At 38.7% G+C, this 144179-nt stretch overlaps 1 pseudogene; it reads right to left on the reverse strand.

Annotated features, from left to right (window-relative positions):
• Nucleotides 1-26903: 26903 nt before the first annotated feature.
• On the reverse strand, nt 26904-110677 carry LOC131066662 (GPN-loop GTPase 3-like; annotated as a pseudogene).
• Nucleotides 110678-144179: the final 33502 nt, after the last annotated feature.

The following is a 144179-nucleotide window of genomic DNA, read 5'->3' on the forward strand; positions in this document are numbered from 1 at the left end:
TCATGTTGGCCAATTGTTGTTGTAAAGATGACACATTTTGCAACAAATAGTTTATGGAAACATTAAGAGGTGAATTATCTTGTGAAAAGTTTGATTGTGATGGTGGATTTGAAGGGATATTATGGTAAGTATGTGGAACATTATGGTAAATGGGTGGAGGGGATATAGTTGGTGGGTGTTTTGAGAAACAAAATGAAGATCGGTTGAAGACAGAACATAAGTATATTGATTGATAGGATTAGTCTCATTACTAACATGGATGGCATTACCATTTTGCACAATGGTAGTAATGATAGATTATGTGAATGTAGGAGTATTGGAGATTGTTGTATGTGTAGACACCTAAAATTGTCATGTATAATTAAATAAATATCTTTATTTATTTAATTATTTTAACCTAATTCTTCTATTAATTAAATAAATCCTTATTTATTTAATTAATTCATTTATCCTCTTCTAGACTTATTTCTCATTTAAATAAATACATTTATTTATTTAAATTATCATTCTCCTAAATTAAATAAATACTCTTATTTATTTAATTGATCCCACTTCTTCTATTAATTAAATAAATCTTTATTTATTTAATTAATTCATCAACATTTTCCACCTATGACACATGTCATTCGTCTCTTAATTCCTACACTAACTACCCTCTCATTATTTTCTTATTTTCTCTACCTACCCTCTAATCATAGCCGACCATTTATCTTTTACACCTCTCAATCTTATCCCTCCATTTCATATAGTGTCTTCTATATAAGGAGATGCTTCCTTCATTATCAACCCCCTAGACATATACATTTTAATCAAGCATCCTAGCATTCGAACTTTCATATGCAATCATACTTGCAACCACATTTATGTTCTTTATTGAGCTCTTGTGCACATATAAAATCTGAGAGTAAATATATCAAGCAAGATCAATGGAGATAGGAAGAATGGAGATTCAAACCCTATTGTACATGTGATGGTATAATATATATGATTTCATTTGATTTTCATTGTCTTAGGTAATGTTCATATGTTATGGTGGATCTTTGTTGTTGTTAGGCTAGGGTTTTGTGGTTGAATTCATTTAGTCTCTCAATATTATTATTGTTGTTATCCATTTTCACCATATACATTTTGGCACACCCGGTGGGACATGGATTTTTGTTAGATCTGTGTTTTTTTGTAGGTTTTTCTAACCCTATATTATTGTTTTGTAAAACAATTTGGAGAATAACCTTGTGCAGCTAGGGTTTTGGACACAAAATAAAGATCTTGGAGATATTTGATCTGATCTCACAAACGGCTTAGAATTTTTGCACAAAATTTTGTTTGCAAGTTGAAGACAATATTAAGAGCTTTAAGTCCAAAATTCAAATTTTTTGGAGCAAATTTGCATTTTCCTTGATTTTTTTATGATTTTTCTTTAAAATTTGATTTTGAGAGAAAATTAGCGAATTTTTCAGATTTTCTTATATTTTGGGAAATCTCTCTGATTTATACACATGATTTGTTCTTTGTGATTTTAATTTTGATGCAAAATATTTCCCTAAAAATCAGATCTTTAAAATTTAGGGTTTTTCATTATTTTGATCAGATCTCAAAAACAGATTTGAATTTTGGCATCAAATTGTTTTTGCAGGTCAATAACATTATCAAAGGTTTTCAGTAAAAATTTATGATTTTTTGGATCAATTTTGCATTTTATATGAATTTTTTATGAATTTTCATAGAAAATTAATTTTGTGAGAAAATTAGCGAATTTTTTGGATTTTCTTACATTTTTGGAAATATCTCCAAATCATACACAAGATCTGTTCTTTGTGATTTTAAATCTGATAAAAAATCATTCCTAAAAAATCAGATCTTTGAAAATTAGGGTTTTGCATTATTTTGCTCATATCTCACAAACTGCTTGGAAATTTTGCAAGAATTTTTTTATGCAGGTTTGGAAGGTTATCAGAAGTGTACAATAAAAATTTCAGATTTTTTGGATCAATTTTACATTTTATATGATTTTTTTATGATTTTTCATAAACAATTAATTTTTGGAGCAAATTAACAATTTTTTTGGATTTTCTTACATTTCTGGAAATTTATTGAAATTTTACAAGTGGTCTTTTTTTGTGATGAATCAAATCTTTAAATTGGTCAACAAAACGCATTGTCGAAGGCCCATATTTCATAAAGTCTTTTGGATCTAAAATTTACCTAACTTGTGTGCTTGCAGGAAGGGGTGATCATTTGAAACAATCCAAACTACTAATAGATCTTTGTTGTAGGACCTTGGCAAGGGTTTTTTATTTTTTATTGTGTGCCTTGTTTTCATAAATTAGCAAACACTTCAATTGGTGCACTAAAATTGAACCAGTGTCTTTTGTGTCTTGAGCAATAGGCTCTTTTTGTTTAATATTTAGAGGGTCTGTCTCCCTATGTGGTCATTAGGACTACTAGTGAGGAGAGAATGACCCAAGTGGTAGTGAGGAAAACCCACCTCTTTCGAACCACTATAAACAACTGTATCCATGGTGAAAACTATGGATAACGTGTGCTGATTAGTTCATACTGACACTATGTCTCCCCATAAACCCGTTTGATCAAATTTAATTGATCAGTTGTAGGGCGTAACCCCTACCGGATGGGAGCCTTTTATATTTACAGAGTTGAAAGTGTTGCATGTATGGCCACACGAGCAGATTCCCTTACTAGCACCTATTTGTTTTAGAAGCCAAAATCCTTCTAGTTGTTGGGGCAGGAGGTCGGACCTCTGGAGCGGCCCACACACATACGGTTCTTAGTAGAGATACAAAGTTTGCCACAGGGAGTTTTCATGGGGACTGATGCTTGGCTACCCCGAGAAGTGAGTGTCGAGGGTGGAGCCAGTGGGTTCAAGCATCTAAGTATCCGCTCTGAATAGCATAGCCTTACGTGGGATCAACAACTATTGTCCTGGCCAACCATAAGAATTGTATTTGTCTTATTTTGAACAATCAAATATTTCAACACCAAACAACAAAACATTGTGTCTTTTGTGTCTTCAAGTGTATGCAAAACAATTTTATATCAAACAACACACTTTTCTTTAAGTCATTTTGAGTCTAAACACTTGCAAACATTGAGTCATCATCAACATTGTGTCCTCTTGTCACAAAAAACAGTCAAACATTCAGATTTGGTCACAACAAACAACTTCACAAATTGGCAAAACTTTACAGTCCGGCAAACAAGACCAATCAATTTCAAAATTCTTGAGCTTCCTAAGTTATTTCTTTGGGTTTTCATCTAGCATTCAACCTACTTTTGGGTCTCACAAAGTCCATCATTGCTTTACACCTTGCATTACATTCACATTTGTCTAAACTTGAATCAAAAGGTCACTTGTTTGTCCTCATCATACTTTGTCAACATATTACATACAACAACATTTTACTAAGTGGTCCCTCATCAAGGTCTATCACCTTTGGGTCTCATTTGGTCTTACTTAGAGTCAAGGTCAACTTACCTCATCAAGAGAAACTATCATCTCTTTGGAAGTCACACCTACTCTACTACATACATACTTGGTCTTACACTTTGGACATTGCAATTAAACTTCAAATTCATTTACATTCCATCCAACTCTTAGTCTTCCATATTATTTCCATTTTCATCTAGTCTCTAATATCTTGGTCAATACCCAGTTCATAGTTGAAACTCATTCCCAAAAATCTAAGAGAGAAGCTAAAGAGGCTCAAGAGTCCGCAAACATGAGTTCCTATGAGTATGGCAATGATGTCTTTTTCAATTCTGATCATACCACCTTACCTGACATGGATTGTAATGGACACCCTAGAATGCCCAAAAACTAAACCAACTACTGATAGGAATTTAGTCAAATAGTTTGCATCCAACTCCTTATTTCCTCGTTTAATGTTTAAATCCCCTTACAGCTTTGGAAATGAAATGTTTGTTTGTTTTTAAGTCTTTGCATAGATTTGAAATCACATAACATGAACTAGAAGGAAATTACAATAATATGCAACATGAAGATTGAACTACTACTGATATGATATTATTTCCAGAATTATTAAAATCAAATACATAGCAGATTTTTCAACTCACTAAATACTCCAACATTTTTGACATAATATTCCAACAATGACTTCCCATCTTGCTGCTATAGTAACATGAATAGTGTCGTGCTCCAGATAGTGCCGCGCTACAGTAGCGTGAATAGTGTCGTGCTACAGTAACATGAATAGTGTTGCACTACAATGCTGCTACAGTATTAATTAGTCTTCAATTAGTCCAATATCTTCATAAAATCATCCCTTCAGAATGGCATAAGCATTGGTCAAGAAATCGAGAAGGTATGAGCAAAACACCAAATTTGCCTGTTAATGAAGCTGATAGCAATGGATTCCAAAGGCCAAACCCCAAGGGAATGACGTCTAGAATGTCACAAGAGAAGATAGACGTCCTCTAATGCCAAGAACGGATCTACAACTCACACATCAATTTCTTCTCATATTCAACATGTTCAATGAAGCCACAAAAGCTTCCTTTTATTCTTTCTCCAAGGGTCGACCCAACTCACTTGAGCAATGTGGGATAAAAGATGTGCAATATAAAACATATTAAAATATTCACTTATGTCTCCCTTGGGTGCCCCTTTGATTTGCACACATCCCCATAAAATAAATATTAAAGTAACACTTTAATATTTTACAATTAAATTAAATGTTACTTTAATAACACTTCAGGCATTGAAATATATTAGTAATTGGACTCCGAATAGCATGAGTGATAGCTCATCAGAAAGCTCTCGCCGAGGAGTATCGAATCCAATCACCAAAACTAGCCTTCATTGTGTCCTGCTGACTTACTAAAAATAGTAAGTATGCCTGAAACTAAGTAAATCAACTCCGTTTTGGTCCAAACTAGAAATGACTAGGCCAAAACACTCCAGGATCCCCTTAAACCCTTCATTAGCCCTCGGGACCATGTAGAGCTAGGCTAACACACATACACTTGGTCAACTGCTAAAGTGGGGATATTACAATCCACCCCCCTTGAAATTGCTTGTCCTCAAGCAATCTCAGTCCAGTCTGTTGTATCACCTGCTCATTCTCCCATTTAGCATCTTCCTCCGACAGGTCTCTCCATCTAACCAAATACTCCTTCACTATCCTGTTTTTTATTTTCCTCTATCTAGTGTCCAGAATAGCCTTAGGTACTAACACGAGCTTCCCCTCCTCATCCAAAGGGGTTAAATCTGCAAAAGGTACTACACTCTAACCAATGGCTTTCTTAAGCCTAGACACATGAAATACATTGTGAACCCGACTGCTCTCTGGAAGCTCAAGCTCATAGGCGACTTCGCCCACTCTGTGAATCACCCTATAGGGACCATAAAATCTAGGCTTCAGCTTCTCTGCTCCACTCCTCTTGAGCGATGACTATCTATATGGTTGTAGCCTCAAATATACCATGTCTCCCACCTCGAAACTGCACTCTACCCTATGTTGGTCAGCATACAACTTCTGTTGATTTTGAGCCTGTTGTATATTCTCCTTGAGCGCTCTCAGGATATCCTGACTATCCTGCAACAGATCCTTGTCTTTGGGCACTCTATTATCCCCCAAAGCCAAATCCATGAAGCTTGGTGCTTCATACCCATACAATGCCATAAATGGAGTCATCCTGATGGTCATGTGATATGTGGTATTGTAACAATACTCCCCCATGTGTAACCACTTGACCCAAGCTCTCTGTTGCGTAGTCACATAGTTCCGTAAATAACCTTCCACCCATTTATTTACTATCTTTGTTTGCCCATCTGTCTGAGGATGGTAGCTCATACTAGGTGTAAGATCTATACCGCACAGCCTGAACAACTCCTGCCAAAAGGTGCTCATGAACTTGCTATCCCTGTCACTAACAATAAATCTCGATAGCCCATGCAACCTAAAAATCTCTCTAAAGAACAAATCTGCCACCTGAGCTGATGTGTAAGAAGAAGGAATAGCAAAGAAGTGAGCAAACTTCGTCAATCTGTCTACCACCACATAAATGCAATCTCTTCCCTGCACTCGTGGTAAACCAGTGATGAAGTCCATATAAATGCTTTCCCATTTCCTATCTGGAATGGGCAAGGGTTGTAGTAAACCTGCAGGAAACGTGTGCCCTCCCTTATTCTGCTGACAAACTGCACACTCCCTGACATACCTTTGAACATCATCCTTGAGCCCTCTCCATGAAAACCTCTCTTGGATCTGCCTGTAGGTCTTGAAGACCCCTGGATGCCCAGCTGTCCGTGCATCATGAAATGCCCTCAGTATCGCCTCTCTCAACTGTGATGACGAAATCAAATAAACCCTGTCCTGAAATCTGATCAATCCATCTATCACCTCATAGCGATCATCCTATATAGTACCTGAAATCAAACCAGAAGCCCAAGTATCTCCGACATACTCTGCTATAATCTTATCCCTCCAATCTCTTGTAATCTCTGCAAGAGCACAAATGTGAGGTCTTCTGGATAAGGCATCAGCTACTACATTCTTCTTCCCTTTGACAAAATCAATGTCAAAGTCATAAACCTGCAATTTAGTGACCCACTTCTGCTACCTGTCATTCAAGTCTTGCTGGCTCATGAAATATTTTATGCTGTTGTGATCCGTCTTGATCACAAACTTCCCTCCAACCAAGTAGGATCAGAATTTGGCCCAAGGCATGCATGATGGCCAACTTCTCATGATCATAAATAGAATAGCTCCTCTCCACACCTCGGAGCTTCCAACTCTCAAAAGTGATGGGGTGCTTCCCTGCATCCATACTGCTCCAATCCCATCACCTGATGCATCACAATGAAGCTCAAAAGGCTTCGTGAAGTCTGGTAGAGCTAGGACTGGACATGAAGACATCACCTACTTGAAATTCTCAAAACACCTCTGTGTTGTCCCTGTCCACATGAAGGCCCCCTTCTTAGTAAGATCTGTCAAAGGAGCAGTTGTCTGAGAAAACCCCTTAACAAACCTCCTATAAAAACCACATAAGCCAAAGAACCCCTTAAGCTGAGTAAGATTTGTAGGCGTGGGCCAATCAACAATAGCTCTAATCTTTTCAGGATCCATCTGAACTCCCTTTGCACTGATAATATGACCAAGGTACAAAAGCTCTATCATCCCAAACTCACACTTAGACTCCTTGGCATACAGTGACTCTCTCTCCAAGATAGATAGCACCTCCTCAAGATGCTGCAAATGCTCCTCCCATGTCCTGCTAAAGACCAAAATATCATCAAAGAAAATCAAAACGAATCTCCTCAAATGCCTCCTAAACACCTGGTTCATGCAACTCTGAAAAGTAGCAGGAGCATTGGTTAGCCCAAATGGCATAACCGGAAACTCGAAATGACCATAGTGACACCAAAAAGTTGTCTTCTCAATGTCCTCTTCCCTCATATTGATCAGATGATACCCTGATCTCAAATCTATCTTTGTGAAGAAGCATGCCCCATGTAGCTCATCTATCAGCTCATCTATCCTCGGAATGGGGTACCTATTCTTAATGGTTTTCTTGTTCAAGGCCCTGTAGTCAATGCACATACGCATTGTTCCATCCTTCTTCTTAACCAAAACAACTGTTGAAGCAAAAGGGCTTTTGCTTGGCCTAATGTGCCCCATCTCCAACAACTCCTTGATGGCTTTCTCTATCTCATCCTTGTGTTTTTTTGGATGACGATGGGGCATGATCATAATGGGCTTATCCCCCTCTTCTAACTCAATGATGTGCTCTATCCCCCTATCTGGAGGAACGCCATGTGGAATCCTGCCAAATACCTTGGCATGTCTATCAAGGATGTCCTGCATATCGAGCGGATGACTCTTAACCTATGGCTCTAGTGATGCTGGCATAATCAAGCACTCTGTTGCCCACTCAACATCATCATGTCTGAACAACCTCTCCATCCTCCTCAAAGAAACTACCCTACAACTGCCATCTGATAATCCTCTGAGTGCCACGGTCCTGCCCTCATGCTAGAACCTCATCTCTACTCTCTCCATGTTGAGAATAAACTCTCTCAACGATGCAATCCAAGTCATCCCTAAGATAACATCATAATCACCCATGTCCACAACATAGAACTCATCCTGAAGCTCATAACCATCTCCCAATCTGATGCAAAGATTTGTAATCTTCTGTGTGCATAGTAACTTGTGACCACTAGCTACCATGAATCGGGATCCTGAATGTTCTTCAGTTTGCCACCCTCTCCTAGCCACTAACTATGAATCTATGAAATTATGTGTGGCCCCAGTGTCTAGCAAAGAAACCACCTTCTGTCCCTGTATGGTGCCACGCACCTTAAAATTAATTGCCTTTTGAGCACCTGTCAATCTAGCTAGGGACTTCTCATTCCCTGAACCCTCCTCAGTGGCACTGATCTCACCATCAGACTCTGACTGTTGCTCCTCATCCTCTGACTATGACTCCTCAGTAGAGAAGTACTCCATCTGGTTGGCCTTATCCTTCAGAGGACACTTGTGAGATAAATCCCACGATTCCCTACACTGAAAACATAGTTTTTTCTGCCTCAACTCGTTCAGTGTCTCATTGTCTAACCTCTTTGATTCCTTTTTCTGAGGCTGAGAATCCCTATGTAGAGGTTTATTATCCTTATCCTTCTTGAAGTGTGGATCCTTAGGAGTGAACTTACTCCTAGAAGTGGAAGGTGAAAGATATCTCGCCTTCCGAATGGCATCCTACAATGTGAGGGGATCATGTCCCTTCACCCAACCACGAAGAGGCTTTGACAATCCATCCACAAACAGTACAATCAACCTCCTCTCTAAAATATATGTAACCAACACTAATAGTCTCTGGAAATCTAAGATGTAACTGTCGATAGGACCCCACTGTCTCAACTGAGCTAACTCCTTGAAATGGAGTTCTAGATCCTTTGTTTCAAACTTGTCAATCAACCTCTCAGTGAACTCTGCGTATGTGTCTATCTGATTATGGCCCAATGTGACCATACCATGGTGCCACCACTCGTGTGCACTCCCATCCAAGTGCAATGCAGCATACTTAATCGTATCCTCCTCAAGCATGGGATTAAGCTGGAAATAAGTATCTAATTTCTTGACCCATGTCTGTGTTGAAGCCTTCCCTGTACCATCATAGTATGGAATAGACAACTTTCCCAACTCCTTTCTCATCTCATAATTTTGTTGTCGGTTTCCTCTCATGGGCATATTCTTGAGTCTAACATCCATATATTTCCTGAATGTCATCTCAGCTTGTAACTCAGGGCTAGAGTCCCTTTAATCATCCATAATCATATCTTGAATCTCTTGCTGTGTAGGACCAACATTATTCTGGTCATTCTGTCTCGGAGGAAACTGTGGCATGAGTGGTCTCGTAGTAGAAGAACCTGCTCTAGCCTATGTCCTGGTTCCCCTGTTAATCGATGCGTCTCCATTACCTCCATTACCCTATCCACCTCCCTGATTAGCATTATTACCCTGATTGGTATCATTACCTTGGTTGCCATTATTACCTCGGTTGGCATTATTGCCTTGATCTGCTCTCGTCAAATGTTGTGTAAATGTTATAGCCATCTGTTGCAATGTAGCTTGGAGCTCCCTCTGACCCCTAGCAAGATCACTAAGAATCTCCCTAGTGCTAGGTTCTCCCCTTTCCCCATCTCTATCACCCATGGCTGGTGTTGAAAAAGGGTCACCCTCCTCTTCAATCTCTGGTGAATTCTATAGGTTTGTGTTTGACTTGTTTCTCCTCAAGTAATATTGATGTGTTGGACGCATGAAACCCTCATAGGATGGCAAGAAAAACAAGCTCTGATACCACTATAATGGACACACTAGAATGCCCAAAAACTAAACCAACTGCTGATAGGAATTTAGTCAAACAGTTTGCATCCAACTCCTTATTTCTCCGTTTAATGTTTAAATCCCCTTATAGCTTCGGAAATGAAATGTTTGTTTGTTTTTAAGTCTTTGCATAGATTTGAAATCACATAACATGAACTAGAAGTAAATTACAATAATATGCAACATGAAGATTGAACTACTACTGATATGATATTATTTCCAGAATTATTAAAATCAAATACATAGCAAATTTTTCAACTCACTAAATACTCCAGCATTTTTGACATAATATTCCAGCAATGACTTCCCATCTTGCTGCTACAGTAACATGAATAGTGTCATGCTACAGTAACGTGAATAGTGTCACGCTACAATAGTGTGAATAGTGTTGTGCTACAGTAACATGAATAGTGTTGTGCTATAGTGCTGCTATAGTACTAATTAGTCTTCAATCAGTCCAATGTCTTCATAAAATCATCCCTTCAGAATGGCATAAGCATTGGTCAAGAAGTGGAGAAGGTATGAGCAAAACACCAAATTTTCCTGTTAATGAAACTGATAGCAATGGATTCCAAAGGCCAAACCCCAAGGGAATGACATCTAGAATGTCACAAGAGAGGATAGACGTCCTCTAATGGCAAGAACGGATCTGCAACTCACACATCAATTTCTTCTCATATTCAACATGTTGAATGAAGCCACAAAAGCTTCCTTTTATTCTTTCTCCAAGGGTCGACCCAACTCACTTGAGCAATGTGGGATAAAAGATGCGCAATATAAAACATATTAAAATATTCACTTATGTCTCCCTTGGGTGCCCCTTTGATTTGCACACATCCCCATAAAATAAATATTAAAGTAACACTTTAATATTTTACAATTAAATTAAATCTTACTTTAATAACACTTCAGGCATTAAAATATATTAGCAATCGGACTCCGAATAGCGCGAGTGATAGCTCATCAGAAATCTCTCACCGAGGAGTATCAAATCCAATCACCAAAACTAGCCTCCGTTGTGTCCTGCTGACTTACTAAAAATAGTAAGTATGTCTGAAACTAATTAAATCAACTCTGTTTTGGCCCAAACTGGAAATGACTAGGCCAAAACACTCCAGGATCCCCTTAAACCCTTCGTTAGCCCTCGGGACCATGTAGAGATAGGCTAACACACATACACTTGGTCAACTACTAAAGTGGGGACATTACATGGATGCCTATAGAAACATTCCAAATGTTGAGAACATAGACACTACAAACAACAATGATACACACAATGACAATATGGACAACATTTCAATACATTCAGCAGAAGTGGAAGACTCCATTATGAATCCTCGTTTAAATCAATTGGTTGAGGAAATAATGAGGAGAGATAGACAATACTTCTTACAAGTGATGGCACAAAGTGGAGCCAAGATCCCTCGTAATTTTGACATGTCTCAAATAATGGAAAATCGACCTTTGCAACAACCTCACCTCAACATGGATCAAAGGAGGCCTAATAGTGGAGGCAATAGAGGACCATATATTGTGCCTAAATCACCATCATCTTTGTTCCAAAAACCAAAGGTCCCATACACACATGGTCAAGCATATGATACTCACCTTCGTAGACCATTATGGAAGTCTTATGCAGAAAAATATACTCAAGCACATACCAATGCTAAGGACCAACCACCAAAGCAATTGGATATCCAAAGATACACTCAAAATTTGGACACAAGTAAACCCTGCATTAAATTTGGGGGCAACACATTAGAACAAACTCATGACATTCTGGTAGAGTATGGTATACATGGACAAAGAAGATATTCCATTCCTCACCATGACTCTATGCCAAGTGGTCCATATACGCAGCATCACTATAGACCTCCTCCATATGAACATGTGTATGATCAATATCATCCATATATGCAACATGTTCCTCCTACACTCGGTGGTTCAAGCATGGGGTATGGTCCAAGAAGTCGGTCTCCACCTAAGAATAATTTGGAACAGCAAATCAAGGACTTACAAAAGAAAATGGAGGACATAAATACACCGAAGCCAACTTACACAATGAGAGACATATGTCCCTATCCATTTGACAAAAGCATTCCAATGCCTCCATTTCCTACACACTTTGTGACACCTAAGTTTGATAAGTACAGATGCAAAAGAGATCCTAAGGCACATATAAGACAGTTTTTCACAGCTTGCATTGAGGTAGCAGCAGAAGAGACATATTTGATGAGATTAGTCCCACAAAGCTTAGGTGATCAAGCTATGGAATGGTTCTCCCAACTCCCACCTGGAATTAAGTCATGTGGTGACTTAGCTGAGGCATTTATACAACATTTCTCATATAACATAGAGACAGACATATCAGTCACTACCCTATGCAACACCAAACAAAAGGATGGAGAATCTTTTTCATCATTTTTACAAAGATGGAGAAATCTAGCCAACAGATGCTCTTGTGAAATCCCACAAAAACAAATGGTAGAAATGTTCACCCAGAATGTTAACAAAGATATTGGTTATGACCTAAGAAAAGCTTGTTTGTCCACCTTCAAGGACGTCATTGAAAAAGGCTTAGCGACAGAAAAGGTCCTAATTGAGCAAAGAGTAATTAAGATATTCAAGGAAAACAAAGATGACTTTAAAGGAAAAGATAAGCCAAGATTTTGAAATAAAACCAAGAACACAGTCAATGATGGTGTTGTTGATGTCAATACAGTGCGACCCAAAATCATTTTTATCTGGATCAAGCTCTACAAACAATCAAGTGAATACTCAAACAACTTCAAAGTCACGAAGGAAGTACACCCCATTGGGAGAACCACTAGAATCAGTTTTCAAGAAGCTAGTGGCAAACAAAATAATAACGATTTCAGACCTACCTCCATATGATCTAAAGGTTAAACCAAATTGGTGGAATGATGATGAGTATTGTGAATTTCATAAAAGCAAGGGACATAAAACAGGAAATTATCATCGACTGAAGAACATCATACAAGATCTCATTGATAGAGGTGACATTGAGATTGAAGGACACTCATCTAATCAAGAACATGAGATGTTTAAAGAACCATTCCCAAAACATGACAAGGGAAAAGCCAAAGCCACAGATGAGCAGACCAATTATACCAGAGCATCTTATAACTATGATTTAACTATCAATCACATTTCGATGGACAATTATGTCTCTACCATTATCATCAAGGACAAAATGCCTGAGACTTCTACCCAAAGACCTGAGATTTTCCTTAAATGTATTGGATCTTCTTCTGAACCTACCTCTAAATGTAATGTTACAACTCGTCGAGGTAAATTCACTTTGCAAGGTGCTCTAGCTAAAAACACTACTTCTTCATCAACCAAAGCTAAGTATGACCTTGTAGAACAATTAGGGAAGACACCCGCGCTCATCTCCATCCTTGAGCTCTTACGCATATCCCTCGCACATAAAGCAATTCTTGACAAAATCTTGAGAGACACTTCTGTCCCTACTGACCTGAATGTGGACCAGTTTCAAGCCATGGTGGGATACCTTTTTGTTCCACACTCCCTTACATTCACAGAAGTTGATGACGCCTTCGTAAGCCAACTACATAATTCACCTTTACACATTGAAGCCTTCCTACACAAACATCGAATAAAACGAGTCCTGATAGATGGAGGAGCAGGTCTAAACATTTGTGCATTGAGCACTATTAAACAATTAGGATATTCTGAAAAGGCTATAAATTCTACACATGCAATCACCATCAAAGCATATGATGATGAAGAGCGTCCATCCAAGGGAACAATCACCTTACCTCTCAGAGTTGGACCAATTACTAAGGATGTGGTTTGTCAAGTCCTTGATCTCGATCTCACATACAATATATTGCTAGGACGTCCATGGATTCATGAGATGAGCGCAGTCCCATCTACATATCATCGATGTATCAAGTTCCCTCACAATGGAGTTGAAGTGACCGTCAAAGCTGACCCAAATCCATTCATATATTGCAACAATTTGTGACCTAGATTAGAAATAACAATCCCAGTCAATCGAGAAGCTATTCCTTCATCAACATATGTGGATCTAGAATCATTAAAAGCTTCTACATCAAAGCAAATAGATAAAAGAAAAGTTCAAGATTAAAGACATGGGATGTGGTGAGTATATCTTTCATGTTGATCAATTCCCACTATCTCCTAAGACATTCAGTCGACAGGAACAACCTACAAATAATTTGCAATGCCAAGGAACTGGGTGTGAACCACCTAGTGTTGTGGCACTAAGTCTGAATGCAAATTTCGTCTAGTGGTGCAAGCATCTCTTGATATCAATAATCCTAAGAGTGGTTCCACCAAAGAATCTATTGAGTGTATCGCCAGCCCTCTTGAGAACTCACATAGCTTTACCATTTCATCCATTCATTCCATTTCCCCTCCACTTCTAGACTTAGATCAACAAGAATCAAAAAATCCCTTACTAATCGAGGATCAAAAATCAAGCTTTGAAAAGAAACATATAAAAGTCAAAACTAAAGAAAAGTCCTTCAGTCCAAACCAAAATCAAAAGCTATTGGACTCTGCAAATTAAAGTCAAGGATAAAAATCCTATGAAAGAAAAAGAACAAGAGTTGATCTCCCCTAATATTAAAATAACTAGGGGCAAAAGCTCTAAAATTTTAAGTGAAAAAGAATACTTGTTGATTCTAAGTCTCCATCATGTCATGATACTTTCACTTCTTTTCGCAATCATAAGCCATCATCACTCATCCACTTGTTCCATACATCTATTCCCTTCTGGCGATACATAATTGACCTTTAATGGAGCTTCCTCAAGGGACTTTGTTGTCAGTGATGCCCAAACTTCTTTAGGTGACACGCATATGGGCCTGTGTAGTCCACACTCTAGTAATTCTATCTCAGTTCCTTCATCAAGGAAGACAATCACTCAAGCTACATCTCATTTAGTCAAGGAACAATGTAGTTACAATCATAAGGTAAAGCCTCACACATTTGAGGTGGGTGACTTAGTTATCAAGGAAAATCCTAAAAATCAGCAAGACAAAGAGAAGAAGGGAAAATTCGAACCAAACTGGCTTGGTCCTTACATCATCACAGCAGCATATGGATCTGGTGCATATCAGCTTTCAACTCCAAGTGACGAACCTTTGGAGGATCCTATCAACAGCATGCACCTTCGCAGGTTTTACACATAGCTCTTCAAAGTATCCTAATTCAAAATACAAAAATACAATAAAAAATCAAAAAATTCAAAAATACAAAAAAAAAATTAAAAAAAAAAAAATCATAAAAAATAAAAAAATCGTTACTTGGTGAAAACCTAGCAAACAGGCACCTTGTGACACAAAAAAAAAAATAAAAAACAAAAAAAAAACCATTTCGTCCAACGGTGAAAACCACTTCGGTAGCGCCCTGGGCAAGTACCACAGTGAAAACTAGGTCATCGGTGCCATGTGTAGAGACATTGCTCCTCCCTCCTTCAGGATTCCATTTCATCCTTTCACTTTGCACACACTCACAACCTATCCATTCATAATAAACTTACCCATTCTCATCATGGCTTGTTATTGATCTACTCAAGATTGGTTTGCCATTCATAATAAACATTCCTTTTCATCCCTTTCCATCCATAATAAATCAGCTCCTATCTATGGCTAAGAAAAAATCTACGTTTAGTAATGGGTGTGGAACTGAGAGCATCACATGTTTTGAGGAGTATAGTTTCTTCCAATTTTCTTCAATCTATCCGCACACAATCCGCAATAAAGCAGCATTTGCATCACCAATCCGCAATAAAGTTTTGTCTTCTCCACAATAAAGTATCAGTTTCATGGATTCAGTCAGTTTCAGATGAGACACAGTAGCAACAATGGGCTTCAACAAATCAAATATTTCAACAGACTTAAACAATATTATGGTTCAGTGCTAGCTATCCTTTTATGAAAGTAAACATTGTAACCACAATCAAATAAGACATACAAGTGACAAGAGACATTAAACTTGAGGACTACAATGGATGTTGGTGTCGAGTTTAGGTTTTCTTTTGATTTTATCTTTTGGTGACATGTCTTTTAGCTTTTCCAAGATGTCTCTGACTAGAGATTTTATCTCCAGGATGTCATTGACTAGAAAGGCGATGATGGGATATCATCACCTATTTTTCTTTTGTTGTCTGTGGATTGTCTCTTAATAATGCTATGACTTGTCCAAGGATATGAGGACACTATGAGTCTAGTATGAACTGGGGCATTCTTTGTTTGCAATTGTCTTATCTCCATGCAAATGGGTACAATGACTTTCTGGGTCGAACATATACCTCGATTGTCATAACCTATTTTGCCATAATAAAGCTCAATGATAATAACGCACAAGAAGCTCTTTCACTTCCATATCTTCTATCTTCCATCCCCCTTTCTTGATTGACCTCCATCGTCCTTCTTGAGTCCGTGTACCCTACTATCACATGACTGAGTATAATGACACGCCAAAAATATTTGCATTTCATGTAGTTGCACCTGCATTACCACATATTAAGCATTTCATACATGCATATAGATATCACAATTGCATCACATCCTGCACACAACACATGTTAGCAATCTTACATTTTTATCATGTAAATAGTTCTTTGCATTATCATATTCATTTGCATTTCATACATTCACATTTGCATTGGCATAACATATTAAAAACATAAAAGAACAAAAATATTGCATTCCATCATGTACATATTTGCATCCATATCATAAGCATCACATAAGAACATCTCATCACATAGATATCACATGCATATAGCTGCCGCAAATATGAATCATCTCATATATATACATATAATCATAAGTGTCATGATACAATGATGTCAAAATCATATGGCTACAATCACCCAAAGGTGTCTACATCATCATACAAAAATGGTACAAAACTGATACATAGGGAGCCCTCTGAGGCTATGATGACTCCCTCCCTCAGAGCTGCCTGGCCTCGACGGAGTCTAAGCCCTGGAAGGACCCGCCCCAGAATCATCTCTCCTGCCCCCTCTATATGGTGGTGGTGGAGGACCCATGACCCCACCACTGGACGCCTGTCTCCTATCCCTCCCTCCAGTGGTCGTCATTGTCTACGATGGTCTACGGAAGCTCCTAGCCCACTGCTCTGGTGGCATCGCTCCATAGTATAGGTCTCTCCAGTAACCTATCTCCTCCCCGGCCCGCAGAACATAGGCATATTCGGCCCCTGTGTCCTCTGCTTCCTGCCTCCCTGCCCTCACTGCTAGCTCAGCCTCTGTATAGCGTTGAATAGTCTGATCCTTATCCCGCTCAGTATCCCTCAGCTGTCTCCTGAGTCTAGTTGCATCCCTCTCCAATTCTGGATCCTGAAACACTCGTCTCAGTGCATCCCTATCTTCATCTCGATCTTAAGGAACTAACTCCCCATCGATCAGTATCCTAAGAATCCTATAAACATCCTCTAAGGTGACTGTCATCTCACCCATCGGCAAATGAAAACTGCAAGTCTCTGAGTGCCATCTCTTAGCCAGCACAATCGGCAACCCCATGTTCACCCAAAACTCAGGCACATACAAAATATGTCGCAGGCCCATAGCCTGAACCGCTACACTCTCCTCAACTGTCAGCTCTACTCACAAACTTTGAGTCAATGGGAATCTCTCTCGTAACTCTAGCATAGGTAGGTCCTCCTACAGTCAAGCAAAACAACTATGTCAATCATAGTGGCATTCCCTGCTCATCACAAAGTGTTATTTTTTATCCTAGTGACATTCCCTGTTCATCACAAAGTTCTACGTTTTGGCATTCCATGTTCATCACAAAGTGCTACTCTTTTTTAGTACTCCATGTTCATCACAAAGTACTACATTTTGGCATTCCCTGTTCATCACAAAGTGCCTTGATCTATCCTATCCTAGGGCGTCTGCTTGAGTGTATTCTCTTGAATAGTTTCCTAATTGGCAATGTATGTTCTATCACAGAATTGTCAATCCTAGCCCTATTTGCTATCCCAGTCTTCTCTGGAGGACCTGCTTGAGTGTATCCTCTCAACAGCTTATCCAATCGACGGCGTATGTTCATCACAGAACTATCGATTCGACTTAGAAGACACAAACGCGCCTTCATGACATAAACACGCTTACATGTTGCATAAACGCACCTGCTCTGCACAAACGCGCCTGAAATACATAGACGCGTCTGCTCTGCACAGACATGCCCACATAGCACAAACGCATCGGCACAACGCAAACGCGCTCGCATTTGACATAGACACCTTTTCATTCATAGACGCCCCTGGCACAAACACAGACGTGCCTGGCACCAGCACAGAGGCGCCCCAGCATTTTTTGACCTTGTTTGACATACCTTAAATGCATTTATTGCGCTACCTAGCATGCATTAATGACAACATTTATTGCGACAAAGTACAAAGAGTTTTTGTGGTACTTATCGGCTCTATTACATCTACTGGCCTCTGAAATCGACGAACACGATCGAATCTATGCACCAATGCCATCGCTGTTGACTGTTGTTGCTCTATTCTCTCTCTACACTCTGATCTCTTGGATGTGTGGATGACAATGAGGATGTTTTCCCCTCGTGTTCTATCTTACCCTTTCCCTAGTCTCTTGTATCAGTCTTCATTATCACGTGACTCTGTCACTCCATCCAGTCAGTCCATTCTAGCATTTCTTTCTTATCGAGAGATTGTCTGCGATCTTTTCACACATTTTCATCCAATCTCTCGAGGGGGCATATCATTCCCATCTTGGGGCAGCTTTGTATCAATTCATCTAATCTTCTTTGAAACAACGCGACAAGCTGCATTGTCTCAAAAAGGGGCAAAATGTAGACACCTAAAATTGTCATGTATAATTATTTTAACCTAATTCTTCTATTAATTAAATAAATCCTTATTTATTTAATTAATTCATTTATCCTCTTCTAGACTTATTTCTCATTTAAATAAATACATTTATTTATTTAAATTGTCATTCTCTTAAATTAAATAAATACTCTTATTTATTTAATTGATCCCACTTCTTCTATTAATTAAATAAATCTTTATTTATTTAATTAATTCATTAACCTTTTCCACCTATGACATGTCATTCATCTCTTAATTCCTACACTACCTACCCTCTAATCATAGCCAACTATTTATCTTTTACACCTCTCAATCTTATACCTCCATTTCATATAGTGTCTTCTATATAAGGAGATGATTCCTTCATTGTCAACCCCTTGGACATATACATTTTAATCAAGCATCCTAGCATTCGAACTTTCATACGCAATCCTACTTGCAACCACATTTCCATTCTTTGTTGAGCTCTTGTGCACATATAAAATCTGAGAGCAAATATATCAAGCAATATCAATGGAGATAGGAAGAATGGATATTCAAACCCTATTGAACATGTGATGGTATAATCTTGGTGATTTCATTTGATTTGCATTGTCTTAGGTAATCTTTATATGTTATGGTGGACCTTTGTTATTGTTAGGCTAGGGTTTTGTAATTGAATTCATTTAGTCTCTCAATATTATTATTGTTTATCCGTTTTCACCATATACAGTATGCATAAGCATTTGGTATTTCAACTTGGGTATTGGTAAGGCACACAATATACTAAGATGGGGTGAATTAGTATGTACCAATTTCAAATTAATTAAACATGAAAAGCACATAGAAAATACTGAGAGGGGGTGAATCAGTATTTTAAAAACCTCCCAAAAAATGAAGCTACACAAAACTTGAGAGATCAAACAACAAAGAGCAAACACAAAAAAATTATTGTGGAATACCCTTTCAGGGAAAAACAAACCACGGTATAATAGCTTTTTATATCAATAAATTTGGGCACCGACCCAGATTACAATACTGAGCACCTACTCATAGAGAGAGCACCAACTCTCTTCGAACCACCAACTTCATAAACCAAAAGCACCAACTTCATTCTTCATAAAATCAGGTTTAATTGATTATGTCAACTATCACGCTCAACTCGGGTTGATCAATAATGCTCAGAAGAATATCAATCACTCTGCTTTTCATAGTACTTATTTTGCGTGGCAATCTGAAACAATCTTCACATGCTTTTCAACAGAGAAAGGAATTCTCTTGAGTTGGCCTCAATAAAAAATATGTCACAGTCTTAATACATAGAAGCAAGCTTCAAAGAAAGGTATTAGTCAAGGTACCTTCAACACACTTTTTTCTTTCAGACAGCTCGACCTTCAAATACATACCTATATTTTACAGCCTCATAATTGATATTGAAGAAAAAATAAAATGTCTTTGTTTCTGTCAACCACACATTCCTTCAGCGGGACGAAGCAGAGACCACACACGAAATGAAGAAGATACACCTTCAAAAAACCAATGCAACTACACAAGTACAATGAATGTACCCACAACCTTTTCCCCAACAATTACGCACAGTTCCTAATCCTTTTCATTAAAAAAATTACAATTCCTCCACCAAAAAAACGTATACACCCACTTAGCAAAATCTCTCTCTTTTTATAAAAAACTGTTAGCACACCAAGTTCCAGAATCCAAACCACTTTTTTTCTCAAAAAAACGAAAGTTGTGACTGGCTAGATTAATTCAAAACAAATAACAATGCCTCAAACATAGGACACGACACCCAGAATGAATAGTTATGACTAAAAGAGTCCAAAAAAAAATAGAACTACACTGACATACTTGTCTTCAATCATATATCAAACTATAAAAAGGTTTTCAAGGCATACATCATCACAGATAGCCAGCTATATCAATATATTAACACTACAAAAAAGTGATCTATCTTTCTTTCTTCAAGTAAGAGAAGAAAAACAACTTATAACAAATGTTCACCATCTGAAAATCGAATTGGTTCTCTTAGAACCTGAAGCCGTCAAAACACATAAAGTAAGTCCATTTTCTAAGCCACCATTTTGAAAAATATCAAGCACCAATTATCTATGTATATCATGATGCGTTATGTCGGATGAAAAACCAAAAACACTATTGGTCTACATGATATTGAAACGTAAAATACTAAAGACCGATTTCAAAAAGCTCAACACAGTCTACACCCACATATCTTATAATTACCTCCAATTATAATTTGTTTCTCAACTCAAATCGAACTATCACCACAATGCATGAGAAAGAAATAGACATGCCCAAGATAAGATAAGAGTAATGGAGCAAAAAAAAGAGAACCCATTCAAAAAGTCGACAAGTGTTGATGAAAAAGATACGATTCTCCAAACTCAACTAAAACTATTCATCAACACGATTTCATAAGAATTGATAAACTCCAACAAAAAAATATGACACGTGATCTAACTTGTCACAAGTTAACAAACAAACAGCTAGCCAATGTAGACAGATAGCCAGATGAAGCAGACACACAAGCAGCTAGACCACACACTCAGGCTGCTCAACGAGACAAGCAAACAGCTCAACCAGACAAGCAAGCAGCTCAACCAGACAGACAAGCAGCTCAACCAAGCAGGCAAACAAATCAACCAGGCAAGCAAGCAGCTCAACTAAAATTTCAATTCACTCTCTAAACCTCATCAACTGACCTTTGACATCAATGACAAATTATTCAACAACACATTAATTATCTAACGAATCCTCCAAATATGAACCCCAAATCATCAAAATAACATTTGCTATTTTTTTCTTAATGATATAGCATTTAATCAACACACAAAGAACACTAGATTTATGTGGAAACCCAAAATGGAAAAAACCATAATGAGAATAGTTGCTTGGATCTACTACCCAAATCTAGTCTCACAAAATAATAGATCACTTACAATATGAAGTAAGCACCAACCTATTGGAGACAACAATCTCTAATGACATTTGCACTCACTAACCTACAAGATACACCAATCCCATAGGAATACAAAAGATGTGAATTGCAAACCTTCAAACTGAATACACAACTTTTATTTGATTTGATCAACCTTCAGAGCACTCTCCCACATTGCATATAATCTTCTGATGAAATCGCACAATGATTGGGATGCAACTCAAATAACATCATCCCCATACTACACATCAATCATTCAATTATCAGATATTACAATTACAAACACACTAGGAATGAATCTAGATCAACTTTATATGTGATATAAAGATTATTACATTAATATGTTGGCCTAAGAAAAGATTATTGCATCTGCAAGTCGGCCACAAGCATAAACATTCACCAAACGTGTAATAGGCCAAGTCCAAAAGCCCACAAGTTACTCGGAGAAAGATCATGTTATGTGTTATCCAATTTAGCCTTATCTAGTCCCAACAATCAATCACATGCCATCCCCAACGAGCACACATTAAAAACCTCTAGTGCATCGAACTAGAACAACCGAATCAGCCAACTCGCACAATGACCACTCTTTCACTTCTAACTTTATGTCCGTTGAACATCAACAATTGAAACTTTGGAATCTTACACATGTAGGCATACTCTCCTTCCAAACCGCAAGTCATAACTCTAAGTGCGATAGAATGCAGAACAAAACAAATTGCCAACATAAACACACTGTATTAGGAACAAACGTCAGTAACATACTACAGATACTATCGAATCACTTACAACACCACAAAGAGATATAGGAAGATACTACAATCAAAATACAACAAATCTCACAACTTTTCACTAATCTCATGCCATCCCCAACGAGCACACATTAAAAACCTCTAGTGCATCGAACTAGAACAACCGAATCAGCCAACTCGCACAATGACCACTCTTTCACTTCTAACTTTATGTCCGTTGAACATCAACAATTGAAACTTTGGAATCTTACACATGTAGGCATACTCTCCTTCCAAACCGCAAGTCATAACTCTAAGTGCGATAGAATGCAGAACAAAACAAATTGCCAACATAAACACACTGTATTAGGAACAAACGTCAGTAACATACTACAGATACTATCGAATCACTTACAACACCACAAAGAGATATAGGAAGATACTACAATCAAAATACAACAAATCTCACAACTTTTCACTAATCTCGAAACTCCAATGCTCAAACATAGACATTATAATAGTTGTGGCTATACAATTACATGCTAATTAGACCTCACAGTGAGCTTTGATATCACATACATTTACGTTTAATTCTCACAATTTGCTAACTCCTCTATTACACCTTTGACATTAATGACAATATATGTACAACAGTCAAATCTATTATTTCATTTACCTTCGATTGTCTTTTAGCCTCAACACAACTCCAATGATGAAAATATAAACCAAGTCGTGTTGATTTGGAAATTAAAGTCTTAAATTATTTTATCAAAAATCACTAGCTTTTCCCTCCATTTTAAGCTCCCGAATGGAAGGATAAAACAAGAATGAAATACCATAGGCCACTTTCCTTATATAAACTTATCTTCGCATAAAAATTGAGAAAATAATTAAATTTTAATTTAATAATATGCCAATGGATCCCTTCAACCCTTGAAACTTTTTATTTGTGGAGTATAATACTCTTAAAACCACATTAATCACCTTGTTTGTCTTTGATTTTTAAAATGAAAGCCAAGTCTTATTAAATGAAGATTGTATCCTTAAAACACTCTGCTATATGCTCTTAAAGCTCCAACCTAGACCAAAAATGCAAATTTAAACATGAAAATAAAATATTACTTTTTAAGTATGATTACTTGAGCTCGGATCCTCTTGCATCAGATCTTTTCTATAATCGATTTTTCATATTATCAAATTTGAAAAACACCACTATCCAAAATTAATTTTACTATTAAGAGTAGCCTAGTTTTAATATGAATATTTTTATTTAAAACGGAAAGTTTAATATTAAAATTAGAATGAATAAAAAGAATCATTGAAAATTATAACCTAAAATAAAAATGAAGTAATTGAAACTTTCCTTAAAAGAGCATTATAATATTCCAAAGATTGAATAGATATCTGAAAAAACTCTTTGAATATTGGCTTCACCCTCCTTTAGTAAACAATCACATGTCTTTAGGCTAATGGTCATGTGGGAGAAAAAATCAAATATAAGTTTCTCTATCTCTGGCTAGAAACCTTCCAAGATCTATATCATATCCTCAGTCAGGCATTCATTATATGCCCCTTCTCCAAATCCCTTTGTCTATCTTGCACTGTCACCCAAGAGATGCTTATATCAAGGTTTCCAGATATGATACCATAAATGGTTTTTTGAGTAAGCACAACAGATAAACAGCATGCTTGGCCAAATGATTGCCATTCATGAGAGATACAACACTCTAGAGTTCTATCATGGGCATGTTTGACACATAATTCAACAAAGGTGGAAGCAAGTAAAACACCTCTTTACTCATCATTACAATCTAAAATGTTCAACAAGGTGAAGGGCTCCAAAAAAAAAAAGTTGTTCATTAAAGGATCAAATAATTGTGCATTCCAAAGAGCTTGGAGGGCATGCACAACATACCATAAAACCAATTATTTTGGGCCTCTTTATGAAATTTCCCAAGAAAATGTATAGTCCTAATGAAGCATCAAAAATTAAAATGAAGTATATCTACATGGATAGACAAGGCCACTTCTGCCTAGGAAGTGCTAGAAAATTGGTAGCAACTATATTACTCTCCAGGATTGTTGAATCCACTTGATGTTCACCTCCTCTAACAACTTGCTAGTTCCTTGCCACTAAGAGAATTTTGTCAACACATAGTTTATCCATTTATTGTGCATAGTGCTTAGCATGCCACAATACACCTTAATAGGAGAGCCCAACATGTAGAATGTAAAGCACAAGAAGCCAATGCAAATTGATTGTACCTTGCATGTGCAATTACTTTAAATCCCATTGCATGAGACAGCTGAGGCCAACAAATCTGTTAATGTCAGAACCAGAAAGGTAAGACATAGATATCTGAAACTTAGAAAAATCTCAGAAGAACAAGATACACAAAATTTTATCCTGGGAAAACCCTCCACTTGAGGGTGAAAAACCCAGCCACACCAAAATCAACCTTTATTAAAGGCACGAATCTGATACAAAGCTTCACAAGCTTAATCAAGCAAGGATATGAACATGATTGTTTGCACTTAAAAATCAACAAAATAATTCAATAACATCTCAGGAAAACTGATGGTTTCTACTACATGGCTAGCACATAAGCTCTCTGCAATATGAAATACTCATACATCAATCATATATGAAGAGAAGATACAGAAACGCAGATGAAGATCCAAAGCTTCTCACACGAATGATCTCATAAGCAAATATATATATATACATCTCAACTCCCTTATTAACATCTTGCACCCCCACCACCCCCCCCCGACAACCTGCTAACGCTGCTATATATAAGAACAAGGCTCAAAGATATCTCTTGACGGAGGAAGACGGAAAGCTGAAGCGCCACAAGCTATCAGCAGTTACAAAGTGAGCCGTTACATAAACTAGTTATCAAAAGAGCCACATAGGCGATGAAACAATCTGAACCTCTCAATGGATGAAATGCGAGGAGGAAAGAAACTGCTGCCAGCACACACGAGGCTCCCACGAAGCTGCAAGTCATACACACAGGTCGGTGACGGTTATCAAGGAAGCCATTACCCTTCCAGCTATGAAGAAACCCAAAAAATCAAATGCAAAACTCAAAATTGTCGAACAATATAGATTCACAACCATCGTAGGAAAAATAAAATCTCCTGCAGCATACGCAAACATTAACAAAATCTATATTGATGATGAGCAATATTTATCATACCCATCAAATAATCTCAAAATACTCAGAATGTTGCTCAATAAATCTACTATATACATAATTATCTCAACTTCAGGGAATAAATAAATTGAAATTAAATTTAATAGCAACCCCACACCATTCCCCAATAAATAACAAAAACATTTTCCATTGCAAAGAACCAAGAACACAATCAATACAAGAATCATTTTGGCTTAGGTACAAGATACGGTTCTGGAAATATCCAATAACCAAGTTTGGGAGGTTCTTTGCAAGAACTTAAAGCTATAAAACCAACAAATAAATTCAAATTTGATCTGTAAGGCAAAAAAAAAAATCAGCATTTGTCTTTTAGGGAATGTGATTTATTCCTAGTATCTCCATTTCTTGGTTGATGTAGCACCCTTGTTATGGGTAATTTAAAATGCCTTCCCTTGAAAAATTGTTCGTCTCATTTTCAACTCCATCAAGGATGCATGATAGTATCTTCATTTCTTTTCAGATTATACTTTTTAATTTCACATTGTCAATTGTTAGAAAAACATAAAAAAGTTGTGTGAATACCCAAGCCTAAACTCAATTTTGATGAGCTGCAAAAGACAATCCAGTTCCAGTTCAGAGGTGTTATACAATATAGAATTGAGCAGCCTTTAGTGATCTACATCGTGGTCATAGTAACTGACACCAATAACCAAGTAGAGGTAATGGCAAAGTTGAGGCACGTCCAGATTACAAACGATACAGAGGAATAAGGTAATTATTGAAGACTGTAGCATTAAATAAAGGAAAAGTAGCTTCATGACAATTGAAAATGTCGTGGAAAACATTAAACTTTTAACAAGTAGTAACTTGGGGTCCTAGTACTTTGCAGTTCCAGCTGTGAGGTGTTATACAATATGAACTTGAGCAGCCTCTATTGATCTAAATCATATTTTTCCCTGCCATGGCATAATCATATGACATAACTTTTTCTTTTCATAGCCAAAAAGAAGAAGAAAATGTTGGCATGTTGCTCAATAGGGATTAGTGAGACAGGTCTAACAACTAGAGTTCATATACAAAAATTAAAACAATTGTACATATCAGACATACAAGGCTTACATTGAACATCTTTTTCAGAAAATAACATGGAAAATCCTGAAAGATGTGTAGGATCATTGCTCAATATGGATTAGTAAGCTTGGTCTAATAACCAGAATTCATGTACAAAAGTTAAAACAATTGTAGATATCAGAAATGCAAGGCTTCTATTGAATTTCTTCTTCAGGAAATGACAGGACAAAAATGGTGTTTTCGGATCAGTGCTAATTTATTTTAATGGAAAACATGAACTAATATCAAATAGTGCTTAGAAAATTTAGCACAACCTTGCAATGTGTTTGGATTGGATCATAAATATGCATTAACAAGCCATAATAGCATGCCCAGATATCTCTCACTCAATCATCCTCTCCATTTTCTGCATCATTAAAATCAGGATCAAAATCCTTAACCTTAACATCGGCGTCTTCTCCAAACTGAATGGCATTGTCAATATGGGACAAGATGTATTGTATGCTGCAAAATTGCATATATTTTGTAAGAAAAGATCACATAAATAGGAGGTAGAATATTCATTGAATGCTTGGAAGGAATCTTTAGTATTCAAAATGACATACATAATTTGGAATAGCATGGTTAACAATCATAACAGGAACATACCTGTTCTCTTTTGTGATATCAAGAGGTAAGAAGTTCACCATACTTTAGTCATCAATCTGAAAAACAATTCTACTCTCAGGTGACACTCAAAAATGAAACACAACCGCAAGGCACCTACTCAATTCTCAAAATCTGTGTTGCTTTACACTAATGTTCCTTCAAAAATCAAATTTATAAAGTAAGAAAGCTTTAGTTCCAATACTTCAAAGACCACTTCCAGTTACTATCCCTTTTGTAAATGCTTCCTGATAGTTGTTACACTATAAATGTGGAATCCTTGGAAGGAAGAAAAAAGTTCGAACTCCATACTTTATGCATGGTTTCTAATGCAGTAAGGACTCGAGCACAAGTACTGGTACAAAAGATGTGTATTGATTCCATGAGTGTGCTTGTATGTTCATGCACATCCCAACTATAATATCAACAATAACAATAATGAATATAGCATTTAATCATTCATCACGTAAATAAATGGTGTGAATAAGAGCATACAAAAGCTCATCTACCATGTCAGGACCACTTGTGGGTGCTCTAGATTAAAATTCAATTTCAGGGGGTCTTATAAAGATAACCTGCTACTACAGGGACAGTAGTGTTCTCACATATCAGGAAGAATACAAAGCAACATAAGCTTTCTATGTAAAGATTATGGCATCATTACCTACAATCTAGCTGAAGCTTGGATCTGATTTAGAGTTGTATACATATAGCAGTCCAACTTGGATGATCAGAAATTCTTTGCAAAGAAGAATCTAGAATCATTTTATTGATGCAACAAACAAGTCAGTGTTGAAACTGGTATATTAAAAAAATCATAAACAGCACATAATCCCGATTATCCCACACCTACCAGTTGTGACCTTTTTCACACATCGCCCCATTGCAAATGGGGACCCTCTGATTTTCCTGCTTTCTAGGGTTTTGTTAGTGTCCTGTGACCTTTTGCTGCAGTTTCACCAAGCCTTGTCCAATTCAAAGCATTTCAGGCCCTGACAATTGAAAGTTAGTTTTTGCAAGTTATGTGATTCCGAAGTGTGAACACCACCCGAGTGCTTAGAAAGGCCAAAGGACGAAGATCGCAATTGATTTGGACGAATTTGGACAACTTTCTATTTTTAGAAAGTTTGCTTTTTTGCTTTTTCCTATTTTTTAGGAAGTTTCGTTTTTGGCATTTTTAGCCCGATCCCCGGTATGGCTATTTTTAGAAAGTTTTTCCTATTTTTTAGGGATGTCTTCTTTTTGCTTTTTCGGGATGCAAACCTAGGGTTTACACTTGCACCACTGACCAGCTTTGACCAGAACTCGAAAATTCCAAGTTTTGACCTAAAAAAGCTAAATCCCTAGATTTTAGGCTTTTTGCTTTTTTCGGGATGCAAACCTAGGGTTTACACTTGCACCACTGACCAGCTTCGACCGAAACTCGAAAATTCCAAGTTTTGACCTAAAAAAGCTAAATCCCTAGATTTTAGGCTTTGTGCTTTTTCGGGATGCAAACCTAGGGTTTACACTTGCACCACTGACCAGCTTCGACCAGAACTCAAAAATTCCAAGTTTTGACCTAAAAAAGCTAAATCCCTAGATTTTAGGCTTTTTGCTTTTCCGGGATGATCCACCCTTCAGATGATCCACCAAGGCATGGATGTCAAATTTCAAGTTAATCCGGTTAAATTTGATTAAGCTATGAAATTTTGAAATTTTTCTAAAAATTCTTCTAAATCTAGCTAACAAGGGTTTTGAAGTATTATTGCAGGTTCAAATTTCCACCTTGATGGAGGCCATGAAGGAACACTCACCAAAGTCCGCCACACCTTGGGAGGCCATGAGGGAGCTAACTTCAAAGTCCGCCACACCTTGGGAGGCCATGAAGGTGCTAACACCAAAGTCCGCCACACCTTGGGAGGCCATGAGGGAGCTAACTCTAAAGTCCGCCAAGGCCAGAGAGGCCATGAAGGTGCTAACACCAAAGTCCGCCACACCTTGGGAGGCCATGAAGGTGATAACTCCAAAGTCCGCCAAGGCTAGAGAGGCCATGAAGGTGCTAACTCCAAAGTCTGCCACACCTTGGGAGGCCATGAAGGTGCTAACTCCAAAGTCTGCCACACCTTGGGAGGCCATGAAGGTGCTAACTCCAAAGTCTACCACACCTTGGGAGGCCATGAAGGTGCTAACTCCAAAGTCCGCCAAGGCTAGAGAGGCCATGAAGGTGCTAACTCCAAAGTCCACCACACCTAGCGAGGTCATGTGGGAGCTAACTTCAAAGTCCGCCATGCCTGTGTGTGGGGTGCATAGGGGTATAACCCAAAGTCCGCCCAAGCATGCCAAGTGATCGAGGAGCTATGCCTAAAGTCCACCCAAAGTAAGAAAGCCATGGAGGAGCCAAGTCCAAAGTTCGCCAAGGGTTATGAGGCCATGAAGGAGCAAAGGCTAAAGTCCACCCATTCCTTAGCCAAAATTTCACCTTGAAGAGAGCCATGAGGAGAGGTCTCCAAAGTCCGCCATACCTTGGAGAAGATGGAGATAAATTCCAAAAGTCCACCTACGCATTGAAAAGTCAAAACAAAATCAACAAGATGCCAATGATGTCACAAAATCCACTGAGATATCCAAGAATTATTTAAAAAATCCTCAAAATAAATCCAAAATGGAAAGTTTTTTTGGAAAAGAGAATATTGAAAGAATATTGGAAGATTATTGAGATATTAATTCAAAATGGAAAGTTTTTTTTGAAAGGGAATATTGGAGAATTGATGAATATCTTCAAACTTAAATCAAAATGGAAATTTTTTTTAAAATTAGAAGTATGAGTTGGATGATTTTAGGGGTTTTTACTTAAAGATTTAACCTTGTCTACAAATACTTCATTATTACACCAAGAAGTTCAAAGTTACTAAGGAGAGCTTAGTAAAGTATGTCAGTTTGAAGATCATCTGGAGAAAATTCTAGATATTGCTGGAAGTTGGATAATATTTTTTAGCAAAAGGTTTACAAATTTCTGGAGAAAGGCAACTAGTACGAGGAAGAATCATCCAAACTTTTCTGAATTTTATGAATATTTTGGAGAAAATTCTAGCCTTACTTCTATCCAAGTCAGAGGTGAAATTAAAATTGTGGATTTTCTGAATATTTTCCAGAATTTAATAAATGATTTTTTCGAAAATTTTGGAGGAAGAAAATCATTTTTTTGGGCTAAGTATGAATTTTTTTGAAAGTTTCGACACTTGGTGGTAACAACAACCAGCCTTAAAACTGAGGGTTTTAACGTGAAAATTCGATTTTTATGGCTAAGTATGAGAATAAAAAATGGAAAATTTTCCAACACTTAGCCATTTCGCAGCCCCATTGTTTTCAAAACTTTGCAAATCATTTTCTAACTTTAAAATTCCATTGTTTGCCTGCAGCCCTAGACATTATGAAATTCCAAGTAGACAAAGATGCTCCTCCAGAGTCGAGGATGACTTCAAAGTGGAAGAACATCAGCGACACCAACTTCGGACACATCAATCTGAGGGAGTTTAAGAAGCGAATGTTTGGTCTGGACAACCTTGTGCCTACCACCATTGCGCAAAAGATGATGAAGAGTGGTATCGTGCATGCTACTAGTTTCCTCCCCACCATGCAGTGCAATGAACTAGTAGTCGAATGTGCCAAACACTACAACCCCATCAGTAAGGACATTGTTGCACCTAATGGAAGAGTGCTGGCGAATGTCAGCGATGAGGCCATCAAAGAGGCCTTCAGGATCCCAGAGTACCACAACACAGTGTATATGACAAAGGACGAAGCTAACAGTCTGTACCAGGACCACCTAGAGGAATATGATGCCATAGTTAACCATTCCTGGCTAGACAAGCTGAGGAAGGGTGCCTCCAAACTCCAGAGAAAGAGCCTAGTCCGAGCATAAGCGATGAGGCCATCAAAGAGGCCTTCAGGATCCCAGAGTACCACAACACAGTGTATATGACAAAGGACGAAGCTGACAGTCTGTACCAGGACCACCTAGAGGAATATGATGCCATAGTTAACCATTCTTGGCTAGACAAGCTGAGGAAGGGCGCCTCCAAACTCCAGAGAAAGAGCCTAGTGTGAGCATACTTCAAGGAGGACATTGGGGACATGATTGTCCTGCTCAATAGAATAATCGGAAATCCTCAGGGAGCTCCATTTGAACCCTAGATGTATTATTTCATTAATGAAATAATCAATGGAGTGAGGATGATAGACTGGGCCCGGATGATCAACGACAACCTAGACAGCCAGCTGAGGAACCTGGAGACGAATAGGACTTTCTTCATGAGTTCTTACTTGTTTTATTCATTGGCCAGGACCTACAGATACAGAGGTCTCACTTGCAGAGGAGAAGTTGGGAACAAGGAGGACTAGTTTCCAGTGTACGATTGCTATCCCCAGCTCCACATGGAGGAGAAATTCCATTTTAAAAGAGTGAATGATACCTTCCTGATGCACATCACCCAGACACTTCAAGGTGGTTTGCACTAGAGGCTCTCTCAGGAGTCTATGGACTTCATCGGTCGGTTCGGAAGTTGGTACATCCAATATCCAAAATTTACTTACCTCCGAATTCAGGGATTCTCCAGGCCTCCGTACAAACTTCCAACTTACCCTACCAACCAAGTGGTGTTGCTCGAGGTTGTAAGACTATTGGAGGAGTATATAGTGATTCAAAGGGATAAGCAGAAGAAGGCAGGAACGTCCTCACTCACAATTGGTAATGGGCTGGAAACATGTCCATCGTCACAAGCTGCTGCAACCGCGGAGAAGGAGCTGGCTTGGTATCCCTTCTATCAATACAAGGCAAGAAAAGATTTCGATCCATTCCATAGGATAAAGAAGATCGAAGGGACAACATTTGAGCATAGACTGGATCTAGAAGACTACTGGGCTAATGCAGTCGATAGCTTCGAGATCAGGAAGAGATTCTGGTCAAGAATTCCTTTGAGTATGGTGAGAGCAACGGAAGTATTCAGAGTTGTCAATCAGGTAGAAGAAAGCCTAGAACTTCAGCAGACGGGCTTTGAAAAGATGAAGAATGAACCCTTAGTCTTAATAGATTGGACAAAGGGAGAGAAATCAGATCTAGCAGACCTCATGAGGTCGATGGTTGAGTACTCAAGGTGGTGGGTGTCTGAAAAGACAAAACAGTTGAAGGCCAAAGGTGTGACTTTGACTTATGAATTAATGGGAGTAGATGATACTATGTCCGTCGATCTTTGTACCTCCGCCAGTGATGTTCGAAATCCAGAAAGTGTTGGGTCTCGAAAGAGGAAGGAGTTGGTTGGAAGCTCCACAAAGGTCACAGGGAAAAGGGTTGTGGGTGAGAGAAGAGAATCCAACGAGTCACTCCATCCTAAGTGATGCTTCCATTGCGCCTGATCAGAGTGCAACTGGGGAGCAAGAGATGAACATCTGTGTGATTGATGATGAAGTAAGAGTGCTTTCCCAACCAGTTGAGGAAGTAGTGAAAAAGGTCTTCCAAAGCCCAAACAGAGAGCAAATTGAAGCACCTACAATCTTCTTGGATGGCATACCAACAAACCCAGGAGAGGCAGATGATGAGTTTGATCGGAACACTGTAGAGCAATCAACCATTCCGGATTGGCTGAGAGCAAGGATAAAGGCCAAGGTTCCCAAGGAGGCCCACTCATCCGAGGAGGTCACCGCAACATTCATGGAGAAGGTGAATGAACCCTCTATAGCTAAACCACCCAAACCTGCCAGGAAGTTTTCCCTAATTCAGAGAGACAGTGCCGGATTCAGGACAGTCCAGATAGCAATGCCCAAAGAAGGGAAGACCAGAGACAATGTCACCACGGATGATTACAAGGTTACCACCATAGAGCTGGGTAAGCCCACCCAAGACTAAGAGGTCCAATACTTTGATGACTCCTGCAACGTTCTAAAGGCAAGGCTAGCTCATGAAAAGGAAAAGAGGAAGAAGGTTGAAAAAGAGAACCAACAGTGGAAGAAGTATGTTCTCATCTTACTAGCCCACTCAACCGTGAAGTCTCAGCTACTCCAACACAGCCTCTTCAGCAGGGATCAATAAAGGACTATGATGATATGAAGGGCTCGTACACTCAAGAAAAGGAATGGATTTTAGACGCTTCGGTGTGTGCTGACACCCTGGTGGAGAACTTAGTATCGGCACATGAGGCAACTTCTTTGTTGATTGATCGTATCCAGGATCTAGCCTCCAATTGGGAAGAGGTGGATGAAATTCATAATGAAATACTCCCTCATCTAAAGGTTATCCGAGGCATGTCAAAGAGAAGCTTAGTGGATGTAGGCATCATACAGACAGGAGACAGGTATGACTTCGGCACATGGTACTATACTCTGGTCACTCAGATTGAGGTGCTGAAGAAATCCAAGACCAAGTGTTTTGAGACAGAGGCAAGTGTTAGAGACATTCTGGGCAAGGTATTTCGTGTGGCATCAGAAATCTGGAAGAAGGAAAGCCTAAGGGAGAACCATTTACAAGCAGAGAACCTGAGAGCCAGGATTCAGGCGAGCTTCTTCAGGGATTCGGGGATGATTGACAAAGGCAATCTTTCAAAGATTGCAAACTTCCTCTCCATCGATGACAACTTCCTCACCCAAGCAGTTGAGTGGGAAGGCATCCTTGCCACATGTGCCGATGATGTGGACCTCATCGACTTCCAGATTGGCGGTTTACCAAGTGTCACCATGGAGGTCAAACTCATTGTGTCCAGATACGTTGAATCTCTGAAAGAAGAAAGTGGCCACTCACCTAAGTGAAATTAGTAGTTGCGCCACTTGTCACTCTTTCATTTGTTTGAGCTGATAGTATTTCGGGAAACCCTAATTAGGGTTTAGGACTTTCAATCTTGGCCCTTGATCGCTGTTTGATCTCGGCCATTCATTTATTTTTGAGAACTATATAAGGTTGCCTCCTCTCATTTGGAGAGTGTGAGGTTTTTGATGCATTATTGCTTAAGGTCATTTCCAGATAATATATTGCATGTGCACTGCTTTGTAATCTCTATTATTTGAATGATTTGCATGGTTTCAATTGCCTCAACACTTAGTTAGAATTAATCTAGATTTGCTTTCGTTGTTGTTAATTTGAATGAAGGATTTGATAAGTGTCAATTGATGGTGTATCTTTGCTCATACTTTTGGTAAATGGATGATTTCCATTCTACCATGCAAAGTTAGTCTGAGCCCATCCCCTGTGCATCCCAACATCTTGATCATAAGCACAACCCATTGAAGATTGCACCGGCCTTGTGTAGTTGTCCCTAGTGTGGCGAAGCAAGGTTTGGTTTCTCGAGAGCACCCAGTCGACACCGTCTCCAGAATTCGTAGGATTAGATTAGCCTTCCTAAACCCTATCTTTTTTCCCCTTTCTTTCGAAAGTCTAAATCCCAGGAAATCCCAAAAAAAAAAGAGAAGAGCCTAAAATTGCTAAATCCATCTAAGTCTAGCAGTTCAAGATACTTGTCAAACGTAAGTCCCCCTTGAAATTTCAGCATACACTACCCAAGAAGCTATTCCACTAAAGTCGCTTGTTCGCACATATAGACCTTGGAATCAGTAGTGATTTTTCAGGAGAGGATAGAATACCTTCGGGTATCCTATTCTAATGTTTGGTAGATGATAAAACAGACACCAACATAAAATGATGCTAGAAGGAGGGCTTGATCATCGTCAAGTTTTGACCAGCTAAAGTAACCTATTCCGGATAGTAGATATGATGCAGCATGGTATTGCCACATGAATTCCCATTCAATCTACCTCTTGAACAACCTGAACAAGGACTAAATCAGTCATACATCACAGATCAATTGCAAGCACTTGCTTGAAAATCAAAAGTAAATTACTCTCAGTTCAAACAAGCAAGTCACCTTATTGCCAAAGAAGAAGAAAAGGGTAGACAAATAGGGACTACGATCAAAGAAAATCTAGAGAGACAAAGGATTTCTACCCTTCACAAGCAAGTTCTGAAAGAAATCTTACAGTTTTCTTTCCAGTCCACTAACATGGTAAGAGATGGGTCTGCCCATCAATCCTCCTGAACCAGGAAAACACCCCGAACCAGTGATACAACCAGATTTGAGCTTCAACGACGAACAAGAAAACATCATCATTGAGTTATATAGCTTAGCCTGGTCTGTGAAAAGAAATTATCCCAACTGGTGTCGAATGTGCTTCATCCTCGAAGAAGAAGAAGAGATTGCCAACCGCATCAACGCACGAAATCAGAGAGAACAAGAGGAAGTTAATCCAGCCCCTGAACCTGCTCCTGCACTACCTCAGCAAGAATAAACGCTACGTTGGATCGCATAAGTTCTTTCTCCCTGGATAAATTTCAAAGGATCCTCAGATCAGCACAAAGTTTATCCAAAGAATTCGTAGAGTTGGAACGACCCACCAGATCTAGACAAAAAAGAGAAATTTCGCCAGAGAAAGGAGAGAATCAAGCAGAAGAAGATAGACAAGAGGTGGAAGACATTTCCAATTTATTCCAAAACCCCTCCCCTCAAGTCCCAAGCACTTCGCCTTCAGTCTCCTTTACACCAATTATCCAACAAGTTCATCCAGTAATTTCCCAAGCAAACATCCCAATGGCGTGGCGTTTGGCCAATGCATCCCCTATGGTCTTCACAGCCTATAATGCAATGCCAAAAAGCCCTGAGCACTTCTGTTCTAGGTTTCATAGTTGTGACCTAAGTCGCTCAGCTGATGAACATATCAAGATTTTCGAAGATCTCCTGCATAATAGAGATATCCAGCATGAAGACGTGGCTTGTAGGTTGTTTCCTTACACCTTTGATGAAGAAGCCTCTCACTGGTATATCCACCTGCCAGCCGACTCCATTCATAATTGGCAAGAGATGAAAGATATCTTCTTAGAAAAATTCAGATCACCAATCTCTCCATCTGAATTATATCGACAGTTTGTGGAAATAAGAAGACAAGAACATGAACCTATTAGCACTTTCAATAATAGGTTTCACAAAGCATATACAAGACTAAGAGATCCCTACAATCTGAACAATGCTACTGCACTGCCTGTTTACTATGCAGCATTGGATCGCCTCACTTCCATGTTTGTAAAAACAAAAGGCACCCCCCCAACCAATTTGAAAGAAGCATATGCTTCAGCTATTTCAGTCAGCAATGATCTGGAAGTAGGTGCCGCTACAGGACCCTTGAATTATCTAGGAAATCCCGTCGCACAAGGACAGATCCAAAATATCAATAGAGCATTATCTCAGAATACTCCGGTGATGAACCAAATTCCCATAGCCAGTAATCAGTTGGTTCTTCATCCTGGAAATCCTGTCTCACAAGTACCTCCGCCACAACTGGTATATCTCCAAAACGCGACAACTTCCAATCGGACCTCAGAGGAGAAGGAAGAAATGAGGGAATTAATCAATCAAGTAAAGAAACTGTCGGCAGAGGTAACCTATTTGAAAGGACAGAACAACCAAATGCAGAGAAATTATCAAGGAAATCATCCAGGACAAGGTTCTTCCGGATATACAAGAGACGGTCAAAATTCCAAAGAGACAATCAGAACTACCAAGGGAATAATCAGAATTTTTGAAACAATAATCCGGTTCCCCAGAAGAGAACATGGAATACTGGGCCCAACAATGGTATTGTACCATCCCCTTTGGATAGCCAACCTGCTGCAAATAGTCGTCCCGCAGACAAAGTATTCCTAGCAGAAGCTGCACTATCAGGATGGTGTAGGTTGCACAGTACTGATCAACATTCCAAGTTACAATGCCATGAATTCCAGGTAGCAGCAGGCATTTTCCAAAGCGAGAGAAGGAATTCAGGAGTAGAAGAAGCTTCGCCAACTGGGTATGAGATTGTTCCTGTAACAAGATATGATCAAGCTTTGGTCATAGAAAATGTCAAGTCCCCATTCCAGAATGGCCCATTATACCAACCTAGCCAAAGATTCCCACCTGCATCTGCTAATAGCCCCGTGGAACTGCCACAAGGTCAAGTTAAGCCTGAAGTCCAATTAGTATCAAACCAGCCAACCACAATCAATGGCTATAACTTCCCCCCATTATATGATAGTGTTTTGGTTGAAGGCACTAGGGAAGTACAAGCATTCCAACAAACGTCCGGAAATCAACCCCGCGTATACCAAAGGAATACTCGATACAATGAGCCTTTAACCACATCTATTCCTCCCAACAACTTTCAGACCCCACCAAATCCCAATGCTACCAATGCACCAACACCTCCCAGGGATTCTCCTTAATATCACCAATAGAATGACCAACCCAATGGATCAAAACCTGTCAGTTCCCATCAAGTTGACCAAAGGCGACTAACGATTCCCCAGCTAGGGCCCGTTCACACCCAAACAAAAGACAGCCCTAAGGAGGAACTAAAGAGGCTAAGTTCATTTGTATTAGAAGAATTCAAAAGGATAAAAGTCAGTCTGCCTTTGATTGAATTGATGAAAATCCACAAAATTAGAGAGACAATCTTTGGTAGTATTACTGAAGTTGTGGCACCAAGAATCCCTCAACCAAATGCAGTAAACAGAGGAACGGTTAATGTTCCTGCTAATACCAATGTTGTATCATCCGATGTCCCACAACAATCTCCAAATTTTGTAGGCATGATGCAGAAGTCAGTTGAAAACCAAGAAAGCATCACACCAGAGGAAGTCCTCATGGACACAAACATATTCCAGGAAGAAATTCTCAGCATACCTCCTTATGCTCAAATTTGCGTGGGCTGCTCATAAAGGAGGCTTCCTTGAAAAATCTTAATGGGTCCACACGCTTTGCTTGTTTTTTACTACTCGATAGTTTCTGCTACTTTGGATGGTATTGAATGAACCTCAGATTTTGTTCATTATGATTGCATATTTTTAGATAAGATCTTAATGAGGGATCGTAATAAGGGTGCAACGGCCAATCCATGATAGTCATTTTGGGCTAGCATCAAGTTTGTGATATATTGTGTTGAACGACCAGTGAGAGATCTTTTCAGGTACTTATAGCCCATGTGTGAGCAATATTTATGTTTAGCAATGACTGCATGTGTATGAAAACCAAATCAATAACAGAAAAGTGGAAATTTCCATATATTCCTTCAGAAGCTAATATACATGGTAGATGGAAATATCCAAACAAACATCTCCATGTGGCTTCTTGCATTTTAAATGCAATATGGAGTAACACATGAGTGATAAAAAATATGGGTCCCTTCAAGGATGAATGGTATGTTTGACTGCAGCAAAGAAAAAATTAACCACTGCAGAAAAGACATTACCTATCACAAATTAGTCTCTTTCTCTTTTACAGCACAAGGTTTGTTAGCATAGTGGGATCTTTGTGAGCTGCCTACATTTACATGGTTAGGCTGTGGAGTCACTAATTTCTCTTTCAAGAAGAAAAAAAATTCAAGTTAAATTTACCATTGATGTTAGATAATGTCTTGTAGACACCCACAATGATGAGTCCTTAGACAAATGCAGCCAGTTCATATATGATGGCACAGGTGTGGAGGACACAGCTGGTCTTGATTCTGGAGAAGAAGATTCGTCTTGTTGACATGCGAAGAAGATTGGTCTTAATGGCCTTCTTGAATCATCTCCAATCACACTTTGAGCTTCCTAGTAACAAGAACTTGGATAAATTTTCAAGGGAATCCTCTGGAAGCCCTAGAACAACAATTTTTTTAACTTTATTCCCCAATCGGATTCCCTTTTAGGCCCTTTTTACACCTTGTTAATTAACTTTACTAAGGGCATTTAATTTTTTTTTCTCAAATCATGAGATCATGACAAGCGATCATGACACTTGTCATAATCTCATGTTGTCCTATGTCTCACCTTTGCCCATATATACAAGGGTCCTTGTTGTGACCTTTTCACACATCGCCCCATTGCTAATGGGGACCCCCTCTTTGTCATCTTTCTGCGTTGTTAGGTTAGGGTTTTGGCTGCTTAGTGGGCAATTTTGCGTTTCCCGCACCAGAGTCTCAGAGTTTTGATCATGCCTAGTGTCATCTAGGGTTTTTGGAGTTATAGGATCACGTTGCAAACATTGATATTTTAATGATCCTAAAATTTTGTCCAAGTGTTTGACCTTTTGAGTGTTCACATGTTTTTAAACATGTGCATCAGTGATTTTAAAGTGCCAAGGTATTGCCAGACCTTTTGGAGTTGTTTTCTCGCTCGTAAGGTATTATTTAAGTTGATTTCACACTTTATTTCAATATTTTCCTAGCGTTTTGCTCATATTTTTGGAAGCCTAGGTCCAGTCTAAATTTAATGTTTCTAAGTGATTTTGAGTGGTTAAAATGATAAAATCCTAAGGGAAATTCATATTCCAAGGGTTAGAGGGTCAAATTCCATGCTAGAGATGCTTTTCCCCTTACATTCCAAACTACCCAACCCATTCCCCCACTCAAAATCCACACTACACATGGGTTTCCCCTTAAATCCATACTGGCTATACTATTTTCCCCCACTGTTCATCCATACCCAAATCGATTTTCACCTAGGATTGCTAAAATTTGGCTAAGTGTCAGGATTTATCCAAACTGCCATCGATTTTCCACCAGGAGTGCGGACTGGAGTGCGGACAATGTTGAGGATGATTCCATGCCTGGGTCGATTTTCCACCAGGATATTTGTGACAACTAAGTGCAGATTTTTGTCCGGATTTTCATCCAAACAGAGGTCGATTTTCCCCTGGGAGCATTTTGTAAGGATTTTTGTCTGGATTTTCATCTAGACAGATGTCGATTTTCCACTAGGATCATTTTGAAGAGTTTTGAGTCCGTATTTTCATCCAGACTGAGGTCGAAATTCCACCAGGGAGGATTTTTCCAAGTTAAGTGAGTTTGGAGTGTGGATTTTTCAATCCAGACTGCCATCAATTTTCCCCTGGGGAGTTTTGTGTGCATTTTTTATGAATTTGGGCATGGATTTTTATCCAAGCTAGGGTCGATTTTCCCTTATGGGGAATTTTTAACAATTTTAATGATTTCAAAGGGATTTTTCAATCCCAACCCAAGTCGATTTTCCCCTGGAGGCTTATTTTGGATTTAAATTGCAATATTTTAATAAATAAGCCCCATTTAATTGCTTTTAAATAATGATTAACGATTATTTAAAATTTTAGAAGCGAAATTTAATAACTTGCAATAATCATTTAATATTTGAACCTTCTAGAAGCAAGTTAGGTTTTCACCCAGCAAGTATTTAAGCAAGTGTTTTATCCCACATTGCTTGTGTGGTGAAAGCAAGTATAAGAGAGGAGCCTTAGCATTATTTTATTATTAAAATCTCTTAGGTGTCTCCATGAATGGCAATTTTTCCATAGTTGGCGAATTTTTGGCTAAGTGATTGAAGACTTTGTTGGCTGTCATTGCCATTCCATTCTTTTTCCAGCTAGGCGCCATATCTCTTTGCTGCCATTGTTGATCAAGTACCGTGATTTTTGCAAAAATGGCGATTTTTGGGTGAAATTCGATTTTGCTAGGGAAGGTGATTTTTTGTGTTTGGGGTATCCAATCCCAACTTGGGCGATTTTCCAGATTGCTGCCATCCTTGCTACTGCAGATCTAAGCTGCCATTGACAACATTTTTCAGAATTCCACTTTGGCGCCATAGTTAGGAAAATTTTGATTTTGCTTGGAGAGTGTTTTGTGCCATATTTTGGTGGATTTTCATGCATTCTTGGTGCCTGCCATCATCTCTAGCTTGCTGATTCGCTTCAGATCTGAGGTTTGCTTCAGATTTTGACCTCCATTAATTTTCAAACTTAAATTTTCTTGCCCAGCCAACTCCAACTTAGGCGATTTGCATTTGGAGGTATTTTGTGGAGTTTTTTGTGCATTTTCAGAACCATCTTATCGCTGTTGCAGGTCTGAAAACTCCATTGTTAGGCGATTGTCTTCAGAAATTTTCATTTCCAGCCACCTAACCATTTTGGCGATTTTGATTGGAGATGATTCCTTAGCCGTTTTTCATCATTTTCAGGGATTTTTAACTACTTTGCAAGGTGCTGGTAAGTTTGAAGTATTCAATTTTCAGACTTGTCCTCAGAAATTAAATTTTTACCAGCTACACTTACATTCCTGAATATGATTGTTTTCATCATTAAAACTGATTTTTATCAAGTTTATGCACATTTTTGAAGATTGCAACATGTTTTAAAAAGTCTGATTTTCAGGTTGTCTTCATAATTGTTGACCTCCATTGTTGACTGCGAAAAGTGTCTTCAGACATACATTGTGTGAAAACACAACCTTTCACACCTTTCCTTAGTCATCATTTATCCAGTATACTCCTTTGCATTTCAGCTTGCATATTTTCTAAGCATAAGGAGGTATTCATGAATTTTATGAAAGGTTTCCATGCCTTAGTATTGTCACACTTTGAACTTAATTGTTAAAATTTACCAAGTGTATGGATTATTTTCCTGACTCCATGCTCTAAATTAGCTAAATCTTTAGAAAGTTAGAAATTTTATTAAAAACATTATTTATTTTCCTAGGCCTAACTTCAAGCTTCATACAGGTGCGATGTCTAAGTCTAGATATAAGGAAAGGAAAGAACTATTGAAGATGCTGGAGATTGGATTTTATCCAGAACTTAAGATTTCATCCAGATGGAAGGAGATCACTTAATCAAACATGCATTTCCTAGACTTCGACCAGATGCAACGTCGGATGTTCAGAATCAGAGATCGAGTTCTTTCCCTAGCACATGCGAACATTATGAAGAGTGGCATTTTCCATGCCACTGGATATTTCCACAGTCCATACAATGCAGTGAGCTTATCCTAGAGTGTGCACGATGTTACAATCCGCTCACAAGAATGATCAAGACTCCTAAGGGCGTTGTCATCGCCTACCTTGCTGAGGATGCTATTGCAGAGGTGTTCGGAATTCCACGCGGAATAGACATGAAGGATGTGAGCAAGGATGAATATGCAGAAAGACACACAAAGAAGATGGGTGTATGCAAGAATTTAATTAACAAAGAGTGGATGATTGAGCCTAGGTCTCATCATTCCAAGGCTCCCAAGACACTCATGTGCATAGATTTTAAGGAATATAGTGATTTGATATTCCTACTCAACAGAGTGATGGGGATGCCGCAGGGAGCAATATTTGATGGATGGAAGTTCTACTTCATCCAGGATTGTCTTAGAGGAACACTAGTAAATTGGTCCAAGATTATAAGTGACAACCTAGATTTTCAGCTGAGGAATGTAGAGCGGTCCAAGTCATTCGCCATGACTTCCTACCTGGTGTACCTGCTTGCACGATTTGTTTCATATAAAGGATTAATATGCAAAGGTGAAGTCGGGAATGGGCAAGGACAATTCAAGAGTCATGAATGCTACCCCCAGCTAAGCATGTATAGAATTGAAGACTATAAGAGAGTGAATGATGCATTCACTATGTACATCACACGGATGCTGCAAGGCGGAATCCACAAAAGATTGTCCAAAGAGGCAACAGAGTTAATAGAAAAGTATGGATCGTGGTATATACAGTTTCCCACTTTCACATACCTAAGGATTCATGGGTTTCAATCTGAACCCTACAAACTTCCTAGGTATCCAATCGACAGAATGATATTGTTGGAAGTGGTGAGGCAGCTTCTAGAGTTCGATGTTATTCAGAGAGAGAAGCACATGACCGGCATGACATTCCCTATTTCAGTTGGGAAGACGTCAGAGGTCTGCCAGGTCGCCATAGCCGCCAGCACTGCAAGTGAGGAGCTTGCATTCTATCAATTTGCTACATATAAGAAAAGAGAAAGATTTGATCCAGACAAGAAGGTCAGAAGGATCAGGGGAGAGAATTTCACTCACAAAATTGACATAGAAGATTATTGGGCTAACCTTATGGACGAGCAAGCAGTGAAGAGAAAAATGTGGTCCAAAATGTCAGTGGATTTCATGAGTAAGTGTGGACTTTTCCTCATTCCTGATCAGGTATTAGATGATAGAGATCATACACATCCACAGTATGAGAGTGAAATGAAGAAGGCAATCCTATTGCCAAATTGGTCAAAGTCAGAAGAGATTGACTTGAATATATTGATGAGAGAGGTCTTGAATTTCTGTAATGTCCCCATTTTGCGAGCATCAGAGTTTGTAAGAATTAGCCTATCATTTGACCCTCGTAGGCTAACAATTATTGATAGAGGGCCTCATGTGGCAATTACTTGGTGATTAGAGACATTACTCTTCAGCTGGATTCAGGTTTTGGCCTTTGCACAGGTTTTGGCCTTTGCACAGGTTACTATTTTGGGAGAGTCAGGGTTCCTATTAATAGAAAGACACCTGAGCAGAGCTTATTGGCAGTGTCGACCTTGATTGGGCCTTTGCAGCTATTTCTAGACTCAATTCCACATACTTACTATTTATAGTAAGTCACTATTTAGGGCTTCTATTTTTAGACAGGCATCCAATCACATGGAGAACAGGGAGAGTCGACTCCTGGCTCAGACAGCTTAGCAATCAGACAAGTACATCAAGAGATATTAAATTTTAAGTGACTTAAGTGATTTATTTAATATTTTAATATTATTATAAAGTTCTAAAGTAACTTTATAATAATAAAGTCACTTTAATATAATAAAGTGCGTTAAGTGAATAATTTAATGTGGGAATAAATCTTTTATCCCACATTGGCCAGGAAGGTGTTTGAGCTCTCTTAAGGAAAGAATAAAAGGAAAGGCAAGAGTTCATTCTCGGCATCCAATTGATGAATTGTAATTTTTGAAATGGGAGAAGTTTGAGAGAGGAAAAAACCAAGGTTTCAACCTTTGCACTTTGGAGAGCGTAAATTCTTCGAAGTTTAGGGCATCTGAGGTGCTGAAATAATCACTGATATTTGCCATTGGGAGTGACTTCATTCAGGGTCACTATTTATGCACAAATTGAAGAAGAATCCATGGAATGTTGAGCTGGTTAATGAATTTCATCTGGAAGTTGAAAGACCATATTGGAGGAAACATTGCCAATGCATTGTCATTATTTATTTTGTGAGCTGCTACAGTACCCGCATCTACAGTACCCCCGTGAACAGTGCGCATGAACAGTAACTCGTGAATAGTGAAATGCTACAGTGATACGTGAATAGTAAAATCGCTACAGTATATTGCATCTTAGTTGAGTCTACTCAAGGGTTCTTCAAGGGTTTTAATTGTTGCTCATTTCCAGATTAGTTGCTGCTGTCATGACATTGGAATTTGGGCAGAATTTATAATTGTTGGAGGCCGTACTATAGCAGCAGCAGCCACACATGTTGCTTCACAATTTACATGGTATTTGAGTTGCTACATTACCCACAACGTAAGCGCTTCATTGGATCAAGTTCTCTTGCATTTAATTTCAGTATTTAATAGACATTCGAAGTTGGTTGTATGCTGCCATTGTACTCAGACCTGGGTATTTTGTTTCATATCATATTCAGCTATCAGCCAAGAGTCTTGGCCCTTTCATATCTGTGGTAATTGGGACATCAATAAAAAGGAGTTGCATATGATATATTTGTAGTATTTATTTCAGTTTGCAAGATAACTGTTTGTCTTAATGTCCCTAGCTGAAAGTCAACATTTCATAATAGGAATTGCATGGCAAATGTTTGATAAAATGCTTATGGCTGTAGCTCTCATTTCCATACTCTAGTTTGCAGCATATGTTATTTGCACTTTCTTTATTCCTTGGTGAAACATCATTGAAAACTCAAGCAAGACCCAAACACTGAAAACATTGAAAAATCAAACAAAGGCAGAAAATTGTGGTTGGTTAGAGTCCACCAAGTGTGGGTTCTTACAGTGGTATCACTGTAAGATCCCTTGGCTAATCTGACCCTGTTTTGCTTATATGAACACCAAGGAATATTGTCAAACATTTGGCATACAATGTTTGAAGCCGCTGTAGTGAATTCTTTCTTTGTCTTCTTTGGGTTTGTAGGCTACAAATGAAGTTATGGAAAGCTTCTAACAATGCAAAGTTGTTATAGAAATGATATACTAGCTGTTTTAGACCTTTCCACACATGTAATGACTGAAATTAACTAGTAAAGCTAGTTGACATTAAGACAAACACTTGTCATGCATCCCAAAGTACACCTACAGCCATTAGGCATTTAAGCAAACAATTGGCATGAAAGCTAAATGGCTGATCAATGTTGAATGTTACCATGAATGTGGAATATGCAAATTATATCTCCATTAAACATATGCAACCTCCAAATATTTCATGATATAATCATAATAGAAAATGAGGCAATGAAGTAATGATTTTCTAATACAATGACCATAGATAGAAAACCTGGTATTTCAATGGCTGCCTTGATATATTGGTTTGATTCTCCTCATATGCAAATCCCTTGTCAAATATATATAGCTGTTCAACTTTTCTAAATCCCCTTCTATAGAACTCCAACTATTGTAGCGCACTGTTCACGGCGCATTGTTCATGCGCACTGTTCACAGGGGTACTGTAGACGCGGGTACTATAGCAGCTCACAAAATAAATAATGACAATGCATTGGCAATGTTTCCTCCAATATGGTCTTTCAACTTCCAGATGAAATTCATTAACCAGCTCAACATTCCATGGATTCTTCTTCAATTTGTGCATAAATAGTGGCCCTGAATGAAGTCACTCCCAATGGCAAATATCAGTGATTATTTCAGCACCTCAGATGCCCTAAACTTCGAAGAATTTACTCTCTCCAAAGTGCAAAGGTTGAAACCTTGGTTTCTTCCTCTCTCAAACTTCTCCCATTTCAAAAATTATAATTCATCAATTGGATGCCGAGAATGAACTCTTGCCTTTCCTTTTATTCTTTCCTTAAGAGAGCTCAAACATCCCAACAAGAATGATATAACTCCATGTGCCAAAGAAAGATGATTCACAACCAACTATAAATGTTCTTCAACAATAAACTTCAAACCCTTGTAGAAAACTTCACCAATTTGCACAAATGAAAGAACTGAAGTATTCTTTCCCACAACTACAATAATTCAGATGTTATTTCACACCTTCAAAATTGCTATCAATAGGAAGTTTTCGTTTCCTATGATCAAAGAAGAAAATTGCGAAAGCCCTAGGCTCCACAATAAAAATCAATCAAAATACTATTCATCAACTGGATGCCTAGAATGAACTCTTGCCTTTCCTTTTATTCTTTCCTTAAGAGAGATCAAACACCTTCCTGGCCAATGTGGGATAAAAGATTTATTCCCACATTAAATTATTCACTTCACGCACTTTATTATATTAAAGTGACTTTATTATTATAAAGTTACTTTAGAACTTTATAATAATATTAAAATATTAAATAAATCACTTAAGTCACTTAAACTTTAATAGCTCTTGATGTACTTGTCTGATTGCTAAGCTGTCTGAGCCAGGAGTCAACTCTCCCTGTTCTCCATGTGATTGGATGCCTGTCTAAAAATAGAAACCCTGAATAGTGACTTACTATAAATAGTAAGTATGTGGAACTGAGTCTAGAAATAGTTGCAAAGGCCCAATCAAGGTCGACACTGCCAATAAGCTCTGCTCAGGCGTCTTTCTATTAATAGGAACCCTGACTCTCCCAAAATAGTAACTTACTATAAATAGTAAGTGTGCCAATCTGAGTCAAAAAACCTGTGCAAAGGCCAAAACCTGAATCCAGCTGAAGAGTAATGTCTCTAATCACCAAGTAATTGCCACACGAGGCCCTCTATCAATAATTGTTAGCCTACGAGAGTCAAATGATAGGCTAATTCTTACAAACTCTGATTCTCGCAAAATGGGGACATTACAATTTCTCCCGCACATGGGTAGATATATAGATGAACAAGTTAGTTGATATGGGTGTTCCCTTCACTTATAAAAGGATAAAGTCGGAAGAGTCTACTTCCGAGGATGATCAGAGGACTGTCAGTGATGTCAAGATTCATGCAGACGAAGAGAGTCAAGCTCCCAAGAGAAGGAAGAACATGCTAGGAGAAGTCAAGGCCAGAGGGAAGAAGATTGAGGAGGTGAAGAAGAAACAGAAAACTATCATTCCTCCACTTATCATTCCTTCACCCCCTCCCAGTGTCTCATCAATCGAAGTGATTGAAGTAACTGAACAGAACAAGGAGACTCAGCAGTGTTCCAACACAGTGATACTACCAGAGAATATTCAGGAGTTCCATGCCACAGCAACATCTGCACCTCCTGATGAGAATAATGATCAGCCGGAATCCCCTATTGTCCTTCTGGAAGTTAGTTTGGGAAATGAGGTATATGATTGGACCAAGAACAACCTTGATGATAATGAGGATGTTATCTCAGCATTGAGAGGACTTGATCGAGAAATATGTCTCGATGATGGTATGGAGATGGCCGCTATTCCTAAATGGTTGATGAGAAGTATGGAGAAAAGTAAACAAATGATAGAGGTATAACCTATTGATGATATTGATGACTACCTAGCTAGGAGTGCTAAGGAGAAGAATCCCAAAAGAGCGGAGATTTTGTCGCACATAGCTAGAGATGAGACCGGAATGCAGATTGCGCAAATTGTTGTTCCTATTGTAGGCATGACAGCGGACATGGCTACTCCTATGGATTTCCAGATCACTTCAGTTGCCCTTGGTCGTACATCCAGAAAGCGGGAATTTCATGAGGTTGGTGAAAACCTCAAGGCAATTGATGCAAAGTTAGATTCAGTATTGGCTAGATTCTTGGAGTATGCTAGGAGAGAGAGAGATGCAAGGAGGAATCTTCTAGAAGATTCCCTATTTGATGACTAGGTATCTTTTCATTGGGCCATATGTTGGTGGCACCATTTTTTATGTAACCCTAATTAGGGCAATTCTAGGGTTTTGTTGGCATGATCTCGGCCGTTGATCTTAGATTAATCTGGGCCATCCATTTTGTAAGAGACTCTATATATGCCTCCTTGTCTCTCATTTGTAAGAGAGGGTTTTTGTAGAATTGTTGGTATATGCTACAGCTATTTGAATCCTAATCATTGTTCAATTGTTGGTGATTTTGCTCTTCAAGTGTTGTATTTGCATTCATGGTTCTCAATTCCTCCAAGTTAGATTAGAATTTAGATTAGAATTTATTTTCATGTATGTTAGATTGAGTGGAAGATGTGTTGAATTTATTTGTGTGGAATCCTTAATCCATACCACTAGCCTCTTGCCGCTGGTAAGTGCGCCTTGTGTCGTCAACTAGAATTTAAGTAAGCTTAACTTCAACTATTACGGATCCCTTGACAAGCATCAACTTGGAGGGTGTCAACATTTGATGGTGATAGCCTGAAAATCTTTAAGTATACCTTAGACGATTGCACTAAGCTTGTGTCAATACCTGATTGTGAGACCTTGTCTGGTTTGATTCCACTAGATCCATTCATCATTTCCTACATTCTTAGGCTTAAAATAGATTTCCTAAACCCTATTCCTTTTGCTCATTTTTTTAGTAAGAAGTAAATCCAGAGCCATATTGATAAAGCTTAAGTTGTCAGCACACCTATTTCGCATCATTCATGATAATCCAAACATTTGCGTAAGCCCCCAAGTGAAACACAGCAATTCACATCAACCATTGAGTTACCCACTCGTCAAGACCTGACATGTATAAACCTTGGAATCATTTTAGTTGATCTCATTCTTAGCATCTGAGGTGATTTTGTTCAAGAGAGGGTAAATTACCTTGGGACTTTATTCTGAAATGTTTTGTGCACAAAAAACACATCAACAGTCCTCTATGTACATTTCATTCCATTTTGCATTGTATGCTATTATATCAATATTCACATTATAATATTTTCATTGCTTCTCTCATGTAAGGCTATTTTGGTATTGCAGATAATTTTTGCTCCTACGAGTTCTTTTGGTGACTTCATCCTGGTATTAGAGCTTTAAATTTGCAAGCCCCTTCGCTTTTTTGGATTAATTTTGCTAGACCTTTTCATCTGATGCATCACATCCCTACTCCAACACATACATCCTCTAGTATGAATCCTATGATATGCATTTTTTAGGGTTTTTTAATGGATAGTTTTTTTGTGAAGATACAACATGCATCAAATGTATTCACCTTTGTGTCGAATTCATAAATCTTGCATCACCTTTCTATGGGTGTCGTACTGCACAATTCTATGTTAGCACTTTGCAAGTTGCCAAGGGACATTAGTAGAGCATGCATACAAGTTTTTAGCAATTAGTTGCATGGGGTTTCATCCCCTAGTTGCACTCATCTCTAGGTGACAAGCATATATAAAAGCTCATCTACTTCACAATGGTCTAAGTGATTTTTCTAAATTTTACTCTAGGTGACAATAGTTTTTGTTTGAAGTTGTTTGTTGTATTTTTTTGTGATAGACCTAACTTTTGGTCACATTATCAAATTTTGGGGAAAATAATTATTTATCAAAAAATCACAAAGAATCTATATGTATCCTCTAATTTTCTATTTGGCAAGTATTTTTTTTAAATTGTAAAAAATAAGTGTCTTATAAACAGTCAATTTAGACTTTTCATTGTAAAAATTGAACTTAAGTGCCCATTATATTTTTTCTCACTAAGTGTTTGATTGCTACCGTGGTAGTACATAAGGCTATTGAGCTCCTCACTTCACAAAACTATTACACATGGAAAGTAAACATATATGTTGCAAAGTTCTCCTAGAACCACCCCCCGTCCCACAATGCCCATATTGGTCCAATCTGGAGCCAAGTCTAGGGCCAAGATAGCTCTAGGTTCACCCAAAGAAACTAAGGGAACCCTAGGTGAACCAAGAGGACAACCCATAGCTGAAGTGCCCAATAATAAGAAAAACACTTTTTTAATATTCTTAAAACCAAAAAGTGCCTCAAAAACTAATTTCACCCTAAAGCAAGAGCATATGACTTATTTCATTTGATTTCACAAACAAAAGGGACTTGAACAACATTTTTTGCCTCCAAATTATCATTGTTGGTTTTTGAAGATTGCTGCATTTTTCTTCGAAGGTGAGGGCTACATTAGAGAAAAACCTACACCAAGTGGGGAGAAAGTGTTGCACCCCATCAAAGGTAAGTGAATCTTGTAACTTTTTTTCAAGTTTTGAAGAATTTTATGAAGAATTTTCAAATTTTTTAGATTTTTTTTTAGTTCTGATTTTTTTTTAAACCTATTACACACAAAAAAGAGTAATAATGTCAAAAAAATTCATGTTGTAGAGTTATAAATTTGTCATATTTCTTTGTTTTGTTATGTGCACACAAAATGTCTAGTAGTTCTAGTTCAATTGAACTCAAAACAAAGAGCTCATTTAATTTCGGTACAACATTACCTTTCTAACAACATATGACAATGATTGAAGAACTTTCTAATGGTGGGAGTTATCATTGGCATTGTAGACAACGTGAAATGATTATAAGAGCTCGTACAATTGAGTGAAAGCTCACCTATGCACTATTTTTCGCTTGGGAATAAAAATTTGTCATGGACCAAATAAAAAAAGGGTTGCAAAAGCAGCAAATAATAGGGTTTATTAACAAACAAGAGGATACCAACATGGTAAGTAATATATCAATGGAAAGAGTGTATTCTCTTGCAAAAAAAAAGTGAAAGCCTCCTAGTGGCTTATCACAACCAACTAGACCACATCCATTCAAGACATTGCCATCATCTTACTAGGAAAAGAATACCCCTTTCTCTCACGTAAAGGTGGCCCATTTAAAAAGGTCTTCAAGAATGAATCAAGGGAGATTTGTAATGAGAGCATTGCTTGATGCATATAAAGCAATGGGCTTCCTTTCAACCTCATTAGACCATCATATTGGCAAAATATAGAAACACTCATTGCTAGTGCACCTATTGATTACTTAGTCCCAAGTATGAAAAGGTGTACACCACCTTATTGGCCAAGGTGATAACTTCCATAAAGGTATCATTGAGAGCAATCAAGGATACACGGCCAATAATAGGTATCCATTTTTTATGGATGGAAAGAGTACAAAAATAGACCAATAATCAATGTCATTGCAATCTCACCTAAAAGAGCAATATTTTAGAAAGCAATAGATTGTGAGGTACAAATGAAAGGTGCAACTTTCATTGCCAATATCTAATGAAATGATGGGCCCTAAACATGTTATCCACATCATAATAGACAACAATAAAAATTGTATGGTAGATAGTTTTATAGTGTAGATATGGGCATATTTTTTGGACACCATGTGATGTCCACTCACTCAACTTGATATTCCAAAAGATGTCATAGTGGTCAAAGAAATCTATACTGAAGTTTAAAAAATTCAAATGTTCGTGACTAATCATCATATGTCACAAGGCATCATCTAGACCTCCAACTTGGAGATGTTAAAAGAAATTTAAATTTTATTTTTTAGTATATTTTTTTATTTTTTGATTGGTGATATGTGGCACATCCTCTACGTTCTAATATTTATTTTGTTTGTTTTTACACCATGTTAGGTTGTTGAAACTTGATTTGCATCACATATCGTCTTAAGATGACTAAGGTCCAAGATGCAATGAGTACTATGCTCATCAACACTCTTTGGAGTGAGTGGAGACAATCAACCTTACAGCTCCCAAGGATCAAATGCAATAAAACACCTATAAAAGAGAAAAAAGCAATACGGATTGTTATGGAGGCCAAAGAGGCTATTGACCCAGAAAAGTTTGAATCATTATAAATATGCAATCTCTACAGTTAATGAACAACACAATAATGAATCCTTATAAAAAGGAAAAAGGAAAAAGTAACCTTAAATGAAACCCTAGGTGAGGATAAAAATAGATCATGACATCTATCCTCATCCTATGACTTGAGACAAAAAAAAAGCACATGAGCTAAGCCACATGAGCTAAGTATGCTTAGGTAGCTAGTGTGAAAAAGAACCTAGGTAATTAAATAATTAATTAGGAAAATATTATTTTACTCTAACACTCCCCCTTAAGTGCAACTTATGAAGAAGCTATAACCTCTAATGAAGAATGCATAAAAAAGAAAAACATGGGTCGCAACAACTAGGCTTGATGATGTACCCATGTACAAATGAAAAATATCTCTTGTAATTGGAGAAAAAGATAAAACCTAATGAGAAAAACTCCTCCCCAAAAAAGGAAAGACATGTGGAGGACTAAGAAGCCTCCAAAACAATGTCTCAAAAAGAATAGAAACATCAACATGAACATGAAAAACACCATTGAAGCATGAAAAAGCTACAAACAACTATCGAAACATGACTGCTATAGTGTTATAACTAAAGAACCTCCTCGAAAATCAAGATGATGATTAGGACCAAAGAGACAAAAATCTACATGAGTAACCCCAATGACACTACTTGAACACTAATCAAATTGCAAACCAAGGTAACAATCTGATAATCAAATATACAAAAGGTATATTAATCTACACCAATGACCCCAATGACATCACTCAACCAATACAAAGAATATTGTAGGTCAAAAATACAAGTGGCAATAATCTAAATAAGTTGATCAACAAAGGATTGAAGGTTGCTTCTACAAAACAAGAATATAAGAGTATAAGGTATGTGTTCCATCTCACCAAACTGCATGGGTAACCATCAGTTGCATCATGTGAGATTTTGCCAAGATCAAGAGCTCAATGAAAAGTACAATAGAGAGACAAAATATAGGATAAGAATAAACTGTATTCTCATCAATAGATAAATGATCAATTGTTCCATTTCATACAATGTAGATGAGCCTGCTTATATAGGCAAGGCTAGGGATATGTGAGCACACAAACATGACATGTGGCTCAATAAAAAACAAGGGTAGGTAGGAAATAGGTGTGGGTAGGTAGGAGAAATAATATAATAGTCCACATGAGGTGGATCACCCACTGAATGTGGAATGTAACAACAAGATCAACACCATAAAAGGTGGAAATTCTCCTACACACACTATCCCAATGTGGCACAAACACCCAAGTGTCTCATACCCAAACTACTATGAAATGCATTTCTTAAGTAAACTTAAGTGTAATAATATCCAAGATGAATAATTATTTACACCAACACCCCCCCTTAAGTGCAACTTAGGGGAATGCACTTAAGTCTACAATGCAACTAAGCAATGCAAGATGGGTCCCGGCTACTAGGCCATGTTAGGTACCCATGTACAAATGCAAATGCATGAAAACCAATGCAATGAAATCTCTCGCAAAGCGGGGAAAGTGAGAAAAACCCAATGGGAAAAAACCCTCCCCCAAAAGAGAGATGAAAAACATACAAGAGAACTCTCATAGAAGAATGTGAGGAACAAAACCCCATGTGAGGAAAAAGTCCCCCCCATATGAGAGAAGAAGAGAAGCTAGGAAGCCCCCCCTCAATGTGGAATCTACACCAATGATAGAAGCTCGATGTATGAAGAAACTGCTCCACGAACGTCGAACAACATTCCTGCCCTTAGGAAGAAACAAAACCAGAGGTGTATCCATGAAGTCTCCCCAATCATGAAGGGAAGATGTATGAAGAAAACTCATGATGAAAGAAATCTCTGAAAAACTACTCAAGTGTCCCCATGTCGATGCTGAAAGATACCCCCTCCAAAGGTGGTAAACTATGCCACACTGCTGAAAAAGGCACTCCAAGATCTAGTGGAGATGGATGTAGAACATGTCCCAAAGACTCACATGTCTCCTCAAAAAATAAAGAGACCTCCTCCAACTGTTGTACATAAGTATCCACAATCATGTCAACCTCAAAAGAATGATCATGTAGAGAATGAACAAGAGGGTTAGAGTGTTCCCTCGCAACAATCGAAGAAGGATCACCTTCATCAAAGAGAAGATGAATGTCATCAATGATGTCTCCCAAATCTGCAATGTAGGATTCCACAAACAAACCTGCAATGTCTGTCAAGTAATCATCCCATGAATCTGAAGCTGGAAGACAATGAATATCCTGCTGCACTGAATCACATGAAGGAAAAACTGTCGCACTATCTGCATCATTAGGTGCAATAGGTGATGTGATATCAATATGAGGAGATGAAATACAAGGCTCAAGAACGAGGTCACATGTGAGAATTCCCATGTTCAAGTGTCCAAAGTTCTCCTCAAAAACTGAACCATCACAAGAAGTGTGATCATCATGTGTAGAATCATCAAATGTGAAATCATCATCATCAACAAAATCTAAAAAGGAGTATAACTGAGATGCATGATCAACCACCCCAGTCGCAATGATAGATCTAGTCTCCAAGTCTCTAATGAAAACTGACTCAGGTGTGAACTCCACAACTCTCTTAGTTGCGCCATGTGTGATTTGATAGATAGAAAGGAGATTGTTTGTCAAGTGGGGTACACACAACACATCATTGAAGGAGTTATCCCCAATGTCAATAGATCCTTTCCCAATCACATCCATGTATGTATGATTGCCCATCAAAATCTACGGCATGGTGCAAGGCTCAAATGTAGAGAACATAGACTGCGAAGATGCCATATGATGAGAAGCCCCTGAATCTAAAAGCCATCTCCCTGAATCATGACTGATAGTAGCACATAGAGCTTTTCCTTTTCTTGTCCCAAAAGAGTGAGTCTTCCCACTTGTAGAAGCCATGAATGCTTGCCCTTTTCCTTTTGAATGTGAGGAAGTGGAAGTTGATGAATCATCCTTCTTGTAGACATTAGGCAAATCAATGTTATGCTTTTTGATGATATGTGTGAGCTCATCAATCTTCTTAGAATGGCAACAACACTCCTCATGACCAAACTTTTTACAATAGGCACAAGTAGGTCTCTCCCTTTTTGGTGAGTTATCCCTCTTGGAAGAGGAGATTCAGTTGATGAATCAACCTTCTTGTAGACATTAGGCAAATCAATGTTATGCTTTTTGATGATATGTGTGAGCTCATCAATCTTCTTAGAATGGCAACGACACTCCTCATGACCAAACTTTTTACAATAGGCACAAGTAGGTCTCTCCCTCTTTGGTGAGTTATCCCTCTTGGAAGAGGATGAATCTCCTTGTTGTGGAGAAGATGGTGCTTTGTCCTTAGGCTTTGATTGCCATTTCTTCTCGTTTGAGTTGTCCTTTCCTTGATTTCCTTTGTTCCCTTGATTTGCCACTAATGCTTGAGACTTAGAAGTCTTAAGAATGCCCATGCTTATCAACTTAGTTCGTTCCATCATCAACATTTCATTGAAAGCATCAAATGTAGGCATTGTGTAGCTTGAACCCATTGTCATCCTATGGGTTTGGAAACTAGAAACAAATGTTGCATATTCTTGTGGAAGCTTGCCTCTCAAGTTGAATATCAATTGAGTATCCTTCTTATCAATGCCACAATCTTTGAGTTGTGCCCTCAACTCATTTGCCTTAGTGACATAATCTTGTATAGTATCAAAGTTCTTGGGATCCAATATGGTGAGATCACTATCAATTTGATATCCCCTAACCTCATCACTTGACCATATAAGTCTTGAAACTTTTGCCAAGCATCCTTGATTAGAGTACACTTCTCAATATGAAAAATGAGATCCTTTGATACATACTTTCTTAAGGTACCAATTGCCATGATATTTTTAGTGAGCCAATCCAAGTGACCAACTGGATCAACCTTAGGATCAGCGGGAGAAACAATAGTTCCATCAATGTAATGAGTTAGTCCTTTTTCCATAAGTTTACTCCATGCATCAATTTTCCAAGTAGCATAATTATGAGGAGTTAAGAGAGGAAACTTAGAAGAACCCATAGCAGTAAAAAGGAAGGAACACAAGAGCACAAAAGCACAAGAGGCACCCCCCCAAATTCACCTAATCAAAGTACCCCCCCAAAAAATGATGATTTTGGCACTTTATATGTAGTGCGTGTACAATAGGCCACTTGCAAACAATGGCAAGGTGGACTTCTGATTTTGTTTTACAACTGCTCCAATAGGCTGAGAACTTCAAAGCAAAAGATCAGAAAGATAGATCTATGCAATACAAATGCCAAATTGGCCAAATAAGACCATATGATGAAAGTACAATTTCTACCCACAATTGCTACAGACTAATAGCATATTCTGAGAGTAGACAAATGTAAAATCCCTTAATTGTCTATTCGTCAAATGTCTAATTCATCATAAATTTTGTTGTTTTAAGACATAAGTATGGAGTTGTTGACTGGAAAATGAACACTATTCAAACAGTGATATTCTTCTTTCCCACTAGATATAATCATTTACTGGCAGAACAATATTTATTTAATTCAAGGATTATACAAGTTTATTTATTGGTGCACCTAATATTTGTGCTGAACTGTAGATGCTTTGTCACTTCCACCTCGGTTTGATACTTCTGCTATTCCGGTTTAATACACAGCACCAATCTGGAGTTTATCCTTCCTACCCCGCACTGTGTACAGCCAGCATATAGCACGACCCACGCACAGTCATCCCATACACAGACACTTTGTCCTTTCTAATTTTATCACGCACCATTAACCACACTATACATTCCATGCAATGCTTTTGTATTCTTCATGAATGTCGAATATACAAGTATAGTCCCGATATCGGGTTCCCCTGGGTTATGTTAATCGGATAGTTTCACTCCCGTGTCACATATTATGGCAATGGAAACTCCCGCAACATTTCATCTCCTTCTCCCGTCACTCCACGAAGGCATTCGTAACTGCAGGATCTCACGCGTGATGACTATTCTCGGTTCTCTTCGTCGCATCGAAAATGGGGACTAACATGCACTTCGGCTATGACTACAAAGTGACTTCTGCTTCTCTAAGCGAACTGTAAATATCAGCCGGTCTCCACAACCAGTCCGAAAAGATTATGTCGTCGGGTCCCTATATCCAAAACACTTCCCGCACGAGCAATATAAATCTGGAGGTGTGCTTGAAACTCCATTCAATACTGGACTTCCGCGTCCATATACCTGCACGATGATTCTTCTAATGCACGTTGCCACCCATTGTTTACTTCCACCAATAGGCCAGTTTCTCACTGACGAAAGGAGGATGAATTCAAATAATTCTTCGTCTCACCAGACTGTAAATTCTATTCTCCACCATCATGTCTTCAATATCCCCGCTATGCCTCTTTATTCTTCTCAAGGTAGTTTCATCAACTGCTTTCGTTGCATTAATAATACAAATTAATAATATTAATTATTTATATTAATCCCAAGGTAAAGTATTAATATTAAAATAATTAATATCGTGAGCTTTATTTCCATGGTTTATATCTTTATTTGGGGAACATTACAACAAAAAATAATGCACTTTCAAAAAAAACGACACCTGAAAAGGAGTTTGTATGAGCCCAAACGGAGACCTGGAAGTTGCAGAAACGGGAATTGGACAAGTACAGTCACCAAAAACTAATAATTCTGAAAAATTGTCCATCAAAATCAGAAAATAGTTCCACCATGTGAAAGTACACGAAATTCTAGCCCATTTCAAAAAAAATTGCACCAAAAAAGGAGCACAAATGAGCAAGATATGGCCATTTGAAGTTGAACTGCAAAATAAAAAAGCTCAATGAGAGGGGCCCGCAAAATTTTTGAAAAAATGATGATGTCAGCGGACTGCGGGGTTAAATTTGACGGCCGTACGACTATCGCCCAAACTTCACGACTGACTGGGCGCTAGCGTGGCGCTGACTGTGCAAGTGATTTGGCAGGTGATATGGCAGCCAACTGGGCTGCTGACGTGGCAAGGTGATTTGGCAGCCAACTGGACTGCTGATGTGGCACTGCTGACATGGCGCTGACTGTGTGCTGCTGACGTACCGCCCAAATTGGGCAGAAAATTTCCTCCACACCCAAAAATCGATTTTCGCCAAAATAGGTCGAATTTATACTCGATTTTTATGGAGATGGCCTCCCGGACGCAATGGTGAGGTCGAAAACGCTCTAAGATGCCTCCAAAAAATGCAGTCCCTCAGATCCAAAAATATAAGTCTTCCACGATGTCTCCAAAAACCAATCAATGAAGCCCCAATGGCTCTGATACCATGTGAGATTTTGCCAAGATCAAGAGCTCAATGAAAAGTACAATAGAGAGACAAAATATAGGATAAGAATAAACTGTATTCTCATCAATAGATAAATGATCAATTGTTCCATTTCATACAATGTAGATGAGCCTGCTTATATAGGCAAGGCTAGGGATATGTGAGCACACAAACATGACATGTGGCTCAATAAGAAACAAGGGTAGGTAGGAAATAGGTGTGGGTAGGTAGGAGAAATAATATAATAGTCCACATGAGGTGGATCACCCACTGAATGTGGAGTGTAACAACAAGATCAACACCATAAAAGGTGGAAATTCTCCTACACACACTATCCCAATGTGGCACAAACACCCAAGTGTCTCATACCCAAACTACTATGAAATGCATTTCCTAAGTAAACTTAAGTGTAATAATATCCAAGATGAATAATTATTTACACCAACACATCAGCCTAGTACATAGTTACAAAAACTAGACACATAGCTTACTCTAAATTGAAACCAAAGAAGCATTAGTACTAGCAGTATGAAAGTTACAAAAACTAGATAGCTCACTCTAAATCGAAACCAAAGAAGCATTAGTGCTAGTAGTATGAAACCCCCCTATAATACTTAAAAGTGAGAGGTATAAGAGGTCCACTAGAAAAGTGTAACAATGTAGTGCAAGAAGGAAAAAAGACATCAAAAGAACATGCACAAGATAGTACTTGCAACTGAAAAATGATGTGCAAAACAAAGCGCATGCATGAAACTAGACAAGGTTGTGATCAAATAACAAAATGCACACGTCAAACCCCCCATGGCACTTTATAAAGCAATGCAAGTACAAAACAAAGGCACAACATGATGTGCAAGAACTCCAAGATGCATGTACAATGGTGGCACTTTATCTCAATGCATTCACAAATGAAAAAGTGCATTCAATAAATACAAAAAATTATCAAAGGACCAAATTCTAGAAATGCATATAGAACAACTCAAATTAAGTCATCTCATGCAAGCAGAACTTTTCCAAGTGCCAAAATGTCCAAGTAATCAACCAAAATGTGAAATAACAACAAATTGAATAAAAGATACCTAAGGAAGAGTTTGGAAAAATTACATAGACAACTGTAAAGAGATCTAAAATACCTCTCTAATGCAAGAAAAATTGACAAAAATGAAGATCTATACAAAAAATCTAAGTTGTCAGGTTCGCCTATTTGAGGCCCCTAACACAGACCGGGTCCGCGTGGGTCCTGGTTTGTGTTGGGTTCATGCCTAGTCTGGCCGAACATGAATCCACAGGGAACCCAAGGCCCCTGGGGTGAACCCTAGCTGGACCTGGGTGAACCCAAGCGCGAACCGAGGTGAACCTAGGTGACCAGCTAGGTTAAGTCACATCACAATGACTTTTAATTTTTAAACATTAAAAAATTAATTTTTTTTGTATTTTTAAAGCAAAAAACCCTAATCGGCCCCTTGCTAAATACATTTGAGACCTAAAACAGCTTCATTTGTATATTTCTTTAAATTTTTGCATATAATATATATATGGATGAACTCAACCCATGAACCCAAAAGGAAAAAAAAATTTCCCGAACCCACGAATCGGGTTCATGTCCTCGAACTCGCTCCCAAACCCAAACCGGTAACTTAGCAAAAAGTTGTTAACTTGAAAGGCAAAAATGAACATCTAACTTCGATAGGTAATAAAATGTACCAACAACCAAATTTGAGAGAAATATTTGCATCACTAGAAAATGCACAAAACCAGCTTTCCGACAATATCTCATTTTCCAAATTTCAACGTTGTATGCCCAAGTTATGCCCAAAAAACTCCTTTAGGGCAACTAGGGCTAGGGGGTAAGGGCTTGCTAGAGGTACAGTTGACGTCATGCTAACATCAACAAAAAAAACCATCAAAATATATTGAGAGCTAGAATATTCCCTCAATCATCGAAAAACTCCTAACAATATATGAAATAGCCATCATACATCATAAAACTGCTACCAAAAATAGGGAAATCACCAAAAAGTCAAAACTGCCAAAAGCATCAAAAATCGCCATCAAGATGTTATAAAAACCGTTGTGGTCAGTTAGGAAACCACTGTGAGATTGGAAACCACCAAAATGGGCACAAGCAACCAGTTCTGTCACTGGTAACTAATTTGGAAGCAGAAAGACAGGTGGTAACCAACCAGTTGGTTGGGATACAAGAAAAATGGCACCAATGAGAAGATAATGTTGTCATTGGTTGGTTTCTAAACATTTTTGACAATGAGATCACCACCAGTAGTCCTAGTGTCCTTGGCATTTAAATGACTGCTGCCAAAAACAATCGCTTCCAAAATTCTAGAAAACACAAAAATATTTTGAAAATACACTGAATTTTTATTTTTTTAAGTTGTCACTACAATTAACAAGCCACCAATCAAAAATGCATTATGCACCATGGTCATTAACCATTGGAGTGAATGGAGGCAATCAAGTACAAAAAATTCAAAAACTCAAAGCATTGATACTAGCTTATGAGTGGTGGGCTTGTGTGAAATATGTTTTAAGTTTCATTGAGTCCATCATGATTAGGTGTGCTAATACAAATCACCCATGCTTAAGTGAAATTTATGATGGCAATAACTCCATAGTTGGAAAAATAAGGACCCTAATAGAAGCCAATGTGCATGACTACACATAAGTGTTTTCCAAGGGTGCAAGAAATCATTGTTGATCATTAAAACAAGATGACTACACCGTTGTATCTCTTAGCATTTGCTATCTCCAAAATATTATAGCTCAAAGATATTTTTTTTGTTGAGGGTAGCACCATATAGAGATGAAGAGGTTGTTGGTAACTACAAGACTATATTTAGAAGAATATTCACAGATATAGATATACAAAGTATTGTCTTCAGTGAGTTGGCCACTTCATATCTTCAAATAATCATGATATTCGTACTCTTCAAGACAAGTACAAAAAAGATGTTCATGAATGGTGGTTCATACATGACCAATGCTCTATTTACTTATAGCCTCTTACAATTAAAGTTCTCTTTCTAAGTATGCATCTTTTTTTTCTCATTTTTCATTTGCTACTATATATTATTAATTTATAATTTATGTTTTATAATTGTAAGTTCCGTATGGAAAATTGGAACAACATGTTGTGTGTTTTTCTTCAACAAAGTGGAATTGAAGTACATACTCCTCCATCAACTCAATTAGTTGCAACTGATTGGGTGATAAAAAGGCTGAGGATTTGACTGATCAAAAAAAGAGGCTGAGGATTTAATCTTTGTACACTCCAATTTGCATCTATTGTCGCATAAAAGATTGGATTATAATGACAAGGTGACAAAAAGTTGGAATCTAACTCCAAAATGTGCTGACTTAGATGCCAAAATTGCATACTTGCTTAAGTCTCTAAAGGTGAGCCAATTTTTACACACGACATGACTAGTGAGAGTGGCGTTGCAATTGATTATGGTTCAAATGAAACTGCACCAAATGTACTTTGATGCTCCCAATGAAGACCAATATGAAGATTATCAAATATTGACTATAATTTTCATTGTGACATTTGACAAGTCGCTATATCACGAATTTGAGTATTTTCATTTTTGCAAATTATGAGCTGTTTAGATATTTTGTTTATTACAATTATAAGAATCACTATTTTTTTATTTTATAAGTTCAAAATTTCTAATATATATTATAAGTTACATATTATATATTATATAAATATAGACGACACCATACCCATAACCAAGGCAAAAATCTGTCATACTACCATACCCAAACCCTGTACCTGTACCCATCCTCATACCAACATTGGAAATTTAATTAAAACTGAAACTACTACAATCTAAAGGACTATGGCCAGTGCTGGTTGACACACCACCAAAATTCACTAAGGAGTTTGAAAACTTTGCATTTATAAAGTTACATGTATCAAATAATTTGTTGTCTTAGTTTGCAGAGTGCACTACACTTAAGGAAGTATAGGTCAAGTTTGATGATTTGTTTGGCAACATTGATGATTTTCCCTCAATTGAGGTCTTCATTGCAAAGTTCAAGTTGTTGTTGTCACATTTGAAAGGTTGTAAACAAGATAAAACATATAAAAAATGTATCTCCTGATTTGAAAGGCTCATTTTAAGTGTTCTCATCTACCTCCTACTCCACCATGGATGCATGAGGATTGATTTTAAAATACTCACATTTGAGATGTTTTGTGGGCATTTTACTAAGGAATGGACCAAGCTTATTCAGTTGGATGCACTTCCTTGTTCTAAGGGCCAAGCATTGATGGCTAAATCACCCAAGGACAGTGTGGGCATAGATGAAAGCCTAGGACACAATCTACTTTAGGTGGTAAGCCTCCCTCCAAATTCAAGTAAAAGAACACTCAAGAGTCCACATCTCTCTCTCTCATTCTTCTAAGCTAAGTGAGTCTTCCTCTAAAGACAATGAAGACATGTGATCCTTGTACTTTTAGTTTTGTGGCAAGCTTCGACATGATAAAAAACTATACCCCAAAAGAGAAAAAACATGAAAATGTGAAGGAAGCAATCAAGAAGACCACCAAGGACAACTTCCTTCACCTAAAACATTGATCACAATTAAAAATAATGAGGTGATGTCAAAGGCCTAGTGAAGTTATCTACAACCTGCTCCTTTGCATGCAATTTTTTTCACACTACCTTATGTAGCATGCGGTTCTGAATATAATTGGCACAATTGACTGCTCCAACTCAAAAAGTAGAATCCATATTTTGTGACATAATCATACAATTTGCCAAATCCCATAAAGCTTTGTTCTTTGCCATCTCCCATAATGCTTTGTTCTTTCTCTCATCTATGTTGAGAGGTGTAAGGAACTATAAGTTGAAGCTAAATACCATGCTCACTACAAATATATCTAAAATCTTGATTCACATATACCACCTCATTGTATGTGTGTAACTTTGTGATAGAAAGACCAAATTGCTTCTCCATAAATGCTTTGTAGGTCGTGAATGTATTAAATATCTCTCTTGTACTTAATAAAGTACATCCATGTATGTTTAGAGAAGTCATCGATGAAAGAAAGCACATACTTGAAGCCTGAAAAATGGAAGTGGAAATGGCATGAGATCAATATGTACCAACTTTAAATATGCCTTCACTCTTGTGGTCTTACTTTAAAAAAAGAATCTTGGGGATGTTTGCCAAGTACACAACCTCAACAAACTCTCTATGTATGAAATCTTAGGTAGACCTATCACCAATTTTGGTGTGCTCACTTGTTGTAGATACATGTATGGACATGACCAAAGCATTCATACCAAAGCTTGCTCAAGGAATTTGCAGATGTTGTAAGGGATGATCCTGATTATCTCTCAAAACCATCAAAATTGTAAAAGCGAGATGCATGATCAAAATTCCCTAAAGCCACAACAATCTTATGATCATAAAGCTCCCAAATAACTGCATCATAATGTGAGAACTCAGCTATCCTACCAATGCTAGAGTGACAAATCTGATACACAAAAAGGAGGTTGGCTGAAATATGAGGAACCAAAAATACATCCCAAATACAACCATCCTCTAACTGAATAGTCCTTGTTCCCAGAACTAAAAAATATGTAGAATTCCCCACTATAGAGATGTGACAATGTAACCACCCTAGATTTTTGTTTTAATAATATTGCAACTGAAAATGAGATACAAAGCACTTCCTTTCCACATTTTGATTAGCCAGATCTCGGAATGGGTAAGGTGAGAACATACGTTGTTTAGGATTTACACATATACTAAAATGCTGCAATTGAAAGGAAATGCACTAGGTGGCAAGCCATCCAATACAATTTATTCAGCGGAGTACTTATACAATACTAAAGCTTATGGGCAATTCCACTTATCCAATGGGAAAGCTTAATACAAATTTACCACTTGTTCAATATGGTAAGTATATCAGCCATAAACAAGAGTAAATTCACTAGCAGAACTACCATCCAGTGTTACAATATAGAATACATAGAAAGGTAAATCTTCAGCAGTATAACCATCTGAAAGAATACAAGATTAGTCCATATGCAATACAAACTAAATAACTGATGATATTAAGTGCTAATATAAAGAAACTGCTGCAAGACTAACAAGTACCCAACAACCCAGCTATGGAATAACACTATGATACCTTAAATGGATGACCAAGAAGGATGGTACAGGTCTGAAAATGCACTAAAACACACTGCAACAGGTCTGTACAGCCAAAATAATCACACAGAAATCTCACCAACACAAATCCAACACACCTGATTTGAACATAAACAAGCACACTGCCTCAAAATGCACCCATATTTCACCACAACAGCTAGGAAAGAGTATGACAATCCTATAACCTAGTTTCAGACCTGTATAGGTCTATCAGGTAACTGGTACAGCAAGTACAATGCCATAAATATCATCATATCTTCATAAAAACACAAAATCCCAACACCTAACACCTTGGAAATTGACTATCAGGTCTTAATGTCTCCAAACAGCATGAAACAAGACCAAAACCCTAGGCACTTGTTGGGAACCAACAAAGAGGTACAACATACATGCAAGTTGTACAACTTGCCTTAATTTCAAAAATTCACCCAACAAAACTCAAACCATTAAACAAAGCCAATGATCCATGAGCTCAAAACACTACAAAAATCTCCATATCTACAACCCCAAACTAGAACACTGTGATTTGAAGCACAATGATCATCTCTATATAAAAGCACTCAACCAACTAGGCGGGTTTTCATTCCCAAAACCAGCAACTCCAAGAGGGTTTTTGTCCTAAAGAAGCTTGGAAGAACTGAGATTTTGTCCAGCTACATAACAATATCATTCACAAGTCTAACATCTCAGATGAGCTCACATCCCCCTCGTATAGCTTTTTGGAGGAAAATAATCCATTTAAAAAATATCAGTAATTCCCTTTTTCTTCAAAGTGACCTTTATGGAAAGCAAATAATGTTAGAATGTGCAAAAAAGCCACTCCCATGTCCTAGATGTCTAACTTTGAAACCAGTTTAACACCTTTTAAAAGAAATAGTACAATTAAGCTGTCATTTTAATATTTTAACATTAGAAACTTGAGTGAATATTTAAATTATGCTACCCAAATTGCATTACACCCAAAATGGATGCTACAATGTATCAACAGTTAGTTGGAAATCTATTGTACTTGACACACAATCATTCTACATTTCCTTTGCAGTTGATCTTGTCTCTTGTTTCTCTCAGAATACTTGTGTCATTGGAAGGAAACAAAATGTATCTTGCAATATATCGAAGGCCCTTCAATTTCTAGCTTTCCCTAAACATCGAGTTTTGGAATTGTGAGCTCCATTGACTCAGATTGGGTTAGTAATACTAATGCTCGGAAGCTTACTTTTTGGTTTTATCTATTTCCTTGGTTCTAGTCCAATTGCATGGTCTTGCAAGAAGCAAATAACTATTGCATTATCACCTACAAAGACAAAGTATTGAGCTCTCGTTCTTACTAGCTCAGAGGATTTTTTGCTTTGCTTGTGATTGATGCTTGGGGTGAAGGAAGTTATCCTTCAAGGGTCACCTTGAATCCTCCTTTCAATGACACTAGAGAATTTTCATTGCTTCTCTCCTATGTGGAAAGTTGTTTTGCTATTGCAAATGATTCTTTCTTTTGTGAGTCCTTTTGGTGACTTGAACACATGTCAATGGGGACAAAACATGACTTCTATGAATATCAATAACAAAAATGTGTAATGTGCGATTCTTAGGGAACATGGAGAGTAAAGGCAGTGGAGGTGTATTAGGTCAACAACAATGAGGTGCATCTTCAAATCATGCAAGCAAACATTTAGTTACATCCTCGACTTTATATTAACTTTGAAGGCCAAGAGGGTACTTATTTATTCCAATCAAAACATATAGAAATTGACTAGGGAGGACAACGCATGGCTTTTACAAGGCTAATGACAACAAAAATGCTTAATATACAATTCTTAGGGAACATGGAGAGAAACAGTAGTGGTAGCATATTAGATCAACAACGGAGAGTTGAATCTTTAGATCATGCAAGAAAACATTTCATTGCATCCTCAACTTTATATTAACCCTTAAGAACATTATGGTACTTATTTTTTTCAATCCCAACATATATAGTGACTAGGAGTGGATATTAGCCATAATAAAGACAGCAAAGTTCAATAGCGATTGATTATTTTAGAACAAAGCTGCTCTTACAGAATGAAGAATCTGACTACACAAGCCAACCAGGCCAGCATATTGATTGATACACACAATGAATTAAAAAAGAAGTGGGATGATTATGTGGTATAGACTGTATCATTCATGTGGAGCCAAATTGATGAATATGTACTCTTGTTGGATGTATATTTTGTTGAAATTGGTAGCTAGCTCGGATTATGCTAGCCTAGATTATCAAACTTTAATGTTGGTAAAAGCAATTAAAGTTTGATTATTATTCATGCGTTTAAACTCATATAAGGCTGGCCCTATTTGGGCATATAAGCAATGTGCAACATTTTCTAGGGCAGGACCCAAATTGGGCTGTTAAGCAAAACAACATATAACATGTAATAAATATTATTTGTATATTTGGCGGCAAATGTATTTAGCCGACCTAGCCTATAAGGCAATGTAACCATGTATAAATACAAGATAGTGATGCCTTGTTATAATATACAAGCAATATAATCTCTTCTTCAGCGAATATCTCTACAATATCAGCGAATTTGCCTTAGGCATTAGCGAACTTGTTTTGGACATCAGCGAACACACATTAGAGACCAGCGATCACACCTTGGAGGCCTGCGATCTTCATCTGAGTCTCAGCTAACATCATCTCTTCTCATAGTATCAAGTTCTGAGTGTGTTTTATCTGCCGTATCTACCCTACTGGTGATTGAAGGATATTAGCAAGTTCAAATCAGAAGTTACAAGTCAGATAAGTCAGTCTTGCCTTTGCCCTAGGAGGGTGAATTGTATTTGATCAACTGCTGATATTAATTAATAAGATTTGAACATTGTTGCTGGGTTTTTCCTCCAAGAGGGAGGTTTTCCCAGGGTATGTGTGTCATGTGTTGATTTTGTGATTGTTTATCTTGCATCTTGATTTTCTGTTTCTTAATGCTTATCTGATTACTAAAAACTAACATATTTCTATACCTACAAACCAATTTAATCAGTCATACATAATAACCTAATTTGCAAGGTTCGCCAATTTGAGGGCCCGGTACTAGTCCAGTTTGGTTTGGGTCCGGGTCCTAGTCCAATACGCCTATGGGTCTGGCCAGGGTTCGTGCCTGAGCAAGCTGGTTCATCCGAGGCAAGCCCAAGGGGAACCAAGATGCCTAGCACCCAAATTGTAATGTCCCCACTTTGAAATATAATTTAATAATAAATAATAATTAAATTTAAATACAAAAGAATAAAAACAAAAATTAAATTAAAATATAGAAGAAGATAATTGAATATATTTATAATTTGATTAAAGTAAATGAATGGACAAAAGGCATGAAATGATGAGTTGTGACTCCCTCAAATATGAGGTATAAAAGGGAGAAGAGAACTCATTTCAAATAGGGATAATATGGCAATAAAAAATGCACATCTGATTTAAATAAGAAGTGCAGATCTGATTGTAAAAGGTTGTGTCCCTTTCAAAGGGCAGAAATAATGAAGAGTTGCACTCTTTCAAAGGGTGCTAATGGTAAAAGGATGTGTCTCTTGCCAAAGGGCATACATGATGAAGAGATAAAAGGGAGAAGAGAACTCATTTGAAGGAGGGATAATTTGGGAATCAGAAATGCAGATCTGATTTAAATAAGAAGTGCAGATCTGATTGTAAAAGGTTGTGTCCCTTTCAAAGGGCAGAAATAATGAAGAGTTGCACTCTTTCAAAGGGTGCTAATGGTGAAAGGGTGTGTCTCTTTCCAAAGGGCATACATGATGAAGAGGTGTGACCTCTCCCTCATATTGAAAGACATAAAGGAAAGGAATCAAAGCATCCAGTGAATCATCATCAATCAGATCAGATCAGATCTGCTATTAAGTTATAGACAGTAACATCTTTCTTCTTGGTGATATGCATGGGGATGTGCTGAATATGTATGCTTAAAATATAAAGCCTAATAATGTTCTTATGCAGAATTTAGTAGTAATATCAATATAGACTGCAATATGTATGACAGTGATACTTAATTTCATATACATTCATATTACATGAAAGACTATTATATATATAGCCCAGTCCGTAGTCTTCTGCTAAATGCCTATGTAGGGATAGGGGGTTTGTGTAGGGAAAGGTGGAGTAATTCAGTCACTAGATGGGTAAATCCCAAGATGGGTAAGGACATATATTTCTGAAGTCTTGAGGGAGAGTCCCGAAATGGGCATAAACATATGTTCCTAAGAAACCTTGAGGGAGCCCGCTCATAGACTATTTCCAAGCACCCTAGCAAAATAATTCCAGCATCTTCCGTAGGGTTAGGGAAGAAGTGAGGGCGAACCCTAAATTTAATTAGTTATTTATTGTATTTGTTGGTGTAAATAAATATTCATTATGGATATTATTACACTTTACTTAAGTTAACTTAGGATAATGCATTTCTTTGTAGTTTGGATTTGAGACACTTAGGGAAGTGTGCACATAGGGATAGAGCTTGTGGGAGAAATTCCACCTTTTGAGGTCTTGTTTTGTTGTTACACTCCACATTCGGTGGGTCATCCACCTCTTGTGGAATATTATATTATTTCTCATACCTACCCCTAGTATTTCTTACCTACCCTTGTTTCTCATTGAGCCACATGTCATGATTGTGTGCTCGTACATCCATATGGCCTTGCCTATATAAGAAGGCATATATTCATTGTATTGGTGAATCCAATTGATCATTTTCATATTGATGAGAATATAGTTTGTTCTTGTCATTCTTGTCTCTCTATTTTTATACTTTTCATTGTGCCCTTGATCTTGGCAAAATCTCACATGGTATCAGAGCCATTGGAGCTTCATTGATTGGTTTTTGGAGACATCGTGGAAGGCTTCTATTTTCAGATCTGAGGAACTGCGCTTTTTGGAGGCATCATGGAGCGTTTTCGACCTCACCATTGCGTCTGGAAGGCCGTTTCTATAAAAATCAAGTATAACTTCGACCTATTTTGGCGAAAATCGATTTTTGGGTGTGGAGGAAATTTTCTGCCCAATTCGGGCGGTACAGTTCGGAATTTTCGGATTTTTTTCAAAAAAAAAAAAAAAAAATTCTAAAAATTATTTTTTAGTTTGAAAATTTGAAAATTATTTTTTTTGGATCCGTACCTTCTGCCCAGTCAACTTCAGCCCAGTCAGCAGCGCACAATCAGCGCCCAGTCAGCATTTTCTTTGGAAATTTTTAGCCCAGTTAGTAGCGCACAATTAGCGCCCAGTCAACAGCACCCAATCAGCATTTTCTTTGGAAATTTTTAGACCCCTCTCCATTGAGCAGTTTGGATTTTTGGGTCAACTTTGGAGGCCCATAACTTGATCAATTTTGCTCCTTTTTGGGTGCAATTTTTTTTGATTTGGGCTAATTTTTCGTGCTCTTCGCAGTGGTGTGGTTATTTTCTGGTTTTGGTGCACAGGGTCGGAATTTTCAGATTCTCTCAGCTGTAACTGTCCAATCCTCAATTCTACAACTTCAAAGGCCTCGTTTGAGCTCATACGACCTCCATTTCAGGTGCCGTTTTTTTTGAAAGTGCATGTTTTTTCATCTAATTTCATAATCTATGATCAGATTTCAGAGATTTTAAGTAGAAATTGTACTTTCAGATATTGGTCTTATTTGGCCTATTTGGTACTTGTAAATTGCTTGGATCTTAGTTTAGATCTCTTGCATTATTAGTTTGAGTCTCTTTTGGCCTTATTGAGGCAGTTGTAAAATTGAAATCAGAAGTCCACTTTGCCATTTTTTGCAAGTGGCCCATTGTACATGCACTAAGTATAAAGTGCCAAATCATCACTTTTGGGGGGTTCTTTGATTGAGTGAATTTGGGGGGGTGTCTTGTGTGATTGTGCCTCTCTTTCCTTGTGCTCTTTCATTTTTGTTGCAATGAGTCCTCATAAATTTCCACCTTTAACTCCACATAATTATGCATCATGGAAAATTAAAGTATGGAGCAAATTAATGGAAAAAGGTCTCACGCATTACATAGATGGAACAATAGCAGCACCACCTGATCCTAATGCTCAATTAGAATGGCTCACTAAGAATTGCATGGCTCTTGGAACTTTGCTCAAGTATGTATCAGATGACCTCATCTTTCATATTGAAAAGTGTACTACAATCAAAGATGTTTGGGATATGTTTCAGAAATTGTATGGTCAAGTTGATGAAATCAGAGGTTATAAGATTGACAATGAGCTCACCAACTTGAATCCCAAGAGTTTTGATACAATCCAAGATTATGTCACCAAAGCAAATGAGCTAAGAGCAAAGCTTAAGGATTGTGGAATTGACAAAAAGGATGCATAGTTGATATTCAACTTGTTGGACAAGCTTGCACTAGAATATGCAGCATTTGTGTCTAGCTTCCAAACTCATCGTTTGACAGTGGGGAGTTCCTATGTTATGCCTTCATTTGATGCTTTCATAGAAATGTTGATATTGGAACAATCTAAGTTGTTGAACATGGGGTTTCTCAAGTCTTCAAAGTCCCAGGCTTTGGTGGCTAATCAAGGGAATCAAGGAAGTCAAGGCAAAGATTCCAACAAGAAGAAGAAGCACTCCAAGTCTAAGCCACAACAGGAAAAAGGACAATCATCCTCTCCATCACAAGGCGATTTTTCATCCTCTTCCAAGAAGGGGACACCACCTAAGAAGGATAAACCAACTTGTGCATATTGCAAGAAGTATGGTCATGATGAGCATCGATGCCACACAAAGCAAGTTGATGAATTAACTAATCTTCATAAGAAAAACAACATCAACTTGCCATCCGCCTACACAAAGAAGGATTCATCTCCTTCCTCTTCCTCACAGTCTAAGGGAAAAGGGCAAGCATTTGTGGCTACAACAAGTTCTTCACAGCAGTGGATACTTGACTCAGGTGCCTCATATCACATGGGTTCTACAAAGGAGCAGTTTTCTTCATTGGAGCCATCTAAGGTACCTCACATTTACATAGGTGATGATACACAAGTAGAGGTTGAAGGGAAAGGTTCAGTTGACATGGATGATGGAACATTTGAGAATGTTCTCTATGTTCCTAACTTGTCTACCAACCTTCTCTCTATCTACCAAATCACTCACTATGGGAATGGGAAAAAGGTTGAGTTTACACCAGATTCAGTTGTGGTAAAGGAACTTGATGATGATGCCTTGGTAGCAGTGGGACAAGTCAATGACAACTCAAGGCTTTATTCATTCTCCCACTTTGTGCCAAGTTCACCTTCTAGGGCCTTGTTTACTCATTCAAATTCAGAAAGTAAGCTATGGCATGAGCGGTTTGGTCACCTCAACTACCGCTATCTTCAACAGCTCAGCACTAAAGACATGGTCATAGGTCTACCTCGAATCAGTTTTTCAGAGGGTGTTGTTCAGGTTGTTCCATGGGCAAGCATCCCGAGGAAAAGTTTGATAAAGGGAAAGCTTGGAGAGCTTTGGAAGTTCTTCAACTTGTTCATAGCAACGTAGCAGGTCCATTTCCAGCACCTTCATTTAGTAAGGCCCGCTATGTCCTCACCTTCATTGATGACTACTCCCGCTGCACTTGGGTCTACTTTCTTATTCATAAGAGTGAAGTATTTGACAGATTTCAGGACTTCAAGACTCATGTGGAGAAGCAATCCGGGAAAGTGGTGAAGATTCTTCGCACAGATAATGGAAGGGAATATGTGAACAAAAGACTTGAGGATTTTTGTACATTTGAGGGGATTGATCTTCAGCATCCTGTCGCATACACTCCACAGCAGAACGGAGTTGCAGAACGCAAGAATAGAACTCTCAAAGAAATGGCTAGCTGTATGATACATGCACGTTCTCTTGATCCTGCCTTTTGGGCAGAGGCTATCAGTTGTGCCACACACATCCAGAATCGGGTTCCTCACAAAGCTTTGCAAGGTATTACTCCTTTTGAGGCTTGGGCTTGTAGGAAACCGATTGTGAGACATTTCAGAGTCTTTGGGTGTCCAACATGGGCTCGCATACCTCCACAAAAACGCAAGGCATTGGAACCTCAGAGTCGGCCTTGCATATTTGGTGGATATCCTGAGGGTGTTAAGGCATATAGATTGATGGATCCTGAGACACATGAGGTGTTCATTGAGAGGAGTGTTCACTTTGAGGAAAGCTCTCCTAGCTTAGCCTTTCTACCTTCTCCATCTTACTCCATTGTGGATAGTGATGCTAGTGATTCAGATGATGAGACTCCTTCAACTCCGACTCGCAGGGTTACACCTCTGCAAGGTCCACTTGTAGTTGAGGAGCCTCGTTCTCCACCTCCACCTAGACCTCGTTGGGCTCAACAGACACTTGAGTCCGCGGGTTCTCTTGTTGGGGATCCTTCAGATACACGGAGAACTCGATCACAACATCAGGATCTTCCACATGCATTCATTGCTACTGCTTCCGATCCACAGACATTTCGGGAAGCATCAGGGGTTCTTGAGTGGGACCAAGCTATGGAGGAAGAGTATAGTTCCTTGATGAGGAACAACACATGGGATTTAGTCCATCTCCCTAAGGGGAGAAAGATGGTTCGATGTAAGTGGATCTATCGGACCAAGTATGTTGTGGATGGTAGTGTGGATAAGTATAAGGCTCGACTTGTTGCGAAAGATTTCTCTCAGGTTGCAGGTGTTGACTATACTGAGACCTTTGCGCCCGTAGCCAAGATGAACTCCATTCACTTGACACTTGCTATTTTTGCAGCTCATGGTTGGGTTGTACATCAGATGGATGTGAAGAGTGCTTTTCTTCATGGTGATCTTGATGAGGAGATTTATATGGAGCAGCCACAGGGTTTCATCCAGGATACTTCTTTGGTTTGCAGACTAAGGAAATCTCTCTATGGCCTTAAGCAAGCCCCTAGGGCTTGGTATGCCAAGATGGATTCCTTTCTTCTCTCCGCAGGGTTCACCAGGTGTCATTCCGATCCGAATGTCTACATTTTACGACAGGATGACTCTCACTTGATACTTGTGCTCTATGTTGATGATTTGATCATTATAGGGAGTACAGCATCCATCATTAGCAGGGTCAAATCTGCTTTGCATGACAGATTTGCTATGACTGACTTGGATCTTTTGCACTACTTTCTCGAGATAGAGATTTCACAGTCACCTTCCGGGATTACACTATCGCAGCCCAAGTATGCTCTTGATCTACTTGCACGCTTTCATATGGCTGATTGTAAGCCTGCCCCGACTCCCTTTCTTTCAGGAGTCAAGCTTGAGGCTCATTGTTCTTCTCCACTAGTTGATGCCACTTTGTATCGTCAGCTTGTGGGTAGTCTCATATACTTGACCCATACACGCCCTGATATTTCATTTGCAGTTGGCATGGTTTCCCGCTTCATGCAGGAACCACATGAGTTTCATTGGAAAGCCACCAAACGCATCCTTCATTACATCTAGGGTACACATCACTATGGGATTCACTATGCAGCAGGCACAGGACTTTGCCTGGTTGGTTACACAGACTCTGATTGGGCTGGCGATCTTGATGATCGTAAGTCTACTTCCGGTTACAGTTTTCACTTTGGTTTAGGCCCCATTTGTTGGCAGAGCAAGAAGCAGCATGCTATTGCTCTTTCTTTGACTGGGGCTGAGTATCGAGGCGCTATTAATGCAACGATCGAGACCATTTGGCTTCAGCAGATTCTCACAGAGTTTGGGTTCACCACTCCACGACCGACAGTTCTACATTGCGACAATCAGAGTGCTATTGCAATCTCGAAGAACCCGGTCCAGCACCAGCAGACCAAACACATCGAGATTCATATGCACTATATCCGAGAGCTCATTCAGGAGCAGGTCATTGATTTGCAGTATTGTCCTACAATGGAGCAGGTTGCAGACATATTCACCAAACCTTTCACCGAGAGTAAGTTCCAGCAGTTGCGAGCTCTCTTGGGGGTGCGGGATGTGTCATTAGGGGGGGTCAGCTGACTTCTCCTTACTCTCTTATGAGGGGGACTTTTTCCTCTTTGAGGTTTTGTCCTTCTTCTTTGAAAGTCTTTTGTACTTTCATCTCTTTTGGGGGGGAGTTTTTTCCCACTGGGTTTTCTCCCTTTCTCCGTTTGTGAGAGATTGCATTGCATAGTTTTGCTTGCATTTGCATATTGTACATGGGTACCTATCATGGCCTAGCAACCGAGACCCATCTTGCATTGTTGACTTAAGTCTTCATTCCCCTAAGTTGCACTTAAGGGGGGGTGTTGGTGTAAATAAATATTCATTATGGATATTATTACACTTAAGTTAACTTAGGATAATGCATTTCTTCGTAGTTTGGATTTGAGACACTTAGGGAAGTGTGCACATAGGGATAGAGCTTGTAGGAGAAATTCCACCTTTTGAGGTCTTGTTTTGTTGTTACACTCCACATTCGGTGGGTCATCCACCTCTTGTGGAATATTATATTATTTCTCCTACCTACCCCTAGTATTTCTTACCTACCCTTGTTTCTCATTGAGCCACATGTCATGATTGTGTGCTCGTACATCCATATGGCCTTGCCTATATAAGAAGGCCTATATTCATTGTATTGGTGAATCCAGTTGATCATTTTCATATTGATGAGAATACAATTTGTTCTTGTCATTCTTTTGTCTCTATTTTTATACTTTTCATTGTGCCCTTGATCTTGGCAAAATCTCACAGTATTATATATACTTATAATCTCAATAACCTAATTTAAGACATGATGATGTTAAATGGTGCATGTAACTATTGGGAAATGGGTAGCATTCCAATAGGGGACATTACACAAATTGACCTTTTTTTTTGCAAAATTTTATAAAATATCGACATCCGTGACTTGCAAAAAAGGAGTTAAAACCCTAAAAGCACTTTTAAAACACAAACTCACTTCATTTTTCTTATCCATTGAAATTCTCAGCCAACTATAGAGACATTTGGATCATGGAGAGGATTTCTGTTTGCAAGCAGTGTCTTCAGTTCAGATTTTAGTATTTGCAGACACAGAAGACACAAAAAACTAGACTTAGACTAAGAGTTTGGCACCAGAAAACATAAAAGATCAGAGGACACCTATGGTCAATTTTAGCAGAAAAAATCCAGTGTCACTCTGCAAAAGAAACTCATATTTATTCCCATTACCCAATGATCCTGCTTAGATCATCCAAGCAGATGACATTTGTCCCAATCCTTCTGCACAAGGTTTCGACCATGTCATCATATTTTAAGTATGCAATCATTCTTACAATTGTTGCAACAACTTTTCCCCAAAACTTGATTCCATTTTGTACAGCTGCAACTAGGCCTTCAAATCACAATAGGTCAAATAGTGCATTCTATCAAGCTGGACTAAGAAATTCAATGCTTGCCAAGAGCCCAACTACCATTATGCCCAAACTCAAGCAAACTCATACTTCATGATCAATTGCATCGGCATGCTAGTGGATGCCTAAGATGCATACTATATAATTTATAAATAACTGATAGGCTGCTATCGATCAGAACATGCCATGCATCTTCTCAATTATATGAGAGCATCATTTGCATTTACCTGCCTGATTATTATATGAGAACTCAATATTATTATTTTGATATTGAACTTGATGTATATGATGCTGTGATGGTCTAATCATGATGCTATGATTGCCATTTCCACCTTGCTTTTGCACCATAAATTAAAAGCTTTAAATCAATTTATAATTTAGTCTTCACCCATAAGCTTTTGATATCTTATCAGTGTGTTATCTGTTTTATAATGGACTGACTGAGAATGGTAACATGAATTATGCAATATTTGTAAAAAATCTCAGCGCATGCACACAAACACAGACATATGTACAAGCAGACCTAGCCACAAACACAAACAATTTTCTTTTGAGGCCACTCTGAAATGGCTTATATAACAGTCGAATTAGATGAGAGGAGCCTATATATCATACTCAGAGAAAATCGGACGACTTATCTAATGATTGAATTAGATGACAGGAACCTATATATCACACTCAGAGAAAATCTAATAACCTTTACTTGGCTTACCTCACCTAATTTCTTTCATGAAATTCATTGCAATTATATTAACTCACCAGTTCTGCCAGTGACCTGTTTAATTTTGCAAAGCGTGGAGCCATGTGTTGATTGAGGTCTGACAGCAACAACCTTGTATCTGGATCAAGAAACCTAATGAACAAAAAAAATGGTGTAAATTGGTAAGATCCAATGAAACTTACAGGAAAAAAAAATTAATATGCACCTATGTATACTATGAATAACTATTCTCTAAGGATTATAGAAAACCATAGAAACAATCAAAAAATTCAAACATATGTACTTTTCAATCTCTTTCTTGTTCTTAACAAGATCCATTTTAGTCAGGATATTAACATGAGGCAGTTCAAGTTGAATCATTGCTGAAAGAGATGCCATACAACCACTTAGGTACTTCGTTATATCTGAAACAAACTGCAGAATAATGTTTATCAGTTTTCTATTCACAAGATAGGGAGCAAGCAATAATAATCAATACAACAAAAACAACACAGGTTGATTCAGTAAACTAATATATTAAAATGGTAAAACCAAAAGACAATTATAAAAGACAAAAACAGAGAGCCAATCAATATGATATACAGCAAACCTGTGAATCAAGCAAATATACAGCACAAACATTGTAGTTCCAACGCTTGAGTTGATAAACAAAAGTTCGAAATACAGGAACGTGTGAATAAAGCTCTATTTGACCTGGATAATAGAAGAGAAAAAATTTAAAACTCAAATTAGAAACAGATATATTGGTTGAGGTAAAACTTGGGTTCACAGAATTTGAGAACGTAAGTGCCATTTAGCATGTTCTATAAAGACAACCTATCATGGCAAAGAAAAAAATAATAAATATTTTCCGAAACGAAAACTGTTTTGCAGACTCACCTGGACAGTCAAAAACAAGATAATCATCATCTAAATAACCTTCCAATTGCTCTGCGAACCAATCATCTAGATTCTCCTCAAGGTGTCTTTCAGAGTCAAGACAACAATACATAACCAGAAGAGTACAACAATTCATCTAACTAACTTACAATGGTCCCAAATGCTAACTAAAATATCATATTTCTCGTATAACCATCTATCAGCTTATATAAACACAATATTACACCCCATTATGTATGTTATCTAAAGTCAAACTAACTGCATATATGATACTGTGTGGGGGAAAAAGTGAGACTAGGTTAACATGCCCTAATCCTACCTTTTGACACACATTATGGAATACGAAAGAGCCTAGACATATCGCACAATTGGCTACTTCTTTTGGTGAAAGAGAGAGCCACGGGATATCTATTAGGATTTCTATTCCCTTGTTGAAATTGTAAGATCAAGTAATGCAAGTTCAAACCCTAATCCCAAAATGCAAGTATGAACTAATAACAAGATTGCAGAATTGAGATTAAACAATGAACAGCTGTAAATACAAGGATGAAATAAGAATGCAGATGTGTACCCGGAGTCAAAATCGGACTGAAAATGTTCGGGACGGGGGCGTGGGCGCCACTGTCCTGAAAACTGCACCGGAAACTGCTGTTCTGCACTAAGGAACACTGTCGGAAAGCTGTCTGAAAGCTGTCTGTCCGGAGGACCAGGGCGCCCAGCGCCTCTGTCCCAGGGACCAGGGCGCCCAGCGCCCCTGTCCTGGCAGGACCAAGGCGCCCAGCGCCCCTGTCCCAGTCTTCTGCTCTGCAATTTGATATAGAGTGCTGTCTCGACCTTCTCTCTCTGGATCTGTATCCCGCGGCGTCGTCTGAATCCCGAAACCTGCAATGATATCTGAAAAAGGGTGTGTGGGCGGCTATATAGGGTTTTGCCTTAGTCAAACCCCCGCTTCGGTGATTTCCACCTCCATGAATAGCCAAGTTGTTTTGTAAAATGTATTGTGTGTGCAGACCTAGTGTGTGTGCAAGGTCCTAAAATGCAAGAAAGCAAACTAGAGCAACCTAGAAAGTAAACCCTAATTGCTTGTAAATGATAACGTAAATGCTCTAAATCAAGATGCAAAGTGATCTAAAGCATGAATAAATGATGTATTGAAGCTTATGTAAAGACATGAAAACAACATGAAATCATACCCAACCCTCAAGGGAGGAGTACAAGCCAATCTTCAGTCGGTAATCTCCTATTGTTCTTCAATGTCTTCCAAGCCCTAAATGAATGAATGGAATTGATAAATGCTTGATAGAGGGATGTTGTAAGATGTTGAAGTCTTCAAAGATCTGCTCTTTCGCTACATATGAAGTTCCTGAAAACAAAAATCGGATCCTTTCAAATGAAGAAAGAGAGCTCTTATGTATGAAACCCTAGGTCGCAATTTCGTCTTTTGGCCGACCTAGAGATTGAATATCCCGCCAATTTCTTGGGGTTAAGCTTTATTTTATGATTGGATCGCGCTCCTAAAATTCCGGGAAAAATGTCCAGGACCGTGTGCACTCCGGGCGCCACGGTCCCGACAACTTTTCACCAAATTTTCAGGACCGTCAGATATGATGATTTTAGAGAGAATCCCGAAGTTACAGATGATTTCGAGATGTTTTGACCCCCGAAATTAAGCCCCCAAGCTCAGAATAGGGCCTAATTAGGGTTTTTGATTAAGTGATGTATTGGAGGAATAAAATGAAAGGGGCACGCTTTAAAGAAAGGGCCCAACTTTGTGATGTGGAAAATGGTGAAATAGCACCTTTAGACCTAATTAATTCGATTAATTAAGTGCTAAAGGGGAAATGTAATGCAAAATGCAACTGTGCCAAGGCGGGTGCTAAACTAGGTGTTAAATTGTACCGCTTTTAGCAAGTGCGTACAATTTATGACGTTACATTTAGCCCCCACTTTAGCGGTCATATGAGTACTACGTGCATATGCAAGCTAAAATACAGAAAGTAAACATTATTTGAAAAAGGATATATCCATAAGTTGTCGAACGAAGCCCCCAGCGGCATCTGCAGTACACAGTTAGGAACCGCACCCTACAAAACAAACGTTAGATCACAAAAATCACCTAATGCTTACTAAGGAAAGTGATGAAATTTGTGAGTAGCTGTATGCCCCCCCCTGTTTCGACTTGCTTATTAGGGAGGTGAAACAGGGTAGCATGTTTACTTACGACAAATTGTGTAAGAGAGTATTGATGAGGGATGTTCACTGAAAAGGCTTCATCAGAGCACTTTTTGAAACATCCCGAGAGTAGGGGACTGAAAATACGATTCCTACGCAACAAACGGTTCGAAAATCGCATCTCCCAAACTCAAGTTATGATGAAATGAGTGAAAGAGGAAAATTAGGGTTTTGAAAATAAAGGTTCAGGAATGAACGTATATACCTTGAAAGAGACACTTGCATTTGTCACTTTGTTGATTCTGAGTACTGTTCATTGTAGCGGAGCCCACATAGCTATCATCATGCCTTCACGACGACCGGAGCGTCCCACGAGGGTTGAGATCCTGCGCCAGGCCGTGATTGACGACGAGCCACTGGACGAGGTGAGTTGACTGAACTTTGACTTTTGATTTTCTGCATTTTGACTTTTCTGTGATCGTATGCGGGCCCTGAAGGCTGACCCGGGGCCCACTCAGGGCGCCATGGTCCCTGTGGGGCGCCCTGGTCCCCCCAGGGCGCCATGGTCCCTGTGGGGCACCCTGGTCCCTGACAGGGCGCCATGGTCCCTGACAGGACACTATGGTCCCCAATCAGGGCTTGGCGAGGGGTTTCAGGACTAGCACACGATGTTCGACAGTTTGCATTAGCGATTTTGATGATTGAGTACTGATTACGGTTATGTTTTTGTGTCGCAGGGCCTTCCGTACATGAGAGAGCATACAGCGGGACATATTCTTCGCAGTTTACGAGATCAGATTCCGCGGCTTACTCAGTCAGAGAGAGACACACTGTCGATAGTAGGATTATGGTATGTGATCCTCATGCCAGCCATTCGGTTCCATCCTGCGATGCTGATGGCATTGATGGAGCGATGGGATCCTGACACATGCACATTTCATCTTCCAGTAGGGGAGCTGACGGTTACACTCGAGGATGTGTACCGTATACTTCGTCTGCCTATCAGAGGAGTGACTGTTACATACGTGACTGATCGGTCAGCGGAGGATCATCAGAGAGAGCAGGTGTATTGCATAGGGAGAGTCATGCCGAGCGAGACGAGAGGTCGCATCATGGTCAACTGGCTCTTACATCCTACAGGGGAGGTACCCCTTCTGAGACGCCTTATGATAGCCATCATAGCACTAGCCGTCTGCCCTAATGGGCGAGGGACGCACATGCATGGGGGTCTCACATGGTGTATCAGAGCGATGGAGAGACACAGGAGAGTGTATGCTTGGGGTCGGAGTATGCTTGCACATCTCTATCACGACCTTGAGGAGTACGTATTTGGACAGGGGTTCAGTTTGATGACATGCACACTTCTGCAGGTGTGGATTTTAGAGCACTTCACATGCACCAGGCCCGTCGGCTTTCCGCTGAGTACAGCGAGCGAGCGACCTAGGATGTTCTCTTATCCACTTACCAGCGAGTGGAGATTTGGAGATTTATTATATTGGAGAGTGATTTTTGATAGACTGACAGCCGAGGTGACAGTGTGGAGACCTTACCTACGGATGCACAGATGGGATGGGATGGAGAGACAGTTAGCATGCCTACAGAGGAACCGCCTACTGCGGGGACGATATGCACACATCATAGTCCCTTTCTACTTCGATCGAGTACGGAGGCAATTCGGGCTAGAGCAGTGTGTTCCAGCCGATGTGCCCATCTATACTCGACACTCGCGGGTCCTTCCCAGACTTAGAGCAGTAGCGAGACCGACGATAGATGACATCGAGACTACAGACTTAGAGGGATCTGATCAGGATGTAGTCACTGACTACTCTGCAGAGCCTGGAGCACAGCGCAGGTATGTCTCATGGTTTATGAGATCATATCCAGGTCCTATCTTTCCACCAGATCATCCGACAGGCTATCCAGGCCCATGGAGACATGGAGACCAAGACAAGGACCAGGGATCCAGGTCAGAGGAGCCAGAGGAGGGAGAGGGTCATGAGGAGGCGGGAGATCCTGATCCACCTACAGGCGATCAGCCCAGTGCCGAGGAGGAGGAGGAGGATACAGATAGAGAGGAGGATGAGGGAGACGCAGGTGATGATGCGGATGAGGACGAGGATGAGGATGACGAGGAGGACAACGAGGAGGAGGATAGAGATGATGAGGAGGAGTCAGATGCAGCTCCCCACCATTCAGGAGACGATACCATAGCTCTGGATCCACCTCTTATTCCCCAACAGGGGGAACATGAGGCGATACGGAGACCTGTTCCTAGTACCGTCCAGCCCACACCCATCGTGCACAGATTATTCGAGCGAGGGGAGCCTAGTGGTGCCCAGGCACAGATGCTACCATATCATGATCCCTACTGGCGTGAGGGAGATCCAGGTATAGTAGTTTTATATTGATTGATTAATGTTTTGATGATATAGAATGGTACTAACAAAAAATCTGTTCTACTGCCACAGCTAATGTGCAGGAGTGGCGTTCCTTAATTCAGCAGGCAATGACAGACATTTCCATGATAGCACAGATCCCCAGTTCCTCACAGATTGCCTATAGGCCTCAGGGGAACGCGGGTCGGCATGAGGACTTGTTTTCCCCATTCCGAGTACAGGTAGATATATGGAGGGAGAGAGAGAGTCCTATCAGAGGACCTCCAGCAGGCGCGACAGAGAGAGAGAGTCCTATCAGAGGACCTCCAGCAGGCGCGGCGAGATCTAGCAGCAGCTCAGGCCGAGACTACCACCTATCGCGCGATCCTTATGGATAGGGATCGTAGGAGTTCCTCTCGGAGTCACTCACGGTCTGTATCGCGCTACACACCCATGGGTCCACCTTCACGGCCAGATCAGGAGGGAGTGTCCAGTCGACACTCTCCAGCCACTAGCCCTAGGGATAGGAGATGATTTTATGATGTAAAAGAGAGGTCGCATTTTGGACATACAGTGACCTATATTTGTATACGATCCACACATATATATATGTATATATACATGCTTCTCTTTTGTCTCAAATGTGTTATCTTTAATGCTTAAAACAATGTATATTTTGTTTTGATTAAATCTAATACATCTGGTAAATGTACATGTATGTTCAGAATTTAATTTCCATGTGATTGATTTCTCAATGCTCCATGATTAAATTGATACATGTGTGACTTAATTAAATATTTAATCAAGTACTACATTGATGATAAGGAAGACATATGCATTAAGTCTAAGAATCATATAACTAATGTGATTTAATTCCAAACTTAAACACAACATGATACGATTCTACTTAACACATAAAGACACTGTATAATATGTTAGCATAATGGAATGTAAATCTTTCACAATTTACATAAATGAATTCAAGACAAACCATGAAGTAAAGAAACACACTTGTCAAGAACGAAGCAAAACATCATAACATTTAATTCTATTTTGCTTTAATTAAGAGACACTAACATATTATCCAATGTTTGAAGAATTGAAAAGAAGATAAATAAGGAATGAAGAATTAAGCATAATATCTATGCAAGTGCATAGCATTTATAGGTTCTTTAAGAGGCGTACCGTCTACATCCGCTATTTTGTAAGCACCTGATCCATAATCCTCAATAACAATGTATGGTCCAAGCCAATTAGGACTGAATTTTCCCTTTTCTGCAGGTACGGCATTCACATTGCGCTGATTCTCATAGAGGACTAAGTCACCTATTGAGAAGGAACGTTGAATAACCTTATCATTATAGCTTCGTTGTAGAGTTTTGTGATACGCTTGAATATGCTCAAGAGCGTTTATACGCTGTTCATCAAGCATCTCAAGCTGTTGAAGTCGTTGTTCTCTATAAGAGTCATCATCTACTATACCTTTGAGAGAAACCCTAAGTGATGGAATCTCTAGCTCTAAAGGCATAATAGCGTCAGCACCATAAACAAGATTATAAGGAGTAGTTCCTGTGGCAATTCGTACACTCGTTCGGTAAGCCCAAAGAGCATAGATTAGCTGGTTACTCCAATCCTTACCATGCTTATTCACGGTTTTGCGAAGAATTTGTTCAATTATCTTATTGGATGATTCAGCTTGACCATTTGACTGAGGATAGTATGGTGTAGAAAATCGATGTTTGATATGATACTTCTCGAGGAATTTCTTCACGTCCTTGTTCTTAAATGATGTCCCATTATCTGAGATTATAGTAGAAGGTATCCCGAATCGAGAAATGATGTTTTCTAGAAAAAATTGACAAATCACTTCAGCAGTAGTAGAGCGAAGGGGAATAGCTTCTACCCACTTCGTAAAGTAATCTGTTGCGGTTATAATGAAGGTGTGTCCTTGAGATGAAGGAGGAGAGATTTTTCCGATGAGATCCAAACCCCATGCGGAGAAAGGCCAAGAAGCTACTTGAGAACGAAGTTCTTGGGTAGGAGCATGAATCAGATTATTGTGTTGTTGACATTGATGACATTTTTTAACAAATGAAAAGGAATCCTTCTGCATAGTTTTCCAATAGTATCCCATACGAAGCAATCTATGAACCAAGGATTTGCCCCCAAAATGCCCCCCACAGGCACCTGAATGTGCCTCTTCAAGAGCAATAGGGATTTCCGACTTGTTAAGACAACGAAGGAGAAGACCATCATAACCCCTTCGGTAAAGGACATTAGAAAGAATGATATACCTAGCAGACAGCTTGCGGATTCTTGCCCTAGTGTTCCTATTAGCAGAATCAGGAAAGATACCATCGGTCAAATATCTTACGATATGCGAGTACCATTCATCTGAGTCTATAAAATCACAACATGTTACCAAGCTAGAATTGTCTACAATAGCTGGAGAAATAAGGTTGTGAATAACAAATTTAAGATCAACCACAGGGTCCTCTAAAGATACAAGAGAAGCCACACATGCCATTGCATCCGCATGTCGATTATCTTTTCGAGGAACAAGTTCCATGGTATAAGAATCAAATTTCTATAATAAAGAGATGGCAAGATCTTTATATTGTGATAATTTGTCTTGTTTTGCTTGATATATTCCTGTTACTTATCTTATAATCAATTGCGAATCTCCATAGATATGTATGTGTTTTATGTTCAGAGCTAAGGCTGCTTTTATTCCCGCTATAAGAGCCTCATACTCAGCAATGTTATTGGTACACAGGAAATTTAGACGATAGGATAAGGGAATGGGTTTCTTTGTAGGAGAAATCAGAACAACACCTGCCCCCGATCCCGTACGACACTTAGAGCCATCAAAGTATAACTCCCAAGTTTCATCTTTCTCTATAGAAAGAATGAAGTCGTCAGGAAAGGACTCAAGGTTAGGGAAGGAGAAAGGTGAAGGGGCCTCAACTAAGTGATCGGTCAACACTTGTCCTTTAATTGCTCTTTGTGAAACAAATTTAAGGTCAAATTCAGTTAACATCATAACCCACTTAGCTAGACGTCCTGATAAATCAGTTTTAGAGAAAAGATGCTTCAAAGGATCAAACTTTACCATGACATGGACTTCTGAATTTAAAAGATAATGTCTCAATTTCTGAGTCGCAAATACCAAGGCCAAGCATTGTCTTTCTATCGCAGAATATCGGGTCTCATAATCAAGTAAGGTACGACTTATGTAATAAACCGGACATTCCTTACCATCTTTATCATGTTGTGCCAACAATGCTGCGAGAGCATGAGAGGAAGCAGCTATATACAGAAGGAAGGGTTTAGAAGGTTCGACAGGTTGAAGAATAGGAGGACTAGCCAAATACACTTTTAAATCTTCAAATGCTTGCTGACAATCCTCATTCCATTGAAAAGTGATATCCTTTTTAAGAAGTTGAGTAAAAGGAAAGGTACGATCCGCAAGCTGAGACACAAACCTACGAATAGCTTGAATCTTTCCTTGTAAGCTTTTAAGTTGAGACACATTTCTAGGAGGTGGCATGTTGACAATAGCATCTATTTTCTTAGTATCCACCTCAATCCCACGATGCGAAACTATGAACCCTAATAGTTTTCCACTATCCACACCAAAAACACATTTGCGGGGATTCAAGCGCATGTGATATTTACGAATTCTTTCAAAGATTTGACGAAGGATTTTAACATGATCCATGCGAAGAAAGGATTTGGCCAAAATATCATCAACATAATCCTCTAAAATCTTATGCATATAATCATGAAAGATAAGGGTCATCGCTCGTTGATAAGTTGCACCGGCGTTTTTAAGTCCAAAAGGCATCATTATCCAACAAAACGTACCCCAAGGAGTGGTGAAAGCAGTTTTGAATTGATCTTGAGGGTTAATAAAAATTTGATTGTAGCCTGAAAAACCATCCATGAAGGATAACAAGGCATGTCCTGCCGTAGAATCAACTATCATGTCAATGTTTGGAAGAGGGAAATCATCTTTTAAAGAAGCCTTATTTAGATCCCAAAAGTCGGTACACATTCTTATTTTGTTGTCTGGTTTAGCCACAGCGACAATATTTGAAATCCATGGGGAATAGTCAATAGGGCGGATAAATCCAGCCTCCAATAATTTTTCAATCTCAGCCTTAACAAGCAGAGCCACCTTAGGATTCATTTTTCGAATCTTTTGTTTCACGGGCTTAGCATCAGGAACTAAGACAATATTATGAGTAACGATCTTAGGATCTATACCAGGCATGTCAGAATATGCCCAAGCAAAGATCTCAGGGAATTCATGCAATAGTTCTTCATATTGTTTCTGTTCCTCTTCATCCAAACATTTCCCAATTTTAATGACTTTCTCTTTATTACAAGGATCCATCTTAACATCAGTGGTGTCACTTATGAGAAGATTACTTTGTTGAGGAGTATCCTTTAACTGAGGGAATTCTTTCACAATCTCGTCATTATCAATCTCTTTTCCAAAATAGGCTTCAGTGTTCAAACAATAAGGGAGTCCCCTATTGTGATGATAACGAGGAAGAGTGTCATAGGCTCCCAAGAACTCAGCTAAAGCATCGTCGGTAGGGAAGACGTCAAAAGCACAAGCACACGAAGGATCCCCATTAATGTACTCGGGGTGTTGCATTGATAGAGAGGTAGAAATAACATTAACACTAATGCATGGTCTTTTAGAAGCTTTAGTGCGCTTGCAGGGATTATAGCCAAGTCCAAAGGCATAACTGTGAAAATTAGTCTCTAGAGGAACTCTTATCCCTTGTTCATGAGCACCACAACCTTTTCCATGATACCCATGCTTAGCAAAAATGCGAAAGCCACGACCATAACGATCAGCCAAGAAAGAATCAAACTCTTCATAATTAGAGATGTGAGGAGAAGAAGTTTGAGAGGCGGCCACAAAATTATTACTCATAGATTCAGGTAAGGTTGATTGATTTTTAGTTTCTTCTTTCTTTTCAACTTTAATTTCTCTAGAAGGAACCTTATATTCACCCACAAAGGTAGGATTAAAATCAAGGGATCCCCAATCGTCGTCTTCGAGGATCTTCCCAGGATCAAAATCCTTCTTATGTGTAGTTTCAAGTTGAGAAGAATCTTCTCCAAGAGCTCCAGACTCATCCAAAGAATTTTGATCATCGGAGAGTGAGGATTGACCGATAGGTATCTTATTTAAAGATTCATCACTAGATGAGGACGGCTTAGAAGAACCCCCCTTAGAAGTGGATGTTTGCAAACAAGCTTGAAAATTAGTATCACCTATCAAGGTATATGTCTTATTGTTATAAATAAATTTAACTTGTCTATGCAATGTAGAAGGGACAGCTTGCATACTGTGAATCCAAGGTCTCCCCAGTAGCAAGTTGTACGTTAGATTTCCCGACATAACATGGATAGGTGTAGGCAAAGTAACAGGCCCCACTGTGATGGGTAAGGTGATAGTACCTAATGAAGTTTTAGCCACATTATCAAAGCCTCGAATAGGACGAGAGTCCGGTTCAATTAAGGATGTATCCACATTCATCTTATGCAAAAGATTAATGCTACACACATTAAGACCAGAGCCATTATCTACTAGTGTTCGCCTTATAGCAGTGTCTTTCATGATAACCACAATCATCAAGGGATCATATTGATGTTGGATTTCACTAGTAGGCAACTCATCTTGGGTAAACACAATTTGAGCTTTAGGATTCATCACAGAGTTAACCAAAGATGCTATATTACTAGATGTATTCGGTGGAGGAACATTCAAATCTTTCAAGGCATCTTGTAACATTCCATGATGAGCGGAAGAAGTTTGAATCAAATCCCAAAGGGATATCTTAGCAGGGGTAGCTTTAAGTTGTTCTATGAGATCATATTCCTTTCCAAGAACTTGTGAAATACGTGGAGCTTGTGGAAGAACCGGTTGAGGATTCGGAAGGGAAACTGGGATAACAGGAGGAGGACTAGGCTGCCTATTATTTCTGGTATGATAAGTATGGGCAACCGCATGATAACTCTCTCTAGTTATTTGCTTGGCATAATTATAAGGACTTATAGGTTTTCTTCCTTGCACAGTGATGATTGGTTTATTCGGAGTACGAAAGGAATCATGATCATACCCTCCTTGGACAGTAAGGAGAGGTGACTTAGAAACTTGAAAGGTGGGAGAAGGATAAGCTCCTTGGACTTCAAAGAGAGGCTTTTTATGCTCATTCAAGTTTATCATGTTAACTAATTTAGAAGTTTTGTTCTTGTTTAAAGATTTCGATAAAGCCACAAAGTCATCAAGAGCATCATCCAACAAAGCATGATCATATCTATTGAAAGGTTTATCTTTTGATTCAAAAGGAGACATCTCCTCATAGAGGGGATTGGTGAAAACAACCATGTTACTAGATTTAGTGGAAGAGTTGATAGGAATGTACCCTTGAGAGGACTCATTCAACTTATCTTTCTCATCACAACGAAATGGCATAGTAACAAGGTTTATGAGTTTTTGGTAAAATGAAGGTTTGGCATCTTTAGGGTTTAAAAACTCATCTAAAGCTTCATCTAATTCGTCTTGGCTATACTCATAATAATCATCGAAAGCATAAACATTTTGCAAATAAAAATCTGACATTTTGAAAAGATTACACAAAACTTAAACACCCAATGCAAAGAAACACACTTTTTTCTTTTTTTTTCTTTTTAATGAAAATGAAATGAAAACACACTAAATCTAGATCTAGATCTAACAAATGCAATGCAAGAGGAAGCAATGATAGATTCACGTCGGGTTCACCAAAATGTGTGGGGGAAAAAGTGAGACTAGGTTAACATGCCCTAATCCTACCTTTTGACACACATTACGGAATACGAAAGAGCCTAGAGATATCACACAATTGGCTACTTCTTTTGGTGAAAGAGAGAGCCACGGGATATCTATTAGGATTTCTATTCCCTTGTTGAAATTGTAAGATCAAGTAATGCAAGTTCAAACCCTAATCCCAAAATGCAAGTATGAACTAATAACAAGATTGCAGAATTGAGATTAAACAATGAACAGCTGTAAATACAAGGATGAAATAAGAATGCAGATGTGTACCCGGAGTCAAAATCGGACTGAAAATGTTCAGGACGGGGGCGCGGGCGCCACTGTCCTGAAAACTGCACCGGAAACTTCTGTTCTGCACTCTGGAACACTGTCGGAAAGCTGTCTGAAAGCTGTCTGTCCGGAGGACCAGGGCGCCCAGCGCCTCTGTCCCAAGGACCAGGGCGCCCAGCGCCCCTGTCCCAGTCTTCTACTCTACAATTTGATACAGAGTGCTGTCTCGACCTTCTCTCTCCGGATCTGTATCCCGCGGCATCGTCTGAATCCCGAAACCTGCAATGATATCTGAAAAAGGGTGTGTGGGCGGCTATATAGGGTTTTGCCTTAGTCAAACCCCCGCTTCGGTGATTTCCACCTCCACGAATAGCCAAGTTGTTTTGTAAAATGTATTGTGTGTGCAGACCTAGTGTGTGTGCAAGGTCCTAAAATGCAAGAAAGCAAACTAGAGCAACCTAGAAAGTAAACCCTAATTGCTTGTAAATGATAACGTAAATGCTCTAAATCAAGATGCAAAGTGATCTAAAGCATGAATAAATGATGTATTGAAGCTTATGTAAAGACATGAAAACAACATGAAATCATACCCAACCCTCAAGGGAGGAGTACAAGCCAATCTTCAGTCGGTAATCTCCTATTGTTCTTCAATGTCTTCCAAGCCCTAAATGAATGAATGGAATTGATAAATACTTGATAGAGGGATGTTGTAAGATGTTGAAGTCTTCAAAGATCTGCTCTTTCGCTACATATGAAGTTCCTGAAAACAAAAATCGGATCCTTTCAAATGAAGAAAGAGAGCTCTTATGTATGAAACCCTAGGTCGCAATTTCGTCTTTTGGCCGACCTAGAGATTGAATACCCCGCCAATTTCTCGGGGTTAAGCTTTATTTTATGATTGGATCGCGCTCCTAAAATTTCGGGAAAAATGTCCGGGACCGTGTGCACTCCGGGCGCCACGGTCCTGACAACTTTTCACCAAATTTTCAGGACCGTCAGATATGATGATTTTAGAGAGAATCCCGAAGTTACAGGTGATTTCGAGATGTTTTGACCCCCGAAATTAAGCCCCCAAGCTCAGAATAGGGCCTAATTAGGGTTTTTGATTAAGTGATGTATTGGAGGAATAAAATGAAAGGGGCACGCTTTAATGAAAGGGCCCAACTTTGTGATGTGGAAAATGGTGAAATAGCACCTTTAGACCTAATTAATTCGATTAATTAAGTGCTAAAGGGGAAATGTAATGCAAAATGCAACTGTGCCAAGGCGGGTGCTAAACTAGGTGTTAAATTGTACCGCTTTTAGCAAGTGTGTACAATTTATGACGTTACAGATACCAAAATAAGTCATGGAAATAGCATGTCCTCAGGTGATCACAGACATGAGATTTTGCCAGCTTGAATGGAAAATTTTACAATAACCTCCTGTCAGATTGATCGGCTCAGTTCAGCCACAGATTTTTAAAAAATCCTGATATCTTTGATTTTATAATGTCCAGAAAAAGGGTTCTCAAAGGAGACGCAAAATGTTGGAATCAAAAAGCTTTCCACAGCTAGATAACTGATATTATGTTTACCTGTGAAAATCTCAAATTTCTAAATCTAACTATATTACATATACTATGTATGCTACAAAAACAGCCATTTCATAGTAGAGAGCCTATATGAATAAACAACCATAAGTGAATAATACCCTTAGTGTATCCTTCATCCTAATGTAGAATATAAAAAACTGAAATTGACTCTCAGAATGTTCCTGTGAGTAAAGTGACCGCTGTACACCTTGATATACCTTCACAGAGCCTTCTAAAAATAACCTAAATGATACTAACGACAGGAGGTGGTTCTTTAAGGTAAAATGGAAGGTTAAAGCATCATAGGGAACACTCCATGGCAAGCACTGGTCAATATATGGCTACTTCTATATGTGTTTGGGATATGTCCTTTAAAATTGTGCACAAATGTTTAGGACGCCACTTCTTTCAGTTTTTCATGATGTGCTATTCTTGAAGCCTAAAGGAAACTGGCATGCAAGATTATTTCAAGAGAATCCCATTGGAAGTTTGAAAACCAACAAAAGGGTGCGATTTGACTGTGAGATCCTAATGTGTCTTTCTATATACTCAGGAGTGGCTGGAATGCATACTGATTAAAACAAAATATAAATGAACCTAATTCGTATAATCTTTCAATCTTTTTAAGATAGAGAAGGAAACACTTGATCGGGTTGGAGGGAGATCAACTGCTATCGGTATCCATCCATTCAAAAAAAACTGGCACTATTTGAGCTTAGGAACATGATTCCACAAACAAGCACAAACATAGAGACCTTGGAAAGATCCACTTTATTGACATTTCAGACGAAAAATGAGATGTGGCTCAAACTGGTCATTAGGAATTAATAGAATTTAGAAAAACGAGATGTGGCTCAAACAGGTCATTAGGAATTAATAGAATTCAGAGCATTGCCAATCTTAAGCTCAACAACAGATTAGAACCATTCCCCTTGTTTCCAAACTTATAATTAAGCCATATAAAACTTTTAAGTAGCAACAAGTAAAAGGTAAGAGTTGACTTTGAGAGTAAGAAAAAAGGTCAAGGATTGTGGTTACGCTAATTTATACAGATAGCATTCCAATGTTCAAAGATAACAATATTATTCAAATCCAAGATGCTGAAAATTAACCCATTATGCAATGAGTGCTAAGTGGACCATTCATTCTCATGAGAGATGGATTCTTGTGAACCAATACTCATGAAACATGGTCAATGAGTTTGACTCAAAAACTACATAGTTGAACCCTGATAGCAATATCATAGTTTGACTTGCTGTGGAAAATACCTCCTACTTATCAATTGATGAGATAAAGGGGCTCTATAATGAATGGTTCATAAGGCACAACACTTGCAGAAGGTTTTGCAAATGGGGTTGCAAGCTAAGTGGGTTTAACCTTGGAGGGAACTCCGTGGTTAAGTGTGCTTGAGTTGGAGTAGTACTAGGATGGGTGACCTCCCGGGAAGTCCCAATGATTCACCCCTGTGAGCATCACCTAGATGCAATGAGTGCTAAGTAGACCATTCATTCTCATGAGATATGGGTTCTTGTGAACCACGACTCATGAAACATGGGTCAATGAGTTTGACTCAAAAACTAAACAGTTGAACCCTGATAGCAATATCATAGTTTGGCTTGATGTGGAGAATACCTCCTACTTATCAATTGATGAGCTAAAGGGGCTCTATAATGAATGGTTCATAAGGCACAACACTTGCTGAAGGTTTTGCAAATGGGGTTGCAAGCTAAGTGGGTTTAACCTTGGAGGGAACTTCGTGGTTAAGCGCACTTGAGTTGGAGTAGTATTAGGATGGGTGACCTCCCGGGAAGTCCCAATGCATCACCCCTATGAGCATCACCTAGATGCAATGAGTGCTAAGTGGACCATTCATTTTCAAGAGAGATGGGTTCTTGTGAACCACTACTCGTGAGACATGGGTCAATGACTCAAAAACTACACAGTTGAACCCTGATAGAAATATCAAGGTTTGACTTGATGTGGAAAATACCTCCTACTTATCAATTGATGAGCTAAAGGGGCTCTATAATGAATGGTTCATAAGGCACAACACTTGTTGAAGGTTTTGCAAATGGGGTTGCAAGCTAAGTGGGTTTAACCTTGGAGGGAACTCCGTGGTTAAGCGCGTTTGAGTTGGAGTAGTACTGGGATGGGTGACCTCCCGGGAAGTCCCAATGCTTCACCCTTGTGAGCATCACCTAGATGCAATGAGTGCTAAGTGGACCATTCATTCTCATTAGAGATGGGTTCTTGTGAACCACTACTTGTGAAACATGGGTCAATGAGTTTGACTCAAAAACTACACAGTTGAACCCTGATAGCAATATCATAGTTTGACTTGCTGTGGAAAATACCTCCTACTTATACATTACAATATTTTCAAGCGTCAGTCTTTATGGCTACTACAATGAAGAACAATGAAATGATTAGGTCACTAAAAATATAGAGATACAAGTACAAATATTTTAATTCCTATGTTGTACAATGAATTTGGAGAAAGATGGTAGTTGATTAATGTTTGAGGGGTGCCTCCTAGTATATAGATTCTAACTCGATGCACAAATAGACAAACAGGTTGCTGAGAATGCATTTCAAATATTATTTTCAAAGTTTTCCCAAGGGTGGAGGACAAAAAGTAGACCAAGGACTTTTAACCTAGTTAGATTTGTACTTCCAATGTTTAAACCATAGCAGCAAAAATCATTTGGGCAAAAAATCGGCAAACCAAAAGTATAAGATTTTTTGAAAAAATCAGATTTAAAAAGAAACATAAAAAAATTTAAAGAAAGAGTCAAAAAATAGTTTAAAAAAAAAAATTAAGGGCATTTCCATAGCATAGAGATAACATTTCACAAAACATACCACAACAACATAGATAATAACTAGATGGTGACAGTTGACGAAATGTCAATTGGAATATAGTTTGTAATTTTGTATAAAGTCGACCTGTAAACTAAGTACAAAGTTTCAAAAAATCAAATGTAGCCAATGACTCTTACTATGCTAGAGGGCAAGAGATCCTCACGTCGAAGCTCTTGGATAAGAGCCTCTCCTAAGATGTTCAATATGATGAGTATTCACGTTGGCCTCCATTACAATTTAAAAATCCTCTGGATCAAAAAATTCATCAGCAGCAACAATCCACTTAGAGTTTGGATCAATCTCATCAAGGTCAATTGGCTCATCATCTTCAATAGTACATGTTTTTGTCCATGTAGAAATCAGACTTTTCCTTACAAGTGAAAAACATAATGAATACAATTTCAACTGACTGCAAGTATATTAAAAGTCTAACCTTGAGCTTTCTTTAGCTTCAGGTAGAGGTTGTGGTGATTGTCTGTTGTTGTGTTAGATGGTTGTGTTTCTTGTAATGTATGTGTTCAAAACACTCCAAACATGCTCACAAGCAAATGAACCGCATGGCTGGCTCAAAATGTGTCTCATCATCCATCTAAGATTTTTGGTTTTGGGACCAAAAAAATCTCACCATTGTGCTGAAAAACACATCATATGAAGATTATATCATGTAAGAATATCTTAAAATCTTGACACATTTAATGATCATGTCCACAAAACAAAGATTATAAAAATTTTATAGAGTCTACTTAGTTTGAAGGTCAAGCTGCCTTCCACAGCAGCCTAGATGACAGAAAACCCCATAGCTGCCTACAATGTTTCTAAGGTAGGAAACATTTTCTCCATGCATATGAACAAGCCCTATGTGACCTTTGCATCATCATGTCTAAATGAAGAGTTATAGAACAATGTCGGATTGAAATAGTATCTTGCAACATGGAGAGGAGAGTGCATCTATTGATCCCATCTTTTATCAATTATGTCCCATTATGGCATATAGTTGTCCCTGTTATTTTCCATCCTACCCCTCATCACCTCATTGGCCATATCCATAGCCTCATACAAATATCCCATGGGGAATTTATCCCCATCTACTAGTCTCAATACTTTTACTAGAGGCTCTGAAAATTCTAAAACTTGCTCAACAGCCTCCCAAAAACTAATAGAGTACATGTACTCTACCACTGCTATGCCATAGGCTTGATTGGTGAAGCTAGACTCTATCCACTCATTTGAAACAAACATCCATTTCAAATTCATTTTTTGTTAGCAAAGAGTTTATAATGCAAAGAAGTGTGTTGCAAATATTGTCACACCTAGTCGAGCTAGCTCCTTGCCATTTGCAAAAGAGTGCAACATGCACAAAACTCTCATGTGATTATTGATGAATTTGGTAACTATGCAAGTTTTTTGCAATACCTCCTTAACCCATTCAAGTTATCCAATATCCTCTAGGGTTAGATCAAGGCAATGTGTTGCACATGGGGTAAAAACATAGTGGGGTATTTGTCTGTCACGACTCTCTCAACAACAACACAAGTAGCAACATTGTCTATTATAAACTAAACCAGATTTTGCGGCACTACATCCTTGACCACTAGGTCATACATCTCGAATAGTGCATCTACTGATTTCATTGTATATAATTGTTGATGTGTTTTTCATGCACATGCGAACACAGAATAAAATACCTAAAGGTACCTTATCCTCTCTTGAGCAAAGTTTCCCGACTGCTAAAGATCTCGCCCAAGGATCAGTCGAGGCAACTCCAAGGTTCTTGTATGTAGGTTCTCTACTCGTGGATAAGCTCTTTGTGGTATGATGTGATTTTGCTGGAATCACAAGGGGACTTACACTTGATGACTAAATGTCTGATTTGCTTTGAATATTGCTGGAACACAGGATTTCACTAGCCTAGATTTTTTGAAAAAAAGGAAAAAAGGATGAGGGCGAGGAAAGGATCTAATTCTGACACTAAGAATGTAGGAGCAATGAATAGCCTTTGATGAAATTCTAACTAAGTCTTGTTTTGACATCCCAGGACCATCTCCACAAGGTTAGTGCAATCTTCGGAGGAAAACTTTATGATATTCAGATTATCGCTACAGGCATAGACACCATCAGACTGATGCATATCAGTGAAGAAGCGACAATTGAAGTTAAGCTTAAACTGAATGATTCCAGTTGACTACACAAGGCAAGTCTGCAATCAACAAACTGCTAGTAGTATGGATATACAAATTTTCACCATCAATCAAACACATTTCTTCCACTCATCTAATAACATGAAATCAAATATGAGAAGTATAGAGACCATGCAAATTATTGAATCGACCCATAGATTTCACCATTTCTTCAATCAAGTTTTACAAGCCTTTTACAACAACATCTTGGCAACAATCTTTGCCTTCTCTTTCTATTCTACTCTAATTGCTATACTATTAACTGACTATTCACTATTTCTAACTATTCACCTTCTATCAACTACTGACTAACTATTAACTTCCTAACTATATCCTTTACAAATGAGGAGCCAGGGCCTATATAGCGCTCTCAATACAATTCAATGGCTCAGATCAATTTGAGATCAATGGCCAAGATTTTACAATGAAAACCCTAATTAGGGTTTGTTACAACCAACTCAATTCTGGCCAATGAAATAATTGCATTATTTGGACACATGTCTTCTCTGGAATATTCGACCAATGGATAACCGGGGTAGGTACATCGAAGTTTGTGTCATTTTGATGAGTTAGGTACATTGAACCTGAACACGCTAAGGTGGACCAATCCAACTGGAGGGATGATGACTGGGACGCCACCTTGTCTGACACTTGGTTGATGCTCAATTTGGTGATGTTGAGAAGCTAACTTTAGTTAACTCTTTTGAAACTGTCTGCTTCTCCAATGGACCCTTGCTCTGACCTCCTTTGTCTTTGATGTGCAAGATGGATGGTGTACCTTTCCTTGGAATGCTAGATGGGAAGATGTCGTCCCTAATGATGCTAGACTGGAGAAGGTCGTCCTTGTTGATGCTGGACTGGAGAAGGTCGTCCCTGATCTGGCCTGGTCTTCTTTCATCTGCAAGACAAACCATAAGATGATTAAGGACACATAATAATTTATTCTAACATAGCATTTTATACCTTAAATCATCAACAAGAAGACATCAAAATGAAGTTTGTTCAAGATTCTCCCCAGGGACAGGCCCTATAAGAATTTCGCCGTGGACCCTTTGGAAGGGTCAGGAGCGAATTTTGCATTCCTAGCTCATTTAGACCTCACTTTGCGACTATGCTTGCTTAGATGCATGCCTAAGGATCCCTATATTCTCAATCCATACCAAGTTCGATGTAAATTTGGGGCAAAATAGAGGTTTTAAGAATTTCGCCTTGGACCCTTTGGAAGGGTCAGGAGCGAAATTTACATTTTAGGACAAAATCTATCATGCCTCTACTCCAAAATACCTTCCAAGGAAAGCATACACTAGTCTTTTCTCCACCAAGGCCTAGGAATTCATTTCTTGATCTTCATCATGAGCAATTTAGGTGATATTGGGAATTTTGCTCTAGACCCTTTGGAAGGGTCAGGAGCGAAATTCAAGTTTTAGGTCTTAATTCCTCATCTCCTTCACTTCAATTCATCTTGCAAGGCAAAGAAACATCATTTCAACCTCAACCACGCCTTAGGGCTCAAATTCTTGACTTGACACGAGGAGGAAATAGGTAGATTGAAGAATTTCACTCTGAACCCTTTGGAAGGGTCGGGAGCGAAATTCTAAATTTAGCTCAAAGTTTGCATTTTTAATGATCAAAAATCCTTCCAAGGCATTTCAAATAGCTTCTCTCACCCTATTCTAGGCCTGACTTTATTCAAAATTTGGAGAAAAGGATGGTTTTAGTGTTTTTCGCTCTGGACCCTTTGGAAGGGTCAGGAGCGAATTTCTCTCTATACTTGCCTTCCCTCACTCAACTCCATTTCTCTCACTTTCTATACTTGGAATCTCATCCTTGGATCCCTCTCCCAAGCTTGCAACATTTTGTTTGACCTCAAAATGACTAGAAAAGAGAATTTCGCTAGGAATCATGGCCAGGGACAGGACCTATAATGAGTTTCACCCTGGACCCTTTGGAAGGGTCAGGAGCGAATTTCTTCCTCTAGCCTAAAATCATCACTTTTGGAGACAACAATCAATTCAAGGGCAATCTCAAGGGCATCCCTCACCTTGGTCTAGGCATGGCTTGGCACAAATTTGAAAGGAATAGGTGGATTTTAGGATTTTCGCTCTGGACCCTTTGGAAGGGTCAGGAGCGAAAATCTTGCTCTAGGCTTATTCCTCCATCTTTCAACCTGAATCCACCTCAAAAGGGCAAGAACACCAATCCTGACACTCATCCAAGTTATAGAAACCCAAGTTTGACTTGATTTTGCTAGGAAAATAAGGGATTTTAGGAATTTCGTTCTAGACCCTTTGGAAGGGTCAGGAGCAATTTTCATCATTTGGCTCAATTCCTTCAATCTTGATAATGATTGGCAATTTGGAGTCATTTCTAAGGCCTTCTTTAATCATGATCCACACTAGATTTGGCATGAAACTAAGGGAAAAGATAGGTTTTGCACAATTTCGCCCTAACCCTCTGGAAGGGTTAGGAGTGAATTTCTCTTTTTAGACCAAAATCATCATTCTTTCAAACCCAATCTTCATTGCAAGGTAAAATCTCATCTCTCTTCGCCCTAGGAACAAGGTTTAAAGCTCAAGCAAGGTAAAAAATATAGGCTTGTAAGGAATTTCGCTCTGGACCCTTTGGAAGGGTCAGAAGCGAAATTTCCTTCCTTGGCTAAAACACTCATTCCTTAACTCTTTCAAACGTCCTTAAAGATTTCAATATGCCCATTCTCTCTTTCAACATGCCTTGGACATCAAAATTGGGTCAAACAAGGAAGGAAATGCATCTTAGGTAGATTTTCGCTCTGGACCCTTTGGAAGGGTCAGGAGCGAAAATCTCATTCTAGGCTTGATATTTCATCTTTTATTGCTTTCCATCATTTCTCAAAGCAAGAATATGTATATCCCTCCTCCATCATGCCTTGGACACTAGGAACTTGGCCTAACAAGGAAGACAATGAGGTCCATGAAGATTTTCGCTCTGGACCCTTTGGAAGGGTCAGGAGCGAAAATCTTAGTTTAGGCTTGATCACTCACTTTTCAAACTTCAAACCACCTCAAGAAGCAAACTTAGATCATTTTCCACCTAAGGAACAAGGATTGGATCCCAAACAATGTAGCAAAAGAGGTTTATAGTGAATTTCACTCTGGACCCTTTGGAAGGGTTAGGAGCGAAATTCTCTTTTAGGCAAAAATCTTGATCTTCCAAAGCATCCCACTCCCTCTCAGGGCAAGAACATACTAATTCCTTAACGCCAAAGCTTAGCCAAAATAAGGAAGAAAATAAGAGCTACAAAGATTTTCGCTCTGGACCCTTTGGAAGGGTCAGGAGCGAAAATCATGTTTTGGGTTTGATCCTTGACTTTTCCAACTCTCATCCTCTTTGGGAGGCAAACATAGATCCCTCTCCTTTCATTTCCACCTTGGGCTTGACTCTGGCTAAAGGAAAAATGAGTGTTTTCAAGAATTTCGCTCTGGACCCTTTGGAAGGGTCAGGAGCGAAATTCCTAATCTTGGCCAAAATCCTTCACATTTCTACATTCCATCACCTCAAAAGGTAGAGACATGTTATTTCCTTTCCAAATATGCCCATGGAACAAGGTTGGTAGCCAAAACAAGGGAGCAAATGAGGCTTATGAAGAATTTCGCTCTGGACCCTTTGGAAGGGTCAGGAGCGAAATTCCTATTTTTGGACAAGATCCTCACTTTTTCAAAACACTTCTCAAGGCAAGAACACATCAAGACTCACAAAACATGCCTAAGAAACCAACGCCTATCCAAAACAAGGAAGGAAAATGAGTGTTATAAGGATTTTCGCTCTGGACCCTTTGGAAGGGTCAAGAGTGAAAATCATGATTCCAGGCTGATTTAGCACCTTATTCACCTAATCTTCCCTCAAGCTTGATCAAACCAACTTCCTTCCACCCTAATCAAGGCAACCCATCACTCAACTGGCCCCAGGCAAAGTCAAACTAGGTTTCTTAGGCCAAAAGAAGGCTAAATGGAGGATTTCGCTCTGGATCCTTTGGAAGGGTCAGGAGCGAAATCCTCTTTTGAGGCTAGCTTTCATCATCTTAAGGTCCAAAAACTCCTCTTCAAGGCAAATATGCATCAAAACCTACCAAATCATGCCTTAGGAGCTCCAAACTTGATCAAACTAAGAAGCAAAATAGAGGAAATATGAATTTCGCTCTGGACCCTTTGGAAGGGTCAGGAGCGAAATTCACCTTTTGAGCCAATTTCTCACATATTTTCTCCTCCTCATACCTTGGTCAAACTTCATTAGACCTTCTTCCCTCATGATCATGCAATTTTATCCTTTAGGTTGACACATAGCTCCAGTTCTTGTGGAAAATAGGATTTTGCATGAATTTCGCTCAGGACCCTTTGGAAGGGTCAAGAGCAAAAATCATGTTTGAGCTCAAATCCTGACTCCATTTGCACATCCCTTCATTCAAACGAGTGCTCTTTCCTTTATTCAAACCTAGGAAAGGGTTAGCTCAGAGCCCGAGTCGAGGTGGAGTGTCTTGTGGAGAAATTCACCTTGGACCCTCTGGAAGGGTCAGGAGCGAAATCCTTATTTTGGGCTTAATTCACCTCCTTTTCTACTTGACTCTGCCTTAGTCCTAATCTTTGATTCATTCCCTCCATGTCCTAGCCAAATTTTCTCAACTCAGACCCTCAAAAGACAAAAATTCCCTCATCGAGATTCAATGACCTCCTGACACCATAAGCAACAAGAGCAGAAACTAAGCTTAAGGGAGACTTTCAAAGAAACCATAATTCTGGAGCATCGTGGACTCACCCTGACCAAAGCAAAGCCTGCTATTCAAAAATCCCCTCGACAACACTCATCCTGCAAAGGCTAACAGACAAAACCCTAAAAGACCTAGAAAACAAACCCTAGAAGGCAAAAAGCAGGGATCCCAATTTGCAATGGGGTGATGTGTGAATACGTCACAACAATAATGCATCCATAGATTTAAAAAATATCGTGCTAATATCACAAGAGACAAAGAAGTTGATGAGTGTTTGATTCCTTCTATCTATCTACCCATCTAACATAATGGTGCAACCACTATTCGCCCACTCTAATAGATACTCATTAACAACATCATGTACTACATCATTGAGCATACCAACCCTCAATGTCTCATAAGATAGGGCTTAAAACCCAGGACCTGCAGCTACATAGCATCCATTATACCTCGCCAATACGGAGACCTAGCAACATGGAATGGCAAGCTAGAGTAGTACCAAAAGTTTGCAATTGCCTTCTTTTATTGTTCATGGACATTCATTCTTCTTCCATCTTGTACTCTCTCAAGTGGTCTATGATCCTAGTGTAGTACAAGGTGTGAAGAAAAAATTAATGTTTCCTCCACCTGTCTTTGGGCCACATGTTGTAGGTGTTGACCTAGATTCCTTGAAATACTATTGTGCACCACCTTCATCATCCAAACGATTGCTACCTGCATCGTTAGACTTAGAAGCTAATTCTATCCCAATTCTTGCCTTTCTTGCCTTTTTCGCTTTACCCTCAGAAATCCCTAGAAGAGCTTGCTTTGCCTAAAAGGTGACATCTACAAGACATTTTGTGCAACTAGTGGTATCATGTCCTATTTCCTTGGCCAAATGCCATTTGAAGTGACAAATAACACTAGTGATATCTTTCGAACAATAGTTGCATTTAACCTTCGTTGTACCTGAAATTGTTGTGCAATGTATCCATGCAAAGTTTTTTTGACATGGCATTATGATCAAATCTGCAAAAGCATTTTAATTCAGCCTTTCATGGTTGGAGGCTGGAGCTATGTCATTTAAATGATTTTATTGTTTAGTTTGACATGAAAAGTCACAAGAAAGTTTTAAAGCATGAATATTTTTTTGGGTAAAAATTGCAAAATTCAGTTTATTTCTCTAAAAATGTGTAAAATTTTGTTCAAACCTCTACGCCCCAAAATAGATCAAATTTGGCAACTAGAGCTGTATTTAGTTAAGGTAATCAGTCAAGAAGTTCAGCACATATTATATCCCAGTTTAAAACTAGATGAAGAGTTGGCACCCAATCACATTAATAATCAAGTAATTTTAAAAACTAACAAAAGTTACACATGAAATAAAAAACTATTTAAGGGTTTTACATTTGGGAATGTGGCATTGTATCTATGTTGCATTGTAGTCTATTCTTTATTTGTTTTGTTGAAAGATTTGTAGTCTAAAAGACCTATAAACTAAGCATAAAAGATATTTAGTTACAACCTTTTGGAGTATAACTGTGCATAGGAGGTGACTATCTATGTTGCATTGTAGTCTATGCTTTATTTGTTTTGTTGAAAGATTTGCAGTCTAAAAGACTTATAAACTAAGCAAAAAAGATATTTAGTTACAACCTTTTGGAGTATAACTGTGCATAGGAGGTGACTAAGGCAAGTGGCCAATTTAGTTTATTTATCCTATAAAGATCTCCCAAGTATATTTAGTTTATTTGGCCTAAATAAGTTGCAGCTACTCCCTAATACATAATGGCATTTTGTTCTCTCTATAAACAATTGTGATTTCAATCATATGTCAAAACAAGAAGATCTCAGTCAAGACAACAGTTTTCAGTCATGAAACAACAGAGATTTTGGTCGAGAAAATGGAGGATAGGACAGTGTGGTTTCAATTTCTCTTCCACGTGTATGAAGTTCCCTTGCTAATCTCTCAAGATATATGACAGTTGACTGATTTTTCTGCCTGAGGCAACAGTTTTCATTAAATATGTTCCTTGCTCAGAAAAAACTAAAGCAATACGATTGATCTGGCTAAGATAATTGTTAATAAATAATGTTATTATTAAACAAGTGAAATTACCTACATTTGGCCATGTTAAACTGAGGCACTTACTTTCTTCTATACACTGTATTTAAGGATGAAAATGGAGAAAATTATATAGCTCTCTAGTGTTGGTTTGTAAATATGTTGATGTTACCCTCTTAAAAATTCATTTCCTGGGCAGGTCGAACATCCAATTTAGGATTACAAAATTCCTTTTATCCATTTATCAAGTACATTTCCTATACTTGTCTAAAATATAAAAATTTTAGATGTGTGTGGAAGTGTTGCAGCATAAAAATCTAAAACATATAACAGCATAGTGAGATATTTGAACAGGGAAACAGCATGAGGAAGGAAATGAGAGACAGAGGAATGCAGGTACATCTGCATAATACATAGCATTGAGAACAATGAATTGTAGCATTTTGGGGCCACGCATGCTACCAATATTTCAATTTAAGTGCTAGAACAACTATCTTCAGTTCTTGCCAACTTCTAGGCGTGACTATCCAAAACATTAAACCTAGCTAAATTCACATTGTGGCTCACCTCACGGTAATTATCCGGTAATGCCCAAGGCATTCAAAACTGTCATTTTGAACTGGGAAAAAGCATGAGGAAAGAAATGTAGTACAGAGGGATTCAGGACATCTGCATAAAACATAGCTAATAGAGGACTAAAGGACTCGAGGGGCCAAGACCTACAAAAAATGGCATTCAGCACCAGATTCAACAGCTCATTTGAATCTCAATAAGGAAAATTATCTAATAGGTGTATAATCTCCTACTGTAACAGGTGCAAAAGCTGATTGTGCCATTGAAACTTCTCAGAGAAAGAGTAGAAAGCTAGAAAGCATACCAAAAAACTAAACTTAAATTGCCTAACTCCTAGAGCACTGCTCCTGCCGAGTCGAATTGTCCCTGCAAGTCTGCAACTTATTTATTGCTTTCCTTTGACTTGTCAAATTCTTCCCTTTGAATTATTCCATCCCACATGCAAGACATTGCAAGAAATCATCACGCAACCAATATTAATAGGTTTTTTGCCATGTTTTTAGGTTTTCAAGGGCGGACAGTTCAAGGGGGCAACAGTCGCATCATTTTTGACAATCTAATTGCGATTTTTGATGCAATTTAAACACATTTTTTTCATATTAAATTGGCAAAAAATTATTGACTGCTCTTTAGTGCTTCCCTTTGACTTGTTTAATTCTTCCCTTTGAATTATTCATGTCTCACATGCAAGATGTTTCTGAAAACATCATGCAACCAATATTTAGATTTTTTGTCACGTTTTTAGGGTTTTGAGGGTGGACAGTTCATGGGGGTGAAGAGCACAAACTTCTCAATTAACTTAAACCATATAAAACACAAAATGAAATATAAAGAGATCAATCAACAATACAAGAACACCATATATATCTCGTGGAAAACCTTGGGGGAAAAAAAACCACGGCATAAGTAAGCTCTTATTAATCTCCATAAATGGGCACCAACCCTGATTACAACTACTGAGCGCCAACTCAGCACATCAGAGGCACCAACCTCTATAAGAGCACCAACTCAGAATAAATGAGGCACCAACCTCAGTGAGAAGGAGAGCACCAACTCCCCAAGTATGAACTCTGATTTAAAAGAACTTACAGACTTTTTCAAAACCTCTCGCTACAAAGAAGATATATACCTTTCAATAACACTTCAAAATACAACTCTCCCCTTTAAAATCCGAGTCAGCTTCTCCACGTTTTGCAATTATTAAAAAGAAAGAAAACGCACAGCATCCCCTGAATATATATATATATATATCTGACACCTTGTTCATCCAACAGTATATACGACTCCAATATTTATTTTCCCTTCTTATCACAAACCAAACACCAAGCATCACCTTTTCATTCTAACATATAATCAAAAGCACTGCTCTGAACAAGGAATCACTTCTATATAGAAATCACACGCAGTGTCAACTCTTTGAAAATACCATTACATAGACTCCTCAAGAACAGGCGTGGCTCCTTTTATGTCTATCAATCTGTAACAGATACTCCACTATCACTTTTGAAAAAATGCTGCAAGCAACGTCTCACAACCGCTATGAATGCACAGCTTCATTTTCATATTAGAACAGCTCTAGCTGTTTGTATATACAGGATGTTTTTTATCTCATGAAACGCTCCAAATATGAAGGCAGGTATCTACAGCTCTTTTTCTATCACAATAACTCCCAACATTTTCAAAACCACACAGCACTTACTCCTTCACTCCAGGAACAACTCCAACTCACTCTCAAAGAAAATGCTCTATTCGATGATATAATCAGTTTTCAGAAATGTATTCAACTGTTATATCTCTGCCCAACCACATAATAGCAAAGATAAATATCACTGCTAAACTTAGATACACAGCCCAGCGGTTACTTCCAGTAGAAAATGCTTAACTCCTCTTTTTCTTACATGCCCATTCGAAAATTCATTACTCATGTATATTTTTTTTAACACAGCCCACTCCCAAAGGCTTCTTACCCAACATCACAGCCTCATGAAGTCGTGTAGTTTTCATTAAAAGTATCGACATACTTTTTCTTCTTAACTGCCACACACATAGCCATGCGTATATCGAAGAATTTTGAACGCACTCATCATACACGCAATCAATGATCAATTTCTGAAAGGAAATAATTGTAGCTCCACCACTACTCCTCAACTCTGCCACACCAATATTCACCAACTAAAAATGGTAGCCATGCTGAAGAATTTTTTAGCCACAGAACCAAAATCGTACCACTATCTCTGCAGCATACATCGTCCTATTGAAGATGAGCTTCCAGACAACAACGGCTTCACAGCTCTCCGCAAAAAAAAATTCTTCCATCTCACCCACAACTTCATAAAGTTTTAACGAATATCTCCAGAATAATAATTCCCACGATACAACTATTTGGAAAGAGAAATGGCTGGAGTAATTAAAAAATGAAACCAAACAATTCCTTTAAGAAAGAAAGAATCTCCACTTTCATCTCCTCCACAAAATTAGGCAAGGCAATACATACAAAATCTGAACCTGTCAGAGGTAAAATAAATCTGTTGCGGACGCGTCTACAGCCAAAAGCATGCACACCAATAAACTTAAGCAGCTCCCGAAAAGTAAATCCCTAATCATCAACCTCCCAAAAATCTGAAACAGCTGCCCATAATAAAGTACATGAATTTAATTAGGCTCCACAAACTTTATAACGGCAGCCTTTAATAAAATCTCCTTGCCCACGATATGAAAATGGAAAATTATATCTGAAGTCGTCAGTCCTAAACATAGCATGTGTAAAGGAGCCTCGTGGAGGTGGCAAAGAATTAAAGTGCCAGCTGTAGCTAACAATTGAATCTAGAATAAAAGTCAGCCTCTTCACATAACACCCAAAAGCTTTAGACATACTTCGATTGGAAAAAGATATTAACAACCTTTTTGACTATTCAAAGGATGACATGGCACATGATATGACTAAGCATCTAATAAAAAGACAAGTAAGCATCCAACTAGCTGAAGCTGACAGCCAGATACCTCAGGCAGCCAACCAGGCATCAAAAGCAACTCATGAACCTCAATCGAAATAGAGAAAATCTAGGGAACAAACAGTAGCTCGAAAAACACTTCAAACTCAGTCCAATGATACTCAGAGCAAACCTCTAGCTTGAAAGACATAGGCCAACAAGAACACTTGACATTAGTTGCACCACTTTTTACGGTTTAATCACAATTTTTTACACAATTTAAATGTGTCTTTGTCAGATTAAATTGGCAAGGTCAACGATTTCTGCCAATTTTCAGGGAAAAACTCAGCAGTCTAGACGATTTTTTAAAAAACATGATTTTGCAAATTTTTACATGAGATATGCTTCTATGGTTTAAACAAAATGCTTAAGTTCACTATCACACTTTGATGACTCTGTTTTTCAAATAATCCATGAATTTAATCATTCGTTCTGTGGAAAATACTTGAGTCAAAATAGTTATGTCATGCAAATGGTTAGAAATCACCTACATTCTATTTTATAGAGATAAAAAGGAGAATACTGGGAATGTTGTTCGCATTATCAAAGTGTAAAATCCCTTAGTTATCTATTTGGGTCATATCTAATTCATCAGCATTTTGACCACTGTAAAATCCCTTAGTTATCTATTTGGGTCATATCTAATTCATCAGCATTTTTTTGTTCTTAAGACATAGGTAACGAGTTATTAATTGAAAAGATATATATAGTGATAATCCTTATTCATACATTCTCGATCTTCCTTCCTACTGGATATATTCATTTATTGCCAGAACAACATTCATTATTCTAAGAATATACAAGTTATATATTGATGCACCTGATATACAAGCCAAACTGCAGATGTCAATCTCTGTGCTGCAAATTCTTCTGTAGATGCTCTGTCACTTTCACCACGGAATGTTACGTCTACTATTCTGTTTCAACACACATCTTCAGTCTGGATATTACACTTCATTCCATGTTCGGCCAGCAAAAATCACACTCCACGCACAGCAGTGTCCACTTCGTGAACGCATGAGCAATGGTAGACCCGATATCGGGTTCCTTGGGTATCGTGGTACTTAGTCTCACGTCTGCGTTACTGACTACGGGGGGTTAGACTTCCGTTATGCTTGGTTGCCATCTTTTGTTCTTTACGAAGCCCTTCGTGTTTGCAGATCACGTACGACAATGGTCTCTCGGTTTCCACTGATGCGAAGGGGGTAAGATTACTCCGCACTTGTTATAGAGACTTCTACGATTCACGCGAACTTGGTTTCCGCTTCTCTGGTTCCCGGAAACACTTCCCCACAAGGCAACATTAATATTGATCGTGCTTGATACTCAGATCATTACCAGATTCTGCGATTATACTCCAGACGATGATCCTTCTAATTCACGTTGCCACCCACTTTGTGTATTATTCTGATTCCACCAATACGTCAGCTTCTTAATGACGAAAGGAGGATGAATTCCACGTCTTCTGTCACACCTGACTGAATTTCTCTTCCCTAAGACATACTTCAATACTTCCGCCATGCCTTCTTATGCGAAGTAGTTGTATCAATTACCTTTATTGTATTAACAATATCAAAAATATTAATGTTGCGTTAACAAAAGAAATTAATAATATTAATTATTTAGATTAATCTCAACTCAAAGTATTAATATAAAAATAATTAAGGTTATTGCATTGCAACTTCCCAATTCCAAGTGTGAAAGCACAAATTAGGTATGTGGGTGTGTCGATGAGACTGAGGCATCGAATAATGTAATGTCCCCATTTTCATGAGCATCAGAGTTCGAGGGATTAGTCTATTATTTGGACTCTCGTAGGCTAACATTCGGGATAGAGAGTCTCAGTGGCAGTTCCACTTCTTCAGTTTAGTCTTGGTTTCAGTTCTAGGGCCTTTGCAATCAGTGCATGGGCTTAGTTGAGGGACTTACTGCAATCAATGCATGGGCTTAGTTGAGGGACTTACTATTATAGTAAGTCAATCTGGCAATTGTGATATTTTTAGTCAGGGCACCTAGACACATAGGGGTTATTCAGTGTTGACCCGAGCTTCTGACGGCACGCCAAAAGACTGAATATTGAGGGAGATATTAATATTTTAGTGGTTAAGTTATTTAATTAACTTATATGGATATTATGAAGTCATAAAGTGACTTTATTAAAATTATAAGCCACTTAAATATTATAAAGTGACTTTATAATAAATTAAAAGGTCACTTTAAATATTAAAAGTGATTTTAAATCACTTAAATGAAAAAGTACGTTTGAAAAGTGACTTAAATGTATTTAAATTTGCATTTGGGCATACTTTTTGAGAATTGGCCATTTGGGTGTTATAAGGGAATTGAAGGCAATTCACACTCATATTATTGATTATTTGACATTGCTTGATATTTTCTCTATGGATTATTGTCTGAGACAAGGGTTTCAATGGGTTTTCTATTGAAGAACATTCATTCTTCATGGATCTGTGATTCTGAGGCTGTGATAAATTCACTGAATTATTGCAAACTGAGAGGGCTTCACACAAGAGTCTTCATGTGCTTCATCAGAGGTTATTTGTGTTAGTTATTTGCAGATTTTGAATAAGTAAGGAGGTAATACAGGTTAGACGCCTCATTAGCAACATTGTACCAGTTCAATAACCAGTCATACAAGTTTCCTTGCTGGTCGTACCAATCAGCCTTGGCACGTGAGCTCCAGAGAGAGGGCGTTTTGCCTGGGAGGTTGAAATGCCTACCCAAAGTGCATTCTGAGTGCACATTTCCCAACGCCTGGTCTTTTCAAGCTATTCCATCAACTTTCTGGCTTAGAAAAACCACATTCTGGAATTGTACGGCCATTTTGGTCAATTTCCCAATTTTGGTTGGCAAACACCAAATTTCTTCATTTAAAATAAGCTAAGGACCCGCAGGTATGCAATTAGTAGTAGGATTTATTGTAGCAGTTATCTTATTCATAATATAGTTGCAGTTGCTCTCAATTTCATTTCTCATTGGTTTTATGTGCAATTCTTGCCTGGCACGTGTTATTTTTTGCTTTAAAATTGTTCAAAAACCTTGAAAATCCGAAAACACAATAACAATAGCATTTCAAGAGAGTTAGAACCAGCAGGGTTCCTACAAATAACATATGTGTGTGGCTACTTAGGCCTCAAAACACTCAAATAACCTTTTATACACTTCACTTGCCTATTTCATTTTTCACCCTTAGTAACACTCGTTCACTCTCATTCCAATTTCCATTTTTACTTTAAGAAGCTTATTGTTCATGTGCAAGTGTTAGATACAACTTAATTTTTAGCGATTGTGCATAAGTGGAATTGATAGAAAACTAAAATGGGTTGCTTTTTTCCATAAGAAATTTGATTTGTCGTGATTTTGTGCATAGGAGATGATAGAATATTATAATGGATTCCTTATTTTTAACAGAGATTCAAGTATCTAAACTGGGTACATGGATAAACCCTAAAAAAATTCCCTCTTTTTTTCTCTCTTTATCTGATTCCTTCATTCTTCCTCATTTATTAATGTATAGATTCTAAACCTTAAATCTAAAGTATGGTAAACAGAGCTGAGATTATCAAGTATCCAATTCAAAGTAACTATGCATTAAACAATTTTTAGGATACTCCATACAATAGACAAGGCCTCCATTTGGACCTAGATTCAGCTCTTCCATGACATCTTCCAAAGAAATCAGATCCTTAATATCTGCCAAATAAAAAAGTGAATCCACAATTAGCAACAATCAAAAACTTTGCTACAATTTTTGACAAAAATAAAAGGATCACTTAAGCATCCAAAGAAAACCCTCAAGGCATGCCCATCACTTAAGCAAGCATTCAAATATGACATCCATCCCTTGTTATTTCAAACCATCCACATCTATTACTTAATGTTGCAAAATATAAGCTCCTACCTATAGAAACTGGATAATCAAAATTTTCTACAGCCGAATCAAGGTTCACAATATTCACTATTCGACCAATACTTTCACAGTGTTGATGTAGGTTGTTGCAATATGTTGACTGCAGAAAGAAAATCTTGGTAAGTTATACGAAGCACATCACCTATAAATCAAACTCAAAGAAATATTTATTTAGAGCTCAATATAAAGTAAAATTTAAAACTGCAAATGCCTACAAATAAGTGATAAGAAATGTATATCATCAGAACATAATGCCTAAACAACTCTAGTAACTGGTAAAATTACAACAATGTGTGTGTGAATTTTTTGGATAAAACTCTGGTGCTTTTCACATTAACATTTTGGATCACACTCTATGATCCACCGATGGGATGATAAGAGCAAATGAATAGATGATGGATAAGTGTGATCTGAAACATTAATGTAAAAATGAACTACACAACTTGATCCAAAAGCATCAAACACAATTGTAATGGACTGTGGAAACCTAATGTTTCTAAGTCTTCTTCATTTTAATGCATCAATAGAAGTTAATAGCATTTCCCTTAAGATAAAATAACAACAAATTGGAAGTACCTTACCTTTCCACTGCCTACAGGCCCAATGACAAGTTGTGCATAGCCCATTCTTAATATATAACAGGTTTGTCGCAGTGAAAGAGAACAAATGGAAAACCATTATGGAGCAATGGAATTGGGCAAAGAAAGGCCACTCCAACATAAGCCACACACCACACAAATCCTGCCACCAATATGCTAAAAAACCTCAGAAAATCCATATTCACCTAAAAGATCCCTTGGAAAACTGGAATAAATCTGCAAAGCAAAAGTAATTAGATTGCATTGCCACTCAAGGATATTTACAATGTTAGGGCTTTATTCCATTCTTTTCAGGACAACACAAATTCTTTTTCAGGACAACACAAAACAAAATAGCGTGTAAGGTAAAACCTTTATCAAATTAGAAGGTCAAGCTCCCTTGTAAAATAAGTACTTAACTAAAACCCTTGAAGATTAATTTACAGACAAACTTGCTATTTTCACATGTAAATAGTTTGCTTTGGAAGTTCCAACATTCAAAGAAAATAAACTAATCTGCCACATCTATTTTTGCTTATTAATTACCATAAAAAGACTCAACAATTTATGTGTATCTTTAATGACTATAAACAAAATTAACCAACTAAAACACAAACACGCACGTGCTTTCTATCTAAATTGCAGACACTAGAAAGTATGTACACACGAGCTGAATAGAAGATTTGGATTACACACAAGACAAGACTTCACAAATTGAAATACTTGTGTATTGTATACAAAGGCAAAGATACGAACACCCAAATTAATAACACGCCAAGGAGTAGAATTCAATACAACACGAAGGGACGACCCATGATTCAATGCAGGAAGTGCAACGAATGGGGTCACTTTGCACGAGAATGCCAAAACGGGGGTGATGCAAGAAGTTTGTTGTGCAGATGGTGCGGCCCAGGAAATCATGAGGACATAGATTGTCCAAAGGAAAAAGGGGTGAATATGCTGGAGGTGGAAGGACCGGGAGAAGGCGTATTGGCAATCACAATATCGCAAAACAAGAAAGCCATGTATCCTGACCCTCGCACGGAGAAGGAAAGACTCCAAGAAGCCAGGGCGGATATCGAGCAAGAGATGGCAGAAGAGTGGAGGGCCTTGCACCTGGCTGCCAGTACACCACTCCGGTCAGGATCAAAGAAAACTATCATTAAGCAGATGTTCTGTAACACAATACCCATACGGGTATCCGACCTTTTGCAGATCGCCACAATTGAGGATGGCCTTGACAAATGCAACCAGGGACACCACCCTCGGACAGGAGCACCAAATGATGACGGAACCATGTAGTATGGACCTGGTACAGATGCCATGAACCCTATGCTACTCACGGTAAGTGTTGGATGAAAACCGGCAGTAGTAGAGATGGATATAATGGGACAAAAGCTCACAAACACCATTGTGGATGGCGGGTCCGGAGTCAACGTACTACCGGAGGAAACTTGGAGAAGCCTTGGCAAGCCTACACTCTGGCCACCAACATTCTACCTAGTCAGTGCAGACCAACATGGTATCAAACCCCTCGGTACCCTCATGGCACAAAAGGTGGTAATCGGGACGCAACAATTCCTTCTGGATTTCGTAGTCATTCCACTGGAAAGAAAAGCATACGATGCCCTCCTGGGAAGGGGATGGCTAATCATGGCCAGAGCCAATCATAACTGGAAGAAGAATATGCTCTCAATCAAGAGTGACGGTCATAAGTATGTAATCGATCTAAGGAACCAGTCCGTTAGTGAAGAGCTTGCATCATTTGACTCCGACTCAGAAGATTCAAATAGATGGGAGTGGGGTTCTAAAGGAGACAGAGGAAAGAAAGAGCCCAACAAGGAAGGAGTGTTGGAACTGGATGGATGTTCCAAAGATGGAACTAGTTCACTGACGGGACTCTTTCATTGGCAAATGGAGGACTATGAGGTCTTCCACCCGGAGTGTCACATGCTGCAAATATGTGAGATAAGGGAATCAAGTGGCGATATGGAAGAACAGTCATTTTTTTTGGAGTACATGTTGACGTGTCTAAAGTCGCATCGCTGCAAACTCCATCCGGCCAACGCAGAATAGAATGTACTCGCTAAGTATCATATCCTCTCTTGAGATAAGAAAATCCCTAATGTTGTTTTTTTTGTTTGATCAAAGGGGATGACCTCAAGGTTTTGATTATCAGGTCTTGACTGCGGGATTACTCAGTGGTTTGATGTGTTTTGTTGGAAACAAAAAGGGGACTTACGGTGAGATAGGCAATTGCTGGATGAGTTCCCTAAAATTCTAACAATCTTGTTATCGGTTGGTTTCAGTTGGATTGATACTAATTCAGTAGGACTGCGGATTCTTGGTTAAAAAAAGGGGGAAAAAGAGAGATAGGGTAAAGAGATACAAGAAATCTAATTATTTAACTAAGATAGCATATTCAAGAAAAACAGACAGACACCTCCAAATAACCAGATTAAACATTATCAGCTATTTAAGCACAACATTTGTAAGAATCTAGTGCGATCTTCAAGGGAAAATTAAGTTTTCATGCTATTAAACATAACTTCAGAACTTTAACATTCATTCACTAAGTGTTTAATAACCGAACAGCGAGGAAAAGTCAGTCAATCCCTAATGGTATGAACAGCGAAGATTCTATCAGATGTTTATCTAAAAAATGCTATAGAAAAATGAAAGACATAACAGAATAATTCAAATGGTGAAGAAGGAGACCATGCACTCACAATGAAATAAAAACAGCCTTAACTTTGCATTAAATCTTGTGTAAATTTCGTCAAAGCTTCAGCAACAATCCATGAACTTCTTACAAAATAAGGGAAAACCAGTCCCTTTAAATAGGTTTCCAAAAATAGATGAATGGCCAAGATCTAAACTAAATAAGTGGCCCAGATTCATCTTTACAAAAGGTACCCATACCCATAAATGGAGGGTAAATATCAGCAACCACCCAAAGGGGAGCAATAACTACCTAAAAAAGGTAATTAAAATTATCTATAACAATTCAAAAAGTGCACATGCACAAAAGTTTTAAAGTTTACAGTTGACTTGGCAGTCAAATATGAACTTTGGCCAAAAAGTGACTTTTTCAAATTTTAAAGAAAAAAGCACTTTAGGAAAGCACTTTTTCTTTTCCAGCTGTAGATTCTCTTTCTAAAAATTCATCTTCGTCATGCAAATACTCTTTCCAAAGGTCCCGATCGGCTGCACGCTCTACCCGAACGTAGTCCTGAAATCTCAGACATAAATTGAATAGTTCGGTCATCGGCTGCATAGAAGGATTAAACATTTTGTAATGAATACCCTGTAGGAGGCTATCCAAATTCTCCAGCTCTTCTCTCCAGTATGACTTGTGATTTTCAAAACATGATATGTCTGCTTGCATCCCAGCAGCAAAATCTAGATCCTCCATGGAGTAAGTGACCCTGGGATTAAGCCTGTCCTCCCACTGTGGTTGTACCTCACTATCCTGGACATACTATTTTTCCAACCGGGAACCATGGATTTGAGGATCCTTTCACCAAGATCCTTCACATTTGATAAAGTGTCATCGCACTTATCATGCATTTTATTGATATTATCCCTCATGTCGTCCTTCATGCTGAGGGTCCAATACCATTCTTTGAAGGTATTGACACTATAAGGATTTAGGATAGTATCAATAGCAGGGATTTGAGAGCAAGTCCAAAATAGATCCCTAATGAGGGGCAATGCCCTGGCAATCACCTTATGAGTGTTATAGCATTCCTTCTTTAGCTTACACATTTTGATAATAGTGGCTTCCCTATGGAGGGCCATTTCGCGCAGATCCTTGAAGATTTGATCTCCTCTTTCTTTAATGCCTCGCATCCATTCTTTATGGCCTTGGCAGTATCTTGTACTCCTTCAAATTTTGTGGTGGTCCTCTCGGCCAATGCTGTCAGGGGAATGTGGGATTCGGAAGCATTATGCAATGGTCTCAGGAGTTGATCAATGTGCCCCTTGGCCTGCTCAGCACGAACTTGATACATGTTCTTTTCAGTTGTTATCTTTTCGAGTTGTCTAAGCATGTTTTGCACAGAGTCTTTGAATTCCTCCCTTTCGTGCTCCTTGGTGGCTCGTCTGATGGTGATAGTTGTGATGCTATAATCAGCCAGTGTAATTTGATTTGTTGACATGTCGACAGGCGGGTGGCAATATGAAGGGTATGGTTCCTTTGCTCATCATGGGTTATCCCGAAATATGCCTTGGGCTTTTTCTTCCCCTTGGCCTTGGCTTGGTATATGCGTGAGAAGATGTCTTCCAAGTCGATGGGTGGCTTGGTGGCTGCCTTGCGCTGAGCTCAAGCAACTAACCAGTCTTGAGGTATAGTCTGGGTTGATGCTATAGTTAAATTTACACTCTGCTCTTTAATGTTTTTAGCTAGCTCATTGCATATTTGCAGCTGCTCTGTTACAGGAGGAGTGGAGGTAGTGTCAAGTCCTTTGCTCGCAGCTGAATTCTCTCCCACTTCATGGCGGCTCCACTGGGTGGGTTCATGCAAGTCAAGCCCTTGAGTATACGGAATTTCTCCTTCCTCTACTTGATTCTCAGGTTCGACATATTCAATAGCTCTTACCTCTATATCTAGTCAGTCTTGTTCAGGAGGATCATCAGCTCCAAATGCGTCAATATCGCTCTGGGAAGGCGGAGCAAGTATATAATCTAGTTCAACTACATCATCAAATGAACTGGGGTCTTTTGATGATGAAGTGACCTCTGGTCTCCTAATAGGGATCTTTTCCCTTCTTGTTCTTTTAGATGTTTGAGTCCCTATGGAGGCTTTAACCTTCTTCCTTTTTTCAAGCTTTTCAACCTCTTCCTTTGGTGCATTGGAGGTTCCCTCATCTTCAGAGGACTGAGAATCAAGGCTACCCACCATTTGGTACGTGAACTGGACTCCCTCATGAATCAGTCGCTCAATTTGCTAGTGCAACCACTAGTCAGTGTATCTTCTTGGGGCTGCCATAACCGCCTGAAAATCAGTGATTGGATCTTGCGACCAATCAATGCCTAGCAAAAGATGTCTTACCGCCTCGAATTCCCGGACTTGTAGGCAATTTCCTGAATCTGTTAGCTGATCCGGGACCCAACAGTATTCATAGAGTCGCATTTGTGCACACTCAGCCTTGAATATTCGCACCTTCGGACTTCATAGTCATCAGAGCAGTTCTTCCAATAATCTTCAACTGACTCATTTTCTCTGTATTGCCTACTGTAGGATCTCTTTGCCAGATTATCGTGATCAAAGCATTTCCTTGGGAAATGTTCTAGTATTCCGTAGGAGGCTAGTTCTGCAAGGGATTCCTCGGCATGGGCTGGATTCTTTAGATGGACATTGAGATTACCTATGATCATTGGGAAGACGAATCCAGACTATTTTTTATCTCTGAGTAAACTGCTCGTCGGACGTGACTGCCTTGCGACTTCCAGGAGAACTATTTTGTCGGTTAGGTATTGCAGAAGTCAGAAAGGAGCGTCGTCAAAGCCAGCTATTCGGATGTAGGAGAACCTTGGGAACTGGATGAACCAAACGCCATACCTCTGTACCAGAATGGTAGCTTGCTCTGAGAGCCTTATGTGTAGTCCTCCTTGCATCAGCCTGACCAGGCGCATTGTGAAGGCGTCATTAACGCGCTCATACTGACCAACCGCATAGGCAGGGCTATTGTTTTCCCTTTGAGCTATGTCCTGATAGTGCAGCTGTGGATAACAATCATAAACCTCTACCTAATTGGGCCCATTCCCAATCTCACCCTTCATGATTAAACATGGCAGTGGTTGGTTTCTAGCGAACATGTAGACCAAATAGGATGTCATAGTAAAGTATTTTTTTGCCTCAAGTTCAATCAATTGGGTATGGATGTTGTCACTTATGATCTGGGCCCAGTCGAACTTAGATTTCCCAGTGAAGACCTATTTTGTGAAGTAGAACATCCACTCTTCAAAGTAGTTGGATTGGGGAAGTCCCATAATCCTACTGAGCAATGTGACCATGTCTCCACGATCATTGTGAAAGTCACTCTTGGGGGTCTTTTTCCCAATCCTGATGCTTGGAGGTCTTCTCTCCTTGTACCACTCCTCATTTATTAGTGTTTTGCATTTGGTAGGGTTCATATCATACACCACCTGCGCTTCATCTATAGTTGTTGCTATGGGGTTGTTCGGGAAGGGAATATCAAATGCGTCGCCAATGGTTTCATGACTGAAGTCAGCGAGGACCATATTCTCGAGGAGCACCAATCTGGTGTTTGGTTGGTAATGTCGAGCAACCTCTACTACTAGTTCATAGTTTTGCACTAACGGGGGAAATCTTGTTGCTTGGGCGATGCCACTTTCCATCATCTGCCTAGGCCTGCCATAGGCATTAGGGGAGAAAACTCGGTCTCTAAAATCTTGAATATCAATATGCCCCAGGACAGTATCACCTACATTTTCCCACACACTCTGAACTTTTGATTCCCTCAGTCCTCCTCTCTGATATTGCTACCTCATGTTTTCGACTTTGTGAGGAATATCTGACTTGGATGCTTGGGATGTCTCGGCTGCAGTAGGTGTCTTTGATGATTCTACCGCCGATTTAGGCATTTATCCTACACAGTCGGACGTGGATTACGAGATGATATAAAGGAAACAAAGCGAGTTAGTTAAAAGGGATATGACAGCACACAAGGATCAATTTGAAAACCGATTTAAAGAAAAACCCGATTACTTCAGATAAAGAGCTTGATTGATTTATACATGAACATTTATGAAGCTTTTCGATTGCAAATTTATTTATTCGGCTGCGCCTCAAGGACTTGGGCGATTTTGACTGCTGAATTTACACTTAGACATTTCAGGATCGATTAAAATGGACAAAGTCTAAAATTTTCCCTAAGTCTGAAAAATGTGTTTCCTGGTTAACTTCTGGGAACAGACTCCTAATTTCAATTGCTTCACCTGACGCTTTATAAATGGGAAAAGATGAGGTTTTTAAAATTTAATCATTTTAATCAATTTTGCACAAACACATCTATCCCATTTTGCAAATATTTCAAACGATTTTAAAAGAGGGACAAAGCAAACTTACCTAGCGAAATGAATGGCGTGAATCTGCACAATCCTGGTTTGCAAGAATGATTTTCCTTTAGATTTGAAAAATGATGCCTCTTATGCCCTACGCTTTGAAAAGATAAATTCACAACTTGCAAATTTGGGATGAGAGAGTTCTGCGATTTCAAATCTTAACGGTTAACTCCCTATTCCAAATTTCGCGCCTAAGTTTGGAGAGAGAAATGCAGCAATTTAAAAAACTTAGATTTAGCGACTTTACCTTGGTGGTTTGGCAATTTTACTTCTTGCATGATTTTTCTTCAAGGCTAAAAGTGATTTTGAAAAGGGGTTGTAATGTTAAGAAATTGCGATTTTATTTTTTTTTTGAGTTTTGAAGGGCTTTTAGACTTCACGTTACAACATTCGTGCAGTTTTGGGTGAATTTCGGAGAATGGGGGAAGGGTTTGCGAACTTCAAACTCCGCAGTTCTTCATCTTGCTACGTCAAAGATGGGCATTTTAACCTCAAGATATCCAATACTTGCCAAAAAAAATCGTGGAATTACCTTGGATGGCGAATTTCGGTGATTTTGGAGAGTTTTGCAAGTTTGTATAAACGTTAAACTTTCGCCATTTCTCTTACAACGCAATTTTTAGCGGAATGGGGCACTTCTCAAACTTTAAACTTTTCGCATTTTCCCCTTATTGTGCGAACTTCGACATTTTTGGGGGTTTTGAAAACTTCGGCATTTTGGAAGTCTTTGGAAAATTTTCAACTTTTAAAACTTTCTCTTATAATGCGCTTTTCGGCATTTTGGGAGGGTTTTGCAAACACTAAAAAAACTTTTCACTTACCCTTATAACGCAATTTCGGCATTTGGAGGCATTTTGTAAATTTTGCGAACTTTCCAACTTAGCCTATATATGCGATTTTCGGGCTTTCGAGGGTTTTGCCAACTTTCATCTTTTTCGCACTATTCCCTCATGCAATTTTCGGGCTTTTCGAGGGTTTTGCCAAGTTCGGCACTTTAGTGCACCTTTCAAACTTTGGCATCTTGAGAGCTTTTGCAAGTTTCTAAAAATCACGATTTTCACTTGCATGGTGAATTTCAGCTATTATGTGCCCTTTGCAAACCTTTCATTTTTCACGCACTTTTTCCTTAGAATGCGATTTTTGGGGTTTCCGTGGGTTTTGCCAACTTTCATCTTTTTACCTTATAATGCGATTTTCGGGCTTTTGACCCATTTTGCCAATTTTCAGAAACTCGTGTAATCTCTCTGCCTTAGTGCGAATTTCAGGCGCTCTATCTTTTACTAGGGGATTTTGCTAGTTTCTATCATTCCAAGCCTATCTCAGGCGATTTCACAAGTTTAAACGATCTCTTGGAATTTCAATGCCCGAAGGTTCAACTGACCCTACGAATTCACAAGCCTCTGCACATGACATCATCATCTCATGGACTGATTATGGGCACGCTCAAAAGGACACAAGACACCCTGCGCAGAACACAACAGGGCGAAGGCGAAAAGACCAAAAAGCGGAAAGGAGACCCTGTCGGCGACAGGGAGCGTGTGCAACGCACAACAGTACGGTAGGTACTAGGAGGGAACGGTGCGAATGGACGACACACCAGCCAACCAGTTTGAACAAGATAAACCCATCGAGTACAAGGAAAGAGATGTGAAGAAGGTTAATCTCGACAATGAGGAAGAACCGTAGATGATACTTGTAGGGGATGACTGGAACCCCGTGCTGAAGGCAGCAACCTTCAAGATATTCCTTGAATATAAGGACGTCTTTGCTTGGACTTTCGAGGACTTGAAGGGGGTATCATCGAAGCTATGCGTACATCACATAACCCTCGTACCAGGAGCCCAACCAGTACGGAGGAGATCGTACAGAATGAACAAAAACTACGTAGCCAAAGTAAATGAGGAGATCAATAAAATGCTAGAAGCAGGTATCATATTCAAAGTAGAAACTAGTGACTAGGTTTCCCCAATAGTCATCTCTCTTAAGAAGGAATCTAATCAGATAAGGATATGCGTAGACTTCAGGTACTTGAACGCAATAACCATCAAGGATCCATTTCCGATCCCATTCACTGACAGCATCCAGGAAGAAGTCGTCGGGCATGAGATATACACATTCCTGGATGGATTCTCCAGGTACAACCACATAAGTATCGCGGATGAAGAGAAGCTGAAGACCACATTTGTGGTGGAGGAAGGGGTGTGTGCCTATAATCGCATGCCCTTCGGACTATGCAATGCACTTGCAACCTTTCAGAGAATAATTTTGCACATTTTTGACAAGATGTTCATAGGAAACTTCAGGGCATTCTTGGATGACTGGTCGATTTTTAGCGACTAGGACACCCATTTGAAGGCTCTGAGGGAGTGCATGGAAAGGTGTCGGAAGGCTAGGCTAGCCCTGAACCTAAGGAAATGTAGGTTTATGGTACCACAAGGGAAGCTTCTGGGCCACATCGTTTGTAAGGAAGGTTTGAAGACAGACCCGGACAAGATAGGAGTGATTGTCAACATGGAAAGCCCAACAAATGTGACAGGGGTGAAATCATTCCTTGGCCATGTCGACTACTACTGGAGATTCATCAAAGGCTTTGCACAGGTTTCCTGGCCCTTAGATAAGCTAACGAGGAAGGGAGAGTCGTTCGTATGAGGTACGAAGCAGGAAGAAGCCTTCAAAGAATTGAAAGATCGGTTGGTGAGTGCACCAATATTGGTATACCTAGACTGGAACAAGGAGTTTCATGTACACGTCGATGCCTCCAACTTTGCAATTGGTGCTACCCTCGCGTAGGTAGGGACACAAGGACTGGACCATTCTATCTTTTTCGCAAGCTGACTCCTGTCAAGGGCTGAACGAAACTACAACACAACAGAGCGAGAGGCACTAGGGATGGTGTACGCAGTACAAAAGTTCTTACACTGCTTGTTGGCTATGTCGTTCACATTTTATGTGGACCATTAGGCACTAATGTACCTCGTAAATAAACCAATCATCCAGGGTAGGGTAAGTCGATGGCTACTACTCCTACAAGAATTCACCTTCACCATTATCGTACGGCCAGGAAAGTCCCATGTAATAGCCGATCAACTATCAAGGATCAGATCAGGGGAACCAGCCAAGGGGGTGAATGAAGACTTTCCAGATGCACACTTGTTCCAAATTGCAATACTACCAGCTTGGTATGAAAAGATAAGCCAGTACCTATCTACCTCCACATTTCCAAGAGAGATGCCTTCAGGGGAACGGAGGAAGCTGGCACTGGAGAGTAAGACCTTCCAACTAATCAATGGGTTTCTATATAAAATGGGTCTTGACCAAATCTTGAGGAGGTGTGTCATGGAGGAGGAAATTCCCAGTGTGTTGAAGGAGGCACACGACAGGTTAGCAGGTGGACACATGGGACCAGATGCAACTGCCAGGAAAGTGCTTTTGGCCGGCCTATGGTGGCCAACTCTACACACCGACACTCGAGAGTGGGTGATTGGGTGTGACACTTGCCAACGGACGAGAAAACCACTCAAGAGGGACTTCGTGCCTCTTTTTCCTTCGCAGCCGCGAGAGTTATTCGAACGGTGGGGTCTGGACTTTGTGGGACCTTTGAAGCCAAGTAACATACATAGGTGTAAATATATTGTAGTAACCACGGAATACCTCACCAAGTGGGGAGAAGCAAGGGCCTTATCGGACAACATGACTCTGAGTACGTCACGGTTCTTGTACGAACAGGTTGTCACAAGGTACGGGATACCCCTTCAAATCACTAGTGATAGGGGAGTTCACTTTGTCAATCAAGTAATTCGTACCATGACCGTATAATTTAAAATGTTCCACAACCTATCTAGTCTGTACTATCCTCAAGCTAATGGGCAAGCAAAAGCAACCAACAAGGTGTTTGTATCAATAATCTACAAATCATGTGGGGTGGAACAGGAAGACTGGGAGGAAAGACTACTAGCCATGCTATAGGCATACCATACAACATACAAAGTCACTACCAAGCATACCCCATTCCAGCTCATGTACGGGCAGGAGGCAATAGTACCAACTGAGTACACCATACCGACCCTTCGGGTGGCGGTGGATAATAGACTCAGTGATGAAGAAAGCTTGAGTAGAAGACTTGGCAGCCTGATAAAGCTAGACGAATGAAGACTGATGGCACAATGGGTGATGGAGGTGGAGCAACGCCAACAGAAGCATTGGCATGACCAGCACCTACAGTGGGCCAACTTTCGGTCGAGGCAATTAGTTTTGAAGTACAATAGCCGGAACGAACTCCGACCGAGGAAGTTTAAAATCCATTGGCTTAGACCCTATAAGATTAGAGAAGTCGGCATGAATGGGGTAGTGAAGCTCTCGACTCTGGACAACAATCCAATCAGGGATCCAGTGAATGGTTCCAAACTAAAAAATCTACAAAGAACAAAGAAAACCTGTCATTGAGATTAGCATGTTGGGATACGCCACCAAGGGGCACTGGACCATTGGCCAGAAGAAGGAAGTGGACGAAGACCCGGTGATAAAAGAAGAACCCTTCCGGAGAGATGAAGAGTGGGCAAAACCTTTTACGGCCATCGAAGAACAGTTGCTATCAAAACGAGTAGAAGGTGTGGTGGTTTCGAGGGCCACAAGCACCTCACGAATGTGTATTTTGGGGACCCGACTGTTTGGGTGCGAGTCTCAGGGCACTAGAAGAAGCAGGCCCCATACGAAGGACTTCGGTAAGGGTATGTGGCTTATGATATTGATGAAGAAGCAAAGGTTCGGAGGAGAGAAGAATACAAATAAAGAGGAGGCACTGGTAGACCTAGAGGAGGAGCTTGATTCAGAGGCATACGAGGCGACCCTAAGTCCCTGTTTAAAAATGGTGCTAAAAATAGAGGATCTATTTGTCATCACCTCCAAGCCAGGCGACATAGACGTCGGATCCAATTCATTGTACCGGGTGATCCCTAACCCGATGGGACCATTGGAGGTCGACGGTGAGAGCGTGAAATGGTACCAGCAATATGGGGGTCGCTACATTGACGACCGATATAAGGGAGTGGGACCCGCTCCGTTAGTCGACAAGATATGAAACCTAGAGTACGTGGGGACATGTTGTGCACAAGAATGTTATAGAAGACTTCCACACGTCTGTATGTGGCTACATGATTCAGAGATAAAAATAAAAACTGTGAGTGAGCCTTCAGGGGTGAAGAGGAGCAACAGTGGGGAGGACATCTATCAAGAACCAAACAAAAAATGGAAGGAAGACAGGACATGGAACAAAGGAACGGTGAAGAAGGTGAAGAAGAAGCATAGCACCTGACCAATAAAGAGAAAACAAAGGGGGCAGAAAGATCATTCAGCAGCAGTGGTATATGCAATAAACTGGCCAATGGACCCTGGAAGACCAATTAGAAGGCACAACCTGACCAAGGGATACCTTGGTAAACTAAAGGTACGGGGACTGATGTTTAAAAAGTGTTGCCAAATAAAGGAAGTGAAACAACTGTTAAAGAAGGGGGTACTAAAGGGCAAGGAAGGGAAATAGATGGAGAAAAGAAAAAAATCAAAGTTGGCAAGTATTAGGAAATTGGAATGCCAGGCAAAAATAAGCAAAATAACTAAGAAAAAAATAAGACTGCTAAAAAGACATTTATTTTATATTAAGTTAATAAAGCATTTGCACCTAATCCTAACCCTGACAAGGATAACTGATTATAAAAACGCCCAAAAGACCCAATTATACATAGAGCAGGGGAGGCAGCGAAGTAAACCCGGCAGCCAGGCGAAATTGAGAGGACGAAGACAGCTAACCGTACGGTTGAGCAAAGGAGGGAAATTAAGTTTGTACACCGTACAGATGTAAAAGTGTGCGAAGAAGCAGTGGCAAATCCATACGGATTGCACGGGCTGGGAATCGGGAGAGTCAGACGCCTAAACCGTACAACGTATGGCCGACACATACGGACGTGACAAAAGAAAATGAAGGGCCATTGAATAACCTATACAGTGTACGATGTACGAAAAGCATATCATGGGAAGGTGTGTGGTGTACTGTGGTCATATTTGACCCGTACAGTTGGCACCAAAGTCGATAAAGTATTCTGTACGTCAAACAATCTTGGCACCATATTCCGTACGGAGTTCAATACAGACCATACGGTCAGCTAAGAAGTCGGTACAACAGTGTTCGGTCGCTGACACGGGGAAGGAGGAAGTCCTACGAACATGGAAACAAGTATCGAACGGTACCGTACAAAGACCAGCACACAATAGTCCGTACATGCAGGCAGCAAGCAGGTATAAGAAGCAAGAGGGTCATTTGGCAAAGCACACTACAGAATCTGTACGGTGAGAAGATTGTGGGTAGTGTAATGGGCCGTACAAATTAGCGAAGCACACTGTCCGACGGTTATAATAACAACCAAGGACGGGGCAAAGGAATTAGAACAGAACAAGGCAGTTGCAGTGCAACCATGACTACCACAAAGCCAGAGAGCAGCAAGAAAGCCAAGAACCGGTCAAAGGTACAGAAGGATTCAAAGGGAATCATGACGGAGAATGTAGCATTTGAGAGTATAACCGGTAGCAGGTATCGTACTTGGTGGGAAGAAACCCCTCGAGACCATGTAACAAATGATTCTCTCAGGAAGGCCCAGGTCGACCATGTCATCCAAATGCCCACATTCAGCATTAAGGATTTTGAGCCAATTCTGCGAACCATGGTGTCTAGATACAACCCATAGGAACGAGCTTCTATCATTCAGTTTCAAGGGTGCACAATGCGAGTCTCGTTTAAACCAGAGGATTTCGGGAGGGTATTTGGTATACCCGATAAAGGGGCATCCACGACCAAACCAACCAAAAAACTCACCAAGGAAAAAAAGAAATGGTTGATGGATTTGGTATGCAGGGACGATCTCACGGAGGAACAGTGGAAGAGTGCCTGGGTTGACGACAGAGGAATGAAGTGTGCATTTATTGCACCAAGAGAATGGAGGATGTTAATGGACCTGGTCAAAAGTCACCTTACTGAAGCCAGCTGTGCATCTGACATAGCTATCAGGATGATAGGATTAATGAATGAGATTAAATGTGGGAAGGTGTACAATTGGGGGCAACTCCTGGCAGAACGAATCCATGATTTTGTGAGACTGGAACACAAGACATTCTACATGTGCCATCATGCTATCAGCTTATCCTAGACATCGTACGCCTGCAAGTACCACCAAAAATATGGGGAACATTCGAACCACGCAGACAGGTGGAACCGAATAAACCCACTATGTACTACTATATCCACCTGGACACACTAGGTGACACTGGGTAGCCAACCAAAAAGAGAAGAAAAGTGGACGCATCCATCGAGGTCGAAGATGTCAGCAGCACAAAGGGTTTGCAGGAGGAGGTGGAAGAGACTGAGGAGCAAGAAAGTGGTGATGAGGGGTTCCATATGGCAGGACACACAACTATAGAGGAGGAAGGGGAAACAAAGTCGCAGCAGTGGGAAGAGGAAGAAGAGGAGGAGCAGCACAGAGGGTTACGGGCACAATGGAAAAGTACAAGGGTGAAGTTCACACCTTCAAAATTATCCTCGGCACACTTGGTACCACAGGAAGTGCTTATGGTGGCCAACCCCATGGGAGACATACGACCAGTAGGGGTGTTATTCGGAAAAATCAACGAAGGGAAACCACCAACACAACAACGGGTATCATTACCGCAAATCAACTTGGCTGTACTTGCAGCAAAAACCACGGAGGGTACCAGTACGATAGACAAGACAGTGGCAAGAGAGGTCGTACCAAGAAAAGACATAACGACGGTGCAGGGAATTGGTACTGCATGCTCAAGTTCTGGTATGACAGACATTGGTACGGTACCAACAAGTACTGGTACAACATCAGTAATTATAGGTACTGTCCCAACATGTGCTGGTACGGTACCAATAGGTATTGGTACTTGTACGATTCCATCAAATATTGGTATGGTCCCAACTGATACTGGTACGACCCCAGCTGGTACTAGTACAACTCCAGCAAGGAAGGAGGCAGGGAATATACCGATGACTGGGGATGACCTAGAGGCAGTGGCAGCACTAGATACTCTCACAGACGAAGATATAGATCCCTCGTTGGATGAATGGCTAGGGCAATTCGCACTCGCTCCGCACCTTCTCCCCTCCCTTGCACCACATAACATGGCCATTGGGGCGCGCCTAACACCGGACCGAGATATCTCAGACCTGGACGGAGGAGACCCGCTGATCGAGAGCACCAGACCCCAGGGAGTGACAGACAAGATCAAAAGAGCACTGGACCAGAGGGATCACTAGCAGGGCTCCACATTGCCCCACCGGATCCAAGTGATCCAGCAGGCTCGCTCTGGCGATTCTTGGGAGAGCTACAGGGGCTCTCCAATGTTGCACATAGCATGGCACAGTTGACTGAACAAATGGAGGTTGACAATTCAATCGACACTACGCAACTGTGTGACTTCATGACTACGGGGTGTACGGACGAGTTTGCACGCCACTTTGAGCAGCAAGGGTGGTCAGACCATAATATGCCAAAGATGATTCAAGACTGGACTCACAGACACCTAGTGGTAAGCACAAGCACTTTGGGCACCACCTTTCGCAGCATGGAGGGGGCCTTCTGGGATGTGTACTTGCAGATGCTGCAGCACCAAGTAGAGCAAGAAGCTCAACAGCTATACATAACAAAACTGGAGAAGGAAGGAGAGAAGCATGCACAGTTAGCTGTAGTAGAAAGGAACCTGCAGAAGGAGTTGGAAATGAAGATGACCACCTATGAGGTCCATTGCAGCATGCGGGAGGAGGCACAGGTACTAGCAGCCCAAGTGGTAGAGCTCACCTCACAGATAGAACAGAAAGATAAGAAGCTACTGGAAGTTGCTCACATGGTAAAGAAAGCACGGGAATGACAACTGCTGGCAGAAAAGAACCTGAGACTTCACGTCGGACAACAATCTTCTCCTGCGGCCACTACAGGGACGCCTCATCCCTCTTCTTGATCCTAGTTATGTTTTATATTTCAACTCTTATTATCTTGGTCGTCTGGAAGACAACTACGTTTTGGGGGGGGCTAATGTTAGGGGTAAATAACGTATGTTAGGAAGAATAATATTTATAAGTGTGTTTATGTTGTGTTTATGGTTATGTTTTTTCACTGAGAGGTTCCCGTTGAGTAGTTGGGAGTTGGTGACGGTTGGCAACTTGGCCAACCGTCGGGTCTATATATTGTTTGGATGGAACCTCGGCAAGGCGAGATTATGTATGGATATTTTGGATAAATCAATAAAGATATAACTCTTCTGGTCTAGTTGTTTATCATTATTACTTATGCTATGAATATATGAATGTACTGGTATGTGAATAATTGGTACGTGTGGAAAACACTATGTTATCTGTGAGTTTTACCAACCTTACATTAAGGACTAAACACAGTTCAAATCCATTTTTTCAAGCAATTAGATAAGTACAAGTTTGGAAAAAGCAACCAGCATTTGGTAAAAATGTGAATCAAAACTATTATGAGGAAGGAAGGGTTCTCTGGATCAAAACCCAACATATAGGGGAGGAATAAATAGATTTGACTACCTTTCCCCAATGCCGATTAGTTCAAGAATCAATTTCCAATTTTTCTTTTCAGAATGTTCATTAATAGAAATATCATTTAACATTTTTACAAGCACTTAGATTCTTAGTCATTGAAAGTTTGTAAAAAGCAACGAGTAGTTGTTAAAATTGTGAATCAGAGGGCATTGCTATGGAGTTGCCTTCCACATTGCAACTTGTAACAGTAGCCAGTTTTATTATGAGAAAAAACACTCTAGAGCTTACCAAAATACAGAAGGCAATTAAACGGATTTAATTACCTCCGCATTCCCAGTCAACTCATTTTTGAACTTTTCAATTAAAACTGTGAAGGTAGCTTCATACAATGCTATGTTCACTGCAAACTTTTCAACAATGTGACCTAAGTCAACGAAAACAAAGACAAAAATTTAGTTCTGTAATGTGTATATCAGTGTCACCTAAAGCAAAACAAACATGAAATCAAACAAAGCCTCATCTGAGATGCATATTTTGAAAAAAACTGAGCATTGATCTAAATCTATGTTACCAAATCAGCAGAAATACCATGTGTAAGTTGTAACCATGTACAATTCATTTCAAAATTGGATTTGAGTATAAAACACTTGTGGAATCAGGCAGGATATGTATTTTTGTGGGTGGATTTATTTAGAGTCATTAAAGAGCATACCTGAGCGTTTCCAACTTAGAAAAGGTAATTTCAAAGCAATTACAGTGGTGGACGAAAAACTCAATGCATTTTGTTTAACCTTTATACCATAAAATACGTGACCAAAACCCTAAATGACAGTATTTTTCATTGCATTTTCGATAGTAGTAGACATGGAAGAAAGGGTTGTTTTGTCACAACCCTTCTTTTCCCTTATTTAGTTACATTTATTAAAAATTACATTATATATATAATTTTGTTTAAAAAATTAATATGATTTGTTAGAAAATAAAATGTCGATATTATTTATAAACACAATATCTTCTTTATATATATGGTCTTTTATATTTATATATATATAAAAGAAAGATTTAAACCAAAACAATTTATCTATTTATTAAAAAACAAAACTTAATTAATTAAAAGTAAATAAAATACATGTTTAATATATATTATATTGCATGCTTCTTTTTATTAGAAAATAATAAGTAAATGTTTAATTAAAATATAGTTTAGATAATTTAAATGAGCCAGTATTTTAAAAAGGGGCATGAGTTTATTATTTATTTATAAAGTAAACTGAAATCCTTACTTTTTTTCAAATAAAGTTTCTTATTTTTGGGAAAAGCAAATCCATAAAGTAAAAAGCTAAGTTTAGGAATTTAGTAAGAAAGTTATGTATTTTTCATTTAAGCAAAGTTTTCAGACTCGGACTCGGCAAGGCCGACTCGACTCTTCAAGGTCGACTCGATTCGTGACTTGGCTATGACTCGGCAACGACTCCGCAATGATTCGGCAAAATAAAAAAACCCTTGAAATTAAGAGATTTTTAACGATTTAAAACTTGTTTCATGCACCCACTATTGAATAAAGCCCAATTATAATGTGTGCTAGCTTGTTATGCCATGAAAGGCATGCTGGTAGAGTATCTACTTGTTTGGGGCTTCTGTTTAGTATTTTCTTTGGCCAAATTGAAATTCTAGGAGCACCAACATGAGACATCATGAACATCTTCACTTGGAAACTGTAAGGAGTGCTTGCGTATGGTAGCATTAAATAGTGTGCTTGTTAAACTTAAGTTTTACCTTGGGACTATAGTTGACCTTGGTCTTTCTTGGACCTCTTAGTTTTTAGGGGATATATATGCTGGATGGAAGGGGGAATTGTGAGGCCAAAAGGGTTTGAAAATATGCTCCTCAGAGACAAGTCCCTTGCCAAAAATAACCTTGTGTCCCATGGGGGGATTTTTTGGGATGTGGGGACAGGTAGGAAATGTCCCCAACTCACCCCCTTTTTTCAAAATTTTAAGAAACATCCCTGTTGTGAGGTACTCACACATTGCCCCATTGCAAATGAAGACCCCCACTTTTTGCTTTCTAGGGTTAGCTCTTTTAGTTTTGTTGTTGGTTGTTTTAGTGTCTTAGCCTTTGCATTGAAGGGATTGAGTTTCTCAAAGGTCATCAAATCAGGTGGATCTCCTCAAGGTGGAGTGAAGGAGGTTAGGTCAGTTGAGTGATTAGGGGTTATTTAGATCATTCATAGGGCTTTTGTGTACTATTTGGTCACGCTTCAAGTTGCTAAATCAAACCTTGGTTGAATGCATAGTGTCCTCCTAGGTCTCGTCCCTTACATCAAGGTTAGAGTGTACTCGCCTTAAAAGTCTGGAATGTCATCCTGATCCTGAAATTTGACTAAGTTTGAAAATTTGAAGGATCCTCCAAAAACTAGATTTTGCATTATAACTCATGGAGGTCCGAAACCACTCTCAAACATCTTGACAATATATATGGAATATAACTTAAAGTATAAGTTCTTATACTTAAATGTTATATTTCATATATGAATCGTGACGGAGAGACTAACTTGTCAAACAACTTCATGTTTTTTTTGTTTTTGTAAGTCAAGACTCAAAATATTGACCTATCGTCGTGGAGCTCGGACTCGGCGAGTTTTGTTGTAACTCGCTTGACTCACGAGTCAGGCGAGTTATGATCAAAACTCGCCGAGTCCGAGTCCTGAGTCAGCAAAACTCACCGAGCTTGACTTGACTCGCCAACTTGGCGAACTCACTTGACTCGCGGCGAGTCTGGGAACTCTGGAAAAAAATGAAGACTTAGCTTCCACGGAGAGATAAGGGTGAAATAATCAATGAAAATAGTAACAGCTGCAAGGAAAATTAAATCTCTTTCTGACGGCACTGACAAATACCTCACACAATTCAACATTATCCTCTGTAGTCACATGCTGAGTATGGGAACCTTATCTAATGGCAGATTTATTGTGTGGACAGTAGCCCATACTGATTTATTGTCCTGGTAGTAGCCCATGCTGATTTATTGTGTTGGCAGTAGCTATACGGAGATGGGATCAACAATTTTCAATAATAGAGCAATTCATACTTGCTTAGAGAAGAAAATAGACTATACAAATAGGAGTTTCGGGAAGTGGCAGCGAGTTTTTCTCTGTTTCCTCTTTGTTTATTCTTGTATTCTAAGTTGCGGCTATTTCTTCGCTTCCTTCTATTTCTCTGTTCTTCTTGAGTTCTGTTCGCATAAGCTTTGCACCGATCCACTGCGAATTGGGAGGTAAGTATCTGATCCTTAACCTCTATTTGCATATATATAGAATATATTTAGATCTGTAGTTGGAATCAATGGGGTATTATTTACACTATGAAGTTAAATGCATTCCATGAGATGCCATCTCTATGAGACATTCTGTCAAATGGTTCTCGTGTTTGTTTATGCTTTCACATTTTATTGGTATGATCTTTTATTAATACTGAGTCAATAAAATATATTAGTGTAATGATTGACAAGTCATTCTTAGAATCCATTTTGACTGCGTCAGACATATATTGCACCAGCCATTTCTAAGATCCAACAAACAATGAAAGAAATGCCCATTAATCACCACCATCACAAGGACTGTATTTGTTTCTAGCATTCGTCTTGCCTGAAACCGTAACAAGCATTCGCCTTCACTTGCGTGTCTTTTCAGAAAATACCCTCTTCCAACAAATATTTGCTTGCATGCTTATAAGCATTTTCATATTTGTACAAATATGTTTCCTGATAGGTAGTTAAGGATTGATCTTGATATTGTTTCCATTTTAATACCATAACTTTGGGAAACTGAATCACCATCATAAAGTCTTGGGTTTATCTGTTGCTTAAGTAATAATAATTAATGTAATCTACCCAAACATTTATTTATTGTAATTATATGTTAGTTATTATGAGTTCATTGATATGAAAGGAAATACTTGAAAGCTTCAGAGACCAGAATCAATAAGTCCTCATCTACTGTATCATAGACAGTAGAGTTAACTAAACAGTGCTTCACTTATCCTCAGGCATAGATAAAATACCAGAAGTACATCCAATGGTCTCCTCAAGATTTCATTAATATTTCATTAATGGTACGAATATTAGATATATCAGTCAAAACTTGATCTCTTTATAAGGTCTCAATTTATGAATGCATAGTTTACACAAAGTAACCCAACTAATGGTTGTTCCCAAAGTTGAATATTTTCCACCCACCATCCCTCATGCTGGTGTATGCAGCATGATGTACTTGAACAAAATATCATGAATATTGTTTTACAATTTTTTTTGTAAGCTATATTATTCCCAACCAATTTTTTTTGTTGCACCCAAAGTATTGTTGTTATCCACCCTCCATCCCCCATGCTGGTAAGAGCAGCATGTTATATAGTCTTTTGTTGAATTGCATGTGATGTATATGTTGAAAGACCTGCACCATTGTTTCATTTGTATAAGTTAGATTTGGGAAACATGTAAGTTTGGTGAAGTCAAATACTTTGAAAAGCTTGAAAATTTGAAAGTTAGTATTTTTTAGTAATATAATACCTTATGGATGTGTAATTGCAGAATTGGAATCTCCTGTATGATTCATGTCAATATTTGTTTGTTGTGAAAGAGGTTTTCTGCAGATAAGTCAATGAAAATAATAATCAAATTTGGTTTAAGAAGTGAAAGCAAGTTAATTTTTGCAAGTGGTTATTATATAGTTATATACCTAAGACTATTTTGTAATATGAAAACATTTACCCGTTGTTCTTTATGGAAAGTTGATTTGTTCAGTGAAGTGAACTTGAAAGTGTGAAGGGATGTTAAACAGAGAAGGTAGTTAATGTTGAATTATTACCCTACAAGCACACGGGAGGAGAAAATAAGCATATAAAAAAAATGCATTACAAAACAAAAATAATTTTAAATAAAACGAAAGCTATTTCCAAAAAAATGCATTACAAAACAAGACAAAATATACATATAACCAGAATTTACCTTGCAAATGCTAACCATTAACGGCTTGAAACTGACAGATTACCGTCGAATCTCAAACTCACAAAGAAGCCCAGTTAAACAATCACAATGAGAACAAAACCTAAGCAGAAAGTAGCCACGCCCACAAACAGTTAAACAACATAAACAAAGCCACAACCCTGCAAGCATATAAAAAAAATGCATTACAAACTGGAAGTAGCCACCTCCACAAATAGTTAAACAACAGATTGAAGAATGTTACATACCTTCAAATTAATGAGCTGGGTGTATTGGATGTTGTTGTTTTTGACCTTGTAGAGTGAAAGTGTATTGGAAGCTGTGATAAACAAGATTGTATGTGAAACAATTGCTGGGCAAATAGGAGGGAAAAAAAATGTTGAAAGTTAGAAAATAGTTGATACATTGAATACAAGATATACAATACATGAAAACATAATGAAGATGTGATTTGTATACCTGATTGTGCTCGTTCTGTAGGTATGTTTGTTTTTCTGTTGTGCAAAAGCTACAGCAAGCGGGTTTCCTCTGCCTTTTGTAGTATGTAAAAGGGTCGTTCAGTTCCACAAAGATCAGTTGTGTTGTTGATCCTGAAAAGTTGAAATATTGTTTTGTGGTGATACATTGAATAGAAGATGTACGATACATGAAAACATAATGAACATGTGATTTGTATACTTGATGTTGCTTGTTCTGTAGGTATGTTTGTTCTGTGCTGTGCGATAGCTGCAGCAAGCAGGCTTCCTCTGCCTTTCGTAGTATTGTTGATGCTGCACCTTTCAATCGGGAGTACCTTTGGTAGGTGAAGGCTGGTTGTGTACGTAGGTGTTCAATTGCTTTTACTCTTGACAATCCTGTGAATGTTAGGCCTTGTTTCTCTGTTTTGTCGATGTCAACTGTGGCAAAGTCTAATGTCAGTCCCTGTGATTTGTGAATAGTAATGCCCCAAGCCATTGCTAGTGGAATTTGTGTCCGGTTTCCTCTAGTGATTGGTGGAATTGGGACATGTTTTGCATTTTGTGGATCCCATGAAGGCCCAATATAATGTTCGAAAAGAACAACAACATATTTTGGCAAATCGGGTGGTTTGGGAGCTGCATCGTAGACAATTTGTTTGATTTGACCCAAAGCACCATTTACAAGGCCAACTTCTATCCATAAGTTTGCAATAAGCATAATTTCCTGATCTATAGAAAGAAGAATTTCAAATGCTAGTTGTTCTTCTTGGTGTGCCTGCTTATCTCTTTGATGTGCAATGATCGTTGTTGCACATGCAATGGGTGAGTGCAATTGTGTTAACATTTTTATGTTGTGTGCACTTGAAGCTGCATTTGTTGCAAACAAATGCTTTTGTTGGCTGAAGTGATTATTCTCATCATGTCTCAAAGAATGGGTAGATTGTGATTACAGGGATTCCTAGTCTATTTGCAATGGTGTTGAGTTGCGGATATTAAGCAATATTTCACGGAATCTTATCTATGAAGAACTTACAAAATGGAATATCCAAGGTCACAGCAGTATTGAATGTGTGCCATAGAGCCAGTGTCGTTGAGTGAGATGCATATAATGGCCTATCCATAACTGGGGGAAGCTGTGCAAGATCACCAACCAAAATAACTGAGATACCTGCAAATGATTCATGTTGTCTGCTGGGAAAAGCTTCTCGCAATCTCTTATCAATCTTAATGAGTAATTGAGGGCCAACAAAGCTCATTTCATCTATTAAAATGTAATGTAAGTGTTTGCATTGCTCTTGAAACATTAATAGAGAATGGCCTGTTAAGAGTTTGTACTCTTGAATGGGTATATAGAGGGCAGCATGGATTGTGGTTGCTTGGATATTATATGCGGAGACACCTGTTGGTGCTAGTACAAGCAAAGGGTATTCTACATGTTCTGAATTTGAATTTAACTGTCTGTGTATGCTGTTAATAAGAAATGATTTTCCAGTGCCTGTTGTGCCTTGAATGATTAATCATAATGGTGAAGAATGGATGTTATGTTCAACATGGGTTTTTACAATATCAAGTGCAATATTTTGGTTTCGTGCAAGTTCATAGTTAGTTGGTGCATTTAAATGTGGGTTGGCAAGATTGTGGGGTGCTTGGCTTTTCTCTGTATAAATAAAGTGAGATGCTTTTGAATGGAGTGGTTCATCAGGTATAGAAGCAGCCCAATCAAATTGTAGATCAAAATCACGTTTGCCAAGCATTTGAAGAGCAGCAACGTCAAAATTGTTTGATGCTCCCATCTGTGACAAGAATTCCCATTCGTACAGATCTTCATGAGTTGATTGACGTATATCTTCTGGTTGTAGCTCTTCACCATTTTCTATGGTAATGTGTTCTTCAAAACCATTTACATGCCACCGGATGTAAGTTGTGCTTTGAAGATCTTTCTAATTTATGATAATTTGTTCAGCTAAGTTCCCTATATGTAGAGGAATGATTTGAAATGGTTTATAAAGAAGCAATTCACTCCAACAGAAACTTTCAAAACTATTGTCCTCTTCTAAAGGTAAAGATTTGTGTTGCAAGTAGACATTTACAATTGCAGGTACCTTTCTTTTTATCCATTTACATGATTTACGCTGGTCAAAGTATGTATATAGCTGGGCTGAACGAAGCAGAGCCAGGTTTGCTAATTCTAATGATCGTTTCATGTAGTTTGAGATGTAGGATATTGAGGTTTGAGATTCTTCATCACAATTAGCTATGTGTTGAAAGATTTTTTGACCAACATTAAGTGTTACAAATTGGCGTGTGCAAGATATCAATGGGAGTTTAAGCAGCATGTGACAAGTTTCTTGTGCGCTAATGTCCCTATCAGCAACAATTCCAATGAGGAGCCTTTGGTATGCTAAGAGAAGTATATCATTTGAATTTGTTGATTCAACTATACGTTTCAAGATATCAATATAACTTTCTGACTTTTGTTCAGTTTTGGATACGTACTTTGAGATATATTGTAGAACTGTTTTTTTGGAGCAGACAGGTTGACAGTCAACATTAGCCCTCCATATGGCGAGCATTGTTGGGTTCTGTACATTCAAACGATCGTCATTCCTTGCTGGTTTGTACAATGGGTTATTGTTATGGTCTAACATCAATGAGGATTTGGGTTGTTCAGCCCAAGGAGCTTTGTAGCGGCATTGAAGGGTTGAGTTTTTTTTCATCAAGCAGGTATACTTTGAACACTTTGTATGCCACTGAACAACATTCAGTAACTCAGTATAATCAGTGCAAGGATTCGACTTGGATATGATTTTTGTATCTGCAAGACATGGATTTGAAATTGCAGGCATATATTGCATGTTCAAGTGAGCATCTTCAGGACGTGGGTTCTAGGTTGTGATGTACTGGTCGAAGAAGTTTTTAACTAATTGGATACTTGCATGATCTGACCAGTCAAGGTTATCAACATTTGGTGCTTTTGGCAACCAAAGAAATCCATGTATATGTTCAGATCCTTGGTGTTGCCATTCATATCTGTACCAGTGGTCAATGCTTTTCAGTTCTTTGGCAATCACTTCATCACGAAAGATTTGAAATCTTAAGTGTAAGTATAAAGCTATAATGTGGAGATTATTGACTAAATTTTCAGTAAATTATCGACTAAATTTTTAGTAAATTATCTTCTAATGTTGGGAATAGCAAGTGACTTTGTTTTTGGCAATAACTTATGCAAGTCTGGCCATTTTGTATTAGTTGAACTTAAGGTGAAGAATAGTGTAGGTGCACCTAACTATTCTATCATTGATGTAAGGTCATATCAGGACTTGCTCCAAAATGCTCGTGTACCACACAATGAGGCTGCATATCGCATGATATGATTTGGTAATTCACTTGACGGTGTCTTTTGTAAGTGTTCCTTTAGACCATGAAGATTGTGTGGAAGACTATCTTGTAGATTAGTCTTAATGAAGACAGCAGCTGATTGTTGGGATCAATGTCTCATCATAAGATTGTAGATATAATGTCTAAAGCGAACATGTTGCCCAAATCTTTGATCAGAATATTTGATCAGGTGCAAAGCATATTCATGTAAATGTACTTGTCTTGTTCTTTGTTGTAGTGGTAAAGCTATTCCATAAGGGAATAGTGTTGGGAATGCCATGGAAAGGAGGCCCTCGGTATTGTACTCATTAATAGGTGATGAACTAATTTGTGGCCAAGGAACAACGTTGTTGTTGCTGTTATCTAGATGGAGGATGTTTTTGATTGCATCAAGTTCTGGTATTTCGTAATGTCAGTAGTTTGCTCTGGCAATAGATGCACTGCATCTGGATTAATGACTACATCCTTGTAGTATTGATCATGTTTCATTTTGTAAGCCAATGCATTCATGATGTGAAATCTATTCACGTAACAGTCATAAGTCGATCCTTGCAAATTGGTTCTACGAACAATTAGAATTTTTAATTGCTTAATATGGTGAGGTAATGTTATTGCAATTTCAGAAATATCTTGTGGGAAGTTTGTATGGCCAGAATATTTGTATTGCCCTCCCCTTGCATGTGTTACTTGTAAAATAGGAGCAATTATTGATATGAGCATTTCTTCTACTTGAGAGAGACACTTTAAAATAGAAGGTTGCTCACCTAGGTCCATATTGTTTGATAATGAGAAGCGGTACAGGCCCTTTTCACCACAACATCTCATGCACATAAGTACGTGATTGACTTTTTTAATAGTCATGCCCACATACATTTCTTTGCAAACAGAACATGGGTCTGTGACCTCCAACATATCAATTTTTTTGCGGAAATTAGACAACGTATTTTGAAATGAAGCAGTCTTGACAGCAAGTTCAGGAGCAATATAAGATGTTTGATTGAGATTAATTTGCTCAAGATCATTCTTTTTTGTTTCTAATAACTTTCCTAAGTTATCGCAAGGTCTTTGTAGTGCATGACGTCTCAGTTGTCGTTTCTTGGAGATATCAGCTCTATTCTTTGCATAGTAATTTTTATTGGTCTGGCTTCTCTTCAATTTGATTGCATCAATTTCTTGAGGGCAAGGCTGGATAGATATCTAATATTTTAAAGAGAGCACAGGGATGTCAGAATTTTCATGATTGAAGGTAGTTAACTTTGAACTATGTATCAAGAATGTATGAGAATTGAAAATTGCTGCATCTATGGTAATGTGATTTTAGAGGATTTGTTCTGTATGTAAAGTAGTTTTGTTGTGTTTATTTGTATGTATAGTGAACTCTCGTGTTGTTTTGATGCTCTCGTTCAGTCAAATTATATGTACACATATTTATATACTTGTAAATGACTTTACTTGAAATGTATGGGTTATGGAAAGTCATAAATTGACTTTGTAGTGTTATTCTGCATACACTTGTTGTTGTTAGCAACTTGGTTTTTCAAAAGTACCATTGTAATATAGGTATGCATAGATATAGTTATTTCTGATACATATACATGTATGTATATATGTACATATGTATATATACATATGAATCAAATATTTGAAGTGCTGCATACAAACATATGCACATATATAACTACACATGTATATATAAAAAAAATAAGACTATATATATATATATATATATATATGTATGCACACACACACACACACACACACACACATATATATATATCAATGTATATATGTATAATTATTTGTTGTTCTTAGTTGTTTGTTATTTTTGAAAGCATCATTCTAATATATGTATGCACAAATATAGTAATTTCTTATACATACAGATGTATGCATACATATACACATGTATATATACATATCATTTAAAAATTGAAAGTTTTGTATATGAACATATGCACATATATAACTACATATGTGTATATCAAAAAAGACTATAACTATGTATACTTATATATAGTTATGTATATATATAAGTATAGTTGTATATTTGCAGAATTAAGTATGAATAATTCTGGTGTTGTATAGTTATATAAATAGATATCAGACCAGGAAAAAAATGATATACATGCATATATGTATAAATTTTATGGAATCAACATAGAGTTCAACACATTTAAAAGTAATGAGTATGAGTGGAAATAACTTATGTCAGGAGGGAAAACTTTCAAAGAGATAAGAGGTAGATGTAAGAAATGTACATATAGATATTTATAGAAACAACCTTGTGTTCGTAAAATGTAATTGTTTGTTTATGTAAAACTATTAAATATGTAAATTAGCTAATAGTATAATTGTATTGTAAACTGAAAGTTTAATAATCGGAAAAGATGCATTATAATTCTAAGCCTGTGTACTTAGTCGGCCAATTTCTACAAGTAGTGCATGACACTCAGCTTTGAAGTCAACAGGAGCAACTTTATTGACTGTCACTTTCATCTTTGTTTCTGAATTATATGTCTTAGTGGAAACCAACAGTGTGAATGAATAGTGACATGACAATAGTCTCTTAATCACTAAGGACGTTGTCTTTGTTGTTGTTACATCATTTTGTAGTGCACAAAGTTGTTTTGCAGTTTTGTGTAGCAAGTGAATGCTACCCTCATCAAATGCAGTGGCCCATAGAGTACCCGTGGCATCTTGTAACTTTAGTGGCAAGAGGTAACTATAATTACAGTCTTGCATAGTCATTTGACATCTAGAGCAGAACCAAGAATCATCAACTTGATGTGTACATTTTTTCTTGCAAGGCCTTCCATTGACTATTAGTGGACAGGCTGCGTAATAGAAATTTTGGTCAGTTACATTTACAAAGCGTAGAACGGCTAGCAAAGTTGTCTGAATTGTTTTTGGTTTGATGCTCATCTGTTCACGGATTGAAGAAATAGTCATTCTACTATATTTACCATCTATGTGGATAGTTTCTGCAACAAAGGGTACAACAAGTGTAATGCCCCGCCAGGAAACCCCAAAGGGATAAGCCAAAATTACAAGAATAGAGTGCAAAAAATTTTTTTTTTTTTTTTTTTTTTTTTTTTTTTTAGTTACAACACATAAGATGCAACAAGATACCAAAGATTCAGATTGCATAGCGGAAGACTTCAACTAACACCTAAAGAGTTTCCCAACGAGATTACTTAAATTCCACAATTCATTTAACTCACACAATCAATCCATTACGCTGAATATCTTAATAACGAGATAATTTCATAAACAGGATAAACTTCCTTCAAAGGACGGAAATATAAATCACAAGCAAGATTCATCATTTAAGATCCATTCATAAACTTCATTCAATCTTTTCATTTAAAATTACAAACCATACATATAACATTCTAACACACTAGGATTTTCATCGAAAACATAAGAGATCTTACCTAGCATATTTAAATTCCTTAACAACAACTAAGTACAATTCATTACTCTAAGATGCATTATTCCATGTTCCAACTTATTGCATTAAACGGACGATTTCACACATGCATTACGATAAATCGCATCTCAACCAATTATGCATTCGATCCACATGGCATTCAAGATAGAACTGAATATAAGCATTTAAAGTTAATTCCATTATCCACTTAACCATTTTACATAAATTAATCATACATGATAAAGCTAAATAAAGTGACATAAGAGAATACGCCACAAAAACACCATAATGATCTCGGAGTTCACCCCTAAAGGGCTACATCTCCGGGTCTGCTCAACTGCAAGACCCCCTCTGATAAATAATAAGGTTAAGAATACAAGAGGTTACACCAATTACAATCCAGCCATCAAGGCGATACATAAGCAATATACAAATGACCACACCGGTCAATAAAACATAATCGATCCTTACAAGGAACAGGATCCAGCTGAACATAATCCAAGCTAATACAAGAGGACCAAGAGAGCATCCATAAAACTGAACCATCACCACCCAAGGTCTAGCATGAAACCGACACTCACAAGGGCAGCGACAAAGGACGACTCACAAAGGTACTCAAAACAGGACAAGACGACAACACACTAGCGAACGTAGGGACAAGTGTCATCACACAACCTGGTATGGATACCATGGCAAGTCTTCATAGGTCCCGGCCCATACACTGGTAACCCTGACAACCTAATCCGAACTTCCAGCCCATCCAAGCCTCATGTGGACCCACACATCCTCTCGTGAAGACAAGGAAGATGGTTTGCCATTTCAGGCCTTCTCACAGCATGCCGAATCTATGATAGCATTCGTCCCATGTGTGAGGCACATTATCTTATTAGAGATTAATTTCTAATCTACTTAGGTTATCACTTATTAGACTCACTTTCGACGGGTTACCCAGCAGCCACTTTGGGCGCGGCCCCCAATCGAAAGCCACTTTCCCATACGACACTAGACTAACTCAGACGATCTCCAACCAGGGAATACACAGGGTCAGACGAACGGAGTTCAAGAAGAAGAACAATCATCTGGTCAAACACGACTCAAGGGTGACCACATACTGACAGTACTCTAACTAGAAACCTGACAACTAAGGTTAACCACGAATCATCATTCGATTCACTCAAGAGGATATGACCAATAATGACAACATCACAATACAACAGTCAACTCGGAAAACGAGGACTAAAACAGGAACACCAAATCATCCTTACGACAGGGTCCTTTAAACAAGCAAAACATGCCATTTCATAATTAAAGGCGAATACAGTAATTAAACTCGCAATGTAATAATCAGAAAGGACAATGATTTCTCAAATTGATTTAAACATTAGAGTCGATCAAGTTTTTCTACAAGATCTAAATCAAATTACAGTTATCTACCTCAACAAGGGATAATTTGTTCTTGGTTTTCTAACTCGTTAAAATTCAAAGCATAAACAGACATATAAGCCATAATGAGTTTTTTTTTTTTTAACCAATTCGTATTAATAAAATTCAGACAACCATTAATCAACTGAATAAGACATTTAATCTCCAACAAAAACATCATTGGCACACTGGTCTAAAACCGACCTCTACAATAGCGTATTTCAATTCCAGATACATCATACGGATTATGGAATTAAAAATATAAAGGAAATTCAATTATAGATACTCATTTCCAAACGCACATGATAAAAACTTATTAACCTAAGATTGGACTAAAATATAGCCAATTAGATTCAATGACGAAATTATCAATTTTCGAACTTAACCACAAAAGTACATAAGCCACAAAATGAATTTGGATAATAACTAACTTATAAATTCCATTATAGAATTAATTAGCATCCAATTTTACATTTATCAAAATATTGCCTCTTAATCCTAATTAAGAGCACTTTTAAACTTAGCATTAAGAATCTCTTACATAAAAATGATATTAATATCATATGTTTTTTTTCTTTTTTTTTTTTTAATACTAAAAATTTACATTGAAAATGCATTTAAACACCGTTTAAAACAAAATGCGTTAAAACAAGAAAACGCTTTTAAATGAATCTATGTTCTTTTATTACAAGAAATGCATTTTTTTTTTTAAAAACATGTGGCGAGCGAGCTGGGAAGGGTCGTGCCCTAACCCTAGCTCGGCGCCGCCCACACGGCCAGGCGGCGGCACCCTGCGGTGCCCGCAGGTCCGCGGCGCCCTGCGGCCACCGCAGTGTGCCGCGGCCTGGTCACCACTGCCAGCGAAGGGGGAACGGGGGAGGCATAAGGTTAACATGCGGGGGAAAGGGGGAGGAGGAGCGGGGGAGCTCCGCTCCCCGCCTCCAACCCCAACCCACGGTTAAAGCAATAAAAACAACGCGCAGTCCGGGGGTTCAAACAAAGCCCAGTTCGATAAAACAACGCGAACGCCCAGAAGGTTAACACATATACGCACAGGTTTCAATTCGAACAAAACTCACAGGTTTAAATTCAAACGAAACGCACAGGCCGGGTTTGGAAAATAAATAATGTTTAAAAATTAACACACAGTTCGATATTAAGAATAAATGTTTTCATTTCCTTTAAAACACAATTCGAGCTTTCAGAACAAAAACGCCCAAAAACAAGAGGAGTTAACAGCACCTCTAAATCACTTCCAGCCAAGCTGGTAATTTACCAAATCGATCCATAAACATGGCATTCGAAGGAAAATTTAAATCCAAGATAAAATCTTCATTTTCATTTTAAACCAAAAACTAAAAATGAGAGTTGGATCCTACCTGATCTCGCATTCCTGGCAAGATCAGCTGAAGAATCCCAATCTCAGCTGCCAAAGCCTCCCATTTTCCATCTCCAATCCAAAACTTTTCAAAAATGTCCCTCCCTTCCCATTTTTCCCAAATTGGGTTATATGGAAGAGTTGACCCAAAAATTCCATTTTTGGAATAAAAACTTTTATTTAAAAATAATACTCAAAATTTAATTCTTTTCAACAATATCAACAATACCACTTGCTTTTCAGCTTTACAATCGATTTCTCATATCAGATCAATTTAACCTTTCAAATTAATAATCTAACGAAATACAATTAACTCTATGGCGATAACATATAAAACTTCCTTTTCAACAGCATATATATATAATGCATTTAATAATCGAAATCGGCCATTAAATTCAAATTTACGTCCAATCTAAAACGAGCAATTCATTAACAACGAAAAACGCATAACGAATTCTCAATCAATTTAATCCATTAATCTTCACTGCACAAACGCATAAATACTCAAAATAATGCTAAGGACTAATTAATCAATTAACCAAACACACCAGGCACGCAAACCGAGAAGGTCAACCAAACAGACGACTCGCAAACCCAAACAAGAAGGGATTACCGACGACGACTGACGATGCTCACTAGAGCACGACTAAGGCCGACTAAGGTCTTACGACCACCTAATCCAACTCTAAGGATTAAAAGGTATGCTCAAACCTGCAAAACCAGGTGACGACGAACCTCGCACTCATGCGACTTCGTACCTGAAATCTCCTGCAACCAACGATCATACATGCATACATATATAATAACTTAATGAATGTGTTAGCTCGATGTAATACCCTGAAATAAGAACACTAAACAACTAGCATAAAACTAGTGAGAAAACCACATCAAAAGCTATGCGTGAAATCAAACATCTGATTGTAACATCATATTACGATTAACTAATCAAGATTAAACCAAGGTTAGAGATCGATTACGGTAGGGGTACTACAACAAGCAAAGGTTCATTTCCTCTTAACGTTAGAAGCTCTGCTTCTAGAAAAGTTGGGTTGATATGTAATGTGGTTGCAGTTGTTATGTTTATAAACTTCCCATTGAAATAGCCAACACGAGCATTACGTAAAGCAAGGATAACCACACTATCATTGCTCAACATATTTTTCAATTCCAGGCCTTTTTGTTTTGCCATTGGACCCCATAGGTTGATGTCAATTGTTGAATTAGATAGATCACTAATTTTCACAACACGTTTGTGTTTTTGACTGCCATCTTTCCTGTGTATTGGAATGATATCTCCAACATATAGAACAAGGCCAATAATGTCAACCAGCGTGCTATTTGTTAGATGAAACAATTCATTAATGGGCGTAAAAGGAGGACCTTATTGATCTGCTTGTTCTTCATTGGTGCAACATTTCAGTATGGATGCATCAAACAAGGTTATTTCTAAATGACTGTTTAGTTTATTATACCTTGCATTTGCCTCCTTAATAGATCCCTTTGAAATAAGATAATGTGAACCTATGTCCACACGGTTAGAGTGTAACTTAGCTATCTCATCAAAACATGTAATTCTAATTTCAGAACCTTCACAATCAACAATGTCAAAGCTAAACACATGGCCATTTTTTGTGGTTGTGCTAGATGCCTTAATAGGTCATTTATGAATAACTCTCCCTTTGATCGTCCATTTATTTTGGTATGGATTCAAAGTTTTGATAGGGCTTATATTTTCAGAAGTTGTTGTTTGTAGGGATGGCAATTCAGTGGCAAATTGAAGAGATCGTTTAGATGTTGATGGTCTGTCCTCAGACATCATTTATGGTTCTTGTTCTTTGAACAGGTATCCTGGTTTACCAAAGAACGGGCAATGACTTTGTTTCACTTCCAGACTAAGTATTACAATAGTCCTG

This window comes from Cryptomeria japonica, chromosome 3 (assembly GCF_030272615.1).
Source record: "Cryptomeria japonica chromosome 3, Sugi_1.0, whole genome shotgun sequence".
Taxonomy (NCBI): Eukaryota; Viridiplantae; Streptophyta; class Pinopsida; order Cupressales; family Cupressaceae; genus Cryptomeria; species Cryptomeria japonica.